Source organism: Platichthys flesus, chromosome 1 (assembly GCF_949316205.1).
Source record: "Platichthys flesus chromosome 1, fPlaFle2.1, whole genome shotgun sequence".
Lineage (NCBI taxonomy): Eukaryota > Metazoa > Chordata > Actinopteri > Pleuronectiformes > Pleuronectidae > Platichthys > Platichthys flesus.
The window spans coordinates 19,850,701-19,990,631 of NC_084945.1; the positions used below are offsets into that span (position 1 = coordinate 19,850,701).

Sequence of the window (139,931 nt, forward strand, 5' to 3'; positions counted from 1 at the left end):
GTCCTAATGAGGCAAATCTTCATATGTTAGGGCCAGGGGTAAGATGTGAATTGTGGCTAGGTTGATGTGGTTACATGGGAAGTGGTCATGATTAATGTTAGGGATAAGATATTCTACAATGAATGGAAGTCAATGCAAAGTGCTGATAAGGACAGCTGTCCAAACATGGACCATTTTAGGCTAAATACTTGCTGGTAATAATTACCTCAATGTTAGGGTTGGAGTAAGGGGCTATAGAATGCAATAAGATAGTTATATATGGTTGTGTGTGCAGTTTGTGTCACAGCTTCCTCAATGGCAGATTTAAGACTAAAGACACAGCTTCATCTAAAATTGTGAATAATCAGATCCGTGGGTCACTGAGTAATGTTAGGGTTGGGTTACTTGTGGCAATGGTCAGAGTAGGTCGGCATTAAGTCAATGCAAGTGTTGGGATGTGTGTGTGTGTGTGTGTGTGCATGCAGAAAATGATGACAGTGTGCTCCTCGTGCCCCTCAGGCATGCCCATGAGCCCGTGCGCAATACTGGTTCTGGGCGCGCGTGCACGGCATTTGCAACCCCCCCCCCCCCCCCCCCTTACAAAAAAAAAAATGAAAGCAAAAGCCACGTAGCTTCACACTGTTCCTCAACGCGTATCTGTGGTTTCCAAGATTCATGTGCTCATTACATCACTCTGTGTCTATCGCAATGTGCGGGTGTCTCTGCAGATCAAACTGTTATAGCCCTATAGAATAAAGACTATATACACATGCTCATTCCGTCAGTTTCTGCACGTCTCTGCTTACCTCTCAGTCAAGGCGTCTTGTGCGGGTGTAGGGTGGGGGTGCAGAGCTCTCTCATTGAGTAAGGAGAGAGAGAGAGAGAGAGAGAGAGAGAGAGAGAGAGAGAGAGAGAGAGAGAGAGAGAGAGAGAGAGAGAGAGAGAGAGAGAGAGAGAGAGAGAGAGAGAGAGAGAGAGAGAGAGAGAGAGAGAGAGAGAGAGAGAGAGATAGTTTTGTACAGGGGAGGGACAGACATTCTCCTGCCGGACAGCACATCTCAGTCTGGGCAGCCTGGAACAGCCGCATCGCTGTCTGCCTCCCCATCAGCACCACCACCTCCAGTCTGTCTGCATCCCATATTTGGACTAGACACCGTAACACTGTCTCCGAGGAGGGTGTGCGCGCGTGTGTGCCAATCGTGGAGCAACTCAAAAGGCAGCATCTGTGCCCCCCCACCCCAATAACGCAGACAGGGAGCGCGGCAGAGGAGCGGGTGAGGCGGCGGAGGTACAGACATGGAGGAGAGTTGTGCGTGTTCGCGGAGGCAGGGCTGTGGGATGTGGTGTCTGACGGACGCGGGGAGATGCTCTGAGCTCGGGTATTAGCAGCCAGCTGCGCACCGAGCCGCTCTCCTCTCCCCTCCCTCCCTGCCTCTCCTCTCCAGCATCATCGCTGGTCTCCCTCGCACCGACCATTCGCTGAAACCGCGGGACTCGGCTCCACACGGCTCGCTGTGATCACTACACCGTTGGGCGTCCTGCTGCTGCAGCTGCACGGAGGGGATTTGACACAACCAGGTATGTGCAGCAGGCAGAGCCTCGTCCGGGCACTGGGTGCGTGTTGTGTGTGCATGCACCGTGTGTGTGGAAGCTGAGTGTTATACCGACTTCACCCTAAATCTTCTTGTTGCTTCCCTCCCCTCCCTCTGTGGCCCTGTCAAAGGATGAATGAAAAGCTATTTGAGAATGACGCGGACAGATGGCATCATCTATCTAACGACCTATAGCTTAGGCGAAAAACACTCAAACCTGATTAATGCTCTCTAGTCGTTTTGATTTTTGCTCCAAAAATCAAGATTTGACACCAACACTGCCGAGCCTACAAATGTCCCATTGCTCTTATTCTCACCTTTCCCCATGCTGTTATGCAGAGCGCTCAACATGTACGCATGTGAGCAATGCTGTTGTATCACACTAAGCAAAGGCGATGAGACGTGGGTCTTGTCATGCCGGCCAAATGAACGGTGATATTTTGATGTACGAGAGCAGACAATCTGTTGTGAGGTTGGCTGGCTTCCTATACGGCTGCAGGCAGATATTTCACTGTTGGGAAATACACAGGTTGGGAGAAGGGAAGGCTGAGGATGGGCGTGAGGGCAATATGATCTGAGGATGCACACACCCTCACACGCTCATCCCCCCACTAGTATGATGCCTCGCTTTCCTCTAAGAGCAGCAAATGCATGCTTTAAAGCACCCATGCAGAGATGGTGCACATGTGTGTGCACGCACGGCTGCACACACACACACAGGCATGCACACACACTCCCACATGTACACTAATCCACACTCGGCCATAATCCACACTAATGTGTTCTGAAGACATGACGTAACGCATGAGCATCTCTCATCTGTATGCATCTGTTTCTAAAGGTTTGCACAAAAAGATATTTCCCCATGTTTGACTCAGAACGACAAGAAGCTGAAAAGCCCATGCAGCGCGAAGTATAATTACCTGCAGCATAATAAACTCAAATTGGCGTGCAGGTGCTTTTCATCAGGAAAATAGAGCAGATTGAACAGTTGTGAGAAATAGGTTATTGTGCCTCCTACTGACACTCATTTCCGTTGAAGCAGAGTGGCAGAGATTGTGCAAGGGAGAGAAGCTCAGTGTTTTAGAATGCTCTGCTTATCAGATGTATTTAGGTGGTTGGGGGAAGTGGGCTGGAAATCGGTCCCAGGACATTAATGCAGGGCCTGGGGTAGTAGTGGCTCAGAGCAGAAGGAGTGGGTGTGGCTGAGGTGTTCCCCTTTTCTCTGGAGGTTTCTCCAGTCTGACTCACATGTGGGAGGGACTCTACCTCAGGACCCCAGGAGTTCCCAGATTTTGTTTTGTCATAGTAGTTGGCAACAATTGTCTGGGAAATCTTTTCTAACCATGTAGATTGATTATGGAGGAAGTCATTTTATAAAAGGCTAGACTCTTAGCTGGTGAGTAAGTTACATGTAAGACATCTCAATTGATGTAGTTGGAAGTTCATTGCGTTGCTAAAAGGTCCTCAGGATTGTATCAGATGGAACAAGCAGCGTACATGCTTTAGGCTATGGAACATACAGTATTATAATTGCTTGAACACATGGACACAAAATGTTTTTATGTACCACATCATATGTAGTAGCACAATAACCACTTTCTAAAGTAGGGACTGAGATTACTATTATTTTATGGTGGGTAGAAGGTGTGTTGTGGAAAGCACAAACTTTGATAAATCCAGTCGTTCTATCATTAAAACAATAACTGCTGTCCACTTATCTCTCTTAAAGGTGCTACATAAGGACTTCTATTACAATGATTCTGCGTTTATTATGCTACAAACATCAGTAAGGGTGAACAATAGCTCAGATACCGTACACATAGATAACTCAACATGTAATCTCATTCTCACACGTGCTTATCATGATGGCTCTGATTAAATGGAACCATTTCATTTGTGGCTCATTTGCCGCCGAGTCTCCATACACCACCATATCTTAGCAGATTCTGTGCTCAAAATGCTCATGCACATGTGGGATGAGGTGGTCTAGCTATCTGTCATCCTTTTCTCCCAATTCTTGCATCATTACGCTCTAATGGGACGATACAGGCGATACCTCGTGGGCATTATCAAGTCATTTGGGAATCAACTCCAGCTCTAGAAGAGGGTGAATGCTTCATTTGTCAAACCTTAACATGCAGATGTCAGGGTGTTGGCTCTGTAAAGAGAAAGGCAGCTCCCTAATTGGTAATCAGCACTCATTAAACATTAGTACTCTCTTAGTGTGATTTGTCTGGACAGAGGGCAGCCACAGAGCAGCACACTGCTGTAAACAAGTGATGTTCCAGTGTCTGCTACAGTAAACAGTGACATATTCCAGATGCCGACGGACATGATTGGGGCTGTAACTCAATTCATTTCTTGCTGTACTTTGCAAAACAGAAGCAAACATGCATTCACATAATTGGTCCGTAATGGGTGAGCCAGTCAACAAGATTAAACAGATTAAAAAGTATGTTAAAGATACTTTCCAAAATGAGCTATCATTTTTACAAATTATACTATGAATGAATATCCCCTAAACTCTTTGCATAGATATTTGAATGTTGAAGTTTTGTTAGAGGCCATATCTGGTCGGTCTCCAGCACTGCCTAACGCAGACAAGCACAGAGCAACATAGCTTCATGTTCCAGTAACAACAGCCCATGCTATGCATGCATCACATGCACCCCTGCAGCCCGTGCAAACAAGTTAGTTTGATCAGATAACAAGAGAAAACAAATCTCACGCTGAACAATGTAACAATGTTTTGCAGGGGCCGACATCAAATGTTCAGCTACAACAGTAGAGTTTATTTGCTGCAGCTGATCTTAATACATTTTTGGGAATCATCCACAATAGTCTACAAATTTATTTTGTACCCAATTGATTCAGTTTCTTTAAACGGCTATTGATGTCACCCATCTAATTTTTATTTTAGTCACATGTTCATTTTAATATCACTTTCATTCTCCTCACAATGTTTTGATATTCGAGTTATTCAAGACAAAAACACATTTTAACTAATTATCCAATTGTTTTACGTATTTATTTTGTGAATGAATTTGTTTTAAATGTATAACATTGTGCTGCTGTATGCATATTAATATTTCATTTCAGATATTTTGATTACCCCCCTTTTAAACAATATTTATTCACATCAACAAACCATTGAGACAATTTGTTGCACTGTAAATCAATCCAGTCATAACAATAACCATGCACATAACAGCATGACTTGTTTCTTTAAACAAGGTATTTTTTGCCTTTTCTTTCCTCTCATAGAAAGTATCCACCAGATAATTAAACCCTAGGACTCCTACCACATCTGATATAACTGCCATCAGTGAAGCTTCATCTTGGTTCTTAAAGTGCCCATATTCGGCTTTTCAGTGTTTTCCCTTTCCTTTAGTGTCATATAGCTTTTTGTGCAAATTAAGCCTACAAAGACAGACTGCAGGACTTGGCCAAAAGCTCATATGGAGCATTTCAGACAGAGGATGTAAAGAGGCATTGCAGAAAAAATACATTATGAGGCACATCATGTATTTTTTTTAATATTATAGCATGTAAATGTGTTATTACAGACCCCCTAATAAAAATTACTAACATGTAAATAACAGAAGGTAGGCATTCTTCAAGACCAAGACAATCATTGTCCGCGCATATACACTGCCTGATAACGCCACCAAATTTCATTCACAGCAGAGCTCAAGGAAAGTTAATTCATCTACCCTTTAAAAAGACAAAAGCTCTGACTCACAGGAATACACTAATTATATAAATTAAGGCTCCACCTAAATGTAACAGAACTGTCATTAATATGTTTAATCATACCTGTGTTAACCTATATTTCATGTCTAAATGGCTGCCATCCAAATGGTATTTTACATCTACCTGTTTTCAGACAGGAGTGGCAACTGTAAGTTCTCCCACCATCATTTTTCTACAAAGCTAAAATGAGTTTGAGAGAGGCCTCAGTGATTTGTACATGCTATTTGATCTAATCAGACAACACAACCTAGGTGGGGGGCTTTGAATTTAGGATTTTTGTTCAGTTTATCCAAATGATGGCTGTAAGAAAATTCGCTCTGGCATTTTCAGGGAAGTGAGGACCCACCTGCTGGTTGAGAACAGCAGTTAGCCTCTGAGTTGACCGGTCGGACAATTTGTTCTGCCATCCTGAGAGATCAATCACAGCGAACCCGTTGGCTATTCAACGCTGGCTTTGTTGTCTGTAGTGTTTTGATAAATTATAAACTTATTTTTAGATGATGAAATTTGGTCTCAGTTGGACATCTGTCTATGATATATAGAGAAAAACAGCCACATTTCAATATATATGAGATTGGCACTCAATTGCAATCAAGCCGCATCAGTCATAGATATAAGTCATATTTAGGTCAATAGGTTATTCGCGGGGGGAATTGCAGACAAACAAACAATGACAACATAACCTCCTTGGTAAAAAACAAACAAATATAAGCTGAATTGCAAATGTAACAACTCCTCAAGGACGTTTTTTTATTGTGACATCATACTATATCAATGACAAAACAACATGAAAATTCTCTTATCCTGGTGGAGCGAATTGATAAAACATAATTTGTCTTACCCTTACAACTAAAGGTGCCCTTCGTCAAGGCCCTCAGTTGCTAACTGATTAACACAAGTTGACTCTTGTGCTGTGACATCTCTCAGTTTTCACATGCAGCTGTAAGTTCAGACGAGAGCTGAACATGTCGGTGAAAGTAGTAGATGCAATGTCAGGACATATTTCATACAATATCTGATGTGATTATTTATGGGGGGGACAGTTTCAGGTCTTGACCTATCAGTTGCAAAAGGCTCTCTTGGCTTCATCCCAGTCTTCAAGAGAGCTGAGTCATGAACCTTCTCATACCATAAAATATACTGTAATCCCTCTTCACCTCAGCCTGTTCTCAATCCATTTCTGTCAAGTAATTTTTATAATGAGATTTGACTTATTTTCAATTGTGACTACACCAGGATAGTTTTGGGACAGATTCTAATGTAATTCGTTTTATAGATTTGAAAACCATTTAGATTAGAGTACAATCAGTGAAGGTAAACCACAGCTCATTCTTTCCGAATTGTACTAATGCACGGGACCTTTTAGTATTAAAAATAGTCAAATGTTAATTATTTGAACAAGCAACCTAGCCTACCACAAACCTCATTCCAATAGTCAACCTCCTGGACTCATTCCTCCACACAATGCCGGCAACCTGGTCTTAAGCTCTATTTGCTAATGCCTGGTCCGTCTGTAGAGCCCTGCAGTAAAAGCTAACTGTGATGCTGTATATCACAACTCATTTGAAGTGAGCATGTCTCTGTGGTCATGAGACTGTAGACACATCATGCTCTAAACACCAGAACTAATGTGGAGCAGCTGTCGGATCCTCTGCACAACAAACAACCCTCTTTCGACTCAGTCGGCCACTTCCACTCTATAGAAAACACACCTCTCAAACAACTACAAGCTGTTAGATGTCTAATACTGTCCGATATGTCCACTTTAGTTAGTTGCACATATGGATTATCATACTTGCATTGCTGAATCAATTGCAATGAATTTAATTCGGACAATACATGTATGACAACATAGGTCACTGACTGAGTTGGCACCCACACCACACCAAAAATACCAAAACGCACCTCTTCACTAACTAATTAACCTAGTTAAAAAATCTTTTCAAGTTTGGCTTAAGACACAAAATTACAAATTAATTATATTCTAGGACAATAATTATTGAAACAAATCATCACGATCCGCATCAATATGATCAATTACAATTTTGTGTTAGCGTTGAATATAATTTTAGAAAGTCTGTGTTGTGTGTTCAGTTTCTATGTTGAAAACAAATATTTGTAATAATAATGGTGATTTAAACAATGACCAAGTATTATGACCAAATATCAGGTCTTTTAACATCACCATTTTTTTATTAAGCTAAATATTTATTTATGATCCACTCACTTTTGAAGTATGACCATAGCTTTGTGCTTCCTGTTTACCATATACACTCTCTTAAGAGTATTTTGAGGCAAGTAGAATAAATGCTATCTCCTGCTGTAGATGTTGGATATAACAGTGTAGCCAGTGGGTATATTGACCTTGACTGACACTATACATACATTAATGTATAGACTGTCATAAATATATGTGCATGCAAATGGGAAATGATTTATCCACCTCCCAATCCCTGCACTGCACACACACACACACACACACACACACACACAAACACACAAAAGCACACACTAACACACAATTATCACTCTATGTCTCTCCCTTCCCCTCTCTCTGTAAGCATTTCTGGCATAGAGTTTTAGTGATGTCTAAGTTTGATGGGTGTCTTCAATGCCCTATGGGGTTTGCTATAAAGCCATGCACAGCTAACTGTGTTAATAACCCATATCATTAAATAATAAAACAGAAAAAAACTGTCCTTTGTTCAAATGAGGAACTGTATTTTCTTCATGTGCATCACCTGTTTCTTTTGCATTAAGATTAGAGATGACCCATTGAGACCACTCATTGAGTGCCTTTTAAGTATTTAACTCAAAGCATATACCAATAAAGTATTTCCTGTTTGCATAAATGTGAAATGAGAATCTGTGAAAAATTGAAATTAAATAGTTTTTTCTTTTTCAGAGAGATGTTTCATTTCTGGAGGAAGGCGACTGGATTCAAGACTACTGCTGATTCTCTAGGGGACCTGCAGTTTGAGTGATTGTGAGGTACTCACGGCAAAGCACAGGTTGATTTTGCTTGGCTCAGTACCACAGTATCCTCAGCCATCTTCTCGTTTCACTAGATGATCAAAAACAGTCCACCGGATAGTCATCCATGGTTTCTGCCCTAATCAAGACCATATCATCCTACATTGAAAAGATTTGCAAAGGAATGTTTACAAAGAAATTGGCAAACCCAATAAAGAAGAAAGAGAGAAGCGAAAATATAGAGCCTAAATCGGCCGCTGATTTGCAAGCGCACAATCTAACTTTTTCTACTACACTGAAGACTACAGTGAAAAATATATCCAAATGCTCTTCGGCACGTAACATATCGCTTGAAGACGACGACGGAAAGAACGACTGCTCATCCTTGTCACCCACTTTCAGTTATCGTGTAGCTATAGCAAATGGACTCCCAAAAAGCTCTCCTTTTTTGAATAATAATGAAAGCATCTTTCCTGAGGTTCTTTCGATTGATAGTAGCTACTCTGACTCTTTGAGTGAGATAAAACCTGTCCGGAGACTGGATGAGCATAAATCACACACAATGCCAGTAAGACGAAACAGGAAGAGCCTCATCAGTTTGGCTCCCTCTGATGGAAGTTCTGAGGGGGAAAGAGTGGAACGCTCCAGTCTACACACACTTAGGCTGGGTGCTCTACGCAAGTTAAGAAAATGGAAAAAGAGTCAGGAATGTGTCTCCTCAGACTCCGAAGTGAGCAATTGGAGGAAAACCCTGGGCATTCGGAGCAAGTCTCTGGACCGTGCTGGACGGCAGCAAAAGAGTTCAACCCTGGAGCCTGGCTCCTCCTCCACAGGTTGCATCAGTCAAACACAGGATGTCATGGAGATGATTTTTAAGGAGCTTCAAGGAATAAGCCAGATAGAGACAGAACTGTCTGAGCTTCGTGGCCATGTCAATGCTCTTAAAAGCTCAATTGATGAGATTTCCAGTAGTGTGGAAGTCGTTCAGAGTGAGATTGAGCAGCTTCGCTCAGGATTTGTCCAGTCTAGAAGAGAGACACGTGATATCCATGACTACATTAAACAAGTTAGCCACCAGGCTAATAATTCAACCTTGCGGTTTATCAATGTTCCCGAAGAAAGGCACGAAAAAACAGAGAGTCTGATATATAAATTACTAAAAGACAAAATGGGTTTCATTGATGCCAACAAAACAATAAAAATTGAACTTGCTCATAGGCTAGGGCAACAGAGAGAATGTTCAAATGCAAAACCCCGTCCTATTATTGTAATTTTTGCAACAACACAAGATAGGGATATAGTCTTGAAAAAATGCTACAAACTTAAAGGTACAGGCATTACAGTCTCTACTGATAGCTTAACTCATGATGGAAAGGAGAGAAAAGACAAAGCATTGCCCTCCTCACAAACCTACGAGAGCATGGATCTAAAGGTCTCTGGAAAGGATAAAGAGAGTGATGATTGGGACTCAATGGACAGTGATAAAGAATTGGAGGAATTAAGCAGAAATAAATATGCAATGGTGATTTCAAAGCCTGTTCACAAGAGTAAATCAGAGAAGAGGCGAACCCATGACCATAGCAAGTCAGGAGAAGAAGCAGGCTTCTCAGGAGCAGTTAATTATGCTGATGACTCTTACTATGACCCAGACAAGCATGCCAAGGCTTATTACTCTGATCTGACTCCTGGTTGGCTTTCTCAGAGTGAGTATTCAACCCCTAAACTCAGCCGCTCTGAGTCTGACTGCTCCAAACTTTGCCAGTCTTACTCAGAAGACTTTTCAGAGAGCCAGTACTTTACACGGGTCAATGGCTGCTCCTTGCTGTCCTCCTCAGATCAGGAACTGTGGCAGAGAAAACAAGAAGACATGTCTTCCTCCTGGTATGCTGAGCCTAGTGTCCCACTCAGCAAGGAAAATCCAAACTATGAACACAATGAGGTTGAGACAACAGAAACTATTGACAGTGGGGTGAGCAATGGACTTGTCTGCATGTCTGGGGACAGAAGCCACTATAGTGGCTCCCAGGTTTCTCTGCAAGGTGATCTATCACCGTGGAAAGACTGGCATCATCTGGAACAAGGTGCAGACTCTGGCTTGGAAGCCTCGATAGAGGTCAGTAGTCCCTTTGACCCATCAACCATCCCTGGTTTTCCAGAGAACATCACTAAATGTCAGGAGGTTGATTTGCAATTTGAGGGAGATGAAGAATTCATGTTTGACAGAGAACCTTCTCTTCCACCAATAACCACACACATCATTCCTCACATGACAGAGCGGGAGTCTGTCAAGACATCTGCCCGCCAGACTAAAGAAGTATGTAAGGCGAAGACAAAAGAAACCACAAAAGTACCATCTAAAGATGCCCCTAAAGCTGCTGCTAAAGTGACACATAAACAAACTAAATTGGCTACTAAAGAAGAAAGCACCAAAATATTGCAAAAGGAGAGTTGTAACAAGGTAACTGCAAAGGCTATGCCCAAAGTGACCTCTAAATCATCACCTAAAGAGTTACCTAAAGAGATTCAGAAAACCGTAGCTAAAGAATCCACTCAAGCTCCCCCGAAAGACAGACCTAAAGATGCCACAAAGCCCACTGTTAAAGAATTATCTAAAGTGACATCTAAGGCAGCTTCTGGTGAGGTTGCTAAAGTAGCTCCAAAAGTAGCCCCAAAAGATAAACCCATAATGACTCCTAAAGAAAGTCCGAAAGAGTCCCCCAGAGAGAGCCCTAAAATAACCCCAATTGAGAGTCCTATTTCAACCCCTAAAGAATCCCCTAAAGATTCCCCAAAAGATTCTCCTAAAGTCATTGCTAAAGAGTTCCCTCAAGTTCCATCTAAAGAAGGTCTGACAGCTGCTGCTAAAGAGGTTTCCAAAGAAGCTGCAAAACTACCCACAAAAGAGGCACCAAAAGAGATGCCAAAAGTCGCATCTAAGGAGATTGGCAAAATTCCCACAAAAGAAGTTTCACAAATTCCATCTAAAGAAGCCCCTAAAGTAGCCCTGAAAGAGAGTTCTAAAGTTCGCCCAATAGACACCCCTAAAGCAGCCCCAACAGAAGCCCCTAAAGTAACATCCAACATAGCCTCTAAAGATGCCCCCAAGGTAAATTCTAAAACACTTCCCAGAGAAAAATTCCCTGAATTGGATGTGAATCATAGCTTTCACCAGAGCCAGAATAAGACTTCAAGTATGTACCGCAGCCAGAGTGAGATTAGAACTGAGAAGGTCGAGGAGGTTCCAAAGTCTTGGAGCAGTAGGCTCAGCATAGATCTTAGTGAGAAATCCTTTGGTTTTGGCTTTGGCTCTTCACTGCAGAGGGCCAAGTCAGCTCTGGAAGTTGTTTGGAAGACAGGTGCTCAGACTACCCCTACTCCTCCAGAGGAACCCACCAACCCCTCTTCATCATTTATGGGACGTTTCCGCACCCTGTCCACCTCCAATGCAAACAGCTCCACAGTAGACTCAGATGCCGGCACTGAACCTGTTTTCTGCAAAGCAGAGGATGAGAAAACAGATGAAGAACCTAAAGCTGGTGAACAACCAGTAGACAATGAGACTCACTATGTTGAGGTGATGGAGCAGGTACTAGCAAACTTGGAGAACAGAACGAATGCAGATGAGACAGAGGAGACAGAAGAACCAACAGAGGAGTATGAGACCTCTCAGGACAATGATGTGTTTGACGACATTGAGGCATCTCAAGATGATGTCTGTCAGGATTTTGAGGCATCAGAAGATTTTGAAGCTACAGAGGACTTCGAGGAAGGTAAAGAGGCATGTGTTCTGGACTATGATTGCAGTTTGGATGAGCAGTACAATGAAGAGTACAATGAGGATTATGAAATACCATTCACTGTGGACACTGCTGAATATGATGCAATGGTGGAGTATGTTGACGTAGAGGAGCCGGATGAGACTGAGGACAATGATGTGACAGAGGAGATGGACGATGCTGATGAAGAGTTAGAGGAGTTAGATGAAATAATTGAGGAGGCCACTGAGGTGTCTGAAAAAGTGGAGCAACAAACGGAGGATGAAAACAAAAATGTTGCCGACGAGAAGCCTGCAGAGGCCCCACCCAAGAAGCGTCTTCGACCCACATTCAAGGAAGCAGCACTCAGGGCCTACAGAAAGCAGATGGCTGAACTTGAGCAGCAGATCCTGGCCGGGGGTATGAATCTTTACTCCTTTTTATTTGTCATGGTGTCACTTTAATATCTTTCTGAAATATTAAGCTTTACATTGTTACTTACATGACCGATCATATCTGTGTTTTTCTGTGGCATACATACAATATTAACTGCTCATCGAGGCAAAGACAAATATATCTTTGGTTGTGAATACTTAACATTACTAGCCAACATCTTAGCATCAGCCCATGTTTGAAAACAACACACAAATACACATTAGCTATGGCCTGTTCCCTTTTTATTCATCCAACAGAAGCATTGTTTTGAGTCTCAATGAGAGTATATACTCACACTTTGATTCACTTTGAGACTTGAATTGAAAACTGAAGATGTGACTTTCTGTGAGGGTGGATAGCAGTGTGGTATCGACATTGTATTTTTATTGCCATGGTACAGCATTCAATTGTCTGTAGTAGACTGGCTCAAAGAATAAGACCATCAAAAAACGTTTTCTGGCATTTTTTGAAAATTTAACACACCTTAAAACAATGGGACTGTACTCTAAAAGTATCATCAGATTTTTGCAATGAATAAAAACATGATTATTTTCTAATCTTGGGTAGCATTGTGGTGGACGACAGCAAAACCCAATGTGATGACCTTTTCATTTAGACAACTACCCGGAATGTTCTAGACATTTAAAAAAAAATAATCCCTAAATACAGCTGCGTATTGGGCCAGAACTCTCACTTAAATGTTTTAATCATAATTTTATTTTGCTACAGTAATTTTCCCAAATCAAAATAATGTATAATTGATGGGACAAGTCTTACTTACATGGTTTTGATTAAAAAATCTGCATGGCTGTTCAAATTGTTGAATTGAATCATTGAGGGGGACATAGTCTTTCAACTGGAATGCAAAAAAGAGGCTAGGGAATTTCCACTCTTACTTAAAATGAAAAAGCTCTTGACCTACATACGTAGCTACGGCTGCGATACTCATGGTGAAGTAGGCCCTGCAGTTCAGGGAATACAGGCTACACCTGGATATTGTAAGGCAGTGTGACAGATGTGTACACAAATGTTTTCAGTGGCCACAAGCGCAAACATCCTGCAGAGAATAAACTCAACACTATTAAATTAAACTCTCAAATTATGGGAACTTTATTTAGATAAACTGTTGTAACTGACCAGGCTTAATAGCCTGAAAGAGACCAAGAATTTAAAGGTAACATGAGATGCTAGTAGCCAAGATATAATTTACCATAAAATACACATTGCTTAATGTGGATTAATGTTAATGTATTAAATTATTAACATAGCCCCGAACATACAATATAATAATTTTCATTAGGAATGCATCAGTTATTCTTGTTGAAAGGGGCAAGGGTAAGAAATGTGAGGTCGAAACAACAGCTTATATGTGTTTAAAACGTCTGTCAAGAAGTCTGAATTTTGTGACCAAAATCAACTAACCCTTATTTACTCATCATACTAATACAATTATATATCTGGCTGTCCTGATTCATTTTCAAAGTATGTGCTTATGTTGATGCTGAGAGGTTATATTTTAGCTAACGCTTGATAATGCTACAATTACACTTAACATCACAGTTTTTTTTGCTGAATCTTAAAGAGTTTATAGAAACATCAGAGTTTATTTTTGTGTCATTGAAGACTGTCATTGAAAATGTATGATGTAGAAACTGCCAGAGATTGTAGCACGCATATTGCAAGAAGACTTAACTGTAGATTTTTCCACAGTTTTGGAATTAAAGACTCTAGAGAACTGTTGATGGAACTAAATGATTTAATCACAAATTAATTTAAAATTTGTATTTGACAAATGTTTTTTTTTATTTCAATGTTACTTCAAATTTTCTTCTTCAATTCATTATATTAAGTTAATTAAAATGGTTAAGTGAGGTTAGACACAAACATGTTTAAGCCTAAACCAATGGTTGAGATTCACAGTGCAAATTAGCTTTTTGTCTTTGTAGCTGATGTGTGCTACCCCTACTCGTGCTCTTGAGCATGCTGACTGGTCTTGGTGGTAGCTGTGAAGTGAGTCTCAGCAGTGCTACCACTTTTGCCAGGCCTTTCTTCAACTGGCTACAGCAGCGTCTGTATTCAGATGCTAATTCACACTCCCAAGGGCATTCTGTAACCAGGTCAGCCTTGCTTGGAATATTTATAGAGGTCTGCTGCTAGTGAAGTTTGCTGTTTTCTCCTGGGGAGGCAAAGGAGGTAGATTCTCTTTATGCCTAATGCAAAATTTCCTAAGAAAGTGTGGATATGAAAATGCTAATGCAGGGAATGAAAGATCTTTATTGTTTCAAGTGAAATCATCCAATACAAAGCACTGACTGATTCAATACAGTTGTTTTCATCTGATTGGTGTAAACAGGGAAATCCTTTTCTCCAAAGTTTATGCTCACAACCCAGAGGAGCTACGGTATAGCTAACTGTAGCGCCAGGCTTCACATTGAACACATACAAACTGTTCAGGCATACTATTGACATCAATCTCAGGTGATCCAATCCACACGTGGTCAGCTCTAAGTAGGCAAATTATTCATGGCCCACATTGAACCACCAAGTATTTTTACACTTGGTGTTTCCAAGAGTATTTAATTGTGGTAAACTCCAGAAACTTTGACTTCCACATATTATTTATAATATTTCATTTTTAATTAATGGTTTTGCACAGCCGCTTGCGCCGCATTGTTCTGATCAGCCACTCTTAAAACACACACACACACACACACACACACACACACACACACACACACACACACACACACACACACACACACGTGCACACACACACGCGCACACACATGCACACACACACACACACACACATACACATATACATACTTACATTAGTCTAGAATAGCTAAAAACAACATAATTTTGGTCTTTAAAAACAGAAGTCATGTCCTTGATTATTTACATATAGAGCAGGGAAGTGAGATCCAATTACATTGGGTCACAAGGTGTCACAAGGGGTCACAGGAGACAAGTGTGGAGATGAATGCTAATGGGGGGTGTGGACTGAGGTACTTAGAGATGTGGTCAGATCACATGAGACTGATGTTGACAAAAGGCCTGAAGAGGGCCCCTTGATTAAAGTGTTGCTAAATCCCTGAACTTGCACTAGGACACATTCTTAATAATTCAGATCAAATCACAGTTTTGACTTTATCTGTAAACTTCTTATCTCATCTGAATGACAATAGAAGCGAGTTTATTTGATAAGATGAGGGCACGGTCGCCGTTTTAACCCAATGCAGTTTCATGCCTACGGGTTTCATGTCTACAAGGCAGAAAACATAAATATAACTGAATAAAACAGAATTGAACTTAATTAAACATGCCTGCCAAATGACAAAATTTGTCATTGTTGAATAAATTAGGACTGAAGGAGAGCAGTGAGTTCTAACATTACTACTGTAGTTGATGCATTTCTATAGAAGGAAATGGCCTTATCCTTTGGTATAATCATTCATCTGTTCATCAGTGAACAGACTGGTAGGCACAGGCATTTGGGACATTCCTATCTCATTCTGAGCGACCACATTTCATAAAGTCCAAGCCTGGCGGGCTTCAACCTCTCACTACAGACTTATTCGGTCATGATTTGTTTTGTCCCTGTGAGACTATTAAAGATGCAAGTGGTAATTTGCTAATATATCCATCCATCCATTATCTATGCCAGTGTTCTTTGAGGGTCATAGGGGGAGCTGGAGCCAATCCCAGCTGACTTGGGCAAGAGGCGGTGTACACACTAGACAGATTGCCAGCCTTGCAGGGCCAACAAACAGTGACAAGCAACAATTCCCACTCACATTCAGACATATGGTCTATCTGATTAACCTAACCCCAATCTGTATGTCTTTGGACTGGGGGAGGAAGCCAGAGTACGTGGATAAAACCCATATGGACACATAGAAGAACATGCAAACTCGACAAAGAAAGATCCCAGGCTGAACAGGGATTTGAACTGGGAAGCTTCTTGCTGTCAGCGACTAAACATCGCAACACTGTCGGGCCTTCGCTAATATATGATAACATGAAATTATTTGGGATACATGTGATTTTAATTGGTTTGTAGATTTTGTATTGTTAAAGAATAACAAAAGTATCCAGATCCATAAGCAGTTCTAGAAAATGTTGTGAATCTTTTCAAAATCTGTAAAATATGAGCAAGCACTGATCAACCCCTGGAATTTTGAATAAATACCAACTATAAATGGGTTAGATATGAAAATTCAGCAGATCAAATAAAAAAATGAATAGACAAAAAAGTACGGGGACACATTATAGACAATAATGTCCAGTTGTTCAGAAGACTTGTCAAACCGCACATTAGTTGTTTATCAGTCTCAAATGATGCTGAATTACACCACTGAACACAACAAATGAAGGCAGAGCTAGTCAGGTTTATAACCAGTATCAGTAATGAATAGGTGACAGATAACATTTAAAGAAATACCCTAAGGCTGTGAAGCTGACTTTTTAAGGTTTTCGATGTGCTTGTTGCCTGGACTTACTCAAAGTGAAGTCAGGGTCCAGTGGTGTTGCTTGGCTAGGGCATGCTAGTTTACCGCAGCCAGTGATTCGCCTCTGCCAAAGAGGGGGAGCACACAGTCCTTTAACACAAAGGTTGTAATTTTAGTGTTCCTAGCAGCCTTCACAAGTATCAAGTAATCTTGGCATCCATTCACTCGTAGTGTGTGACTGAGGCGGGGACTCACCTGTACTCAGCTAGGCTAGCTGCTGTGTTGATGTCAGTGAGGAGCTTACCTTTACTGCAGGACTGGGAGCCTTATGGTTGATAAACATTCATACAAAAAGCCAAGCAGAAATGTGATTCCATGACAAGCAATTCTTTTTTTACTTTGGTAGAAGAATAAAACACGATAGATAACGTGTTCCTCTGGGTGGTCCCCTCCTCCAGGGGGTTTGTCTGTCAGGTGACCCACGCAGGTGTTTGTGTTCTCACTGACGAGCATCATGGCGGCTGTCAGGAGAAACATGTCAGTTTAAAGTTTTTGGATCAAACAGGCGGCTTTCTTTAGACAGCTTTCTGGCAGAGACAACATCCTGCAGGCAGGTTGGGTGGTGAGTGAGCTAGGAGCTAATTGCTAAGAGGCTGATACTGTTGGTTTTGGAGTTACCTGACAAAGTGAAATTGTTCTTACGTGTCAGTTTGAAGTGAAGAACAGTTGCAGAGTGTTCCTCCTCCGGGCTGTTTACACTCTCTGCAGCTTTAATCACTCTTGTTTCATAAAATTGACTTTACACTGAGGACTGTAACTGAGGATATAAAAAAGCAACGCATCTAATGGTGACGCTGATGGATAGAGATGTTGCGGTGGACCTTTTAATCACATCAGTTATAGACCCTGTCCTATCCGAGTGAATCAGGAAACCATACAGAATGAGCCACTGTGAACAATATCACGTGTTTTAGTTTTTTCAACCATAGAATGTAAAAAATATTATTGATAAGTTAAGGATGACAGTGTAATTAGTTACAGAGTCAACTAGTAGATTGCATTGTTAATCAATCTAGATCTGCGATTAAGAATCAAAAGCCCGGACTATGAATAGTTATTAATAATATTAATATGAATGTATAAGAAGTCTTTTTGTCATGTTTAGTCAAATACAAATATGTGACTTGTTTGAGGCCAGGAGTTAAATCAATGTTTTTTGTTGTTCAGTATGTAGAAGAATCTTTGAATTGCAGATTTATAGCAACAATAAACACGAATTCCTACCCTGACGCTAAATGGAAATATGGTCTTTTTTAAACGGTAAAACCACATTAACCCGCAACCAGGTTCATCTTGTGAGGTCAGTCATCCATACCACCCACACAAGACATTTTTTCATCCGTGTTTATTCACCTCACCTAAGGCAAACTTTGATAAATATATTACATGTGATGAATATTAAGCTAAAGTGCTGTTTGTCAGTCGGAAGGGATGGAAACTGGCCTCCAGACCTTTTACCACAACAAATAATTTGAACTGACCTGAGGTAAATATAAACTCTCCTAAAATCTAAATATCTATATATACATTTTTTAGAAAGGAATAGAGGTTGAACAGAAAAGTAATCTGTGAAGATTGGAGATGCTGTTTACAGAATTTGTAATCGTTTCTATTGCAAACTGCATCTTTGCTAAATGATGAATAAACTAATGATTATACATATAAAATATCTTTAGTTCATGATGCTTACCAGAGCAGATGCAGTCTGTCTCGATCCCTGGAAAGAAATAAAATACTGTATGTCACCATGGACCCCATAGTCTGTTTCCCCATTACTGCTCCGTTGTCGTCTGGTGCTCTCTGCTGTGTACTCTTAGAGTAGGGTGTTCCAAACGCCTGCTGTAAAAACATAATAGATATTAGGCTTTTCTAATTTTGATTGACTTACATTCACACCCCGGTCTGCACCTCAGTGCACTGCGAATGTGAACGTGTTAATAGATGGCTGTGTGTGTCAGAGGCGGGGACAGTCCTGGTTGTACTATCAGCCACGTGCAGGCTTTTCCGCTTCAGTGAGCTCTGATCTATGCACAGTGTGACCATGTGTGTCGACACTGAATTTCAGGATTCACTGCTGCTGTTGCTACCTCGATTATTTTGCCTGCACGCACTCGCAGAGGTTTTCTACCTATTGATTCTATTTTTGTGCTACACATATAAGCCAGGAGTGGAATGAGGTTTATATCAGCACCCTGTAGTCTATCTGTGTGAGCTTGCTGGTGGAGGAGATGGCTCTATCTGTAAAGCCGTGCTGAAAGTAGCTTAGCTGATCGCTGTCCATGGTACCCACTCTGAGCTCAGCTCCTCGCTGAGTGCTGTGTCTCAGTGTGTGTGTGGAGCTTTTGGTGCCCCCTCACACACTTTAATATATTTTCACAGATATACACATGTAGTGTCTTTACGTAAATCAAAACATTTTAAAGAATTTATACAAAACGAATTGTCTGTGGACTTTCATAGTGTATTTAAGTATGATATGTGTGGTTGATGTGGTATATGGTTAAAGTGTTTTATAAATGAAGTTACAGGACCTGCTCCAGATAGAAGATAGTTGCTTGGCAATAAAGCAATATCAACAAATCTCGCAACCAAAATTTGGTCGATTGCAATTTAACAAAGATTCAATTTATATCGGTATATTGTTATGAATTATGAAAGCACGATATTTTTCAGATTTGTAAAATATTGTCCCTATATATTAAGTTTATCTTTCTCTGCTCATAAAGAAGCCATCACTCAGGAGCAAAGATTGGCCCTCAAATTTAGAAATAATCATTTATTGTGGTAGTTGTCAGTATTGACTGAAATATATATTTTAATAAAAATGTTTGCCATATCGTCCAGCCCAACATTTCTACTCTCACTCAAACGGCCTCTTCATTGACTGGTGGAGTCCCAGGCATAAGAACTGAAAGTCTTTAACATGAGAAGCGAAACATATTGAATAATCTAGCTGGCTTCGAATAGCACTTACAAAGATATACAATCGAATTGTTTTTATGTTGACTAGAATGCATCTTTAATGTTTTCTATGTTTTAATATCAGTGCCTCCACAAGGACCACTCATCATGAAAAGATGTGTGCTTGTAGTGAGCACTAATGGCTGTATGAAGCACTCTGGGTAATAGCATCCACCAAATACTCTGGGCTTCGTTCTCAATACATGTGCAGCACCAGAATTATTGCTGTTAAATGATTATCAATTCATATTTACCTGATTGTTTTGTCAACTTTCAGGTAAACTGAGAACAAAATGAAGACAATGATTCACAGTGTTGGTGTGAAAACAACTGCATGTTAACAGTGTTTCAATGTCAGTTTAATCAGATGAGCAACTTGATCTTTCTCTTGTGAACAGCTGTTTTCTGTTTTCTAGCACATTAGATCACGGTTATCTCGTCATTTATCACCCATGGGTCAATAGCACAGTAATTGCACCTCTGCAGTCTTGCTTATGAGGAGTGTTGGCCATTTCTCAGTTCATCTCCAAAATGGCAAAATGATTCTAAGCGCTTACACTTACCTAATGTCCCGTGTCTCCATAGCTAACACAGGTAATGTTACCGATCAGAGGCATTTTTTTTTTATTATTTGTGCTGCACTGGTTTAAATAATGATCTTCATGTTTCATAATTTGTTGTAAAACAGAGCTTACTGGTTCTACTGTGTGTACTGTGTCCCTGTGTTTATAGCCTTCCTCCCTGAGGCACATGTTGACTCTGTCTCCATTTCTGCATAATTTGTTGTCAAAAGAAAGTAATGGTAGATTAGTGTCCAGAGAGCCCATAATGTCTTTGTCTTTTGGTGAGCTGCTCTTTTCTAACTCTGCACCCTACTGTCATTTTCTCCTTCCAGACGCCAGTGCTTTGGATTCTCAGGTTTTAAGTCCTTGTTTATCAGTTATCATCTACAGTACAACCATCCAGTCACTTGTGATTTCATTGCATGTGCATATGTATTTTTGTTGTTTTTGTGTTGTGTGATTGTGCGTTCTTGTCATATCCACCTGTACTGTCAGAGTGTCTTTTTCTTTGTAGATAAATAGATGTAAGTTATACAAGAGAATGTAGCATGGGTTATTTGCTGTCACTTTGTGCTGGTTGTCCTTTTATCAGTCTCTTTTCAGAAAATGTTTGTGTTTCAAAGTGGACATTTTGGCCAGTGAGGAGGGAGCATTACACAATAGGCCATTCTGGCCTGAAGCACCAAGAGCGGCAAAACTCTCAGTCTTGAGCCCACAAATTACATTGATGTGGAATAATTTGGTCTTTTGCCTGTGGTGCTTCCCTCCCTTCTCCCTGTGCTGCAATTCTTCCCGTATATCATTTATCTTATCCCGAGTTGACCTCCAAATGTACTGTATTTTCCCTAAGTACATTTTGTTGCACTGTATTTTTGTTGTTTAAAAGTCCTTCTGAGTGCTTTGTGTTTAGTTGTGTGCACTCACATTGTATTTCTTGTCTTACATTAAGTGATCTTTCTCTTCACAGCCTCGCAGTCTTTTGGATCCCAAAGTGCTCGGCTTGCAGACTGGAGGGTGAGTGGTGGCTCACACACTGATCTGATCAGTTTGCAATTACACAAATCCGAGCGTCTGTTGTGTGCCCCCATGCTGCGGCACATGGTGCAGAGAATTTGCAAACACACAGATTGCCTGACGTGCAGCCGCAATGAGGGATATGATGCTCTCCGTTTTTGTGTCATACCACAGAGAGAAGGCTGATATACAAGATGCCTCATGCCTCCATGACATCTGTAAAGGAACTCATCCCCTTGGCTGCACATATGCGATTGTCTACGAATAGTTAATTATGAAAGTGATTGGGGATTTGGGATCAGTGATGAAGCCAGCTGTTGTCATAGGTCACAAGAGTTAAGAATGGCTAATACATATATTTACCAAAGCTCATGACAAGACTATGCAGCTACTTGCAGCGTTTACTGTGTATAAATGCAGCGAGAGCAGGGGGCCTGTGCAGCTCCTCATGTTCTGTATCTTTAGGGTCATACCACTGATGTCACTGAGAGGGCTGACAGGAGAGCTTGAGCAGCTCTATCTGTGTGGAGGCATTGGTACCTGGATGTCATGTTGAGGTCATTAGGGAGGCGTTGATTGAGAGTTTAGGTGATGGCATCGAGAGCTTCACAAGAAAGGAGAAGGACGGGTGGGAAAGCAGTGAGGGATTGTGCACACGACAGTTGGAAGAAGGAGAGCGCAAGAGAAACAAATGTGTCGAAGACTGAGAGAATCATCTTAAAATAACTTTTTCCGATACGTGGATTTGCATAGATTTAGCTGCCGTTGGCCTTGACTAACATGCAGATTACTATCTTCTGCATTCATAGTGTGTATTATAAATCCAACAGGTATGGATCTGTAAAAGCATGTATGCAGCAATACCCGTGCAAATTGAGATAACATGGAGGACGGGGGAGCCTGTGGGCACGACAGAGGTTGAGAGGAGCTCCAGTGTAGATGGTCAACACCATGTGAACTCAAGAGGAAGGGGTGAGACAGGTTAGCTAGGGGCCATGATCCATTGTGTTTCCCAGCTGTGTAAATCAAGACCCCACTCTTTCACCGTAGTAATGTCTCCCCCAGTGTGGCATTATTATGTTATTAATACACCTTAAATCTGTCTGCTTCTCCAGGACTGGCAGTATTCTTTATGGTATTGACAGCATGCCGGATTTACGCCGCAAGAGGACAGTGCCGCTTGTCCGGGACCTGGTGAGTCATCTGCCCCAACAAGGTTATGTGTGATTTATGTCAACTCTATCTCAGTGACCCCAAATTAAACCACACAGAGTGAGTATGAACCTCTGCTGCAGACAATTATTTTAATTGGCCACCTGCTATAATGTGATGAAGAGTGACAGTGTTTGTTTCTTATCTTAATTTCCTTAGGACCCTAATATTATTTGGGCTTTGTTATCTTTGTCTGAGTTTGGCATTTTGAATTATGACATGTTTGGTTCACTTTATGATAGAGATGATGTCATATACTTATGTAGAAGATATGCAAATTAGATATATTTAAAAATATATCTAAACAACGGAAATTGATTGTAATCGAAAAAGAAGTTTATATGGTGATTAAAGCAACCACTTAAGTCCCTTGCTGTGTAGTGTAGAGCACTGCCTAGTGGGGATATTAAATATAACCTAAGCCATAACGCTATGGCTTGATTAATTACCCTAGAGAGTTTTTAAGGCATTGCATCACAGTGATGCTTCTCCATTTGTTTTTACTGTGACATAATGTGTTGTAACATATCCCACAGAGAAGCCTGTTACAGTGCACCCAACTTGAGCACTGTACAACGCGTTTAGTCTTTCTGATTGAGAGCAGAATGTTGTGAGACCAGTTAGTATTTCTGTCTGTATATAACTGTTTGTCTATTATGTTCTGCATAGAGTCTGTCTGTCTCGTGTCTGTTTGTTTCTCATCTTTATGTGTTTCAGCCAAAACAACGGAAATATAATCCCACTCACTAATTTAAGTCTCTTTAAAAACAAACCTCTACCTGTTGATTTAGAGTTTACTGTGAAATAATGAAAATAGCTGTTTATGCAAATTTATAATACAGCTTGATGTCATACACATATATGCTGATGAATGTTTATACCACAGTGAACAACATGAGTTGATGCTGTATTTGTCCATATCTCTCATGAAATTAATAACCAACAATGTCTTGGTAAGTATAGGATGTCGTTTTTAATTTTCAATTTATTTGGATTTTGCGTGTATATTTACCATCCCTACATAGACCCATAACAGCTATGGGTGATATTTTTCAGTGAGTTGTCAGATTTCACCCTCGCCGAAGCTTGGCCATTTTTCTCCCTTTTTTTCCTCGTTGCTCGGCGGGTGTCGAAAAATTTGCAACTTGAAATGTTGACAACTCAACCCAAAAATATATCCGAGAGACTTCATTGACTTCTGATTTAACTGTGTGAGGCTTTTAAATCATGTAAAAGTGACACTGAGCAAGCCTTTTACACTTGGGATGAAGTCACTAGTCAGCAAACAAATTGGTCCCCTTTCATGCCTCTCCTTTGTCAATGTCCCACATTTGCTTTGCGATTGCTTCCGGGCAGCAACAGCGTTTGATTGGAACGGACAGTAGGGTTCCCCCGTATACTGGTGGGATGTGAAAACAAAGAAATAAAAACCAAAAGGAATGTCGAAAATTAATTCACAAGGCACTGAACGCTTTATTGTAGCCGAATAGATCATATCTGGACAGAGGGTCATATTGTATCGCCCGCAGCAACCTCAGCAGTGCTGGTGCATGTTGATAAACTTACATCAACACTCACAGTTCATGTAGAGGTCACGTTTCCTCCTACATTCTCCATGGCTTCCATGGATCTTTACCATAGCTGGGCTGTACGGACAAGAGGGTCGTGGTAAAGACTGATCCAATATTGTCAGCTGTCCATGTCTGCATTCCTCTGTCACGTAACGTCCTCCAGTATGGGATACATGTTGATCAATTTCTGGTCACCCAGACTCAATTGAGTTTTATATAATGGCTAATTTACTTGTGTGTATCTGTTCGTCTGTACTTGTGCGTTACCTGTTTGTGTTTGTGCGGGTGTGTACTTCACATGTTTGAGTAAGATATTGGATGTTTGGGCAGATGTGTGTGTGTGTGTGTGTGTGTGTGTGTTTGTTTTCTTTCTTCAAAGTGTGTGAGTGTGAGTCTGTGTTGTGCAGTACAGCTGGCTTCACCCATACATGAGTGTGTGTGTGTGTGTGTGTGTCTTGTATTTATGTTTGTGTCAAACTAATGTACAGAGCAGACAGCAGAAAATATGGTCAAAGCTTCATCCAATAGAGAAGTAAATATAAATGCCAAGCATGACTGCAGTTTAGCAACCTCCAATGCATGAGTGGATAAAGAATCATGCAACGGCTGTATAACCTCTCTTGATGAATAGCTAAATCTTTCTAGAGCTCTATGCCCTATCAAGCAGTCCTGCATGGCAGTTGAGGCACCTATGCTCTCAGTATGGAAAATAAATACCACAAATTCCTCTGCTGTTTGTGCCTTTAACATTTGCCTCCTCCCACTCCTATTCTAATTAAATGTCTTTATTCTTTCACCCCCTGTTCACGACCTCCTGGAAATCACAGGCTTTGGTAAGCTCACTTTCTCTGTGCACTTTGATCACCCGTTCACAAGCCATTTAACTCTATATAGATGTTTTCTACATGTGTACATTCATTGCGATGAATACTGCATACAAGCGCAGAAAGGTAAAACGGCTCGATGAATTTATTCCTTTTCATCTTCTTCCCTGTCCCTCAGACCCTCACTGCTCGAAAGGCAGGCATCTCGTTTGCTCTGGTGAACCGGTCCACCCTGAATAATGAGGACCTGGTGAGTACTAACATCCCCGCATTGCCTGCACGAAAATCAGCTACTGGCTATTATCAAGTCTTACAGGATAATGGAGGGTTCTTCAGGGACATGGGCTGCAGGACCAATGTCCTCATTATATGTCAGGGAGGTGTTTGGAGAAGAGGTTGCTGGAGCTGAGACGGACTCCAGGGCTCAGGAGCACGTTGCCAGGAAAGCAGGGTTCAAAATGAAAATGAGATGGACTGCATTAGTCACAGGCTTTATTTCTTTAGATGTATACAGAGTTACCGCATCTGTCTGTCTGCCTGTCTTTCTGTCTATAAAAACCCTTTGTTAAAATCATCTCTTTAGCCGGCAATTCATTTTTCTACTGTAAGCCATGATAATGGTCACTGGTTTGAGACACAAGGGATTTTAGCTTAATAAAACAATGAATAGATGAAATGATTCTTAAACAAATAATATTTTGATGATCTTGACCCAGATAAATTCATTTTTGGATTATAGATAAAACTTCTGAAAGAGGTTTCAGCTTCTTAGCTGTTGGCAGAGCTCTGTGTTCAGAAAGGAGCTGCTCTCAGCTCAGTCAGCTCACGGTTTAAATAGACACACAGTCTACGTTCACTGACTGAGGGTCTGGTTATATTTTGAGTAAGAACTAGCAGAGAATATATTACCAATTTGTTTTGTTTTTTAAATTAAAGCAGTAACATTTACTCATTACACCAGTAGAAACGTATAATACACGATGAGCTTAGTCGTACACATTTCTGTGTAAACAATGCACACATATAACATCCAGGAGACATGGCCCTGAATTTGTGCATACCTATTTGTGTACATTTTCAAGTCACTTAGCTTTTTCTTTCTCTTGACTTGGTGCTTATGGTGCACATGGCCAGTTGCCCTAAAGTGAGAGGGTCTTGATTGCTTACTAATAGCTGGATTTGATTAAAGGAGCTTTAGGGATGAACAGCTCATGTCCGCGATGAGGGTGAAATGATGTGATAGATGCATTGTGTTGATTGGTGTATGAAGGGAGCAGATTCTTGGGCTACAGTGGTAAGTAAGGCTTGGACTTTAGGGATAGACGTCCAGCGTTCTGATTAGGAACAAAGAGGAAAGAGTGGATAGTTGTTGGCTGAGGGGAGCTGAGTTCAGAACAAATGCAGATTGTGTAGTCTTGTTAAGTAGGACAAGCAGATGTCAGAGTTTTATCTGCTGCATTAAGTCCAGGAGAGTGCTTCCCTGTGAGGACAGCGAGTGAATGTGAACGACCATATGTGGTTGGAGAGTGCAGAGGATCCAGCGCAGAGAGCAGAAAGGAATAAGAAAAGGACTGCGAGAAAAAGGAAGGAGATGAGGATTGAAACAGAGAAGATCAGAGCAGAGAGTGACTTGTCACCATGACCCCCTGGCCCTGATGTCCCTGATCAGGCAGCCATGTTGAACAATCCGCCCTCTGGTCCTTGGAGAGATGTTTGAATCTATTTAGAGTGCGTCTCTCATTTTTTCCTCTTTTTGTCCAATTTCTGTCTTCACATTGGCTTCCATCAGCACACTCCTGTAGGTTTTTACCTCTTTCAGCTTAAAACACATGATTAAAATGACTTGCTCTGTCACTGGCGACCTATAGAACGCCTGATGTGTTTCCTTCTGCGTCATGTTTCCCATGTATTTGCTTTTTAGAGCAGAATGGAACATTATGTGTGGGCAGACTAACGGCCTGTGTGTCCGCTCAGTGTTCAGAGCTGCATGTGATCTGAGCAACACAGACTTTTAACTGTGACTGGCAACCGCAACTGGGGCCATTACCTGGTGAGACAGAAGCTGGGTCTCACTTGTACCGAGGAAGAACAAAGCCAGGATCCGACGTAGTTCAAGGACTGTCTGGAAATAAAATGTGATGTGTTGCTGCTATTTGGCAATAAAACAATATCAATAATTATTGCCTTTTAATTTCCATCAATAGCATTATATCAAAAGTTCAATTTATATGGATATAAAGCTCATGCAATGTGTAAGTACAGAGGGGATATATGATCTACTCCAGATTTATAAAATATTTAGATCTTCATCAAGGGTTTGTCATTCTCTGCTATAGATATCGACTGATGTGAAAATATTACCCTCAATTATATATTTTTTCAATATCCTTAGGCCCCATGTGATACTTAAAGCAACTTGACATATCAGACAGGTTCTCAGCAGTACAATATATCACTGGTTTTACAATGCTTGCCTGTGCTTTCATTCCAAATACCTCCACCATGGATTTTATGTTTTCACCTTTGACAGTCTGGTTGTTGGTTGGTTTGTTTTTAAGCAAGATTACACAAAATCTAGATGAACTCCCACAAATTCGAAGAAAGGATGTTGTATCAGATCCGGACCAGTGGGCGGATCATGAAAATATTCATGTCTACAGAAACTTTTCTAGTTTAAGGTAATTTTTTTTTTATTTTGTCTAAATGTGATACTTCCAACATGTGTTGTGACAAAAAAAAAAAACAGGACCAAAAACATGGATTTGTTGTTAAGCTGAAAATGTACAGTGTTTATTGGTTAATATAGACACTTTGAGGATGAGGAGGATGTCAGATGACCGGAGGTTGTGAAACTGGAAAGCAGGAGAGAGTGGATTCCTCTCTGTCATGTTGGTCTCAGGCGGAAACTGCAGCTGTCAATCACTTCAAGCAGTGTCTTGCACAAAATCACCAGGGTTACCTCGCAGTGTAACACATGAGACTCACACATGCTGCACTCTTCCTGAATCTGCTGAGCTGTGTGACATATGGTGTCAGGACTGAGAATGTGGAGAAAGAGAGGTAGAGAGAAGAAAGGTGGGACATTTTCATAGAACAGAAATAGATGTGTCAATGAAATCACCATTTAATTACTTATACATCATTCCAAGATCTAATCGGAAATAGTTACAATCTTAATGTGACTCACTCATCTCCTGCAGGCTGTATCAGAATTAGACAGTTCAGTATTAAGTTTGGTGAGTAGAAGGCTTCCAGTCGTGACCTAATGTAGTTGTGGCTAAATCTTCGACATCTGCTTCATCTCATCGTCCCCAGATTAAAAGAGAAATCTCTCTGCTTCCTTCTGTGTTTTATTAAAAGTCCTCCAGCGTTGTGCTGCCTCTCAGTTGCGTCAGCAAACTCTTACAACGTTATATAGCCCCGTTGTCCTGTCATCTGCTGCCTTTTAATCATCTCTGCAAGAGTGTGTGTGTTTGTGTGTCTCTACCTTTCTGAGTGGGCAGCGCTGAAGTCTTAGCAGTAGAGTGCAGAGCTACTGTTCAGGTGTTAAAGCACATTGTCAACACACTGGGAGCTGACAGCCGGGAGAAGGGCGGCGGGGAAGGGGTGAGGAGAGGAGAGCAAGTGCCTCTTGAAGATTTATTTAGCCGCCATACATCCCCTTCTCTTTCTCTGTCACTTTCTTTCTCGCTTGCTCTCTCGCTCTCTCAATCTAGATAATGCTCACTTTTAAAACCTTCTTAACAGCATCCATTGATTCTGCCTCTAAGAATTGGCAAGTCCCGCTTCTTAGTCTTGTCGTTGCGGATGGAAGGGCTGTGGCAGTAAAGCGGTCAAGTTGAAAAGGCCGTCTCTTACACAGCAATCAGTCGAGACAGGCCCCCAGAAGAGTTTAGTATTTTTGTCTGGAGGAGTTTTTGTCAGTAGACCACTCAATGGGAATAAAGCCTGTGGGCTAAGGATAATTAATAATTAATAATTAAGGCCGTTAATCTAAGCTTAATTAGATGTAAGTCTGATTTACTCTCTCTGTTGATGATAAGGTATTCAGGAAGGGACCAACGTAGGCCCCTATATGTTATCTCCAGGAATAACGAAATCCAGGAAAAGAGAGAAGCTTGAAAAATGCTACTGCACTGATGAATGATAGCTGCAAAAGCTGCATAATTATCAAATTATGGCTAGGCTGTTTTTGTGTAAATGTTACTCAAGCTTTGTGTTATTATGTTGGCCATAGTGTTACTTCAGCAGTTTGAATTCAGTACTGCCATGAGTCTTACAACATGAGCTGCACCTATATGGTTTACCTCTAACCTTGATCCTTTTAGCATTGTCATTATACCAGAGTTAATATTACATGTCCACAATGCCTTCTCTTTGTTTTTCAGAAACTACATGTCTTCAAGAAGACTCTCCAGGCTCTGATCTACCCAATTTCATCCACAACACCCCATAACTTTGAGGTGTGGACGGCGACTGCACCCACCTACTGCCATGAGTGTGAGGGACTGTTGTGGGGCATCGCCCGTCAGGGCATGCGCTGCTCGGAGTGCGGCGTTAAATGTCACGAGAAGTGCCAAGACCTGCTCAATGCAGATTGTTTACAAAGTAAGGAATGAGATTGATGTGCTCATTAACCCTAATAGCACTGGCTGAGAAAATTCAAAAACTCAAAACACTGTGTGTTTGCGCACACGCGTGTGTCTGTGTGTGTCTGTGTGTGTGAGTGAGTGAGAGAGACACAGAGAGAAAAAGAGTGTCAGAGAGCAAGTATGATTTGTGGTCTTAACAGCATCTTATAGAGAACTATGTTAATTTTCATGATTTCACAGTCAGTTAGGATTGATTATTTCTTTAGCAATGAATTGATACATCAAGATCGATTGGGTCTAAAACCATGTGGTTGGTCTGGGAAGGTGCTTGTGTTAAACTTCATCTATGATATTAACTCTGTAGTTTTTCCCTCCCTTGACGTTTCGAAATCATTAAATACCAACAGTACAGCTGCACAACATGGGCGTTGTTATGGGGATGTGTGTAATACATATAACGTCTTTCTCTTACACCCATTGCTTCAAGTGACATGGTGCATTTATTTCCCTCAGTCCAGTCACTTGCATTCATTACAGGCTCTAATCAGCTTTTCCAATCAAGCACACCCTGTTGTTTCAGCATACGATAAAGGGAACAATGGACATGCAGGCTTCAGGACGGTTCCCCCCACAGCAATTCTCACACACCTTAAGTGGATTAGCTACACTCTGGTTCTTATAAAAGTCTGTGTTATTATATCAGTTACACACTAGTAGAACAGTTCAAACTGGGATTCATCTATGTCATTTTCTGAACTCTTGGCACTGCAGATACATGACACAGATAAAGAGAATTAAGCTTCACGCCTGTCTTGTAGAGCCATTCACATGAATAAAGACGCACCCACACCAACGTTAATACATGATTTCTCAACTTACACACACGCTCACACAGTCAGTGTGTAAAGTCACACTGATGCACATTAGATCGGATTTTATGCTTGATGCTTTAACATTGCACTGCATCATCTTTATTTAAAAAATGGAACTGTAAGTCATATGATGGATACACAGAAAAAATGCCCTGCCACTGAGATGCATCGCCACTTTCAATTCCTCTGTATTAAATATTCAGACCAGTGTGCTTAGACAATCTATCACCGTTTGCTTTCTTCAGGGGCTGTGGAGAAGAGCTCCAAGCACGGGGCGGAAGACAAGACCCACAATATCATAATGGCTATGAAGGAGCGCATGAAGATAAGGGAGAAGAACCGTCCTGAAGTGTTCGAGGTGATCCAGGAGATGTTCCAAGTCTCCAAAGAGGAGGTCACCAGCCACCTGAAGACGGCCAAGCAGGCTGTGCTTGACGGGACCTCCAAGTGGTCTGCCAAAATCAGCATCACAGGTTAACCTGATAAGACTAGATCACAATACTAAGATAAGATAATTCTTTATTAGTTTGCCATGTTACATAAGAAAAGTGGAAAGTAAAAATAGAAACATCTGTAAGACATAATAATATAGTAATAAATAATACAGGATTTCCCGTACAGCATATTTAAATAACACAAACAGAAACTATGTATTGAATTGATCAAGTGTCTATATATATATATGAAGGATATAACATTGTTTTTCACTCACACATTTATCCCTCAGCCAAACAGTGACAATTATGTTTTACCTAGTAATGGCTTAACACTGCTTCAGGTGACCCTTGACCTATGGACTACGACCGTTAACCCTTTGCTCAGTCCTCTAACCCCAAATAAGCCAAACTGTCATTACAAGTCGAGCTCATCTCAAATGATAAACACTGCTATTGTAATTAGTATTTACTTGCTATTAACCTCAAGATTGTGGTATTTAACCTCTGACATGGAACCACAAACAGCAGTGCACATTTAATTAGAAATAGAAATTGATGCGGTGGCTTCAAGAGTAGTTTGTTAATATTGCTTTGATGGCTACTGCTGGATCACTGTTGTGATGGCAGAATTTAATGACAGTGTTATAACAATCTTCTGTCTACTTATTCACCTAGCCTAGTTCTGTTTAAACAAAAACTTTAATTTAATAGGAACAAGACACAGGTTGAGCAATTGGAGTGCATATTGGGTTACAATAATGCTTTACCAATGTTAGACTGCTGCACAGTAAATACAAAGCACATCAGGGTCTGTTATAAAGAGACTGTGCTGAGTCTTATTATAGGTCAAAAGTACTTGCTGCAGCCGCCAGAGATGTTAATGTCTTTTTCACAGCTCACTAGCATGCTAATCTGTGGTACAGACACTGTGTTGAAGTTAATATTACACATTGGCTGATGTAAACAATTTGGGCATTTACCTGTGGGCTGATGGGAAGCAGGACGGGGGACACAATCTCAGTCAATCAGGTGTTCCCTGGGTTTTGTCTGTGTGTGACTGTTCTGTTGAAGACAAGCTTATCTGCTGCCCGGTCAGGATCCAGAGAATTGAATTGCATTCTCTTGAACTGGAATTTGTCCATTCAATTTACATACTCAGTAAATGCTATCACGTAATTAGTAGGTCCTTTAATATGAAGTAACATCAACACACACACAGTTTGAGGTGTAGAGAGGGGGCAGGTGTAAAGCCGAGCTTTTCGGTGCTACCAATAGTCCAGAAATGACAGATGGGTCAATGTGTTAGAGAGCGAGCGAGCGAGCGAGAGAGAGAGAGAGAGAGAGAGAGGCCACAGCGCAAAAACACTAAGTCAGATCGTTTTATGTTATTGTGGGAGGTGTAAATGAAATCTGGGTTATTATGAAAGGACAAATCAAACTTTGGCAGGCTGCCACAGTCTAAGTAATTAATGGCAATGACTGTAGTTAACTGACTAATCAAAAACGGTCATAAACTTGCATCTCTAACCTCAAACCTGGACTCCAGTCCATCTCGGTGGTAACAGTGCCAGGCCCAGCTTGTTTATTGCCTGCCACTTCTTGTCAATGTCCCTGAGAGAAAAAGAAACGGAGAGAAAGGCAGACAAATAGAGAGCGAGAATCCAATCATTAGATTGGATTGAGAAGAAGAGAGGAAAAAGTAGAAAGAGGGAAACCCGGGAGAAAGACACTTGATGCTGAGAAAGATCCAACGTTGCCTCGGACAATTTCACAGGGGTTTATTGAGTGGCCCATTTTAGACTGAAGGTTTTGATTTGTTTTTTATTTATCACTTGTTCAATAAAGACCCACTGGCATTAGCTCTGACAGTGACCATGAGACATTGTGTATCGGGTAAATTCAAGGGCCTGGCTGGAAATACAAACCCGCAGACCAGGCATTCAGTCATCGGCTATTTTAAAATCTGCTAATCATTATTTCCACTATTGTACCTGTAAATACACCAATCACCTCACTATCAAACATGCAGTGAGGTAATAGTGTGCATCAGTACACTAGTGTTTTATGATATGTCCTGTTTTTTTTTGTCTTACAATATCTCCTGACAATGTTTTGACTTACAATACATTACACTTCATGAATGCCTTGCTTGGTTAATGAATTAAATTGGAACGATCAGAAATTGTTCTCTGCACGCAAGAAGGAAGATTTTATCCGTTCTGATATGGTCTCTTTGTGACTCTTTATTGAAACAAGACAATCATAACTAATTTGGTTCGGGCAAGTTATTCATCTTTTCATTCACTTACCAGCAAAGAGCTTGATAAACGGTTCAGGTGATGACCTACAACTTAGGTATAAAGCTTGAAACAGAAAACATAAATCCAGTTACATTTAATAAAGGAACAACACTGAATTGTGAAAGTGTAGCCGTTATTTAGTGGGATAAGTTATTGCTCAAATGGGGAATATTTCTTACTGAAAACTTATCTCATCTGGTTTTCAACTTCTTTGTGCACATTAATTGTGATACATGTCCTGTAGTCATGTGAAGAATAAACATTGTCAAATGCTACCAGAAGTAGGCGAGATTGGTATATGGACAGTTGTGGAGAGTTAGCATATAATGTCAGTTGTAGCCCCTCCCCCAATTCCTCAATAAAAATATGTGGGGGAGGGGGCTTCAGCCACGGCTTGGTGATCCTACAAGCACTTAGTTTGACGCACACTGACCCCTTTTATTCATTCGTCAGTGTCTTAGGCCCCTCGTTTACCACAGGAGCCATTTGATTTTCAGTGCTCCTGGAGCAGGCAGGCCGTGGCTCTTGAAACCTCTACATCCTGCCCACCTTCTACTGTCAGCATCGGGCTCAGGGATATATATGTACCCTGAATTATTTAGACTGTCACTTATGCATATTTGATGCTCCAGTGTCCTTTTTCCCTTTTGTGGCGCTGTGAAATACTACTGTCTCTCCATCTCTGCATCTTTCCCTCTCTCTGCATAGAAGTAAGATCCTGAATCACCGATCTTTCTTTGAAGCCAAGTCTTAGCTCAGCAGGATCATTTTAAAGTAGTGGGCACACACAGGGGTGGATGGCTACCTATAGCCAGGATGTAGAAATAGATAAATCCTAGAAAAACTGAGCATATCTCCAAAAAGATGAATAACTGCAGTTGTCATTGAACCAAGAGCTTCTTTGTTGCCTCAGCTTTTGGCTCAAGTAGTTGTAGGCAGTGACGGTTCTTGATATTAAAATTGGACCCTGTAAGGAGCCCACACACAATCAAAGTAAATAAACCAAATTCAGGCAAGTAACTAGTAAATACTAAAATGAAAATGAAAATATACTGGAAGGTCTTTCACTAGGAGTTAGAAATGTATGTACAACCTCACCCACCAACCCCAGTGACTCATATTTTAGACTTCCAAAAAGAAAAGAAAAATGTCATGCCATTTGTTATAATTAAGATAAGTCCAACATATATAAATGTAAGGATTCAATATTTTTATGCACAAAAAATGTCAGATGTTTTGCCTATACAGTGCTTATATGGATATTCTCTCTCCATCTCTGTCTCCTCTCCAGTCATGAGTGCCCAGGGCTTACAGGCCAAGGATAAAACTGGCTCCAGCGACCCGTACGTCACGGTCCAGGTGGGCAAGACCAAGCGCAGGACAAAGACCATCTTTGGCAACCTCAATCCAGTGTGGGATGAGAAGTTCTACTTGTGAGTGCTCTTTATTCATTTGACCTCTATCCAACCAGATTGCCCCCCCCACCCCAAGATTAAGACGGATCGTGTCCACGGAATCTCAAAGCATGAGTTACTACATTCAGACAATTCTTTTTTAATGGCTCGGGGAAATAACCACTGCTATGACATGCTACTGACCAGCTGCACTCCACCGATTTTGGCGATCCAGCTGAACACTTCAGCTTTATGATGGCTTCAATCCATTCAGAGAACACAAAAAAAAAAACGGTTGAAAACTGAACATTTGACCCAGGTCTTGCTTTCCAACCCATGGGCACCAGAAGATCCCTGCACATTATTTATTCATTTTTTTCTTTTCTTTAAACTGTAATCCCCCTGCTGTGAATGGGGAAAGGATCAGTGAGGGCTCGTCATGTTGACTTAACCCAAAGAGAGAGCAGCTTAATGGCATTTTATTATTCATGCAAGAGCTGAGATTTTTAGCTGATATCCATAAAAGAAGTCATAAATATTTCCCAAATATATATTTTCTTGGAAATGTTAATGACAAACAATAAAATACTGTTTATTTTTCGTTTATCTATCTTTATCGTTTATCTCACAAAATGTAGATCCTGAATTTATGCTTCAGTATTTATTGATATTAGTTATTGTTAGTAATTTTTGAAAGCTTATACTGACATGTGTGAATCATTTTCTGTGTGTTTGTGTTCTATTCCAGACACAGACTAGGCTCCACACCTGTAATGAGACTCCAGGAGGGGCTATAATAAAACTTTTTCCCATTACTACAGGGATGTAGATTAATAGAGCGATACATTACTCTGTGTTTGGCAGAGAGCAAAGCCTCGGACTTGTGGTGCAGCAGCAGCAATTGCTAGCGCTGGAAAGGGATTAGTAAAAAAATAAATACTGCAGATACTCTTTCTCTGGCTGTTGCACCCAAGATGTCATTAGCACAAAATGTAATCTGTTGGTTTTTATTCCAGAGCCCAACAGTCTGACCTCATCTAAAGCTAAGTGCTGTGGCCACCTCTGTTCTGTTTAGCAGTGTCAAGTGAAATGTCCGTCAGCATCTGCACTAAAGTAAGAAGGGCCAAAGAGATATAGCGCTTTCAGGAATAACAAAATCCCTTCCCTGATGAGCTTAGCATACATTCGGACAGAATAGAAATACAAAGAGGCATGGTAAAGGTCATGCAATGTGTTGGGGTGATTCTTCCTGCCAGCCAGAGAGCCCCTCTCCACAATCCCCTTCTAAACACGCACACCCACTCATACCCATCCATGTGCACACACTAATACACACATTCCCTTCATTTGAATCCCGGCAAGACATTTTTCTGCATATGTTACTTCGAAAAGATATATGTGTCTCTGGCTTTACATTCATGCTTGAATTGTGCATTAGCTGCTCCACTGAATACCCCACTCCTATGAGCTGGCACTGAATATGCGGTTGCTGTTTGTGTTGCTCATGTTGTTGTGATTGTTATGACCTGGCATAATCATCTCTCGTCCTGCAGCGAATGTCACAACGCCACTGACCGCATCAAGGTGCGCGTGTGGGACGAAGACGATGACATCAAATCACGGGTGAAGCAGCATTTTAAGCGCGAGTCAGATGATTTTCTGGGCCAGACCATCATCGAGGTTCGCACTCTCAGTGGAGAGATGGATGTTTGGTACAATCTCGGTATGTTACCCATTTTAGCTCGGTGTCTTTTGTTACAGCTTAGATACAATGATGAAATGATAGCGGCACATAATACAGCACTTATACAGATAAAATGATGACTCATTTGGAAAAAAATGCTTTTGAAATAAGACCCCTCTCTCATTGTCATGGCTAGCGATGATTCAATTTTTTGTCATATACTCATGGCTATAAAATGAACGTTAGATTGATTTGCTACTGATGAGGCTCAATTTTGCTCAACATTAGATACATATACAGGAACAGACTGAGGTTTGCTTCCATACCCAAATATGAAACAGACAAAATGGAGAAGTACCACCCAAAATCATGGGCGGGAGGGGGGGGGGGGCAGTGTATTCAGTAATTCAAGGGAGACAACTGGATGTTAAAAACCTAAAATTTCAACTATGGGATGACTTTTGGAGAAGAGACTTTGCGAGTTTGTAAGAAACTACAGGCCTCTAAATGATGTAACTTCAACTGGGACAAGCTGCCTTCTATCTTAAACGATACTCTAACAGGACCTCATCCACAGGCTGTATGTTTGTTGTTGTCAAGATTCTGCGATACCCTTTGATGATTGTATTGGTTAACAACCATACATAAAGGATCCATGGGAGTATGTGCAAAAGTGACGATTACGTAGTTGAATCAGACGTATCTCTTTTTGGACATAAGGTCACGTTTCGTACCTTATATCTGGTATTAATGAAACATTTCTGTCTAACAAAAGTAAACGGTGTATATTGTCTTAACACATGCAGCCACTCAAGAATCTGTTCTGAGTAATAAAAAAAGCCTAGGGTTATTTTAATATTTTGTTAATATGAGGAGCAGTATAAAAATGTTACACATGGAGTTTGATTTATTAAACATTATTTCAAGCACCATTTTTTGACCCTGTGATAACAGTGGTAAATCTGCAGGTTTGTCTGAGAAGTGAACTCTGAACTCAGTGTTGTTAGTGGAATCATCTCAGCTTGGGATCGTTTTAAAATTATAAACTGGGTTGTTGAATTTGAAAGTTGTGGATATTTACCAGTTGATGTTGATGCTTTAGTCTTTCCCTCTCGTATGTCACTGGTTTCACTACACAGCACGAGTTTGGCAGCATGATGGGAGCTCCCACTTCTGTTGAAGTGACTGGCGGCTGCTGTCATTGTTTGCCTCTCGAGCTAAAAGGAAGCAATCTGTGCTAATACTGACCCCTGCCCACTGCGGCTGCCCTGTGCCTTTTTAAATGTCCAAAATGAATATCTAAACAGGCCATTGCGGGTGTGGGTGTCACCCCCTCCAGCTGCTCTCCTCTCTAAGCCTCTTCATCTCCTCCTCAATCTCGGCTTTTGCACTTGCAGCACTGTCGCTTTGTCACGTTATTATGTTTCACTTGTCTGACTCTTGACCAGCTGACTGTAGAGGAACATTTCACACATTTGAAACACAGAAGATGATTTTTATATGAGCGCACACATGGGAGGGAGGGGGGGGGGGGCCAGCTGTGAAGGCACCCCAACAGCTGTGAAGTCATTAGCTCCAGGGCCTCTTGGCATTGTGTCTCCCTGAATTTGTGTGGTTTTGTCACTCTGCGTGCATCTACTGTACATGCTTTTTAATATAATTACAGTAAATAAATTAAATTCCCCAAAATTACAACTCATTACAGCTACTGATAATCTAGTGAAAGTGTTTTGTTGTACACATATGCGGTGAGTCAGTCATTGCTGTTGTCTTGGACATATGATGTCATACCCCATGTCTGATTAATGTCTTTTCTCTTTTATGTGTTTTTTATATGTCATGAATATTGTCAAGGACACATTTCTAACGAGGTGGGAAGTAATATTGTAGCTTACTTTTACATAGTTCTCACAGAGTGGAGTCACTATTTATATCCTTGAACTTTTCTTCTTTTCACTGACTGTTGTAAAACCATGAGAAAATATTAAACTTGTTGAGAACATATTGAAATGAAACTCAGAGACAAACTAGAAATCTCTCCTTCTGAATTGCATTTGTTTAGTTGTTGTTTTTATCCTTTCGTAAACACATAAGAAAATTGCGATACAAATAAAGCTTACAGTTTAATAGTTTTGTATAATGTTTACACTAATCAACTTTTTGTGGTTCTAAGGACATTAGTCAACTTTTTGCCCTCTAAAGAAGTGGCTTGTTTTATTTGAACTGATTTCCAGTTATGTTCAAAATCAGCTTGTTTGTGTTACAGATAAGAGGACAGACAAGTCTGCTGTATCTGGTGCGATCCGACTCAAGATCAGTGTGGAGATGAAGGGGGAGGAGAACGTGGTTCCTCCTCACGGCCAGTACACCTGTTTACATGAGGTAACAGTTGCAAAAGGAAACCAAAACAAACTTTCAGGGTTGTAGTTACTGAGGTGCAAAAAACGATGTTTCCAGCTGCAATATGGGTCCTTTGATATGAAACCATTCTTCACCAGAGTAACCCGTTGCTCCTTATCTTTTGTGCCACTCACAGAACCTGTTCCACTACCTGACTGAGATGAAGAACAACGGGGTGGTGAAGATCCCGCAGGTGAAAGGGGAAGAGGCGTGGAAGGTCTACTTTGACGACGTGTCTCAGGAGATAGTGGATGAGTTCGCCATGAGATACGGAGTGGAGTCCATCTATCAGGCTATGACGTTAGTACCACCCTGATCTATGGCCTTTTACCTCACCAATCTGTCACTGTCTAATTTGGATGAGTGGAGGAGAGACAGAGAGGAGAGGTGGACAGGAAGAGACCAGAAGATCAGACAAGTAGTAAAGATGTCCCCTCAGCAGAATCAGAGCTGGGAGAACTGTTGAGCTCCAAAGTTCGATTGATTAATTGCTGGTCACTGGGAAAAAACTCCTAACCTGCCTTGGTCACATTGATCATGGTCATACATATAACAGTCTCACTTCCTCATCTCTCTCTTTGTCTCTGTGAACCTCTGTGACCCCGTCCAACAAGGAACGTCTCTGTCCCCCTTTGTCCTATACACACTCTCACACACACACACACACGTAAAGTAGGCACATGCAAAGACAAGCCAACTGTCACTCAAAAATCAATTGCATATTGATCAAGGTCAGGCAGTGTTACACTGTGCAGTGTTGATGTGTTGGTTACCCCTGCAGAAGTCTGCATCATCACTATTAACTCCTAAGCTGTTGTAGACATGAACTGAACTTTGCAGCTACTCTTGTATTTTCCCCAGAGGAGGTGTGAACGCACTTGGCTGAGTGAGAGGCTCTGCAGTCTCTGCTGACTTTCTCTGCCTTGCATCCTGGTATAAGTCTGTAGAAAGTCAGGGGAATGCGATCCGACACAGCGGGGGTTCCCTGTGAATGAGAGAGTGAGGGGGGTTGACAGCGCTTATAAAGCGCGACCGATGCAAAAATGAAAAAAACGAAAGAAAACATATCTCCCAGTGAGAAAGTGGTGACACGCATATTGAAGAAACCGACAAAAATGTTGTGAATGCAATCTGTGCACAGATCCCCCCCGCTGTGATGTGTAGAAGGCAAACTGCAGGTAGAATCCAGTCAATCGGCTACGGAGTTGAACCACAGGTCAGGTCTGAAAACGGCTTTAGATACATCTGTCTTCCAATACACTGTCCACTGTAGCTTTGCCTTATCATCATACAGCTGATATTGTCCTTACATTTACTGAGTCGGATGCACCCCTTTGAGTCATTTTATGACAACTTACCCAGAAGTCACAATAGTGGCCTACATAATATATTTAATGGTTTACCACCTTCAGGATATGAATGTCAGCTACCCTACATATGGGCATAGTTTTAAACAGCACAATTTGCCTTATATTATACACTTATTAACCTATCTGAGTTCTAGCTGTAATAACCATTGCCCTCTTCTACAGGAAGCTGACTGAAGTTGGTCACAAACTTAAATTGCATACACAATGGCCAAGAGAGTTTTTTGTGATTTAGAGTTTTCTTGGTTTGGTTTTCTTTGTAGCAAGAGCCCAAGATGAATAAACCAGTTAATATGAAATAAACAAAAGGTTTGTGTCAAAGAAACTAATAAACTTCACTGATAGACTTACTAGTGACTAATATAATGAAATGAAGTGAAGCAGCTGCATCAAAAAAGGCGAAATGCCTTCTTTCATGAGCCTCCATTCTTTCTGTTATATTATACTTTTCTTGCACAAATCTGTTGAAAGATGTCCTGTTACTTTCCCCAAATGATTCTCTTCAGCGGCCCTTTGCCGTAGAGGTTTTGTTCCTCCGCCTTCTTGTCGGAATATTGCTCTTCCTGTTAAGGTTCTTGAGCCTTGGAGTCATCTCATCATCCAGTATTTGGCACATTCATTCATCTATAAATGTTGTCTGCCTCACATCAGCACACTCCCACCTGACTGTGTCCACTCCCACTCCTCATCTGTCCACAGAAGCTCTTGCCAGTATTCATCAGACCTTCTTTCATGCCTGTTGCCAAAGTCGAATCCATCAGATTTAATGTAATGTTTTCTCTTTGGGTACCTTCGAACCACTGCTGCAACTGTGTCGACACATGCTCAGCTTGTTTCGTATTTCATCTACATGAAGTCTCACGATCTGGTTTGGGCTTGCTAAGGGCTGCTGCACACTACAGGATAATCATGCAGACTTTAGACCTGATTTTCCTCTTCCGACAATTGCATATTCACGATTATCTGCACCGACAGAAACCCACAAAAGCGTATAAACCTTCTCAGCCATGACATCATCCATAGTTTTTCCTCTTTTTTTCAAAACAGAACACACGTATTGTGTGTTCATGTGTTTCTTTTGAAGCCAGGTTCAATAATATGAGTTCTCCACACTCCAGTTCAGAAGGTGGCGGTAATGTACCTAAAAGTAATTTGTGAACCACCATAAAAACTGCAAACATATGTCTCTGGAATCACTACTGTGAAATTGTTTCCAACATGCGGTAGGTGTGTGGCATGACGTTCTTGCCAAATTGTCAGGTGTGTGCGCTATGACGATTATAATATTAATTAAATCTGTCATTTTGTCTTCGATCTCCCACATTTTTATGTGTGCAGCCGCCCTAAGGCACTTTCCTACCATATGGAGCCTTTCTGCATCAAACACAATGGAGAAAGGCCAAAACGGAGAAAGCTGGTTCACAGGAACTTTCATGATGTCGTTAATGAAATTAGTCTTAATTTGAAATCACAGGTGTTGCTCTATTGCAGCTATCACAGGTTTACTGACTTGAGTTACGTTGAGGCTGCATTTTGCAGCCTGTATTTACAACATAACCAGTGAGTTGATCATTATTCACAAGATCGAACACTTAAATAACGTAAAAGTTAAGTTAAGCACAACAGGTTAAGTGATATTACACATCAGCCAATCAATCAGTCAAACCTTTTTTATAGCACTTTAGTTAAAGGTTAGTGCACTTAAACGTGCTCCACAATTAACTAATGATCCAAGAATAGACTAAACCTAACATCTAAACAATTAAATTCAATAAAAATACTTTTAAAAGTTATAAAAACAATGAATAAATACAGTTAATACAAGAAATATAATTAAAATAAAGTGGGATAAAAACACTTACTTAAATATGAAGAGAGATAAAATTATTATTTAAAGCATAGATGCAATGAAATGTATAAAAAACACAGAGGGGTCCTCAGTTTTGTTGTATAGTCTTATTTGTTTTTTAATCGTGCAGTATGTTCAAATGCAAAACCTACTGCTCCATTTCCTCTCTTCATTAGCTGTCACAGATACACACAAATACACAGCTTTGTGTTACATACCCTTATCTCTTGTTCCATGTTTGCTTTTGACTTCTGTTGCATTTCGAATGATGAGCTAATCAGTATATCTCTCAGCATCACTTCATCAGTCTGAGCTGAAACTCTCATATCACATCCCATCATGCACCTTTCCAGCTCTCTCTCCTCTGCAGGATGCACTTGTTGGACAGTCCCAGTAGCTCCCTGTGTAATTACCTGCTGCTTCACTAAATCAGACACTAATAGCTCACAGACTGTGTTGACCAATTTAATGAAAATTGCCAACATATTTGTGCTTTAATGTTTGGAAATCTGACCACTTGTAATCCTGAGATGATACAACCCTGATGAGACCTAGGAAGTAATGATACAATTATGTCTTTAACGTATAAAACGATTTGTTTTATGTTGTATAGCAAAACCAAACCTATGGTTTCTAAATCAGGCTGTTACATCAGGTTACTAAGCGTAATCTTTTTTAGATTTTTATACTCCTCTCCCATCTTTCTGGTTCCACTGATCTCAGTTTGGTCTCATAGATCCTACAGCAGCTCTTTCATCTGCTCCCTAACTGGCCCTGGAGGTAGGACGTGTCACTGGGATTCTGTTGAGCTGCTGTAAAGCTGCAGAGCTGTTTCAAGCATGCTTAAACATCCAACACCATTAGCCATTGCGTCCACATAAATAAAAAGTGCAGCAGTTACCACAGCATCACTATAAGATAGGTGTTGTTGACATATTAAAGACGCAAAGTGGTACGGAGCTGAAAGTGGCAGGCTGTCTTTTTAGCGTGACAGGGTATGGCAACATGTGAAGTGTTGCATGGTCATGTGCAGACAAGTGAAACAGTAAGCAGCCTTATTACCAGCTTTCTCAGGTGGAGTCAATGCTTCAGGCTCTGGCCTTTATTTAAACCCTGCGTTTCTCACATCTTGGCTTATTATGCCTCGCCAGGAATTTATGAACGGCCTTACCTCTCAGTTTGCTTCATCATAGAACCTTAACTCCCAGTAAGTCCTGACATGAAGGCTGCATAAATCACTGCAGCTGCGACACTCACCCTCCTGTGTTTCCCCATCACCACGACCCATACCCCTCCCTCATCTTCCTTTATCTTCATCTCACTCACTCTATCACCACCCTCACCTCCCACTACCCCTTTTCCCCACGTCTCATCATCTTTTTCTCATTTCTCACAGCAATCTGAAGCCATTAAATAATATGGGAGTGTCTGTGTCTTTTGTTATATGCATCCGCTGGTGAAAACCAAGGCAGGGTGACGAGAGGAGGAGAAACATCTCCCTCTTGAAAATTGGCTCAGGAGATCCAGCTCTAAAAGCGCTGTGGGGATTTAGCGGATGCCAACACCACTCTCTTCACATCACTGCCCTTGCTCGCCTAACCCCAAGTGCTCCTGGGTAATTTGGAGGCTGAAAGCAAAGTAATTAAATAGGCCTCCCGATGAGAGCATATTTGTGTGCTTGTGCGTGCTCCTCTTTGTGTGTGTGTGTGTGTGTGTGTGTGTGTGTGTGTGTGTGTGTGTGTGTGTGTGTGTGTGTGTGTGTGTGTGTGTGTGTGTGTATTTGAAGGAGAGCAAATCTGTAATCATTACTCCGCAAAACTTGATGCATTTCAACCACTTCATAAACCAATAAGACACTGAGCCAGATGTTCTTCTTTTCAAATCTTTGCTACACATGGTCACCTGCACTTGTGATACACACAAATATTAATGGAACAACATTTTGTTTTCATAAATCAACCTTTAATTTCTGTTAACAACATATGAAATTGCAGTTGTGAACAATATAAATGTTCTTTTTTGAAGTGAAGGCTAAATGCAAAAGAAGAGCTTTTAAGAAATTCTATATTTGTAAAGCCCAGTCTATACTTTGTCTCGTTTTAACCTCCCAGGCATCTTAAGGGTAACAAGATTTTTATCAAACTCTAGTATAAATAAATGTAGTGCATGAGTGTGTATCAATATGTGGACTTGATTACGTAGTTGAAAAGAGCAATTAACATTTTCATGATGTTATAGCATTGGGTTCGTCTTCTGACCGTCATCAGACAGTTTAAATCCTTGACCTGTCAGTCAAACATTACCCAGACTTTGTTCTCTGGAGCTGGCAGGATATAGAGTGATTAACGTCCGAGTTGACAGATTCAGGCATTTGCATTCACACCCACAGGTCCTCCAGGTAATGTTTAGAAGAGTTGAGGTGTGCGCTGGATGTGTTGGAGCAGCAGTTTCACACAGTGCACAGCCTCTGTCTGGGTAAGAGACTTGCTGCTCTGCCGCTCACGCTGTCGACACAGAGAGAAGTGAGCCTCTCACTCTCATGGAAGCACTGGCAGCTTCTTTCTACAAGTAGCAAAGGTTTATCCAGGAGGTTACATGTCATTTTTTTTTTTTTTCTAGCAGATCTAGCAGAAGGCTGCTAGATTTGCTGCAAGGTGCTTCTTGAAAAAAAAGATGCTTTGAAGGGGTCTAAATACCCACAATATAATGCTTATATAGTTTTATATGACATACTGTCCACATGCTGTATGAATGAGAAGGCAGCTGGCAGCCAGTCTGTATGTTTGCTATATATATATAGAATACATGCTGTGTATATATGAATTATAATGTTGGCTGTATTCCATATGGCTTGTGAAGCAGCAGTATGAAGTCTTAAGATAAGCATATGCTCTTCACTCAGCTAGGGATTGCTGTTTGAAACAGGTCTCTTAGGCTGCAGCACTTAATTACTGAGTGCTCTATCAGCTGTGTGTGTGTTATGGGGGAGAGAGAGAGAGAGGGAGATAGAGAGAGAGAGAGAGAGAGAGAGAGAGAGAGAGAGAGAGAGATCTCTTCCCTGACATTTTCTTCTTCATTTTACTTTTTTTCTCATTTCCTAATTTCTAGTTTTCCTTTTCTCTGATATTTTCCTTTCCTCTTAGCTCACGCCAATAAAGCACATTGAACTGAAAATTGAAAGAGAGCGAATGGCAAATTGGAAAAATTGGAAGTGGCGATGCATGGGTTTCTTTCTCTCCCATTGTGTGTATTGCTTCAAGTCCAAGAAGTTAGAAAAGGGCTGAAGACGGGAGAAAAGGACAAAAGATGACATGTTTGCATTAGTGAAAGAACGATGTTTCAGTTCCTCCTCTGGGGAAGATGACTTGAGTAATTTAAGCACAGTGCAGAATACTGAACCACCGTTTGTGGATTCACCTCAGTGGTAAAGACTTGAACTTGGAAGTGCACATACTTTTTTGTCTTAGTGATATTTCTTAAATAATGAAGCAACCAACTAAGTTTAATGGCAAACTGTAAAAGAAATATATATCCACTCTGGATGGAGACGAAACCCGGAATCTACTCACTTACTTCATCTATTTCTTTGCAGCTTTCTTTCTGTAGTAGCATAGGTTATATAGCTGTAATTTATGGCATCATTTGCTATAGATAGTCATTGAAGACACGTTTTACTAGATGAACAGTTCAGTAAACTTCTTATGGACCAGGATTAATTGTTTGGAACATAAAAAATGTGCTGTCTCCTCAGAAGACGAAAGGTGAAAATAAAAAAGAGAGAAATACTGCAGAGTTTCTTCTCAGTTTTTCTTTTATATTAGATAGATACAATACATATGGTAAGAGTTTTATATATATTATATATTGGAAGGGAACATTTCCACAGCTATAAAACACATTTCTTTCAACACTGTAACATATCGATTTTGTGACTTTCCTAAGGGTGTATCGATTCCTTGATCGTTTTCCTTGTCTATTTCAATTTTGCGCTTGATGCTGACTCTCACATTATCTCTGTTTTCTTAGTGTTTTGGTTTATTGAACCTTGGTGAAAAGATGAGGTTGCTCCGAAATGGCTGCAGCACTGCCCCTTGTGCCAGATGGAATAATAGCTGATCTTTTTTTCCTCCGCAGGCATTTCTCATGCCTGTCCGGCAAGTACATGTGTCCGGGTGTGCCAGCAGTCATGAGCAACCTGCTCGCTAATATCAATGCCTACTTCGCCCACACCACCACCACCACCACAACCACAGCCTCTGCTTCTGACAGATTCGCCGCCTCTAACTTTGGTGTAAGTGTGCTTATTCTTGTCCTGTAATCTGACTTGTGAAAAATGTTGATTCACAGTAAAACAATGCTTAAAGAAAATATCGGTTATCTATGGTCTTGAGTTAAAACATCTGTTGCTCTCTTATATCCTATTTAAGTTTCAGAGGTTGCCAACCCTTTATAATTGAACTTTTAATATGCTAATGTTATTAGGCATCAAATATTATTTCCAGGCAGAAAGCCGAGCAGGCAGTATGGCTGCATCACAAAATGTTGTTCCAGGAAGTAAAAATGAATCACTGCAGTAAAAGAAATGCTTGAGTCCACGCAGTGTTATACATTTTTCACTTTTCACAAGCTTAAGTTGTTGTGACATTGAACTGAATTATGTCTCTTTTTTCCTGACAGAGGGAGAAATTTGTCAAACTACTGGATCAGCTGCATAACTCACTGAGGATCGATCTCTCCAAGTATCGGGTACGTTTGAGCTTTGTTACATGTGGTGCGTCTGCTGACACTGTGTTTGTCTTTGCGGGCACCGGGCGGCACGGTAACGCAGTGGTTAGCAAAAAACCTGCAGGTTCAGTTAAATCGCCCATAGGTGTGACTGTGAGGTTGGATGGTTGTCTCCATGTGTCAGCCTTGTGATGGACTGGCGACCTGTCGGGGTGTGCCCCGCAGCCGCTCATTGTCAGATATGATTGGCTCCAGTTCCCCGAGACATGATCAATGGTATAGATGGCGGCTGGTTTGTCACTGTGACCTGTCACCTCCAAGTGAGGCTCTTTTCAAAGTTGTTCAGTTAAATCTCATCTCATGTCCATAGTAATATCTTCTCGGGGGACTGTATTCTCACAATGTGTCTCTGGTTCACATTGTTCACAATGTTCCTTCTCTGGGAAACATGCAGGTGGTTGTTTAGTTTTCTCCTTTGATAGAAGTGATGCCATTTAAGCCACTTGCCATCTGATTTGATAGAGGCTTCCAGCTTGATTCAACTCTGTTTACAGTACACTGTGTGCTCTCTACATGCCGAAAGTGTGTGTCACCCTCCAAATGTACTTATTGACTGGATCCTCCTCTTTGCTGGATTCAGTTCACTCTGTGTTGGATGTATGTTTCCATTTTCACCCCACAGTCAAATCACACAGACAGCACATTGATGCCAGATGTAAAGGTGTTCTATCTCTCATGAGGATAATGATGAGGCAAAGGTCACTTTAAAATTGATGACGCCGCGGAGAATGTCATTTGGTAAGGTCATTCACTCATCAAATAAATGTGTAGGAAGACCTGGTGGTTTAAGGTGAGATCACGAGGACGGACATGAAAAGTATGAGATTTGTGATGAATGAGAGAAAGAGACAGACAAATATCACTGCTGCTCAACAAAAACAAAAAATACTGATTTGATTCAAATGCTGCCAGAGAAGCAACAGCATGGCAACCCCCCCCCTCCTTTTTCTTAAACAAAAAGAAAGAAAAAGCTGGACTGTGTGAACAGGTTTCCTCTGTAACTTGTTTTAGTTGAAGATCAACATGACTCTGACAAGTCAGAAGTTGTGTGTTCTTTTTCTTCAAACCCAGGGCGCTTTCACAGCTTTTAACCAGCAGCCTATTCAGACACACAAATATCAATAATCCGCCTGTGGTGTTAAGCACGACCATTGGCATCTGAAGAAATAGTGCTCCTCATGGTCCAATAAATAGACCCTGTCGGGTGTCCAGCACTCACCCTGCAGCAGACGTTCATGGATTTAGTGCATTCAACAGCTTGGAGCGCGCTCTGTAATTCCATCTCTCTTTGTATACACTGTAGCAGATTGATTTAATATTGGCTATAACTATTACAATCGAACATGTTTTAAGAGACAACTATACATGCATCATGTTTTATTTAAATAGGGATAAATAGTTCATAGTTTTTTATGCTATCCATATATATATACTTCTTTAACAATTTTTATGTAAACTTACAAAACTGTACTGATTAGAGAGAGGGAGAATGTGAACTGACATAATAAATGAAAGTTCAATTTTTCATTTGTTTTGTGATTTCCAGTAAACGATGACCTTAAGGCAACATTTTCCTGCAGTACAGACTTTTCTTGTTCAACTGTTATACCCATGCCATGCATTACATGTAAACTACAGACTGTGAGGCTACATGTGGTCTGTAGCATGAAGTGGGTTTGATTGAGGATAAACTTTGCCTTCTTATAAGGGTGGTAAGCTACAATTAAAAGATCTAGAATTATATTTGATTTAAAATCACAGAGTGGGGTTCAATAGTGGATCATTCACTTAAATGTATATGTGACAAAGTCAGATAAATATTGCTAATATAATTGTAAATTTAGAACATGTGTTAACAAATGTGTTAGCAAATATGTGTTAACAAAAGCATTTAATGTATACATGGGGGTTTTGTATCACCCTCGCAATTGTTCACCCTTTAAAATCCCCTAAATGAAGAGGGAATAAAAAACATTGTCACCCTCCCCGCACCCTAAACATACAATAGAAGTTACCACTTCAACAAATGGCTTAGATTAAACAGCCCCAAAATAATGGGGAAGTGATGAAACTGGCGTCTTGCAGCCAGACCCTCTTCTCTGATTGTCAGAAATGTGCCGCTGTATTTTACTCTGGCAGATTGAAATCCTGACATACAGAACATAATCTTCTCGAAGAATCCCAGAAGAGTGTAATCCTGTTAGACACCGCACGCACACACACACACACACACACACAGACACACACAGACACACTCACACACACACACACACACACACACACTCACTCACTCACTCACACTCATTTGCCTCACCCTATACGGAGATGCAGGAACATACCACAAACATGCACAGAGCTGTGGACATGCACAAAGGCTTTTATCCTCCCCCTCTCTCCCTTACTTTCGCTCTCTCTCTCTCGCTCACTCCCTCACACACACACACACACACATACAGATGAATACAGCATCCCTTGCACACACTCTTGCACATGTGCAGACATCCACTGTGCAGTTTGGCCGCAAACTATCACTGACTCACACTGGGCTATGCACCAGAACAGCCAAACACCCTCACATCTCCACCTTTCTTTCTGGTGGCATTATACAGTGAGCTGTAAGTGAAAGTTGACCCTGTCATCTCTAATGTGACACAGTGCAGCGTGTCTTTGACTGCGCGATAGCTGTAGCTCCTCTGTTCTTTGTCACGGCTTGTGTGTGACACACCCTGATTGCAGCACATTCAGCTGGCTGCCAGCAAGTAAATAGTGAGGAAGAGAGGGGACTTGAGGGACACACAGAATAGAGTTGTATATAGAACGGGGGAGGGATAGAGAGGATTTGGAGAGCGAAGTGGAAGAAACAAGCAGAGAGAGAGAGGGAGTTAGAGGAGAGGGGATTTGGACAAAGAGGGGGAGAGTTGAATGGACGTAGAGATGGATTTGGAAAAAGAGGAGAGGACAAACAGATAAAGAAAAACAGTGGGTACGATGGGTGGGTGCCTGAAGGAGGGAGAGGGTTAAGTGAAGGAGAGATGGCCTCTTTTATTTTCAGATGGCCTGGCTGTCTGGCGATAACACATTCACCGAGGCCAGTCACAGAACATCACATTGGCTTCACCTGCCAGCGCTGCCCTGCTGCTCTCTTGTCAAGCCTGCCACAGACCAGTGGTTCATGCGCACACACACACACACACACACACACACACACACACACTGACACACACACAGTTCATACTCTCCCTTTCTAAAGCTGTCCTGCAGACTGAGCCTGCCACTCTCGGACAGTAATACGATTCAGATCCGGCTCCTCCGCCCGTTCACCGTAAGGGTTTTCCTATAATGACATTCTGAGGGAGATTGAGTTTGCTTTTGTAAAACAGAGGGTCCGAATCAGCAGCGAGAGAGCCCGGGTGCCGGTGTCACTCTACATTTGCTGCATATGCATTTCTTCCCCTTAAACTTTACTCTAAGGCTGTGATACACAGCGACACCTTGTATAGCCAGGCTCTCCCAGCCCAGATTAGCCAGTTTCTCTGGGTCGGACATAAAATGTCAGTATTCAGAGCATGCTGCAAGGGATTTGAGCTGTTAGCTCAGTTTGATATGAAGTGAGGTTTGTTCTGTAAGCCCCCTAGGAGTTGTGTACCATTATCTTAAGATGGAACTCTGCAGAACTACATTGGTCCTTTAGCGAAAAGGTTACTTCATGCTAACAGCTGGTTTGTTTGTGTGGTGCAGGAGATTCTGCAGCCTCCTTTGCTGAGAGGAGCAGAGGGTTATAGATGTTCCATACTGTAGAGCAGGATGGCATCACCCACACTGAAGTGTATTAAAGCTGATAAGGCCTCAAGTGACCCATTCTAGTCAAATTCCAGAGGTGTTCTGTATAGAACTGTCTACTAGAGAAAGTGACCTGGATTAATTGAGCCATGGCAAATAAAGACCGGCTGCAGGGCTTCGTCCAACGAACGCTGAATCTGCGATCTGCTGAACAAAGAGCTGTTCATTGTTTATTCAATGTTGAATCTCGACTCAGTAGGCAGAAATTCGGCCTGGGAAATAAGTTGTTGCCTTGTTTTGAACGATCTGTTCCAGGTCCAGGCACCACTGCAACAGATTTGATGTGATCTGATCTTAAGGTTTATTAATATTGAACGTATCAAGTGTACACATCACACCAAACTCAACACTGCATTTTCTCGAGCCCGTGACACACTGATGAAGTTTGACGTGTGCAGCCGATAAAATGAGCGGTTGTGGAGATATGCGAGCCAGAGTCAGACAGACAGAGGTTCCTAGGATTAGTAGATGATACATTTAAAACATTGAGCACAGAAGATGGTAACTTATACTTTCTTTCACTCCACCTGTTGCTTTTGACTTGCACCTAATTAAGTTCTGTTGCATCATATAAAGAAACATGTTGTGTTATTATCTTTAATATTACAATACATGACACCAGTACATCCCAAACTGTAACAACCATTTTTTTTTTCAGACCACCCCAGATGCTAATGCTGAACTCAGACACAAAAACAAAGAAAGTTGAAGTAGGTTAGATCACTGTGAATTTGAATTAATCCTAAAATGGCAGAGCGGGGCAGGCAGGGGCGACCAGAGCAGATCCAGGATAGGTAATGGCGTGTGACAGCTGAGACAGGCATCTTCTGATTCAGGAGGCGGACCATAGAAAGGGGGAGCATCAGTCCGAGACAGAAGGAGAACAAAGGTTTGCCAGGCAAAACCCAAACTCGAGGAAAATATTTAGAACCTGATTTCTCAAGCGGTTCGAGCCATAACGTATGTGCTGCATGGACACACGGAGTCCCATGAGTGGAGAGACAGAATGGGTTTTTATATTTTTGGGTTCTTGGGGAGTAGGTGAGCTAGATGTTTGGTGAGGCACATAGGTCGAGGTAGAGAGACACACCTATGTGTACACGTAGACAAACCGGGGACATAAGCACTAGGAATAAGTGTGTAAAGTGATACATACATGAAGTTGAGTTGAACAGGCTTTCCACTCTTTGGATTGTTTCAATCGAATCCTTAAATTGAAAAAAAAAATCTTTCCAAAAAAAAATAACCTGAAGTAACTGATTATCATAAATATTCAGGTCATTCTCTAAGTTGGCAGCACCTTTGGCAGCAATGACAATGACATGCCTTTTCAAAATTATCCTACAGTCTTGGCACACTTCTGATCCAAGCTTGGCCAGGTTAGATTCGGAGCATCACACAGTCATTTTCACGTCTTTCCAGAGATGCTCTGTTGGGTTCAGTCCAGGGTTCTCTGGAAGCCGTTCCTCTGACTTTGGGTCATTACATATTGTATGACCTCCCTCTAACCTAACCCCTGAGCTCTATTTTGCTCTGCATTAATCTTTTCTTCTGTCCTGATGAATCTCCCATTTCCTGTCTCAGAAAAATATCCCCACAATATTATGCTGCCCACAACACTGTGTTTGACTGGAAGGGTGTTTTTAATGAGGGAATGCAACACATCAACTTTAACTATTGTTTATTTTCAAAACAAGAACCTATTGAATCTTGGATACAAATAGTTTCGTACATCACATGTCTCATTTAATGTTACCAGCAAAAGTGACCCGTGATCAAATGACAATAACAACAACATTAGGAAGATTTCACACAAGTTCAGCATCTGGAATGACTTCCACAAAAGTGAAAATGGTATACAGGTCTGCCCCAGATGAGTTTATGCCTTTATCAACTTTGTCCAAGCAATTCTTAAAGTACAGTGAATTCAAATCAAGTTATAAAAGCTTCGTGAGGACCAATGATGATGTGATACAATGCACCAAAGCTCCTCCGCAGATGCAATATTCAATGCCCACGACCTGACCTGACATTATCATCCCATACTGTAGTTCAACTGACTAACAGACCATTTCAAATTTTCCATTTGTAAACAAGTTGCAGTAAATGGTGTCTCAAGTTAAGCAGTTATAGCCCCTCATTGCTGGCCCTGGCCCAACAACAGAAAGACAAAGAACTAAAAGCTCATCAGCATCACTCAGTCTTTGTCCCATTTCATGATGCACTCTCTGACATCTCCCAACGTCAGTGGTGATGTTGTCTCTACTTCTCGTTCAGAGATGGAAGTTCGGCTTTATTAGTATGCTTCCCTGATTCTGGGCAATAAATCTTTTTCTTTTCCCTTTTGTTTTTCCGCTGATGAAGCTGGAGTTTCTCATTTCTGGTCTTTCTGTATTCAGACATAAGAAAGATGTAATCAATGTATTTCCACTATTGTTAATGCTTCTACAAACACCGAACATTGAGATTAGTGTTTCTCCAGAGAAATATATATTTGTGGATTTACTATTATCATCAGAATGTTTTAAGTTGGGCCCCAGATGATTCATCATTGTTTAACCGCATTATAGAGAGAGAGAGAGAGAGAGAGAGAGAGAGAGAGAGAGAGAGAGGGAGAGAGAATTACAATTTACACTCTCTCCACCATTTTTCATGTTCATGCTGTTTAATCTGTTTAGTTATTTCGGATGTAATGATCTGAGCACTTTTCTCCAATCCAAGTTGTCACGAACCAAATTGACTAATAGACGAGAACATTTTGTTTGTAGACATTCATTTTTTTGAGAGGAACACACCTACCTCATTTGTTGAAACATAATGAGTTTCAATTAGCACCTGTCTGCAAATATTACATAATAACCCATTAATTGACATACTACATTTTGAAGTATGTTTCAATTTAAATGGGTTCAATATGATAACGAATTTTGTTTGCATTTTGAATTAATCATTTCATAAGCAAGCAGTAGATCAGAACTCCAGTGTCACTGGAATACAAAGTGGAAGTAGTGTAAACTGCTGATTGTTCTAGCTGTGATTTTATTTTCCAGGATAAAGATGTTGATTTTGGAAAAGCAACAAAGCTCAGATTTGTTTGACACAACTTCAGGAATATATGTTCTTCAGCTATTGAGCCAGAGCAAGTAAAGACCTGCTGTGGGACTCAGTCTGTTGAACCATCGAGCTGCACACCGAGCTGTTCCCAACTTTTTATTCAATGTTCAGTAAAGCTCGGCTCAGTACACAGAATCAGGTGTGATTGCTGTTGTCATGATTGGGAACTTGATGGTTGATGAGTCCCATACACCGCTGGTACAAAGTGCATGTCGCCTCTCTTCTCAATGTTTGTGTTGGATGTCAACATTTCAACAAATTCCACACTGCACGTCCTGGTCCCCTTAATAATACACACACGGACTGTGAAACAGATAAGATAAACGGTTCTTGAGATATGTGAGTCAAAGACAGAGAGACAGATGTGTCTGTAACTACATGAGAGATAATCAATATGGGTCAAAGTCACAATTCTTACTCCAAAAATGAACACATAAAACACATTTTTAAACTGTTGTAATAACAGTTCCAACAAAGTGATTCCAGGAGGTTAACAGACAGCAGCTCTCAAGGTTGCAGTGGAAGCTGTAATAACCACAGGGACTGATGGTTTCTCTCGTGACTGAAGGCTACACCTGTGTGACGTTATTGTAAGAGAATGTCAGTGTCAGCAGAGAGAGAGAGAGAGAGAGAGAGAGAGAGAGAGAGAGAGAGAGAGAGAGAGAGAGAGAGAGAGAGAGAGAGAGAGAGAGAGAGAGAGAGAGAGAGAGAGAGAGAGAGAGAGAGAGAGAGAGAGAGAGAGAGAGAGAGAGAGAGAGAGACTAATGACTGATGGCCCTTCTGGGCTCCATGCTGTGATCGAGACAGGTGTCGGTACAGTCGCTGCAAGAAAAAGATTTTCTTTCGCTGTAAGTGAAGGATTTATATTAAAAGGAAACTGCTGAGCGACGGGGATCTCCAGCCCCTTAAATCAAAATATATGACCGCAATCTCTTTGTCCTGAAAAAAAAAAACTTTATTGAAGTGATATTGTTTTTATTTTATCCATCAGCAGCCAGATCTATTATAAGTGGTGCAACCTGTGCAAGCTGTGTGTCAAGCTTGTTTGTTGCCCGCAGGCTGTTTGGTTTACTTTATTGAGGTCTACACTTCCACCTTTAAACCACACCTTCCATACTTATTATTCCTCTAGTGAAATATAGTGTCAGCTCTCAGTAGACCGATAACTGTCTGTCAGGCATTGGCCACTCTGTAGGTTGGCTGTGACCATGTCTATCATCTGCTCAATGTTTCTGCTCCTTTGAAAACTGCTCGTTTTGAATCATTTATCATCCCAGTAAAACCCTCTTGGCTGCTCAAGTCCTAAATGGTTCAGCTCTCTCAGTCGAGTTTTGCCTTGTTGATCTCGGACAGACCTCCTCTGCAAATGAGCTGTCAACCCCACAGGTCGCTGCGAGGATTTGGCTTGATTTCCTGAATCTCTGGTGTGCATTTATTGACAAGGCAGAGGAGGGATAGGAACCAAGAATGTTTTTTGTTTTTTTATTAGAGCACCGAGAGAGAGAAGGAGAAGTAGGATAATGTATGGGGCAGCGATGCCTTTCCTCAGGGCTGTCAGGGCTTTATATGCTCCCCGTCACGCCGTTCTGCTCCGTCTGATGACTTCATGGCCCTGAAATAGAGGTTTTCATCAGCAGAGACCTCCCTTGTCCACTAAACGATTAGACAGACAGTCATTTCGTTATGATTGCTGGGCGTTGCACTGTAATCAATTTCAATGTTTTGGCCTAAGTGATGTAATGTGGTGGTGGTGACATTAAAAGGCTGTTTTCAACAAGATGTCCTCTCTCCTCACGTTATCTTCCTCTCTCTCCCTCCCCCTCTTACTCCAGGATAATTTCCCTGCAGGAAACGCAGAGCGACTCCAAGATCTGAAGTCTACTGTCGATCTGCTAACCAGCATCACCTTCTTCAGGATGAAGGTAGAGTCTTTGTGTGTGTATGTGTACGTGAGTCAAGAAAAGTCCAAGTTGCAGGAGCAGGTAGTTGATTGAAGAGCAATAGAGCGTTACATTGACTTCCTACTTTTAAACCGCTCTCTGCTCCGGATGTAAATTTTTCCAATTCATTTTCAGAAAATCGGTCTTGAAGGAGTTTAATGCCTTGAACCAGACCAAGCAGCTTCAAGTTGATTCATGACCGTTTGATGCGGGGCCCAAAAAATATTTAAGAACAAAAAAAAGTTAAAGAAAAAACTGGGTGCATTGTTATATTAAGAGTGAGGTAACCATCGGCCTATCAACCAATGCAAACCATCCTTTTCCCAAAACATCCAAAGCAGTTTCCTTTAATATATGTTTGTAGTAAATTTAGTTTTGCAATATAGTGTAGTTTGTATCATGTATGTGTGTATAAAGTGTTTCATATTGTGTAGAATCCTATTGAAGTAACAGTGATCTACCTGAAAGTAGCAGACATGGTTTTCGTGATTTTTCTAAACATTTCCATGGAAACAGTGACCTCCACCATTCAAAGATGTTACTGCTTCGCTTTAGGATTGTGGAGTAGTGTAGCACAACCTCTTGTCTTCACAAACAAACCACCTCTTTCTAAAGACACAGTTATATCATCTGAACTTGTGACATATGACATTGTTTCCCAATCTAGTAACCTGAGCTAAGTCTACATTTGATGGTTACAACAACGGTATGGCTGATAATCCAAATCCCTATTCATAAATAAAAACAGATTTTTACTCGCGGTATTACACTGTTGAGCTCTATAGGGGAGCACTCAGTTTGAGAAAAAATACAGAACACAAACATTGCAATAGATAATGTTACACAACACTGAGTATCGTGGCTTCCTGAGGTAAATGCCAATCATTAGGTTTCATCACAGAAGTGCCGTGCCATCGACTGACTGATACACCTTCAATACACAATGACCGTAAAATCTGCCACTGTTCAATTACAAACAAAAAACCTGATTGATTTTTGCCATGTTTTTATACAGGTGAAATCAATTCACACTCATAATTCATGGAAACCCCTCGGTCCCGCCTCCCCAACGCCATTAACCAACCAAATGATTTATTGCTTTACAATGTCTCGACAACAGGCTAATGCATCTGGGTTGTGTTTGTGTGATGTATGTTGACCTGCATACAACAGTAGGCTTCTATGCTCCTCATGCTTCCAGCTCTGTCTTGTCCCCTCTCCCCTCACCGTCTCCCACTCCATGTAAAGCTTGACTCCATTCAGTTCTTTCAGAGGAGGGGGCAGTGTGTGTGGAGAGGGTGTAGCACTGGAGCACTGAGGCATAACTAAGATGGCAGCTGTGAGCCAAGGAATGAAAACTGTCACTATAGGTTACCAAGGCTTTCACTCTGTGTCATGCCCATGCAGGGTTTTACTGTGTATACGCATCGTTGCTCATACACAGGAGCTACAGTGACTGCTCGGTATATACAATACACTGAACATACACCTAAAGTCCCACTCTGGCCCCATGTCTGCCTGGGTATACATAATATATGTAGGTAGCTATTATTATCCACAAAGAATTTATATATTTGTAATAACATTTAATATCATATAATTACATTATCACTCGATTGAGGGATGCTACTATACATATACATGCAGTTAAGATAAAGTAGCCTGCTCTGATTTAGGTTGCTCACATTAAGTTCGGATTTTGAAAGGCTGTAGCAGTGTTTCCCAGTAAGCGTCTGTGGTGGTCCGCCATATTGATATTTTTCCTGCCACAGTTTCCTAATGTACAAAAACATGTTCATACTTTTCATTATAACATTAGAGACCTCTAACTTTTTGATTTGCTGCTATTGTGAAACTTAGTGCAGTGGGATTTGCCGCATTCGTGTGCTATCGTCCATAATGACTTTACTGCCCACATAGACAGTCACATGTTATAGTTTCAGCTGCGGTTGTGCACGTAACTGGCAAGTGGCATGCATTGAGTTCGCTCTCTTGCGAGTTGTCTTTCACTCACTGTCACACATTTGGAAATATAGCATTGTGAACCTTCGCTTCCTGGCTGTCAGAGAGTAGCTGTGTGCCTGTCTCTCAGAATATTTTAGCGCAGTATGACCTTCATGCGCATGCACCCCCACTACGGCCATGGATTGAATTAACACTGTGGAAAACACTCCTGTTGTTCAGTATAATCTGCTGTAAGGCCAAGGTGAACACCTAACCCTGAATCTAACACTGTATTTGTGTCTTTGCAGGTACAAGAGCTCCAGAGTCCACCGAGAGCCAGTATGGTGGTGAAGGACTGCGTGAAAGCATGCCTGGACTCGACATACAAATACATTTTTGATAACTGCCATGAACTTTACAATCAACTCCTCGACCAGGTAAAGAGCTAGCACATTCGATTCCTAGATCACTGCTTCCAGGCTTTACCCAGTTCATGAATGTTTGACTTGTTTTACACTGGTTAACATAAAGACTGTACAACAGAAACTTTGTTATGCACAAAGTGAACAGCTGCCAAATGCTTGAGATCTTTATATTTCTCACAATACATCATGCACATGTAGCGATGTACACAGAAAGCAATGTGCTACCTCAGTAAAGTTTTCTCAGGAGCCTGCTGTCAGCTACACTGTAATTACATGGGTTTTTCCTCCCGCCCCGAGCAGGGGTTAGCTGTACTGTGATACAAATGGTCTTGTTCAGAACACCTTGGTCTCCACCCGCAGTGTACAGCCTCTGTGACCGTGCCAGTGACTAGAGAGACAGTTTTGTTTTGTAAGTCTCACACGTGCCAGCGTGACAAACTCAGCTAACTAACATCTCACAAAAGTGAAATCCTATGAATAATTACTTACTTGGTTTCAATTTGTTCTGTATATCGAAACCATAATGTCTAGTTTAAGTATTCACAGACACATTCAGAGAAACATATTGTATGCAAGTTAGGCTGGAGGAGGTATGATGTTGTTGTGTTATGGTTTAATCAAGTATATAAAGGCATATGCTTCCTAACCTGACGAACACTGGGTGCTGGACAAGAGCATATATTATTAATTTTTTCCTCACTTTTTTTTCATAATTTATTTATTTGTTATATATATGTATTACTTGGGCAGTTACATCATCTGTCAGTTGACGTCTAAGTGCATTTTTTCTATGACGAGAGAACAAGAGCCTTTTTCAAAACATTTTACTTACCTGATAAAATAATTTGTGGGAGCATTTTTAATCTAAATGAGGCCTCCTGCATGGTTCTGGTGTCACACCTCGCAAACTTGATCCTTCTATCACACAGTCCAGACGCATGGCTGTAAAAATCGGAATCTTCAGACTAGGTAACAGATGTTAAATGTAGTTTCAATTTACTTGATGATGAGCATGAATTCATTCTGTTTTTTTTTTCAAGTTGTTCTGAAAAGTATTTCATACTGAACGCAGTTATTAGTTCAGGGCCACTCTACTTTTATCCAGCAACTCAAAGTGAAAAAAACTTTTTTACAATTTGTGATAGGTGCCAAAAGCTGTTATTCCCTTTCTCACCTCATGTGTTAATATAGTATGACCTTTATCCTTTCAGAAAGCTCACATCACACATTCCCTTTTAGCTTTAGTGTGCTTTGTATTGATGTGCGACTGTTCCGAGAAAAGATATATTCAATACAGCATGACTGGAAATCAATAGGCTATATATCATGGCTGACGTTTCCCCCGACAATGAAAATGTTGCAGACTTTGCATGAAGGACTTCAGCCTTCAGAGAAAGTGAGAGACTCCATGGTGAAAAGATAAATCAGTCAAACGTTAGGCAGAACTTACCTAGTGCACTTTCTCCAATTGAGAAGTTACAGCAAATGATATTATATTCGAGGAAGTATTACTCAGCCCTCAGTAATAGTTTGCTCATTTCAACACATGAGGATTTCCATGTGATAGTTTACATGCTTCAGCCGAACATAATCAGGCAACAGGCAGCTCCACCTAATTATCTTGTGGTTTACTCCCTTATGAGAATATGCTCCACACCACAGAAGATAATAGACCCTTTCTTAAATCGTAGCCGCCGTTTCGACATTAATTAAGTTGTCATGTTCCTGTCCACCCCCCCATGTGGTTAAAAAGTTAAAGCACTTGCACCCATCCATAGGCTTAAGCTCTGCATGCCGTCCAAATAACCAACTTCTCATTAAGTCAAGCTGGCCACTTTATAAGGTTATATTTTGTTGCTATTGAATCAGTTTTACTAATTGTTTACATCTTTGGTTATCCAGTCATTGAAAAGCTTTCTCACACTTTTATTCTCATGTGCTTACCACGCCCATTGGTGTGGAGTATATCTGTAGAGAAGAAAAGGGAGAGGAAAGAGGCCATCCACAATGAAGCCAATTATCTTTATGAATTTCTCGATCATCATTTGTTAATAAATAATAATAAAAGATGTCTTGCAAATTGCAAAAGTTACGATCATTCAGGAGGAGATATTTTATGATCAAATCCAGAACAACACATAGTGCTGAGTAGATAATGAGTGAATTTTTAGATGTCGGACAACTCTCCCTCTAAAATGAGCTGTGGTTTGGTCCATTGTTGCTAAATTGCTATCTTCAGGCAGCGATTGACCCACACAAACCTGAAACGATTATACCTGAATTCGATCTGAAATTATTTTAGGGACACACACTTATCCAAATAGGAATAGTTTTTCTAAGTAACAGGCAAACACGGACTTGCACTAAATGCACTAAATTTAGGTGAACCATGTGCTTGGATCTGTGAAATAGAGCCCAACATCTTAAGGTTGTAATTGGGTGTAATCCACTCAAAAGCTGAATAATAGGCTTCCTGTCTTTAAACAGCCTGAGGCGTTGTAAGAAATTACCAAACCGCAAAGATAGACACGTTCACTAATTACATCTTTTTTTCCACCACAGTTTCACAGTAGACAGCCTCTCCATCAGTTTTCCCTCCGAGGCAGAAGAAAAAGACGTCAGCATCAACCCAAAGCAAACCTCACTGTGGCTTTAAATTATTACGTTCACGTACACTAGGTAGCCTTTGACTCAGAGGATAGAACCCATTCCAGACCCCAATTCTCCGGTTGCAAATAATGAGTGCAGTGACAGCGCAGCTGACACGGTGGCCAGGCGGGCGGTGAAATCTCCCAGCCACAGCGAGGCATCTTGCATAACATGACAACACAGCTCTCTACTGCTTCTGGCATAAAATGACTGAAAAGAGAGGGGGTTGGGCAGGGGGGAAATGTGGCTTAACGGTTTCTTAAATCCCAGCAGGAGAGAGGGGATTTTGAACTGTAAGAAGAAGCAGAAATGGAAAGAGGTCAAACGCATCATGGGGAAAGGGCAGAAGAGAAAAACGACGATCATTTTCTCCTGGCTCATCCAGTGTGAAGGAATGTGGAGCGAAGATGGTGCGCTGGATAGAAATAATCCACTTGCACCGATGAGAAAATGCACATATATTTATATATATATATATGCACACTTGCTGATACATTATGTAAATATGAATGCATAAGTTGAAGCAATCTGGTTTGAAGAGGGAGGTTTGTGATCGCTGGCAGGGGCACAGATGCAGGAATCCACTACGCCTGTTTGTGAGAGAGCCACAGAGGAGTGAGGAGTCAACTGCACTTGTTGTGAGCAAGCGATTCCAATTGATTTGTTAAGTGTCTCTCTCACCGACATTATCTCATATTCGCCAGCAATACCCATGTGGTGGATTTAGCTGCGTTTGAAGAAGCTGTTTGTTTTCAGAGCTATGTGTCTTTAAGTCTATTTTCCATACATGTGTACAACGTACAACCGATCTTCACCACACCCGATATTCCATCGCAGCAGCCTCTTTTCTACCCACAGCTCTCTCTCTTTGGGGAATTGGTCACATTCTCAGAGAACAACCTTCCATCAGTGACTATGTTTCTGTCACATTGTGAAAATTGATGAAGAGCCAGTCGTATGCTAATGCCGATTTCTCCCACACAGGGCCTGAAAGTGCCAAACAATAAACATAAACCACCAGCTACCCTCCAGAGGAGAGATGTGCTGCATGCATATTTCTGTTGGTCCCCCCCATCCCTTTGTTCCAAGGAGCAGAAGTACACTGCACTCTCAGCTCAGCACAGTTTTCAGCTCCCGATGCAACTAGCCCATGGGTGGGTTGTTGAATGTAACAAGACAGCAGGCTTCGTAATCACCTTAAAAATGTGTTTACACCTACCTGCGGTGAATACAGATAAGCAAAGGGACTCTACTGCATCCAGTTGAGTGTGGCTGGACACAACCTTCAGTGTCCTTCATACATGCGTACAGTTATGCACACACACACACGCACAGAGCTACACGCACAGACAGGTTTTGCTTAGCTGACCGACCTCCTGCTGAGACATTTGTTTTATTATTCATGTGTCCAATTTAACACAGCTTTACCTTGCTGCATACCCCACCCCACATGGCCCAGGATTCTAATCCCAGGCTTTTCCCTTTGAAGTAGGCATCACCATTCTAATTTCATAAACTCTGAGTTAGTTGCCACAATGTATTGAAGGCCTGTTTCTTCTCTATCTTTGATCTAAACTCATAAATTGCTAATTTCTTTTCAGTGGTAATCACTTGTTAATCTCTCAGTATAATGAACTTCGTGATTAATGTACCAAGCAAATATGTCTTTCTTTCTTCTCTTGATTGATGATCACTCTGAGAAAAGCAAGGCAAGTTTATTTGTACACGCAGCGTAGTCAAAAGGAAAATCAAAGTTCAGTTACAAATATGGAGAAAATTGGAAATTCAATTAAAATAACATTCAAAAAGCAATAAAAACAAGGCGAGTCAAGTGTTTCACAGAAGCACTGAATAAATAAAACCATAAACCAAAAAACAAGAAGACACTTAAACTGCATTTAGGCAAATCAACTTTAAAATTTTAAGATTAAAAACATGTTTCCAATTTCCAAATAGACAGGACACAAAACATACTTGCATTTTTGATCAACAATATTATATAACTTTGGAGGGCTTTATTGCATGACTGGATATAATATATATATATATATATATATATATATATATATATATACATATATTTTGATCATATTACATAAAACAAAAGACGTAGTCAGAAAGTCAAGGCAACAGGTTGTCATCCTAAGATGTTGCGCAGTTTCTGTCACATCTGCCAGATGAGGAGTTTCAGATTGTAAATTGACTTGTCAGCCCTTCTTCAGCTGGATGCACATTATGTTCAGATAATTTACCCTTCTTTTGAACACATGTGTCCATCTTAAACACCTTCTTCGATTTATGCTTAAAATGAAGCTCAGACCACCTCCCTGTCGCCTTCCTATTGGAAAGCAGCTCATCTTTCATGTATTACAACACAGAAAACATCCCCTAAAACACAAATTAGAAATTCACAAATATATTTCATGTGATTATATGAGATTTCGACCCAATTAGAAGAAACCATTTCTTAGAAGCGTATTAATCTATTTATTTGACCAAGGCACACAACTTCGTACACTTCTGCATCTTTTATCCGTGGGTCGACATGATCAGCTGTCACTGAATCAGATGTAATCCGTCTCTGGGTTCCTTGTTCCTATGAGATTAAAGTCAGCCGCCTCATCTGCTGCAACGTCAGTAAGACATGCAGCAGCATTACATGCTCTGCATTACTAAATATATACACCGACCCAGCAGCGACATCACCAGACACAAGTTGATTATTGTAGGGATTGATTAGACTCTAAAGATTGTCCTGAGAATAAATTGATTCATGTTGCAGTTTCATTTCCCCAGATCCCCCAACAATGTGTCCTCTGTCTGCCGCACCACAGTCAATACGCTGAAGGTTGTTAAATAATTCAACCTAACTCATTGGAGCATGTTTCATTTTTAACACAGTTTTCTATTAATCTGAACTACATTTCGCTCCAGTCGGGATTACATACCGAAATGAGAAAACTGTGTGTTATAGCCTCCTTTTGGGAGGGAGGCCCTGCAGTCATAGTTTGTATTTGCTGCTGTCAGTGTGCATAAGCGTGGGTGTGTTTGTGAAAAATCGTGTCTGCTTATGATACAGAGCTGTCAGAATGACCGAGTTCTTAACAGTATCTACACTCACTCACTTTCTGTGTGTGTGGCAGAGTGAAAGGCCCTGACAGTTACTTGCTGACTACAGATCAGTGTGGTCGCACCCAGTGTGGGGTGAACAGATGGTTGAGTCAGTAAGTGGTTTTAGAGTCGACACCTCTCACCCCGGGGCTGGAACAAGGATTTTCTGCAACACTCTTCATAGACAGATTACTGAAGAGTAATAATTTTTTTTAAAATACTTAGGGTTTCAGTGCTAACTGATTTTACAACACTCGTCATTACTAGTGACAACTTGTTTAGGTTTGAAAACAACAGGAGAACATTGAGTCCATCTGTTTCCAGTGCAACCAAATCAACTCATGATATTTGAATTAAGAGGACAGTTAATAATCTGCCTTTTCCACCATGCTATGAGAAACCATGATCTTATTCTCACTTGATGCAGGTCTTTCATGTCACATTATACTTTCAACCGTATATTATGATGAACCCAGTGTCACAAAACTGCAGAAAATGGCCTCATCTTGTCAGATCAGGCTGGTCTCATCAAAATTTCGTTTGAAATGTTACTAAAGAACATCCGCAAAAATACGTATGAAATCGACTTAATTGTGAGTAACGCCGGGTCAGGCTGGTCTCATCAAAATTTCGTTCCAGGCAGGTCAGATACACTGCATTTCTTGTGACAGCTTCACAATAAAAGCCACTCTTCACCTCTAACAGCGACATATGCTATATTTGGCAACCACAGAAAATAAAAACATTGAAAGGCTGTCAGTGAGAAAATGCTCACCCTAACTGGCATTTAACTTGAGATTCTTTGATATAATAAAGTTTAAAATCTAGTTGTGGTCTCAAATGAAGTCTGCCTTCTTCACTTGAATATCACATTGCCTTATCTTCACACTGTGAACATCCGCCCCAAGTGGAACCTCCCCCGCTACTACCTTTTCAGTTCAATTTGAGGTTGTACTATGTAGCATTCAACGCCAGGGTAACACAGTGGGGCAGTGATTAGTACTGTTGTGTCACAGAAAGAGGATACACATCCCATGTGCAGGTACTCTGACTTCCTCCCACAGTTCAAAGACATGTAACTCTGGAAATGATAATCTGTGTGCGTGTCTGTGGCTGAGCCCCGCCCTGTACCAGACAGGCAGACAGACCTGCACCATTTTATACATCCATGACCCAAACAGCCAGCCGAGCAGAGAGATGGACACAGCAATGTAAACTGATCACCACTTTTTTACAGCTTTCCGCGCTTATGCTCTTTGTGCTGTTATTGGCTGACTGCACACACAAAGGTCACAGCCCAGAGACGTCCTGATTACAGCAAAGAAAGACAAATCCCTGTCAGAGGGCAGGGTCTGTCGAGCCCGGTTCCGTCCGGACCGGACAGCGTCGTGTTCGTTGATTCGAGGTTCAAGTGGGAAAGGCAATGATTAGACAAATTCAGTGTTCAAAAGTTTCAAAGTAACAAGTTTATTGCATAAGAACAATACTTACTGAGAGTCTCTGGGGTTCTGCCGGACACGTCACTAGGTTTACTCGATCATGTCGAGAAGAAGCTCACACACATCCTAAGTCCACAGTATCTATAAAGACACAGGGGGCAACACAGAGGAGGTTCTTTTTCTTTGAGGGAATTCAGTTATTGGCCAGATGTAAACTGTTTTCTCAAAGTGCAGTTTTTTGCAAGCACATCACTTTCAACTGAACAGGTGTCCCACTACTGTGGCCTTGGCCAATAGGGAGCCTGCTACATCGGAGAGACACAGATTAGACACCGAGGAGGATTTCATATCTTTTTCTCACCACGTTTCATGAAACACCTCTTTGTATTAATTCTGGCATGACCTCTCTCTTTCCTGAGAACCTGTGCTTCTTGTGCAAACCCTGCGTCTGAGTCAAAAGGATAGACATCATTCCAAGAAAAGAAACAGTTGTAGCATAAGCATTATTGATTATATAGATTATACAGCTAATATTTATTCACAGGATATAGGTAAAATATAGTCACAAGATACAGAGAAACATAGCTATCTCAACAGGTCCCTGCAGGAAATGCACTGTCACACACATCTTAGGTCATGAGAGAGGATTTAGTTAAATTACTTTTGTCCTTTTTTTTTTAAGGAAAGTCATCCATAATAAAATTTTATATGAGGTGCAAGTGCAGTAGAAAACTGCACTTATGCGTGATAAGAATCTTCAATGCAATAAATAACGGCCAAATGCACTTATGAGTCTGTTTGTGCAACAGCCACCTTTGACTTTCTCTCTCTGATCCCAGACAACTTTTCAGTTTCCCTTTCTGAAACTGAAAACTAAAGCAGATCTCTCACCTTCTTACTTCACTCCTCCCCCACAGAGCCGGAAGCAAGACATTCCCCGAGAGGAGCAGGGTCCATCGATAAAGAACCTGGACTTCTGGCCAAAACTCATCACTCTCATGGTGTCTGTTATCGACGAGGACCGGACGGCCTACACCCCAGTCATAAACCAGTATGTTCCTCTTTACTGAACTATACATGCTGTTTACAAAGAGTTTGATTAAATACATAAAACGGCACACAGCGGGTTGTTAGGCCAATTTCTATGGTAAAGTGATATCTCTACTCATACATAGTTGAACATTGTTTGAACTTAAAAATATTTTCTAACTTTAATTTGTAATTTTATACTCTTACATTGTTTAATGCTCAAAATGTGTGTTTTGAAATTAAACATAGTAGATAACAAGCAGATTGTAAGTATCGTCTCTACAAAATCCTCATGTTGATTAAACATTTATTTAAGTCTTTATTTATTTACTTAATGTTTTTGTTGTTGTCAATGCATTTATTCATTTAATTAGCCTATTCTTTAAGGTCAATTTGGGCTTTATTATTCAACAAAAATTATGGTGGAAACAATTGAGCTCCTATTAATTAGAAACTATTGTATTTGTTGTAGACACATGAGGAGTTCAGTGTTGTGCATAGGAATTGTGAGGCAGCCAGAGCATCACATCACTTTGTGTGCTGAGCCTGAGTATGAATGGATGAAAGGGGAACTCGGTGTAGCTGAATTACATAACAGATGACAGATTTGTCTGAGAAAAAAGAAACAGGGACAGGGGGCTGGTAGCGATGTGGAGCTGAGAAAGGTGCAAAGCATTTGAGTTTGTGTCCTTCAGATGATTTAGTTGATAGAATCAAATAAATGATACAACGTAGAGAAAATGCAGCTCGCCTTAGAAGAAATAAAATGAAGCTTATTTTCCTTTCCGCTTCACTCGTGCACACACACACCCTCTCACACTTTCACATTCCCTTCTTGTTTTTCTTTTCTTCCTTCTCTTGCTGATTTATGATGCTTATTAAGACTTGTTTATGCCCTGAGCTCCCTCTCCTACACTGTCTAATGCTAGATTTGCAATATTCATGTCCATTTCCTCCACATTCCCTTGTCCAGAGTGTCAGAAACGTTGATGCTTTTCCAGGATAAACCTACGATTTGAATTGGTGCCTTTTTTAAATAACGGGAGCTGCTGCCAGAGAGGAAAAACATGTTAGTCTATTGCTCTGTAATGCGAATGGTTACATAGGAATCTAGCCTGGAGATATTCAAGGCAAAAGACTGATCAACAGAATTCATTATTTAAATGGAAATGTAAAATTGGATGCCGCTGTTGTTTTTAAAAGTGTAGAGGATAAGAAGCTTTAGAGATTATTTCCAGAAATACCAGTAAATTGTAAACCACAAAACATAATTTATCTTATCCAAATGAAATATATTTAAAACCATCTACATGGCATGCACAGCAGCTGCAGATGCTACATAGATTTTTTGCTAAGAAGGGTTTTGATTGTCTGCCTCAGCCTACTGCATGTGGGCGTGCGAGACTGAGACCGAACGGAGGTGGAGAGATTCTGATTCTTAACTATTGGTCCGGGAGACTTTTCTCTTTCCTGCAGGATTCACTGGGAGCATAAATCCACCCTCTTGTCTCAGTGTTTGTTCCCTTGCTCCTCTTAATAATGCATCACAGTTGGGGGTTGGTAGAGGAAAGTGTTTGTGTGTGCAGTACGTGTGTGTGTGGTCAGTGGTGTCTGCGGGAGGGCCGTCGCTGAGCAGGTGATTGCTGCCCTCAATATATAACGGCAGACAAATGGGTTCGTTGTTGGAAAATAAGGCGGTCGCCGGGAGAAGTCAAACATTTCGTGATAGATTGAACTTCCTCAGCACACGGTCAAGTCATCCATAAGCGTCCTCCCATCACTGTCTGAAGACACTGATAATTAAACCACTGACATCTCCCATTCAAGCTTTGACTGAAAATCCATAGGCATTCAAAATAGCAGATTACTTACCAAATAGGTTGCCGCCCTCCGACCCCTTCCTTCACTGTGTCAATTCCTCCTGCACCGTTTCTCATCTTTATGCCAGGTCCCCCAGTCCACCCCAATTCAGCCAGGTTCGGAAATGCCGGGTGGGATTATTAGATTATGAGATTCACGGAGCGTGTCTTTTCGCACATCTGTTAAATCGTTTGTTAGGATATTTCTGGCCTGGGCCGAGCCATCAGACCACCCAGTCGAGCGTATCATTGTACAGAAATGAGTCTGATTGGAATCCCTTCCACTTCCACCAGGTTTCCACAGGAGATGAGCGTGGGCAAGATCAGCGCCGAGATGACGTGGAACCTCTTCGCCCAGGATATGAAGTATGCAATGGAAGGTCAGTGATGCCGCCGGTCAAACGCCTCTATCTCCTGCATGAGGCTGTGTTGTGAATGAGAGCTGAATATAAATGATATATTGGTTGATTTATTGATTAATTGATTGAATGATTGATGACAAAGAAATAACGGTCATCCCTTTACAAGAAGGTGAACTACATTCTAATCTGGTGCTCTCGCCCTCCAATGCAGCATCAGTGGGGCACGTTGGACGTGTTAGTGCGTTGTGCCTCTGTGTATCTGAGCCCTGTTTATCGGCCGGTGTCACAGTGTCGTTTATCGGCTGCGTCTGGCTGTGGTCAGCTCCACTGCCTATCGAGATTACACTTCCCTGATTTCACTCTATTGATCACGATAGAGAAACTCTTACGTTTCCCTGTTCCTCTCCGTCAAGATAAACAATTCACAAGTCAATGACACAATAAGAAGTAGATGTTGCTTAGCTTTGTGTGTTTAGGTGTACGTGTGTGCGTTTTTGTATTTTGGTACCCATGTATTGCAAGTATGTTTTACCAAGTATTATGAGAGTCACTGTTGTGTCTCTCATATAAACACAGTATGTAATGGTCCTCGTTGACATAAATATATTCCTGTGTAAATGTAAAATGCAATTGACAGAAACATATCTGGTTGAAAAAAGACATTGAAAAGAAAACATGGCACCTTTGGAAGGGAGGGACCTATGATCTGTTTTTCTAACATGGACCAAAATAGTCAATACCTCCACTACCAATAAATACTGTGTAAATCAGCATAGCAGTCATGTGATGCCTGATCCAGTAGAATACATGTCCAAAGTGTAAGTTACATTCAGTGGTAGTGTAATCTTCAATAGATTCAAATAGAAAGTGTCAACACAAGGCACTCTAGTATTTTTTCAAAGACAGCAGAGACATGCAGTGATCAAGCAGTAAATCCCAGATCTGCTCTTCTAGCACATTGAATGTGGTTTTTTACTTCAGTCCCCACCCCCTCTTTCTCCATCTCACCTCCCAGAAGGCAGAACAAGCCTTCAGACGGTTATTGAACTATCCTTCTTTAGGTTGGAGGCTCCTGGATCAAATCCCACAGGATAACAGGATACATGTCCGGGAGGTGCAATGCATAAGGGGATTAATGGTAATGGGGTTGTGGATGAATGAAAAAGGGCTGTGTGTGTGCGTGCTTGTGCGTGCGTGTGTGTGTACGCGCATGCTTGTGTGGATGTGTACAGCAAGGGAGAACCCGGGGTCATGATTTTGTTTGAATGTTTGCTATGAACTTTTACTCATCATCATGTGTCTAAACAGCTGTGAGGCTTATTGAGCTTTAATATGCAGAAATCATGCAACATGACATTCATACACTATTCTCAAGTTTACCAAAAAAGTGGAAAAGGTAGGATGTCAGAAAACAGAAGAAATACGATTTATATTGACATTTTTTGAGTAAATGTCCCATATTGTGCGAAATATTGTTACTTCTGTCAAAAATGAACCACTAGCACTGGTCGACCCACAGTGTAGCTCAGTAATCCAGGACATTCGAAGCTTAATCAAAAAATCGTTAGGGTAAGCTTGAGTTGATCTCAAACCTTGGATCATGGGAGGAAATGACGTGAGAGCAGAGAGGAGGTCGAATCAGGTCATTTGTGATGAACACAAACATTTCTGGGCTAAAACACACACTCTCACAGGAACATTGCTGCTACCATTACATATCGTTGTTACTTCTTGATAACCTTGAGGAAAACATGTTGCTCATCAATAAGTCATTGCCCCATCTACTAGACCAGACAAAAGAAGCAAACACAGAAAGAAAGAAATAAGCTCATCGCCAACTCTTGCGAGGCAGAGACATTGACTGAATCCAAAGCCGCTGCGGCAGTTCTTGGATACAGGCTTTCCTTGTGTTCCAGGACTACATTGGGTTGTCACAGACAATTCCTCGCTGAATCTCATCAATGTGCTCGGTCATTATTTCCTGACCTGCTGCCTCCCAGGGGGGGATACATGATAGGTTTATCTCTCAGGGGCATATAGGGCACCGGTGGGGGAGTAGCAGTGGCCCTAGGGTGAAGAAGATTACCATTCCCAACACAATTTTTGGAAATCTGATCAAATATTTTCAACCACATATTCCACAGTATGTTACGCTCCTATCTGTTATCATCTCCCCACTATAGCGTTCAAACTATTGCAATCTTTTCATATGAATCTTTCCTCGTCCCATGTTCATCCTGTGAACCACATCCATGTTGAATGATGGCTGTGAGATTCACTACTTTAATGATGACAGAAGAGGTGGAGATGGTGCTGCAGGAGAAGCTGTGCAATTAGCCTGAGGTCAGAGATGAAAATGTTTTATTCCACTGTGAGTGAGAGAAAAGGCAGAGCTTATTGGTGTGGTCCATTTTATTTATAAAGCAACAGGTCAGAGCAGCAGTTATCTCAGGGCACATTTCATATAGAGCAGCTCTAGACCGCACACTGTAATATTATTGGTGATTTATCCTCATTTACCGGGAACATTTCCACTGCTCTCCCCATACCAAATCATCTTGAGTTGCTATGGTAACCAGGTGCCAAGTGGAGACACTGCAAGCTCCCGCATCTTGATAAACTCACCGGGTGCATATACAGAGCGTATAGATTCTGTGCATGCAATAGGATTTAATGTGCGATAGTGTATAATGTGATCTGCTTCTGGCCAGAGATATCTACAAAATGCATAGTGAGTATTAAAGATAAAAAACGGGCCCATGCATCAGATTTTAAAGAGACAGGTGTAGGTTCCTAGGTGTGGATTTGCATTTCTGCAGTGAGGTAATGAGCAACCTTAAAGTAGAATTTCTGGATTATGTGAGCTGAGATTTAAATGAAATCAGATCTTCTTTTTTTTTCCCTTTTCAATTCAATTTGTGTGATTTTTACATTCAACACATTCTAGTTATGTCATTGTGGTGTATTAACTGAAAACTAATGAAGCAGCAGTCAAAGCTATCAGCAGCCTCTGCATGACACTGGTGGTGTAATCAAGTTATTCGCAGACTCTCCCTTCTTTCGGTCATAAATAGGATAATGCTAGTTGTAACCTCATTGCCTTGCTGTGCCCTAAAGGGAGAAACATTTAAATTAACTTGAATGAGCAAACTGTAAAGAACTTCTCTGATACTAAAGTGAATACCCCGAAACGTGTTTAAAGCCAGAGTTGGAAAGTTGTGCCATATTTACTTTGAGCGTTGAGCTTCAGCTGCAACATATATGTATCTTCATGTCTCGTGCACCATGTGTGAAAGAGCAGATCTCAGGACCTTCAGGGAATTACAATGGTAATTTCCAACTGGCAATAAAATAGCATAAATGAAATAATTTTCTTTTAAATTTAAATTTAAATTCCTTTTTTTCTACCACAGGCAACTCAGCTTAACCTAAACAGAACTACACTCCGCCACATCCAATTTATTATTCTCTAGGTTTCTTTGCTGTTTAGCTAAACAGAGTAGTTTCATTCTACTACAGTGAGATAATTTGTCTTTGCACTGTATACACGCAGTAAATCAAGAGAAAGAGAGAGGAACTGTGCCTCTGTGTTTGTAGGTGTGTATATATGAATCATGATGGTAGCTGCATTGTTGAGTTTGACAGCTCATAAACCACATAATGCTGTGGTGCGAACATAAATCAAAAAATAATATGCTTTACTAGATAGATTGTAAAACAACATGAAAAACAGAGGGGGTGAGTTGAAACTTAGAGACTTTCCTCTTCTTGTAAAAGACAAAAAGAAGAGCCCATAGGTGATGTGTGCATCACCTTCAACAGTTCACTCTGAGCTGTAGTCGCGTTCTGCTCTTAGGCGACCTCTGGCAGCCGCACTCGTCAGGAGGTAGTCAGGTGATGGGAAGTCCACATAGGCAGAAGGTTGGTTTGGATAAAGTGGTCAGCCAAAACCAGGACTGTCACATATGTGACCAGTGTCTCAACCTATATATTATCAGATATTAACACAGACCACGTCTTTCTTTTCTTCGTCGCAGTCCTTTAAGAAAAAGCAATCGCTCTTCATCGTCCATCAGCCCCAACACGATCCGCTGAGTGACACTCGCCATTCTTCTGAAGTAAACAGAGACAACAGGGAATTTGTAAATAAGCGGACCAGAAACCAGAAGACAGCCAACACCAGCATAGAAGCTCTAGAAACCATGAATGCTCAGCCCTGGCTACATGCGGAGGCTACGTATATACCTCTGTATAGCTCTGACGCAGAAACATGAATTGGCCTTTAGCATGTCACATGTCCTGGGGGGGGGGGGGGTACCCTTGCACTCGAGTATATAGGTGTGTGTGTGTGTTTGTGTGTGTGTGAGTACATTGCTCTCATTAAGCTTTACCTGATAACTGAAATATCATAATTTTCCTACATGCCACTGTTTTATATTCATAGTCTTTTCTTTTCTTTATTACTTGAAGGCTACTACATAGCCACCGTTGTTTTTCGTTTATTCAAATATTGTTTAAAGGAGTGTGACATGTATTGGTTAGGTTTTTATTTTGCCATCTAATCAAATTGGGTATTGAGAAACCTGGAAGTTTCATTGTATGGGTATCGACTCCTGAAGTTTTGATATTGACATCCCTAATTAGTATGTGTGTGTGTGTGTGTGTGTGTGTGTGTGTGTGTGTGTGTGTGTGTGTGTGTGTTTGTGTGATGATTAGCAAAGACAGCTGAAACAAATGCACAAATGGCAACTATACAAATGTTCGGTATACATACATTACAATAGACCTTGCCACATTTGTAATGTATGTATTCTGTACACACATGAGTCCAGCAGTGTGCATATTGACTTTCCGTCATATGTGCATAATGAGGCTGTAGATGGAAGGAGTTTCTCAGTTTTCCAGGTCCAGGTTGTGCTTGTGTTCAGACTGACCTGTTTACATAAGGAGCCACAGAGAAGTGGCAGGGCGGCTGACAGAGACACCCTGAAGGAGGCGGGCTAGAATGGCCTGCTTTGTTGGTCTGTGTCTCTCCATTAGTGTGTGTGTGTGTGTGTGTGTGAGTGTGTGTGTGTGTATGTATTTGTGTATGTCAGCCCATGTATGCAACTACACATTTGCACAAGCATTCAGTTGTGCAAGTATGTAAGAGAGAATGAATGAGAATAGAAGAGGAATTGGTGTGTGTTTGTGTGTGTGTGTGTGTGTGTGTGCGTGTGCGTGTATGCGCATTACTTAATGAATTCTTTGATGCTTCCTCTGCTTCCTGCTCTGAGGCTTTCGGGGCCTGTGCTGGTGCAGAAATGGATGCTGCTAATTTTAGCATCTCTGTGTGGATCTCTAAATGTGTGAGAGAGAGAGAGACACAGAAGGAGGGAGGGAGGGAGAAAGGGAGGGAGGGAGGACACAAAAAGAGAAGACAGAGAAAAGGAGGAGGATGTAAGAGGGATTGAATGAAGATGGCTGAAGCTGAACTCATTTTCTCATTCACTTAGTCACTGTGACCAACAATGGAACTCTGGTTGTGAGATCAGGTTTAACATAACAATGATCAAATACAATAATTATCACCATTTTCTTTGTTCCAATTATTGACAGGGTGTCATGTTTTCTTTATTTTTTGTTTTTCAGAAGCAAATGTAAAAAACATTTCCCTTTTAAATTCTAAACAGTACATAGATAAAGGGTTAATATTCATAATATTGCTTAGTTTTGGAAACAAAGAATACCAGATTAAGTGGTGAAAAACAAATGTAACTTAGATACAGTACACGCTGTATATGCAATGTATAGCTGTTTAATGGCCGTGGTCTCTGGGGCATGTCATTAAAGATCCAGTGCTCCAGCAGCGCATTAACTCATCTTCAGTCTGTTGGAACAGCTTCACTCCGCAGAATATTTTAATTGTATTTCAATTAATTTACCTCAGCAGGGGGAGTTTTGTTTTTCCACTGAAAGATGTTGTTTATGGGACTGAGGCATCGCTATAGGTTCTGTGTTGCACTGCGATTTTTAACAAGCTCCAACTGTTTGTCTCTAATGCCCTCCCTTCAGATGTTCAGTGTGGCCCTTTACACTTATCTCTGATCTCTCTGCTCCTCAGCTAACAACTCCTGGCTTTTACACTGATGGAATCTATAGAGCATTGAAGTCCTGTTCAAGCTTTGTAGGAGGTGCATTCAATTCCTACACAGATCTCATAAATCCTGAATCAATTCTCTCCATCTTTCAATGCAGAGATCCAACTTCAGGGTCCAATAAGTCCCTGTTCTTCAGGAATTCCATGCATTATGTGTTACTCTAGTGTATTAAATATAGAAAAATAGGAAAGTAAATGAATTTATAAACTGATGAACATATATTTTGTTGTGATATACAGTGATCAAGAATGGACAATTATTAGTGAGTCACTAATGTGGGTATATCCTAATGCTTAATGTGTAGTTAGTGTCTCAGTGGGACTGTGGTGTTAAAGTAGAGCTGTGTCAGTAGGTCTTGTGTTACAGCTTAGGAAGCCCTCTGACAGAACTGGGTCGTGTGCCAAGATGAAGGACGCAGCGGAAACCATACAGACATTGGCTGATACCACTCTGGTCCTCCGAGTGTTCTGCTTCAAACGAATCAGTCCAACCACACGCTCCTATAGATATGTTTACCGAATGGTAACTGGAGGATGGGAAAGCTGTGGTGAACCGCCGCACTTCATCATCATATCCACGGCATTTAAATCAATGAGGCAGCGAGTGAGTTTTGACTGTCCCTGTGGGCTGAGTCAGACAGGATGACATCCCCACCAGGGACCTGGAGCCTACTCCTCCCTCTGGACAGCCCACACTGTTTACCACCAGCGGGGAACAAAGGCACACACAAGCACACACATGCATGCATACACACACAAGGGCCCTATCTTAACAGCCTGATTGCAACGCTTCATTATGTACGCTTTTAATATGTTTGGGTAACATATGTGCACGGACTCATTGGAATTTGAATAGGATAAGCATGGTGATTAATCATTGTCTTTTCAGCTAGTTTCATTATCTATGAAACAGCTCTGCCAATCACAGTAGCCTATAATCAAAGTGTCTCTCAGGATGTAGAGGAGAGACCATGACTGGCCTCTCCACACATCCTGTTGTTAACCAGGAGGTAGAGAGTGGGGATGTGCAAATGAGCACTGCATCAATCCATTTGCATGATTGTATAAACACAAAATACCCATTAAAGCTAATTTATGCTGACTTTTTAAACGAAATCAAACAATGTCACCATCTTTGCCCACATGCTTTCATGTGGTAAGTATGATGTTACTTTGCCTGTGCCCAGCCTGTAGGTTCTTTCCAACTCGCAAATCCTCCACTCAAAAGATTCTGCCAAGTCCTCTGACCTTGACCTGTTAGCTACGCCACACCCCACGATTTGTCTGCTTTGTCCATATCCATAAGCTTTCAGATGACGTGCACAAATACGGACGAAATGAATGCAAAAACAGGAGTATCTGTCCGTTTCAATATAAGCATCCAAAGCTGAATATAAATCAGCTTTTATCTGCGTTGAAAGACCGGCCAAGTAATTTTTTTTTTTTTTTTAAAGATGTTAAAACCAGCGATTTACAGTGATTTTTTTAAATGGTTGCGTTAACTGTGTTCAGTGTATCCATAGTCTGGCATCTACAGTACATGTGTAGTTTGCAACACTTGCATCAGGAAGGTGGGTTACTGCGAGTCAACCTTGCGTTGGTCCCACATCCCTCTTTCCAGCCAGTGACAGATTTAACGCTTAGCATACCTGCCACCCCAGATGAATTAATAGGACGGTCTTCATATAGTCTACACACATGTCATGATGACTGATGCTGTGAATCATGAATTCGAAATGCGCATTTTGCAGGTTTTGCCTGTCTGTCAGTTTTTCTACAGTCACAACAACTTGCATTGTATGGTCAAATAGCTTCTTTGGGAGGATTTTTTTTATTAATTCCACATTTTAATATTAAATTACACTTGGCCATTAGGTCCAGATTTACAAAAACTCAAACCCCTTGTGATATTTGCAGTCAGGTGTTGTTGCGTTATTGTTGTCCTTCTCTTCAAACCTTTGCATCAGTCACAGGGCGGCACACGTGTCACATAAATAGACAACGCAGATTTCAAGGTCAGTAAAATAACAGATTGTAGTGCTGCTTGCTCCTGGTCTTTGTGACACCTTAAAAATAGCACAGATTCAAGCAAACACAGTTCACACCCATGCACAGAATGTGAAAGGCTTTTTTTATCTTCACGTGGGACCTCTGACACCACAACGAGGACACAGGAGGATATATTTGCATAAAAAGCATGAATAAATATGAACTGACTGACTTCACAAAAATAAAGATTGTCCATTTGAGAAATCTGACACCTAGGCTTTGAAAATAATTACTGTCATTGGAGTAAAATTCATCAATGAATGATAAATTAATCGTATCGAGGTTCCACAGCCTATAATTAACTTTGGGGAGGCTGTGAATGTTTAATAAGTGTCCGTCACCTAGAACATTTGCCTCAGGAATTATTACATATTAGAAAATTAAGAGACGTCCCAGTCTGTATTTGGATTGTCACGACATGTGTACTATCGCAAGGTTTTTAGAAATGCTGCTTCCTGCAGCCTCGTTTCTCACTGAGTCTCTCCTCTATTCGAACAATCACATTGGAACCAGTGAGTGGAAAATTATTTCCTTTTGCTTCCATTCAGAGCGTGCAAAGAAGCGCACTCTGTCCCTGTGTGCTTCTGATTTCTAGAGAGAGGATATGAGCTTTGTGATTTCTAAACTGAAGAGTTTTTCAAAGATGAAAGCTTTCAGGAGGGCTGTGCGCTCTGTTAACCTCTGGCACATATCCCTGTCTTCTCACTACGGATTCTGAATGAAGCATTTCATTTCTCAATATTTGGGAGAAACATTTTGTTCAGTAAACGTGATTTTAAGACGACAGCGACTACACCTCATCAATGCAACGGGGTTGAAAAAGCAGGCAATTGTCTGGGGCCCCAAGCTGAGATAGGCCCCCGAGAACAGCTGACTAGGTTAGTCCACAGAAATGATAAGTTTGCGAGAGCCCCCTTGAATTGTACAATCGCCTGTGTACAGGAGACTGCAACGACACCATAGTCAGGAAGATGAAGAAGCCTGGTGGTATGAACCATCCTTGACAGTGTTTGAATGATGTGTATAGAAGAGCTGTATTTGTGTGTGAATGGGTTAATGCAACATGTACTGTGAAGCTCTTTGAGTTGTAGATAAGACTGCAAAAGTCCTATATGAGTACCGTCCAAATAACATTTACAATTTGCCAATGCCTGGGGTTTCCCAAAGTCCCTTGAAACTCTTGTGCTCCTCACGCTTTCTTGGGGAAAATACAAGTCTTGTACAATCTCTGTATGAATAAAATACTAACTGCAGTGTACTTTCTCCTTTCTAAGGATTAAAATATAGAATTTCACATTTGAACGAATAAAGGTAAATAATGTATGTTAATAACACATGAAATATGGAATTGAGACGAGCGTTGTGTAGCAGGCGTTGCACTATTCATTGGGGTAAGCTCTCAGGGTCTTATCAGGATTAAAGCACGACAGCTAAGGTGCAACGTGTCGGAATTAAACATTTCTTTGATGTTCTTTGGATGCGTTTCCATCTGCAAGAGAATATGTTTGTCTATTTCTAATTTACTATTGAGAAACACACCTGATGCAAATGTAAAGGAAATCTCTCACGCTTCTTCTATTTCCCTGCTTCTTCTGCTCTTTGTGGTTACCTCTTAAGAGCTCCATTTAGTCTGTCACAGTGCACACAGGCAAATAAAATAAAATGTGTTTCCGATTATCATTTTATTACTAGACTAGTCTCTTTCGTTTGCAATGTTCTCTCTCTCTCTCACTTGTCTTTGATATATATTCTGCCATATCTGTGTTGCAATGACGGTCTCCCCAATTTTTTTTTCAATGACAGAACAAAAGCCTCCATGATCGTCCATACTTTCAAAATCCTTCCTTATCTCTTCTCTCTCTCCTTCTTCTTGTTGTCGTTGAATCATCTGCACAATTCAGTTTACTCAGCCTTGCTGTAGCAGAATTGTTTTCTTCTTATTGCGCTTTCTCCCCTTGTTTTTCCCTCTGTAACCTCATATTCCTCCCACTGTTTTTGCTTCGTTGTTTTTGTTTCTTTTCCCTCATCTCTCCTTTCTTCTCTCCCTCTCTTGCACCATCACCATCCATTTCTCCTCCGGGAGATCCCAGAGAAATGTTTAATTGTTTTGAAATGTCTACAGCGAGCTTGACTGAATGACTCAGCAGCCATGTCAGCCGACATGAAAGTCTTAATCCATTCAGTTTTTTCCCAGTCATTCAATGGCTTCCTTCCTTTTGAGGAGAGCTGGAGGCTTTTGAAAGCTGGGTTTTTTCTCATTCTTTGATAGCTCCATACTATATATAAGTCAGTTGAGATGTCAGATTTAAAGCGACCACAACTACCTTGATCCATTTTATGCACATCAACACTTTGCACTTTGCTCTCTGTGGGTTTCTACACTTGTGCCATGTCCAATTTTTTGCAGGAAGATTCTCAAAAAAGAAACGCATGCAACAAATTGATAACTTTATACATCAAATGTTTGATGCTGCAGTTTTGAATTACAAGTTACTCTAACCTGCTTTCCTCAGTGTGTAAGGTGCTCCAGCTCTTCTGGACAGTGGGTAACAAACAGGCTTGAACTTCTCTTTATGCACAGCTCTATATTCTTCTTCTTTCGTCCAAACCAACACGGCCACAGTTTCCCAACTCTCTCTGGTTTATCAGTCACCTCTCTTTTTGTCTCCTGTTGCATGAGGCTCTGTCACTTTCATACCTGTCCCCCTCTTGGAACTAATTAATCTTTGGCAAAGGTACATGCAACTGCAACTTAAATGATACCATAATAATTAAAGTGCTATAAATGATAATAAAAGAATGATGTACTGAAGGTAAACTTAACTCTGCCACTGCACAATAATGCTGTGGAATTATTCCTAATGAAATATATAATTCCTGAGTACTCAGGTACTAAGAATATAATTCATTGCATCCATAATTATCAATCATATTGTTTTCATTATGTTTCATTACAACTAGTCAGCCAAAGCTGAAACCTATTGGTACACAACTGTTCCTAGTCTCTCTCTCCCCTTCATCTCTCTGTCTTGACTCCTCTCTTTTCCACCCATCTCCCCTCTCCTCCCCATTTTTCTCTGCTCACCCCAACTGTTCGAGGCAGATGGCCGCCCACATTGAGTCTGGTTCTGCTTGAGGTTTCTTCCAGTTAATAAGGGAGTTTTTTCTCTCAACAGTCGCCCAGGTGCTGTGTCATTGTCTGAAATGTTGGGATGTCTTTTTTAAGGTCTAGACCTTGTATGTAAAGTCCCTGGAGATAATGTTTATTCTGATTTGGCATTTCACAAATAATATTAGTTTTTAATAAAATTGTCAAACTTACCTAACTGATTAAAATAACCCAAACTATAATGTTTACCATAACTGCTATTACATTACTATGCTGTTTGGTATGTCCAGTGACACTGTGGTTTGAGACTTGTAATGATTTATAAGAATCGTGTTGTTAATGAATACTGTACATGCTAACATGTGTGTTTCTTTTTTTTTTTTCATTACAGAGCATGATAAGCATCGCCTATGCAAAAGTACGGAATATATGAATCTTCACTTCAAAGTCAAATGGTTCCATAATGAGTACGTCCGTGAACTGCCGGCTTTCAAGGATGTTCCTCCGGAGTATTCTCTGTACGTGTCTTCTCTTTTTCACACAAAATGTATTCACATGTATTTTTAGTATTTACAAAAGATACACGGTTAAGGGGAATCAATGGGAATATAAATGATACATGAACGGGTTGCTTGTAACACCAGATGTGGTTGATAGATATATGTTTATTGGTCATGTTTATTGCCCATCCTCTCCAAACAGAATTTAAAAAATGAAGTCTAGCAAGTTATATTTATCATAATGTTCATTTACTTAAATAATATTTGCTGTCAATGAGTTAAAAATGTACAAACGTAGTGGCTCAAAGAAAGATCTCTGTGCGACTCCACATGAGACTGTTCTGTAGCTCGAGTAAATATGTCATTGCTACTTGCAAGCCCTCAGGAGAAAGATCTTTTAATGGTCAGGGATTTAAATGTGAAGAGGCCTCACCTCAGTTCCTGTTTGAGCCTGAATCGGCACAATTGTTATGTGCATGGAAAACACACTGATCATAAACTGCTTTTCATTAGCGAAACAAATTGATATAGTGAATTCATAATCACGTATTGCAAAACAAATTACCGGATTATAAATGTGTAATGCAAGCAGCGCACGCAACTCTCTCTCTCTCCCGTCCTGTCAGTCTACGAATCAGATTAATGGCTCGCCCTCACCATCTCCAACACTGTCACTCAAACACCATCTCTAGCAAGATTGATTTTTCCAGAGGCATAGACATCATACAAAGACACACCACACACACACACACAGACACACACACACGCACACACACAGTCTGCCTCTCGTTCTCTGCAGCCACACCCACCCGATTTATTGGCCTGCCCTCCCGTAGCAGATGCCCTTAGCGTAAGTACAAAGCAGTTTTAGGGGACATCCGTTGCTCTGAGGACAAGCTCAGGCACTATATTAAACAAAGAAATGGCAAAGTGAAACAGACAGAACAGCATTACAATTCCACGAACAAATGTACTTCCTTACCCACATAATCCGGCCCAGCCTGTCCTTTGCTGTCCTCTGTCTGGGCCTTGCAGTCCACAAACTGAAACCTGATATCAATGCTCAAAAATCACATTTCCCTTAAACACAATAGTTCCTCAATCATTTTTGAAAAACTAAAAGCCCTTGTCCTCTGATGTGTTCTCATGAAGTAGACTCTCACTGATGTGGTTCTACAGATGGATGAAATGTGATTTGACCACACGATGATAGAAAGTTTATCTTTTTTAGGTGGTTCGAGCCATTTGTCATTCAGTGGCTAGCTGAGAACGAGGATGTCGCCATGGATTTCTTAAATGGAGCACTGGAGAGGGACAAGAAAGATGGAGTGAGTACAGCATTCAATTATTCCTCAATGTATCTTTATATTTAACCAACCCAGCCACTTAAGGCTGCTCTCTTAGTCTCTCTCTCCAAAGACTGGATTTACCAGAGTAATTGGAGTGGGGGGGGGTGACATCGCAAGACAAGAAAAAGTGTATAAAGGAAAGAAAACACGAGAGATATTATGCAATGTGGCACAGAAATAATCGGTGCACCTTAGCACATTTCTTTGCATTTGCATTCATCAGCATTAGTGACAAACTTTAAAAGTATTCAATTTACTTTTAAATTGAATAGTAAAAGCAATATTTATTTACAAAACCATGATGAAGGGCTTAAAGGTCTTGAGATCTGAGACAGCAGAAACATCTGTCTTTCTCTCTTTTCTTTCCCCTCTTTCTCCCCAACCCTTCATCCTTGTCCTTCTCACGTCCGCCGTCTCTAACACTGGTCCTTCTTTCCACAGTTCCAGCAAACCTCAGACCACGCCCTCTTTTCTTGTTCGGTGGTGGACGTGTTTACTCAACTAAACCAGAGTTTTGAGATTATCAAGAAGTTGGAGTGTCCGAACCCACAGGCTCTGGCTCACTTCATGTGCCGCTTTGCAAAGGTCAGCATCTTCGGAAAAGGCCCCTCACTGGGCCCTGAATACTCCTGCTGGGAGTAGTAACTCCCACTTTAAGAGTTTGACATTGATCTAACGAGACTCTTTGGTATATTAATTCCATTTGAAATCAACTTGATATTATCTTGTGACTGCTTTAAGTTTTTCAAGTTCAGGTCCAGATATTCAATAAAGAAGAGCTGACAAGCAGTTATTATAAAACCGTCTCTCTCACTCCCGACAGACTATCAACAAAGTTCTCCTGCAGTATGCTGCAATCATATCCAAGGACTTTCCATTACATCTGAGTAAGGAGAATGTGGTAAGTGCCCACTCAAAGTCTGCAATGTTTAAAACAAAGTATATATTTCTTTCTTAATACAGATGTGCTAAGTCTGATGATGGTGTTTCCATGATAACCGTTGGTACCAGTTGGCATGGAGACCATGTAGAAAAATGTTTAAATAGACAGTCCTGCTTCTCTAAACTGAGCCCTGTCCTGATTTAAGCAGTTCTCTTAACTTAGAGCTGCAATCATTCATTTTACAGACCGTAGCTGATGAGGCAAAGCCATTGGTATTTACTGGGCTTGCTGACAATTCTTTAATGTGACGGCTAACCAAACAAAGATTCTTGTGAGCCGCATAATTATCCATGTTGGTCTTTAAAGTTAGTGTAAGCGGTAACACGTTTATTTTACATTGTTGACAGTCTTATAACAGTTGTCTCAGAGAAAACGTGAAGTGATCCGTTTAGAGACAGGACTGAAGATGATGACTGAAAGAAAAGGAATGAGAGGCAAAAGCAGATGAGCAGTGGCAGGATTACATTCAATTAAACCTTATCTGTCATTTGATTGCCTGTCACATATACAATACTTGACACATGCCATCGCAATCTTTTACCAAGACTGTATGTTGTCAACAAACTCAATCAAACATAGAGGAGAGCTGTGGTGGTATAAGTACAGATGAGGAGCTAGTGCAGTGGTTCCCAATGTTGCAAGTCATGAGGCAAGCCAGACCACTTCTAGCGCCACAGAGCAGTACTTTCTGAAGACACAAAATGTGTGTGCACAGGATTAATAATTCCTAACAACGGTGGCTAACAAAGACATATGGAATACTGGATCCAAATGTTTACAAAATTGCAATTGCAAAATTCTTGACATGTTTTTTTGGACTAGACAATTAAAATGTTTGTTATGTTTGCTTTAAGAGTTAAAGGTATATTTTACATAAAAAATAATAAATAAATTGACAAATGTCTCACTACTTGATCTATCTGTTAAGAAAACTTCAAGTTGCCTTGTGTCACCACCTGGAGTGACCCCAAGTGGAGAACCTGTGATCTTTATGCTTTGGTTAGAGAGTTAGACACATGAGGCTGTGGTACATCTCAATTTGTTTTAGTTCTGAATTTGAATATCTAATCACCCTCATACCGATGTGCCTGTAAATCATTGCGTGTTACTACAGAGGCACTATGGGTCATTATCTGCTTTCAGCTCACTCTCCTGTGGGGTCTATAATTATGATTAGTGCTATCCATTACCACTGTCATAATTTTGGGGTGTTGTATGTTTGTCAGTTGTTGTTTTGCTGGGGCTGATGATGTAGATAACGTGCGACTGACTGAAAACTGTGAAGGATTACCCTCAGCCTCCATAAAAAGCCATGTGATTAATGTCTGTCATCCGGTAAACTTTGTGTGGAGCTGAGAATCGATAATACTTGATATATTCAGTGCAGACGTTTCTCCGCCCGTTGTAGTTTGTCTCTCATTTCCCTGCTGACTGCTGCGTATGAAGCCTTGTATCTCTGTATAGATGAAGTGTCAGGGAATCAGAACTGATGGAGTTTATTGGTCTTACAATGTGTTTTTGCTCAAGCCCGCAGCTGTCCCAGCACAGCGCCTCTAGGAAATGTAGCGTACCAGTTTTTTAACACAATAATGCAGTAATGATATTCACTGTACTCCTACAGCCATGCATCCTCCTCAACAACATCCAGCAGCTCCGTGTCCAACTGGAGAAGATGTTTGAGTCCATGGGAGGAAAACAGGTCTGTGCCTACCTATGTGCATGTGCATGTGTCTGCTATGTCTGCTTCGACGTTTGAGGAAATGCACTTTCAGCTCAACTGAGTTTTCTAAAGTAAAATAAAAATCTAACTTTCTGCCTTATAAACTTATGATAATGTGAGCTGCTAAGATGTGCGTCCTTCCACGGGAAGGTCAAACCACAACGTTGGTAAAAAAAACAGCATCCCCAGGGCTTTGAAGGATTCTCTGTGTTTCTAAAAGAACCTTCAGCAGACGTGATGCAAATTAAGGCTCAGATCTGCTCTCCACTGAGAAATAAATGCGGTGTCATTGCTATGTGAGTGATCATTTCAGATGATGATTTCATAGGAAACTTCAGTGAAAGTGAATTGACCCCTCCGTTATGTTCTTACTAATAAAACGACTACTCAGACATGAGTTTGTTGGTATCACCTTTCTGACCCCATCCTTTGTACCCCTTCACTGTTTCCCTCATCTCTAATCCTCCTGTGTATAACGTGTTGCCTTAACATTTTTCGTAAATATTGAGTTCCACCTTTGTAATTCCTTGTGTTGGGTGTGAAGCACCGTTGAATATTCCCCCTGTTGACCTGTCATCTCTGTCAGTCTTACCTGAGAAGCAGTCACCACGGCTTCTTAGGACTTACGCGCATGTTTCTCTTCCAGTATCTAATGCCTGTCTTGCCTTGCGTTTTGTCTCCTGTCGTTGTGTCTTCTGCTTCCCCCCATTTCCTTTCTGTGCTCTCTCTCTCTGTCTCCAGGAGGAGGGGGTTGTGTCCTTCTGTAAGGTGTGTGCAATAGGACTCGTCAACACCCCTTCCCGCCATTTACCAAATGATACGAATAAAACCAGCACGCCCCCTCCCCCCTGTGCCTCCCCACCACCCCTCACGCTCCCGCGCTTCTCATCCCCTACCCCCCTCCCCCCTCCCTCTAGCAGCATGTGCCACAGAGCATACGGAATCTGAATTACCCATCACCCCCCTGGACAGGCTGCTCAAGCTCACCATCCCAGGCGCTCTCGGGAATAGTGGCTCAACCAACCCGATCCTATCTTTAAATCTAGCCTGCTTTATTTCTGTCTGACACTTCTCAATCCATGGTTAATTTAGAGGTGTGGTATTTACATTAATTCGTTATTACCCCCTTTTTTTGGTCCCTGACACAAAGAGTGGAGGCAGAGACTCACCAGGTTGCTGGCTGTGGGTTTGATCATCTCCATCCATCCCTCAGGCTGCAGCCATGAAATGCTCTGGATACGATTTTTCAGGCTGTGTGTAATGAGCATCTCAAACACTTACAAATCTCTCCAGCTGTTTGCCTCTGCTGAGGTTCTGCTATTTCCTCACAGTGAGCAGATCTAGACCTGGCTCACTCCCAGTCCATTATTGTCTGAAGAATAACGGCACCACAAGTCTTTGCATTGCCTCCAAAAGTCGAAGTGTGAATATTCACGGTTAATGGGCAATCAGGCTTTATCTTTAGGAGCATTTTAAGTAGTTTGTCCTGCATGATGGTGATGCAGCTAAAGTGAGTGTGAGGTGAAAGTTGTCCGATAGTTTCCTCCCTTTGCACAGTAGCCTATTCATTACAGAATAGTTTCCTATCAGTGATGAACTCACAGAGAGACAGTCTAATTACCAGGAGTTGTTATCATAGCTTTACCAATAACAGAGATTAGCAGTAATCTCTCACTGCGCCCACATTTATGGAATCACCACAGACTGATCTCCCCGGTGTGATATCAGACTTTATTTTGGGTGTCATCCTGCTTGACAGTATGCGTTTCTCATTTTGTGAGGATGGTTTGTCAAGCCTTTATTTACTTGGCACTGTGGAGAGCAAACTGTTTTTTGGAATAACCGCTCTGCCAGTGAGTAGATGCATTGTTGAATCAGGCAAAGGAAAGCAAAGCTGAGCTGCAGTTGATAGGCAGTCAGCCAGGGGAGAGTTTGTACACTGTACACTGAGGACTCTGGAGGCCGGTGAGCTTCCAGTGAGACAAGCTGCCATGGTGAAGCCCGAAGCTAGATCCTAGAAATAATGTTTCCTATGCATAAAGTTCGATCGCCGTAATGAAACCTTCCATCGATCAATGAGTCCTATGAATGTATTAAATTGACCTCACATTATTGAGTGCACCTTTTGACAACTAAAACTACTATCTCACAGTGCATATGAAAAGTGAAAGACATTAGACATCTATTTAAAGTAACTTCATATACATTTAACCTGACATTTCAGGGGATGCATCATCGATTGAGACTACACTAGAGGAGAGACAGACATGGAAATGTCTGCAACGACATTTAACTAAAAGCCTCTCTGACAGGACTGCAGGCGTAGACATTTGAGTGAAGCATCAGGTACCAAACGGAGTCAGTACGGTGTTTTCTCCTCTCAGGAAATGACAGGTGCCGTGGTTTATTAGAAAGCAGATGGGAATTTCTTATGCCAGCATTTCCATTAACTTACAGTGTTCCTGAAAAAAACTGAGAATCTCAATTTCAGAGACTGCCAGGCTATAGATTAGAGATCAGTCTAAAACTCTCCCCCGGACAGGGGGGCTGATAAAAGACCATGGCCTGCAGTATTTTCTGCTATCACTTGAAGAGATGTTATCCGTTACTCAAACAGCAAAATTAGATCTTTAACCTTTATGAGCAATTTTATCTGTATCAGAAAAATCTAGCATGCTGCAATCTCTTCCATTGAAGTGACAGCAGTATGAGCAAGTGCGCGTGTGAACAAAAATACACACACTTGTATAAATGGATCTCAGTCATGCAGCAGTTGGAGGCTTGTCTGCAGAATAACAACATCCATTAAAGGTTTAGTCTACACATTGGCTGCCCAGCTGAGCCAGCCGCCATTAAAATGTGTGAGATGAGCGGCTCCATGGCTTCTCGGTTCTAATCTGACGAACTGTCATGCATGTGATGCGGTGCCTGGTTCCACACATCCATCTCGGGCACTAAGCCTCAGCGGCGTGTGACCTCCACCTCCATCCAAAACATCAATATTTGGACATTTGTACATGTAAATCATGCACACTGAGACAAACAAAATACCATCACACATGCAGGAGCAGGCACAAATACACTCACACATCACACAGCATAAATATCCAATATGCGCCCATGCATTTTCCCAAATCACAGACAAACACAGACATAAAACATATCCAGACATCCATCACATGCATATTTATGGCACTGCAGAAACCCAACACATACCATGCATGGGCACATAAATGCTTTTTATTACACGTGTGAATTTTTTTCACGTCAAGGATTGAACATCGGATCATAGATACAAGACTTGATACATATATATGCGTATATATGTCACCGCAAGTTGATGCCCTGAGATGTAACTAGCTGACAAACACCTTCTGCTGTAACATGTGTAATAGTGCACAAAAGAGTTCCCTTTCGAGAGCGCTGGATGCCTCCTTTGCTGACACCGTGTCTCATGACTCGGCGAGCAGTCATCATTGTGTTCGGAGGTTAGCCAGCCATTTGTATTCAGCACGTCGCTCGGCACAGATGGCAGGCAGAATGAGAGGGAGGCCACCAGCGAGACAGGTTGCTCTCCTCTGTGCCTGTCATCCTCCTGCCCAACAGCCCCCACCCCAGTTGAGGCATCCTCCAGAGAAACATAGCTCTAGTCAGCGCGGGCTAATGTATGGAGTGTAACGATGTACTAACTGACTGTCTTTCACTGACAGCTGGACGCAGAGGCCAGTGGTCTGCTAAAGGAGCTGCAGAATAGACTCAACACGGTGCTGGATGAGCTCAGCGGAGTGTTCGGCTCCAGGTGAGTCTGTGTGTTTCTATGTGAGATCATCTTAATCGAGGTGAATGTCTCTCTTCATTTTCATACTCTGTCAAAGAATATGCACCGCAAGACTTCTTAGTTACTGAAAGACAGGCTGTAATTAACTTGAGCACTTACTGCGCACAGTGCTTAGAGAGCTCAGCAGGTTGCTAAACATTCCCGCTCAAACAAAAGACACCCCTGCTCTGTACAGGTTTCCAATGATCTAATAGGACCAGCAGGAGCGAGCTTGCGCCTCCTCAAAAGTGATCATGTTTGATGATGTTTTCCTTCAACCAGTTTCAAACCTGTGATCGAGGACTGTGTGAAGCAGATGAACCAGGAGCTGGTGCAGATGAAAGGGCCGGCCAAAGGGAGCAATGCTGCCATGGATGCAGAGTCAGTCCTCCGGCCTCTCATGGACCTTCTGGATAAAAAGTGGGTATCTCTTGTTCAACATGTGACACTGAAGCAAGAAGTGTGACCCTCTCTAGCAAGCACAGGTTATGCCTCATTGCCTTTAAGTTTGATAGTTTCATCCTGATGATATGAATCATCTGTCAGTGTTGATCGTCTATCATCTCTGGGTTTATCTTTATAAATTAAAACTTTTATTAATAACTCAATGAATAACTGAGGCCTCTATCCACTCCACTGTAGGTCCTGTCCTCTTGAAACACAAGTACCACACATGCGTAAAACTGAAGTACCAGCTTATACATTTTTTATGTATAAGCTGTTTTTTTTATTTTTTATAGATCTGCAAGTTAATGAAAACAGCAGAAGCCTCTGTGCCTTGTTAAGGAGAAAAAAAACAATTATTTCCAAGTTATAGCACAGCAGAAAGTCTTTATGGGATTTTAGACCGAAAACGTGCCTGTGTTCAAACAATCCATGGAGCTGCATTGTGTTTCTATTGACTCAGGTATCTGTGAGACAGTAATATAACAGGTGAGCAGTAGAAATACAGCTTTCACATTACAAATACACCAAGACTCTACTTCTTTAAACTGGTTGCAGGAGCCAGGTTCAACTTTATTGCCAGATTACACTGTATAATTGTTTTGCTTTTGTTTCTGCCCTCTGCAGTCCTGCTGCTGTGTCAACACAGTGATTCTATTTAAATGAAGAGGAGACTCTTTCTCATGCGATGCTGTTATCTGTTTGAACGCAGACTTATTGACACATGCGTAGGATGAAAAACCATTGACTCCTCGCTCTGTGTTGATCACTTCATCAATGATGTTTAATCCTCAGACACTGTGAAGGCTGAGGTCATCATCTATAATTATATTTCTAGTAGGACAGTACGCGAACAAATAGTTTTTTTTGCAATAGAAACAATCTCCATCTCTGTTAACGTCTTCTTTATTTTAGCCCTGGTTCCATGTCACCGTACTGATGACACGGCTGTCAACTATTTGTCAGAACAACATTAAGGCCAATGGAGTATTGCAGCGAATCCTCTTTATAATGGGTATACGAAATCCACCCCCCCCCCTCCCCGTCTCCCAGTCTTTGCGCTCACAATAGCTCAAGATTAAAGCTGCTTCTCTTTATTCTAGGAATCACAGGTGTTTCTTTCTTTACTCAAAGATGTTATATATGATTTCTCATCGCTTTCAGCCGCGTTGGCTCAGTTTGAGGCTCGTGCTTGTTGAGAGTCGACCTGACAAATGGCCTCTCTTTTGCCGCTTTGCAGTCTGATGTTATTTGCCAAGATTTGTGAGAAGACGGTGCTGAAACGAGTCCTCAAAGAGCTGTGGAAAATCGTGCTGAACACCATCGAGAGGACCATCGTTCTCCCTCCGCTGAATGACCAGAGTGTGAGTTTGATCAATTTTTCTGTCCCTTGTCCTTTTTCTGTAGCTCTTTTTATCTGTCGGACTTTTCCCTCCACCCCCCTCTTCTCTTCTACCTGTCTCTCTCTTTTTCTCTGTCTCCCAGTTCCTCCATCTGTCCACCTCTCTTCCTCATAACACACAAATTAGTGTACAGGAGATGAAACAACACAAAATCTCTAAGTCTCCACATGTGGAGCTTTAATTCCATCATGTCAAGCTGTTGTTTTCCTAAACTTTGCTGCAAATCATAGAAATTAGTTCATGTTCTTCACATGCATCATGTTTTTTAGTTTGCTCTTATCGTCCTATTCAGTTTATTAGTTATAACCCCCCTCATAAAAATCTGTGTTTCTCCAACAGCAAGGAGCTCAGATGATCTTCAGTGCTGCCAAGGACTTGGGCCAGCTGTCAAAACTGAAGGTAACTTTTCCGACGTTTGCAAGTACATTGTTGCAGACAGTGTTTCCCCACACAAAGCCTACGCCACCTGACCCTATGATGTCTGAATCCAAAGTGATTATCCACTGCTCAGAATCACTTTCCAGATAATACCGACATGCACAGGTTAAATGTGAAACATGACACTCGTAACCTATTAATCCACATTATCATCTTTTCAAAAGAAATACATGAGGATTGTATTTTAAAACATCCTCATGTAAGCCACTGTAGGCTTTGGCATTACAGTGCAGCTTAGTGCAACACAACCAGGCTGGTGTCTAATTACTGTTGTGACCAGAGGATGTTTAATCCCCCGTGTGCTCTGAGTAGTTGGACTGGATCAGTGGTTTCACTGGTTTTACTCACAGCCGCTGCGTGTCTGCACCTCACAGAGGTATTCTAACTCTGAGCCACTGGGGGTTGCAAACTGAACGTTGGTGTGTTTGTAGTCGTATTTGTGTTTTGTGCAGGATGTCCTTTGAGGCAACATCTGGATGGTATACATCAGTGCACAGATGGGTGTGTCTCTGTCTCCATCCTTAAGCGTTGAGGTGGTTTATCATTCTGTCGCTTCTCTCGATCATGACAGATAATCCTCAAAACACCTGAATCCCTGTTTTTATCTAGATGCGCATGTGTATACTGTGATATTGTTTTAAACGGAAATTAATTGTGTTACTTGTTGTGTTGTTGGGCTACAATTAGTCACACTGTTTTTTTTATTAATTATTATATAACATTGAAAAAAAATGGTTGTGACCTCATTAGCTACGGTGGTTATCATCGCAAGAGGAATCACGTGTCACATCATTTTTAAAGTGCTGTGACTCTTGACCCATGTAATGGCGTGAAGTCATGGAACAGCAGAGACGTTATCGGGCTGTTTGTCTGTAACAAATGATTCTGTATTGAGCCACTTATCCGTCTGAGCACATATGTAAAGGAGGATGTGTATAGTGTTTGGCGGCACTGCAGTGCCTCTCATTCATCATGACCTGGACAAGCTTCCAACTTTGTCTCTGAGTGATCATTTGTCGTGGAACTAAGGCTGAAATCACAGCGCCGCCCTTGTCTGTAGCTTACGTACAGTACACAGTGATTTTGTCAGACGATGTTCCAGGATTATATCTGAGCAGAGCAGCAGCTTGGAAAAGTCTTGTAAGTGACTGCTGGTTAACTCTTCATCTTAATGTGCCTCATTGCAGTCAGTATCTCAGACTTGTTCAGTTGCCTGACAACAGAAACAGCAGAACATGTAAATGAGAACAACTTTAATGGGAATCCAGCTGTGGTATAATACTGCATATGTGTGCACAGACAGTCGGAGAGAGGCAAAAATATAGAAAGGGCTGAAACTGGCTGACACCAGGCAGAGCCCAAATGTGATGCAATGATGTCATGAAAATGGCAATTAGCATATTTTACCTAGTTTTCTTTAACTGCTTATAATCCGATATAAATTGTAAGATTTCGCTGAAATAATTCACATTTTTTACGAGTAAATACTCCAGAAATCAATAAAAAAAATCTATTAAGGATATTCCCACTTGCCTGCATCTTAAAGTGAGTTTGGAGCTCACCATGACCAGAGTTTTTTGCATCCAAAAAAGACCATGAAATGTTTTTTATTTTATTTTCTCAAGATCAATATAGAACTGATTGTTAATTTAATCTCTGCCAAATTAATTCTGAATACAAAAGAGAGGATTGACTATTGTTGCAGAAGTGCACATTGTACCAGCCTCTGCCTTTGTGGGTGTGTTGATTGAAGGTTAGCAGCCAACACCACGCTCATGTGAAGGTTTTTGACTAATGTGCAGTTACATGATTCCTGAGGTCTACTTTTGTATCTGAGTTTGCTTCAGTGATTTGGCTTATTGTTGTTTACACCCTGGGAAAGGTATTTAATATAACACATTAACAACCCAGAGAATTTAATTTGGACGATAAAAAAAGTTAATTAGGCTGCTGTGAGACGAAAAGCCTTGAATCTATAAAACACTGCATTTAAAATGACTGCAATTTTCTTTGTTTTGTAAAGAGTTAATGCTATATCTCAAGTATCATGGTTCACCTGAGGTCGAGGCATTACACTTAATTCAGTGTGTGAATGTGACTTGTGTTGCTGTGTTGCCTTCTGCAGTGTGTTTGACTTGATCTGTTGTTCCTCCAGGACCACGTAATTCGAGAGGAAGCCAGGAGTCTGACTCCACGCCAGTGTGCAGCCTTGGACCTTGTGCTTCCTACCATCAAGGTGAGTATTTTATTGATTATACTGTTGGCTTTGCAGCCAGAGAAACCTGGCTGGCTAAACTTGACCTTTTATAAAGGACAGCTGGGCTACATAAGGCACTGCAGAGCGCAGATATGCAAATTGACTAAAATGAGTATTTTATAAGAAGCTGTTAAATGTATCTGGAGGCTGGATGTCTGTGAGTCATATCATGTGCTTTAGGCATGGAGGGCTGAAGTGTCATTGGCCCCTTTTCTTTGTTTTTTCCTCTGCACTGTAAATTAGTGTGTGTACAAGCAAGGTAAGTGTAAAAGCCTCAAGGCATGAGGACTGGGAGAACTTTTTCTATATATAGTAATGTTAGTATTTCAATTTCACGTGCTGGGACAGGGCTACACATTGTCTGAAACAGAAAAAATACTATTTGTGTATTTTTGTTTCATCTGACTCTTTGATTCTTAAAACTGAAGAAATATTCTCACACAGTCACCTCACACATGCATATTACTTGTAACAGGTGCTGTCTGACTCCCCCATTTTCCGTGATAAGACATAATGTAGTTGAGACAAGAAATTGCCTCCGAATTTAACTTTCAATAAGCCAGAGAGAAGAAAATACTAAAATAGTTTCAGGCGAACATGACAAAATGCCAGTTTAGCCCCATCTGAGAAATGTGTAATTAATACCCCAAGAATATGGAACGAGGCCGATCGACCTCGCGGCAAGAGAAAAGTGTGAAATGCAGCACTGTTAATTTACAGCCATATTACTCTTTATTGTGAGGGGATACGAGACAATTTCAAGAAGCATGCCTCAGTTCTACGGGGACAAGGGAAGAGTTACGGTGACGCGGCCACAGGGGGAACACTGCGTCATAAAGAGCCGGGAAAAACGAATTGATTCTGCTGTCTCCAAGGAAACTACCTGCAGGTTTAGATCAATCACGTCGCTGGAATTTCATCAGTATTCCAATGAGGACAGTCAATTAACAGTTGAGTAATGTCGCAGGAGAGTTGGCTGATCAAGTTGCACACACAATATTTAAATCTGTGCTTTCAAAGAGACTAAATGGGAGCCATGCTTTGAATATAAACCAAATAACTGTGTGTGTATGTGTGTGTGTGTGTGTCTGTGTGTGTGTACATAATACATTTTATTATAGCACATTATACCGATTGTAAAAAAAGGTATTGCGATATCCTGTCGTTCAAAATGGTACCATACCCCATTTTTTGTACTTTTATTTTTAGTGCAACTGGCTTCTTTCACACAGACGCCAATATTCAGGCTATTGACCTCATTCAGAATAATACATTATTTTGTCCATGGAGTTTATATGAGTTACTGATAGAATAATACAGAAGATTACCTTGAACATATCACAGAGCATTATGACACACGTCAGTACGTCCACTACATCAACACGCTCAACGTTATTCCACCAGTTTTCAATCCTCAGCCTCTAAAATGTACGATGCTGCTCTATACTAAGTTGGGGTTCTCTTTTAAATTTTGCAGAAGCCACAACTTTTTTTTTTTTTTCCACCTTGTTTCCACCCATGGCATGAGTCGTCAAGCAGTTTGTAACTGTCATATGTCAATGTCACAAAACTTATACATGTCTACATAATGCGGCTTAAGTCAGAATAGTGTCTTAGTTTAATTATAACTGAGGCTTAATATGATCGTATGCAAATACAAGTGTTCAAATCAACCATCCACTGCTTGTTGACAAGGCAGACGTTTAATTTGAAATAAGGTGTTATTTACTTAATAACCCAAAAGTCAGACCGACCCCATTAAAAACTTCATTAACCCAGTTACATCGATCTAATTATTTATAATATTCAAATCATCAATGTCATGAATGTGCTAATTAAAAAAAAAAACACACCTACATATACGAAAAACAAACAACAAAATGTTTATTAACACATAAACTACAATTGTATTGAGTGTGACGTTGATCAAAATAACTGATACTAAGTGTTCCTGATGATGAAGCTCAAACACAGGATTATTAACCACCACACTTCAGTATATTATTAAAATAAACTGAACACAATGACTTGATACTTCTCCTTCAGAGGTCTGCGCTCAACTGAACACATGATATTTAGTCAAATTAGATTTTAAAAGATCAATTAATGGCAACAGGCCCATTGTATAGCTTCAGTATCTGTATTGAGATATTAAGGCAGGTATGTTATTGTTTTTAGACATTTTTATAATATATAGGCTATTATTGACTGCTAGTATTGGTGTATTTACTACATTAACCATTTTTACTTGGACTGATAAGTAACGTAAAATGCTGTGTATGTACTCTGATATTGAGTTTGAGTGCACTAAGTGATTATCCCACTGAAAATAGACATGAACCTTCAACCCTTGAAAACTAATGGCTGGGATAATGGCTAAATGCACTGGCCCACAGAGAAGTCCATTTAACACAAACACAATAATGCACCATTTGTTCCTTTCTCTGAACTCTGACCTGCCAGGGATTGTTGGATAAAGGCAGCTATTTAATCTTCCTCCCCAAATTTCTGGAACATAAATAGATAATACATGGGTTTGCTTCCCTTTTCACACACGTGTCAGTCAAGAGAGGAGCGCTACCTCCCAATGGTTCACGACTAAATGAACACCCCTGGTAAACTGTGAGGACAGAGGAGAAGATAAGACTCAAAGAAAGACAGGGAAACGAAAGTACATGGAAAGAAGGAAATTAGGAATATAAGAAAGAAAGAGGTGATGGTAAACAAGGAAAGAGGAAAAAGGACAAGAAGGAGGAAACGGAGGAAGGATGTTATTTAGGCAGGTCATTTTGCCAGAGGCAGGCTGATCATTTGAGCATGCTAGTTGCCGCTGTTGGGTTGTTTTGCTAGAGGATAGTGCAGAATTGCAGCCCAGCAGTAAGATAATGGGCATATTTCAAAATAAGAAAGCACTTTCTTGACTAGAACACATTCTTATAGTGATGATGATAGGGCAGTACCCCATCTGTTATTAATGGGCTGTTTGCTTCCCTGTGGTGATGCTGGATGCAGTTTTCTTTCTGAGACTGTAAAAGTGCCACTGCTACAGAGTACCTGTTCACCTGTTTATTGAAAGTTTATTAATATTTAACATATCGTGTGTCCAAAGTGTGCTAAATTTAACTCTGCACTTCCTCTGGCCCTTAACCACAGATGCTGAGTGTGAAGCCGAAAATATGAACATCTCTCGAGTTATGTGAGCCCCATACAGACAAACAGAGATACATGGAATTTTTAGATAGATGCCATGAAAAGCAGATATTCTTAAATTTCCTGAAAAAAGTTGTCATTTAGTTACACAAACTGTAAATACATGAGAAGAAACATGTGTCACTTCTCTAGGTCGCTTTAACAAATGCAGTGTACAGTTGGTTATTCTTTCACAATAAGATACAGCTTCATCATCACTCAGCTCAGCTTTGGTTTCCATGCTTACGTTTGACAGAGAGTACAAACATGCATAAGTATACCTCCAGTCCGTGAGTCACCAGCCTGCATGTCAGATTATGTTGAGTTCATGAGAGGCACGTGTCAGTCAAACTCTGTGACTCATGAGTCAGTGGTGAGGCTGAGAACTGTGCCTCCGACTGTGTCGAGTCACTGGGAAGTATTGACCTGACACCAGTCAAACAATATTTACTATCATGCATCGTCCTACGTCTGATGAAGATAATCTGTTGGCCCTTTTTCTATCCACTGTGCTTTGTATTAACTTTATTTATTTTATAGAGGCAGAAAACATATCAAACAAAGAAGAATAAAATATATGAAGGTTGAAGTCCTTGCGTCCTTCCTAGTTTCTCCTCTAAAGGTGTTTGTTTCCTCTGCTGGTCTCTGTGTGTGTGTTGGCTCCTCCTTGTATACATTCTGTCCATATAATCTTTTTCTCTGCAAACATGAACCCGCTGTCGTGTTGGAACTCAAAAGACATTACCATCACGTCCCCAAGTCATTTCAAAGTTTACGTTTACCTTGGTAGAACATAAATATGAGATTGTCTCTCTCACTTTCTTTATTTTATTTTTTTGCAGCAATATTTCCATGCTGGAGGAAACGGGTTGAAGAAGACTTTCCTCGAAAAGAGCCCTGACATGAAGTCCCTCAAATATGCTCTCAGCCTTTACACTCAACCTACAGATGCCTTGATCAAGAAATATATATGCACCCAAACCTCTCAAGGTAAGGATATCTCACTTTTTCGCCAAGGCCAGGTCCCATTAATGTGGATTCACTCCACTATTCAAAAAGTGAAGAATGTTTTGTTTTGTCTCACATGGGAATCACATGGATCCTATGGGAGGATTATCATGAAATATTCAGAGACTGCGAAAAAACGATTGGAAAAGTTGAAACTTGGTTTTGACCTGGTACACCACGTGTGATTATACTGTACCTCAACAGCAACACTCAATTGGATCAGAGAAAACACCCCTGTTACCAGGATCCTGACTACTGACCATCAGTTTCAGATCAGAGCTTTCGGGACGGTGCTGCCAAAAGTCATGTGATTTGCAACCTCACACGTGTGTGGGTAGATCTGTGAAAAAACTAGTGTGGGAAACTCACCTCTGAAATAACAGACTGTGATAGTGAAGGTGTTATTCTCCTATGTACGTGGACCAAGTTTTTTAGACAGGGATTAACAAGCTGTTGAACTGGTTGAGCATCGACAAATCTGAAACATGAAATTTGAGTCCGAAAATGTGTTGGAGAAACTTTTTAAGAAGACTGCTAAAAATTGGATAAGGAAAAACTCAAATGGAAAATAATGTTTGCAGAGATTTGAATTAATTTTCAGCTTATCAAACATTATGCAAGGCTTCAACTTAGTTTCAATCACGCAAAACTGTTTTTTAATTACCTTTTCTAAGCCTTTTTCCAGTTTCAAAATATGCCATATTTATCCAGTTGGAGTCAGCCCAAAAGAAAGCTGCTAAAAAAACAAGAAATATTGAGAAAATGCCAGAAGGTGTGAAAAAGACACAGACTGTGGATTCTATTGTCCAGCAACACATATTACTTTTCTAAGGCACCAGTAAGTAAACATATTCTGATTAATACTAATAAACTCTGATAAACGTAGTAGTAAGTTAAGGATACTTCAAACTTGTTGTTGGTCATAGTTTCTACAACTACAATAGTCAAATATTTTGTAAATAATATGTCGGAAAAATGTCTCATTACCTCCAAATCACTCCCAGCTTCTGGCAGTGAGACGTGATTCTCTGCTCCGTTTTCTTTACACTGGGTTTATCCTGAGGAGCTCTCTGCGTCACTTTGTTGTCTTCAGGCTTATATGTGCAGTGGACATTGAAATAATTGCATTTATCGTCTCACTTTATCAGTCATTTGTCTGCCACTGTAAACATATAATAATAAAAAGGAAATACAAATAAGCAAAGTTATCTGGGGCTTCTCCATCCCATGCCCTGAAGGGTTTCACTGCTCCCATGCTCCTTTTGTTCTCTCATTCATTAGAAACACATAAAAAAAACTGTCATGGCAAATTTACAAGATATATGTGTTGTGTAAATCTGTATAAATTCTCCGCTCTGCTCCCCCTCCTCTTCCTCTCTGTCATCACTGACCCACTTTTGTATTGTTCTCTCATTCATCTCTTTGTGTGGAACTTTTGTCCTTCGTCTCTCTCTCTCTCTCTCTCTCTCTCTCTCTCTCTCTCTCTCTGACGCCACAATGATGTAGAACCTTCAGGTGGAGAGGCCCAGTGGAGCTTCGAGCTCCTGGTTGCCTCAGTGAGTTCAGCCTTGCAGAACGATGCATAGGCAGGCGGCAGGAAAACAGAACGGCAGTGGGAAAAAGCCAGTAAGCCGGGCGGCCAGCGAGCCAATCAGCGCTGCCGTTCTCACTGACTGGCAGATGGGCATATACGCACACAATTTCTCTGCGTGCTATTTTGAGCTTTACTCGATGCGTTCCTCCTTTTCTTTCTTCCTCGCCAAATCTCTCCTCCCATCCCGTCCCACCTCCGAGTTCACACCATGTTGTCGCTCTTTATCTGAAGTGGTCTAATGTGATGTCTATAAGTGGAGGTAGTGAGGTGGTTGATGTGCCTTCGGTCAGTAAACACAGTGGGGATGTGCTGATGCTTGATGTAGCACAGTGGACACTGTTCCATGAATCACCCGCCCCTGTGCTCTGACAGCGACACATTTAGACCAACGCATGCACTGGTTTACTCCTGCCAAGAGTGCGCTCGGACTCATATCTGTCTCTCTGTATGTTAGGGAGCAGACTGAGATTGTGTTGCTGCTTCATGCTTCAATGGAAATAACGTTACACCACAAATGAACACATCTTTGACCATGCAGTCATATCATATGAATATCTCACAGATTCTTTCTGGTGAATAGATCTAGCATGAACAAAAAGCATTCTATTTCATTGAGCAATGTCAACAACAAACCGACACCTACAACTCGCCTTTCTTATCTTTTCCTTTGTTTGTATTTTAATCAGCTGACCCTCCTCAATGCCACCTCAGTTTTATTTTCCTCTGCTTTCCTTTATCTTATTTCCTTTTGTTCTCATTCTTCAATCTGTCCCTTCCTGTCGTCTTCCGACCACGGTTAATCCCTGACTTCCTCCAAAAAACATACAGAGCTTATATGTTTTTACATTTGTTATGTAACTGACGTAAGCCGACTGTAGCATCGGCCCGTTCATTTCCCACAAGTCCGTGCCTAAATTGTGCAGCAGCAATGTTTCTTTCTGCCTCTCCTCTCCCTCGCGGGGCATCATTACTATAAATCACAAGGCTTGTTTCTTCATTACCTGCCGTAATGGGCCCTGCATGTTTGGCACATATTGATTAGCAATTGGATCAACATGCTCCTCCGTCAACAACACTCGCCTGCCGTTGTCCAACATCTGTTTGTCCTGGCTGGATAACACACAGGGCTCTTTTTAGAGGCAGCTCAAACGGGCAGGACCTGCTGCGTCTGGTTAAACGAGACACATGGTCAGCAATCAATTGTAATTGTTTCCTGGCAGTACCATGTCCCCGTTATGATTGAAACTGTAACGCCAAAAGAACTGTGAAGCGATTGATGCCCAAAAGGGTGTTCACTTTGACCAGAGGATGAACAGATAAGAATTTAGCTGTCAAAGGTCAACTCCATCAATTTGACCTCACAGCACATGTTTTTTGCTCCGTAACTCATCATGAATCTGGTCAAACATGGACATAAACTACGAGCTGACGACCGCAAGACAGTAATTGTAGTTTTCATTTTCAAGCGACATGTCAGAATGCAGTTAAATCCCAGGTTTAGTTTCTATATCTGTTGGGTTGAAAGATTTTCTCCTGTAGAAAATGATTTATTTAATGCAAAGTCCTCACACCATCTGCCTCTTTTGCGTGGTCTTCAATCCAGGCAGATCATTTCATGTTTCATGTTTCTTTTTTCCTCTTGTTGTTCTTGCTGAGCCTGAAGCTAAAAGGAAACCCCGGCTGTGTTCACTACCGGGCTGCCATGGGTTTAAAATCGACACTCTGCTGTTCTTTTGTTTGTTTGTCTTTTTTATACACACAAAAAGAGCTGTTTATACACCAATTTCTGGATACCTCATCTACATAGGGAAAAAAAGACACCCACGGTTTTGGATGCGGTCCTTATACCCGCTCTTTTGTTCCCATTTCCTGATCTCTCTATTTCTCTGCCTGCTTCCTCTCTGCCTCTCTGATTCATTCAAGACTCTTTCCAATTCTCCTGTTGCTGTTTTGGTGTGTGTCCAGGTCAGTCAGCCAACGGATCGGTGGGGGAGGTGTCGATGCAAGTGAATCTCGTCTCTCACCCTGGGACTGGGGAGCACAAAGTCAGCGTGAAGGGTGAGCGTCTCCCCTATACCCAAACCTGCTTATCGTCTCCTCCATTCAAATGTGTTGACACCTGTGAACGTTCAAAGACCCGTCGTGCTCAGCTCATGTTGGTAATCTCATTTGTGCTGCCGGGACCCCGGTCGGAAGAATTGTTATAATACCTGGAGCTTGTTTCACAGAGAAAAATACAAACAACTTAATTAGCATCTAGACTTAACTCACTGATTACATAATTCAGGTCCCTGTATGGAAAACCAAAACCACAGCTGGAGTTACACTGTAGGTTTGTTTCCTCTGTTCTGCCAGAGGCTATAAAAGAGCTGCAGCTCAGCTACATCATTTCTGATTTATAGATCTGAATCATCTGTCTTTTTATTGTGTGTATTTGTCGTAAAGCTCGTAAAACAGCATGGCTTTATGGTTGACTGGTGGGTCCAGAGGTTGGTCCACCACTTTGGTCCAGATTGAAATATCCCATCAACTATTGGATGGATGGCAATAAAATTTGTTATAGACATTTTTGCTCCGTGAGGAGGATGCAGCCTGGTGGTTTTAATGATCCCCTGACTGCATGTTTCTCTAACACCACAGGAGGTTGATATTCGTTGTTTTGCAAATTATTGAATGTATAGCCTTACAACTTTATTTGCATATTCATGTCTACCTCAGGCTGAATTGTAATAACTTTGGTGACTCTTTAACATCTCATCTAGCGACATCAGCAGGTGTAAAGTGTCATAAAAAAACTAATATCTGCAACATTTCTGACATTGCTGTCAGACTCAGCTGTGTTTTATTCTATTTAGCATGGGTTAGCATGCTAGAACACTGAGCTTTGGTGGTGAACATTGTTAATATTACAGCATCAGCATATTAGCCTTGTTGTTTGGAATATCTTAGCATCAGCTCCGAGCTCCGCTGTCCCTAAACACAGCCTCACAGAGCCAAGAGACGAGACTTGATTCAGACTAGAGCAACTCCATTTACCAAATAATCTAGTATTTACTTCAGAATCTAACTACATTTTATAAATAATAAGCAGAAATAATAATGTAATTTAATTATGCACACCTTCTTATGGACATCTAACAGATACAACAACAGTCAAAAAAACAGCAAAATATAAGGGCACCAATAAAACAACATATGTTAAATTAATAATAAAATAAATATAAAATGAACATGGGTAAAATAAGAGACAGGGCAGAGTCACACAAAATTAGCTAATATAAAAGATGGGAATGTGGGGGGTCAATATCAGGGATTGGCTTGTAGGAGAAAGTTCCAGTGATGAGGGGTGGCACAGCTGAAGGCTCTGGACTCCATAGGGGATAAGCAGGCAGGAGGAGGTTGGAGGAGGAAGAGTGTTGAGTGGAGTTGTGATGGAGGTCAGAGAGGTAGGGAAGGTAAAAAGGAGAATCTTGAGCTTAATGTGATGTATGCCAGGAAGTCAGTGTAGTTGTTTGAAGACAGAGGCGATGTGTTCGATGGAAGAGGTTTTGGTGAGGATCCAGGCAGTTGCTTTCTGGACCAAATTAATTCATGGAAAAGCTTGAGAGGAGGACGAGAAGGGAGAGAGGGGCAGTAATGAGCTTCAAATGCTCTTATCAATCGTTTTTAAATCTTTCTTCTGTGATTTCCTTTTGGGACTATACACCACTGTTTTCTGTCCACTGCTGTAATCACACACACTTTGATTCTCATTTCCTTTCACAAAAACCAGACTAAGATGAGAACATCTCGCTCATATGAGCAGCAATATCTGTTGATCCTCCCAATGCAGTAACAACCAGCAATCAGCTGTGATCAGGCAGCAGCAGCAATGTGAAAGGGTGATTGCTAGTTCAGCTACTATGGCAACCATATATGTACAGTAAGTTTCAATGAAGGGGAAAACCATTATCACAGGATGAGGAGCTGAACCTCAGCTGCGTTGTATCTATTGTTGACATCTTTTACTTTCTTCCACCTATGATGGTGCTGCTGATTATTGTTTCCTCTGCATTTCTCAGTTGTTGGCGTGGACAACCTCATCTGGCAGACCAACGCCATGTTCCGTCCATTTGTGGAGGTCAACGCCGTGGGACCACACCTGGCTGACAAGAAGCGCAAATTCAGCACCAAGACCAAGAATAACAATTGGTCACCAAAGTACAATGAAACATTCCAGTAGTGAGTAATCCTGCTTCCTTCCTTTTTGTTACAGAGGTCGAGAGAAGGTATATTATAGAATTATAGTACATTATGATCAGATTTATTACACCACACTTATCTGCATATGTGGATAGTTTGCAAAACAAACTTTTTGCTCTGTATTTGGGATTCTTTTCCACATGCAGACAGCGTTGTAAGTCACAACAACAGAGATTTTCAGAATCAGCAATGGCAGCTTTATACTGGTTACTAAGTTTGGTTAACACTTCTTGGTCTAAATTAAGCATTCACAGGCTTATGCCTCGCCCAACATCACTTGGACCACAGCAGATGTTAACGCCACCTACTGGCACTGCATGCTCATTTGACCATTTGAAATTATTTTTGTTTAGAACTATTGATGGTTTAGAACTGAGTGTAAAATATCTGATTAAGTAATATCTGCAGAAGTTTAGAAAAGGCATCGGCCTACAAAATGTTGGTACATTCTGTACTGTATGCTGCCACACCTTTGATCTGGTGTTCAATAGCTATCTGCACTCTACAAAAGAGCCTGCAGAAACCTATATGCTGCATAATACCTCTAATACTTTACTGTCAAATCCCCCAATCGTTCCAAGCACTGAATCATCTGCAGTTGCTGCACTTCTTCTCTTTTTTTATTGAAACGTTTGTAAAAGGTCAAGAGACTGCTACAGCGGTGTATAAGCCTGTCCCCTGGTCCAGACTGTACTCCTAATGGTCGGGCCGAGGGAAGTGACGGAGCTAAACGGATCCTAGAGAGTTGTAGCAACAGCAACATAATCAAAATAGGCCCATTTCCATATAGATTTACTCCTGGCTTTATAATTTTAATTTTTAAGAAGCTATTAAGTTGCAGGGGGATAATGAGAAACCAGCCATAAAAATATAAAAAGAAGCTGTCACTGAATAAAGACTAACTTAAATAGACACATTCATGCTGTGGGCAAACATGATTGAGTTGTCCAATCACAGCCGCGCCAACAGGCTTCCCATTTTCCAACAGTCTCAGCCACTCACTTAAGTGAGTTGTTGTATTCAGCTATGAGCAAAGCAGTGTCCACAGAGCCGCTGGTCTGCACTCATGTCCAGTTCTGCAGGATGAATCGAAACAGTTTCAATAACTTTTTACTTTTAACATTATATTAACATGAACTTCACCTCTCTCATCTCCCTGTGTCATTTCCCGCAGTGTTCTGAGTAATGAACACGGTCCGGAGTACTACGAGCTGCACGTCTCAGTGAAGGACTACTGCTTCGCCCGCGAGGACCGCATCATCGGCATGACGGTCATCCAGCTCCGGGAGCTGGCGGACAAGGGCAGCTGCTCAGCTGGCTACCCCCTGATGAAAAGCATCTCCATGGACGAAACGGGTCTCACCATCATGAGGATACTCTCTCAAAGGACGACCGACGAGGTGGCCAAAGAGTTTGTGCGTCTCAAGACGGACACACGCTCGGCGGAGGAAGTGTCGTAATGAGCGAGAATGCAGTATTAAAAAGAGTTGTGTTGTCTTATGTAAGCGATAGAGGGAGAAGGAGAAGCAGCGGGAGGAGAAAGAGCAGTAGCAACAGTTGTTCTTTCAGGGTAGAGGCTGGAAACAGCAGGAGAGACAGGTTGTCCAAAGAGAAGCGGAGGAGGCCCAAGTGGGGCGAGGCAGCGGGAGAGAGAGAGAGAGAGAGAGAGTTGTGTTTGTTTGTTTGTTTTTGTGCATGTGCGTAAAACATCTGTTGGAATGTTCATTTAAAACTACAGTATGTACAAGTGTTTACTTACCGTATGCTTACTATTAAGTACTATATTCTACAAGTTATGTTAACGAGACATGAAATACCTTTTGTACAACATTTAGTCTTTTTGAACAGAGATTTGTTCCAATAAAGTGCCAAACCAGTGGAAAAAAAGAACACAACCAACGTATATGACTAATGGTGAACTTAGTATGTTTGAAATTTGCTCGATTAAGTTGTCCGGTGTAAGTCCTTTTCTGACCGTGTGGCGTTCTGATTGTTGCAAAGTCTTTCATTTTGCACCCTCGTTTCTCGGCTTCACGTTCTTCCACACAGCACTGTTGTGCATGTCCTCTTCTCGGTCATGTCTCTCCCATGATTCCACGGTGACCACCGAGCAGGGTCCTGTCCCCTTGCCTTCAAACTGTTTGTATTTTAAGTCGACCTGAAAATAGACCGTGTTTTTTTAAATGGCGATGACTGCTATGTAAACCTTCATAGGTGTTTGTAATTTTATAACCATGACAACAATGACGACAGCCTCCAGTGCTAACAGTCTTAGCAGAAAGGATGGAAACGTTTTTTTTCCTTTTCTTTGGCTTTTTCGTTCTTTGTTTTCAGCCATCGGCTTCCAGCCTTTCTGAATGACCACTGTGAACATGAGCTTTGGAAAGCAAGCTTACATGACATTGCTGACAGTTTGATATTATTGTTTCATATTTTTCCGATAACTTTGTTCCTGATAAACTGCCAAAGTTATTTTAAAATATTTGTACAAAAGCAATCCATTACATGTATGAAGATAAATATGTACATGTGATCTATTACTTTTTCAATGCTTACTATTTGATTGTTGATAGGGTGGTACTAAGATTTTATTTTTTTTATTTCCTGTGAAGCTGTTAACAAATATGAGAGTTGCACATGTTACTTTACACATCAGTTATATCAGCTTCTGCCATCGGAATTATTTTTCTTCATAAAGGAAAGAGTCTAACATTTGGTAAATATGCAACATTCCTATGTATTGCACTGATGGCGAATTGTATGTCATGTAAATATATTTAGTGAGATATTGTACAAAAGTCTACTTTTCTTCAATGTGCATAAAGTATGTGCAAATGTGTTAAGACATCTGGGTCATTTTGAACACTTGTTCCATAAGTTTCCCTTGCACACTACAAGGCAAATATTTGCTGTTTCGGAGGATTGAAGCATCGCGTTAAGATGGCTGAAAAACTAGCATTCATACAAACGTATTGGCTTTGAATCAAAGGAAATCATTAACGTATGTGAAGCAGTTTAACAGGTTTGCGTGCAGCTCTCTCATGTTTAATCTGAAACAACCTTAAGGAGGTGAATATCAGTGGCAGCTGGTTAAAATGGGGGTGCGGGGGTTCATCCCAAGACAAAAAACCCTCAATAAAAATGTTAAACTTAAAAATAGTTTAATTATATATATATAATATTTTACCTCAGCAACGCTCCTGGTTGACCCTAAGCACCTGTGAGCATTCAACAGAAGTTGTTTTAAAATAATATTTGGTTAATATCTGTCTAAGTATATAATACATCTGGGTGTTTGGTGACATCCAAATGGATGTGATTATGGGTCCTGAAACTTTTGGCAACCACGGGACCGGAGGCCCACTTTTATTTACAGGTATTGATGATGTTTCTTTTTCATCTAACGTGATTGGTCGACCCTTGACGCTGTCTCAGGTATGTCCGACGTCACTGAGTCACTTTCGCTGCGGCAATGGTATGAGAAACAGAGTTGGATGTGGTGTAAGTAATGTCTTTTATTGCTTCACCTGTTTGCTGTTTTGGGAGAACAAAAACATCGCTCGTTTTTGTCGAGTCTGGCTTCAGTCTGTTTGTTTAGGATTGACTGAGAGGGAGGTAAACGGGGTTGTCCACTTAACAGAGTGTCAGTGGTTCAATCCCAGTGTCAGCATGCACTGCTGCTCCGTCGGTGTGTGTGATATAGAAAGTGAAGCATATAGCCGCACTGAATGAATATGGGTGAATGTGACTTGAAGACTGGAAAAGCTCTTTATAATAAATATCATAATTGACCAGGAAGATATATTAAATGGTATTGCGTCACAGAATGTTCAGAATCCTATAGAGGTGCCTGCACATGACAGGTTCTGCCCTTTTGATGCATATTTGTTAAGAGAATCGTGTACAGATCCTCCCACAAGATACTGTAAGCCTGTGCACGGAAAATGAAGGCTTGGCCAAACTTTCTCTTTTTCTGTAATTTCATGGTGTCTGAAATGAGTGTTTTCACATCAGTTCTGCTCTACTTACTGTCAGTCATTCTACACCCACTGGACGAGAAGTACTTAAATAATCCAATAAAATCAGGCAAAATTTGAATGCCATTTTTTTCTTTTTTTTGTCCATCAGCTAAAGCTAAGAGAGATGATCATTTCAGCAACCATAGGAGGATGGAGCCAAAAGCATTAAAGCATTAAAGTGGGAAGCCCACTTTAATGAGTTGAACAAGTCTAGCTGAATGAAATATTGTAATATCAGAGGTGACTGAAAGGAAAATGACCATTCAGTGAAAACTGATTATTCTAGCCACAGGCCGCCCCCTGGTCACACAGTGAACGTAATCACCCGGAACCAGGATATAAGAGCCCCAGACAAAGTAAGTCAATTTGTCAGTGTCACCTTTTTGTCTTTTCTTTGTACACGTAGTGAACTTTGTTCAGGAGAGAGCACCTGGAAGAAAGTGAGAAATTTCAAGACAGAGCAATAAGCCGGTTGAGAAACTAAAGCAGAGACAGTGCCTGGACGACAAACATGGGAGATAATGTTTGTCCTGAGTTGAAATGCTTGTAGAGAATAATCAATTTATTTCACGCAGATGTTATGATGATGAGGAGGTAGCAAATTTCCTGATTTAATTTCTTACTGTTAATGATACATTTGTGGAGTCCATGTTTGTGTTAATTTGCTGTGTAATACATCTTCATTATCTGTGGGAGTGTAAATTCTAGTTTTATCATAGACATCACAGATAACGATGATATCCTGGTGTCTATGTTAATCTTTGTATTTTTTCTGGTTGAATGACCAACGGGACAAATGATCCAATAAATCACATTACGAGGTAATCGACATGATAACATTTACTAAGCTAATATAACTGACACTGTATAAAAGATGTGGATCACTGCCCTCTCTAAAATGAAGAGAATAACCTTGTGGTTGACAGAAGGGTCACAAATCAAGCTGTGTCTCAGGTGGAAAAGCGGGGCGCCCTCTAGTTAGAGGGTTGGCGGTTTGATCCCTGTCTCCTCCACCTGTGAGGGTCCTTGGGCAAGATACTCAACCTCAAATGGCCTCCGAAGGTTGTGCCAGCAGTGTATGAGTGATGTGTGATAGAGAATGTGCTGCAGGTAGATGCATGAACGCATATCTTGCGCACAATTCATCATAATGACCTCAGACTTGGCATGTGTACACGATTGAGTTTTAAAAGTTGTGAACTTCGGTAAGAAGATTGTGTGGGCTGCTTAACAGACCTCTGAAATAACCAACAAGCAATGTATAAAACCTAATCACAGTTTGAGGAAAGCATCCAAACCTATTAAAACCACAGACATGAACAGCATTACATTACATTTCATTTAGCTGATGCTTTTATCCAAAGGAACTGACATTAAGTACATCTTGACTGCAGAAGAACCAGGTAGGACGAACACAAAGTTTTCGAACTTCACTCCGCACCATCGGCTATTGTTTAAAAAGCTCTGCAAAAAAAGCACACAAAAAATAAAAAGTGGCAGTATTTTGTAAAAGTGAAAAAAGTGCTTTGATAGTAACTGGTGTAACAGTGTGAGTTCAGTGAGACAGCAGCATTATCAACTTTGTTCTGCATGAAAAAAAAAAACTACACCCTACAGATGCAATCCCCAATTCCATCTGAAACAGTGTGTAGAGTTGCTTCATTTCCCATTATTTTCTTTTCCTGAGCCAGTTCTGTCAGTCACGCTTGTGTCAGCTTGTTTCCTCCCCGTGTAGTCAGAGAGTGTGAAAGCAGGAAGTAATAACAGGGCCACGTGCATAATGTAGCAGGGGGAAGGAGACACTGTCACGTTCTCATGGACTCCCAGAAGAAACTGAAAACAGAGGAGGAAAAAAAACTGGACTCGTCCGTCTGTGGAGCCGCCAAGATGCAAAATTACATCAAGTCTGACTGCCACAACCTTGACCTCTCATTTGCATTCTGTCAACTCCTCCGGGAATGTTTAGTCATCATACGCAGCCAATTTCAAAAGGATAGTGGGCAAATTATAAAGGTCTGACGATTAAAAAGTAAAATGACGGCCGTGCTGTTAACCTCATGGGTGTGCACAGACGTCAAGCAGCCGACCTATAACGGCTGATTTCTCTCTCAAATTACATTTACGGGACTAAATGACAGCGATAAAGCCCAGAGGAATTCCCATCGGCAGCTAGTTGAGCATATGACAGGCAGATGAAAACAGCGATTAAGCTCAACAACATTACCTAGAAATTATGGGGCACATCAACATCATCTGTGTGATAATATATGTATGAGTTCTCGTGTATGAGTAAGCAGCTAAAAGGACACGATGCACTCGGCCTGGACTTTCCTTTGTCCTTCAAAATCATGGAGATGTTTACTCTTCAGGGGAAGATTGATGGAGTCCACCTCAGGAGAAGGATTACTCATTCATTCCTGGACCTCTTTTAGACCAGGCTGAAGATCCCAACATCCAGACAGAGTGATATTTTTATATTTATATTATAAGCAGGGTGTTTGACTTGAGGGGCGGCATGGTGATACTGTGGTTAGCACCAGAGCAGGTTTGAATCCTGGATGTGTTTGTCTCTGTATGTTGTGATATGCTGGTGACCCGTCCATGGTGCAGCCCGCCTCCTGCCCATTGTCATGTTTGGTTCAATTTTTGCCCACTCATCCAGAAGAGCATGTGTGAGGTCAGACAGTGATGTTCGACGAGAGGGCCTGGACATCACTGTCTCGCCATCTCCTTTCTAGTTCATCCCAAAGTTGTTTGATGAAGTTGAGGTCAGGGCTCTGTGCGGTCCAGCCCAGCTCGTCCACACCAAACTCACCAAACCATGCCTTTATCAACCTTGCTTTGTGCACTGGGGCAGAGTCATGCTGGGGCAGAAAAGGGCCTTCCCCAAACTGGAAGCCTAGAATTGTCCAAAATGTCTTGATAAACTGAAACATTAAGATTTCCCTTTATCTCAACTAAGGGAGCTGGTCCAACCAATGGCAATGGGACTGAATAAAACCCCTCAATTCGATGATTAAGAAGTGTGTCCCTTTACTTTTGGACATATAGTGTATATGTAGGAGAGAGAAGCCTCTTACAAGTTCATTGTACCTGAGTGTGATGACAATAAAGATCAGGAATCTTTTAAAGTTAATAATTTCATAACTTTATGTATTCGGCCACAACATACATTGCCGGCTGTTTATCTTGTCAAACACAGGTATAGCCAGGAACATGTATAAATGTATCTCAGTGGCACACTTCAATGAAAGGGGGATGCTGTTACTGTCACCGATTAATAACTGGTGCAGCAAATGAGCAGAGTTGGGTGGTTGTAAGCCGAAGCTCCTCTGGACTCCTCCTCCTTGGAAGTGGATTCCACTCACGCAGTTCCCAGAGTAAGTGTGACAAGTTTTCAATCTCTCCACCAAACTTCATCTCCCCATGGCCTTCCTCTTCCCTCTGCTTCACTGCTGCCTGTTCTCTTCTCACTGCTATTGTAAATCACCTGTGCCGTGTGTGTGTCTGTGTGTGTGTGTGTGTGTGTGTGTGTGTGTGAACTAGGTACAGACAGTGCTGTAAGAAAGATAACACCTACATGTGGATGTACAGTTCCTATGTTGTATTGCTCATGACCTATAACTGATAATGATCTATAAAGTGTGTGATTATGTGTGTGTGGGTGTGTGTACAGTTGCCCTGCCCTCTCTCACTTATAAGTGTAATTACAGCTCTGTGTGTCTCTGGGCAGGGGGAGCCTGCTCCTCCTCCTGCTGTTAAACACAGGGAAAGCAGGTCCACAGCCACATTGCAAATGAGCCGACCATTACAGTTTTTCACAATTGTTAACGCACGTTTTTCAAAACAATAACGGCTTTCTCAAAACTGAACACAGACAACTGAAAACCTCACACACAAAATGCTAAACCTGACACTCCCTTTGCAAGAGGACTCTTTGCTATCAAATAGCTTACCTGTTCACAAAATGGACACAGCCATATTTTCAAATGACACACACATACCATTCATTGAGTACACACAACTAAGCATTTGCTTGCACACTACCAAGCACTTACAGCACACTGAAGTGCAAAACTGAAAACACAATCATCAAAATGGAACACACCATATGAATGACAATGACTGGAGAATGAGCCATTTCTCCTTTTGTAAAATGTCTCAGTGTAGGCCCACTTTTTTCATAGTCAAACATAAAACAGCACACAAATATGCAGCATTAGAAGGTTTATTTTCGGTTCACACAGCGAACAGTACAGTATTTTAAATCGGCCTGTTCAACCCCCCCTTTCACAAAAATTACAGCTTTTCACAATTGTTACAGTTTTTCACAATTGTTAACACACAAAAAGCGAAAATTCTGCACAATTTGCACAACCTTCACTTCATGTATCAATCGCTCGCCCCAATTTGGCACTACTTCACACTCCCTTATCTGCATTAGACTCTGACTTTCCTTCTTTACACTCTGATGTCAATTACACATCACACTGTTGTCAAAACACTACACACAATATTCAGTTGTTGCACACACTTCTCAAGTAAAATCTCAAAGCTTCAACCTACAACACACAAATACTCAAATCTCTAAACATTCAGGTCTGTTGAGCAATTTCACCTCATTTTCACAGCCGAACAGGAGACTGAAATTGTAGATATGGTTCGTGAGAACAACTCTATCACACTCAGACAAATAAAAACTAGGATCCTGGCTGACCATGCTACATTTAGAAACGTCCAGACCGTCCGCCTCTCTACATTGGAGCGTATTCTTTATAGGACCGCCATGTGGATGTAACAAGTGTTCAGGGTCCCATTTGAACGGAACACAGGCATCAAGGAGTTACAGTGAGAGTTTGTGCTTGTAAGTACCAACATTCAGCACTGACACATGCATGTATTGTACCTGCAATCCAATATTGTTCCTTTTCTACAGTGTCTCACTTTAGCCCACTGTGTTGACCGCTCTGTGTCCATACTGTAACTTGCATTCTCATGCTGTCTGTGTCAGCGGATCCAGAAGCATGACACAGCTCATGTGTTGTACCAGTACATCTTTATTGATGAGGTGGGATCAACCTGGTGAAGAGGAGGCGACGGGGCAGAAACCTCATTGGCCAGCGGGCCATTGTTGAGGTCCCCGGCCAGCGTGGTGGGAACATCACAATGTGTGCTGCAATGAATCACCATGGGATCTTGCACCGTCCTTCCTGGATGGCCTGCATGACCTGCTGGTACCACCTGGTCAGGTAGATGACCCACAGCGGATCCATCACGTTGTCATCTGGGACAATGTGAGGTTCCACCGGGCTGCTCAAGTGCGTGAGTGGTTCCAGGACCACCCACATTTCTCTGTTCTATACCTTCCACCTTATTCTCCTTTCCTGAATCCCATTGAGGAATTATTTTCAGCTTGGAGGTGGATGGTATATGAACGGAACCCACAGGACCGGGTCCCAGTGCTCCAGGCCATGGAGGAGGCTTGTGGCGACGTGAGTGTCGAGGCCTGTCAGCATTTTATGTGTGAGATTTTTAGTTTTCTGTGTGCAGGTTTGTAGAAAGCCGTTATTGTTTTGAAAAATGTGTGTTAACAATTGTGAAAAACTGTAAATTTTGTGAAGGGGGGGGGGGGGGGGGTTAACAGGCCGGTTTACAGTACTGTACTGTTCTCTGTGTGTACCGAAATAAACCTTTTTATGCTGCATATTTGTGTGCTGTTTTATGTTTGACTATGAAAAAAGTGGGCCTACACTGAGACATTTTACAAAAGGAGAAATGGCTCATTCTCCAGAGTCACTGTCATTCATATGGTGTGTTCCATTTTGATGATTGTGTTTTCAGGTTTGCACTTCAGTGTGCTGTAAATGCTTGGTAGTGTGCAAGCAAATGCTTAGTTGTGTGTACTCAATGAATGGTATGTGTGTGTCAATTGAAAATATGGCTGTGTATACCAAATGAAAACACGAGTTCCATTTTGTGAACAGTTAGGAGATTTGATGGTAAAGAGTCATCTTGCAAAGGGAGTGTCAGGTTTAGTATTTTGTTTGTGAGGTTTTCAGTTTTCGGTGTGCAGTTTTGAGAAAAACGTGTGTTAACAATTGTGAAAAACTGTACCTGTTCACAAAATGGAACTCGTGATTTCATTTGGTACACAAAGTCATATTTTCAAATGACACACACATGCCATTCATTGTAAACACACAACTAAACATTTGCTGCACACTACCAAGCATTTACAGCACACTGAAGTGCAAACTTGAAAACACAATCATCAAAATGGAACACACCATTGAATGACATTGACTCAGTTTCAGTGTAGGCCTACTTTTCTCATGGTCAAACATAAAACAGTACACAAATATGCAGCAAGAAAAGGTTAATTTCGGTACACACAGAGAAAAGTACAGTACTGTAAACCGGCCTGTTCAACCCCCCCCCCCCCCCCCTTCACAAAAATGAAATAGGCATCACCTCTTCCTCATCTACCTCCTCCTCCTCCTCCTCCTCCTCCTCTCACTCTTACCCCACTCCTTCTCTGGTTGTTGAAATCTTCCAAGTACTCCATTGTTTATCAAACAAAACAGAGGCTCAAGGCACTTCTTTGCTGCAGTCCTCCTGATTGCAAATTGCTCAACAGATCTGAATGTTTAGAGATTTTAGATATTTGTGTGTTGTAGGTTGATGCTTTGAGATTTTACTTGAGAAGTGCAGTGCAACAACTGAACATTGTGTTGAGCGCTCAGTAACGCACCACCAGAGAGGCACGAGGTGCGATCTCACAGTCATTAGACACAGCGGGAGATTTCTGCAGCGACCTCTGTAGCGGTTTGCAGGACGGCAGCCCTGGCGTTTCCAACCCTGACGGATGAGATGTTGGAGTGAACCCTGACAAGGAGCAGCCAACCGTCAGCATGCAGTGGGCACAAACAATGCTGTAATTGCTTCTGCTGGTTGACAGTTTTATAACAAACACACATGACAGGGGAGGGAGGGGAAACATAATTTATTTCCCCCTGCGATACAGTCATCTGGGTGCAGTTTTCATTTTGCTGCCTTTGATTAAAAGGAAGTTCCTGCATCTAGAATCTGGTGAACGGATCGCTCAGTGGTAAATATATCACTTTGATTTGACAAATCATTACATTTTAAAGCCCGAAGCTGCCCTATCTCTATCAAACACCCTCAAAACAGGAAATGGGGCAATGGAAAACAGCTCAACTGGGGCCAGAAAAAAAAAAGAGGAAATATCTGCAATCTCCTGTTCGTGAAACTTCAGGGCCCCTGAATCATTTATGCAGTGGCCCCGAGTTATTGGCACGGGGCCTTATTTAACTAACTAAGTGTAGTCACCAGGAGTTTCTGCCGTTTTTTTGTCTTCTGTTTTCTCTCTGTGCATCGTCCCCATCTGACAAATTGCACAGAGTTGGCCTGAAACATACCTTTGTGCCGTTTTCTTCACCAGGTCACAGAATCACAGGGAAACACAACAGAGCCTTTATTCATATCCCTCTCTCATAAATCACCTGCTTTTCAGAGAGAGAACAAAGGACATGGTTAGAGCAGCAAGCATCTATCCCACTCTGTCTCTATCTCATGGGAGTCCACAGAACTCTCAGAAAACGCCTTTCCACTCTGCACTGCATTTTTATTTTCTTGCAGCTGCAGTCTGTGAATACAGATCTTATTTCTAATCTCAGGAAAAGTAAATATTTTCCATTTTATACCCAGTGAGAACAGGATAGCTACTACATCTTTGGATTAAGGGATGCCGTTCCTTTGGGAATTTTCAGATCTCTCCGTGGTTTGTGTGTAGAAGCAGTAACACAACATGCAGCCAAAGGACTCACATTATTTGATATGGTGCTCACAGATTGTTGGCCAGGTAGGACGTGATGTCTTCTGCTGTTTCGGATGGAGCTCATTGCTCCCTGGTAACGCAGCCGCTTGCCCCGACTGTGAAGCCGAGCTGCCAGCCCCGCATTTGCCACGGACAATAATCCATGAGGAACAACACTGTGAGGGCGGCGAGAGCTCACAGCGCTGCAGGTGTACAGGGTCTGGTAGAGGGAGGAATGGAGGGAGGGGAGTCCTCCAGCAAGGCCATCTGTTCACATGTAATTACAGCTTTGGGCCTCTGCTCAGTCTGAATCCAGGGAACCTCTGACCAACCTATAGCCTGGCTGAGAGGTAAACGCTGGCTGCGTCTCCTGCACCGCGGCTTACAGGGTTTTAAGTCAGGAGTGAACTGTTAAATACCTCTATGGCTGAGCAGAGAGGAATGTCGACGGGAAAATAAAACCCTCTCCGAGTTGGTCCATGGGCTATTTCTCCTGACATTGTATATGATTGACACGTCATTTGCAGTTGTTTGAATCCAGAAACAATTAAGAGCCCCTCAGGTTTCCTTCCATTACAGCTAAGGTAGGCTCATGGACAACCTGCCAATAATGTTTGTAATGCCACATAAAACTGTGCAGCATGAGGCCCACTGACAGTGATGTGGCTCGGGTGAATGTGCTGCCACCTCCAGCGTAACACAGCTTCATTCAGTGGAACATAATCTTATATATGCAGGCGCTCAGCCGTAGCTGTTGCGGTGACAATTTAGTTATTAATCCTAATCACTGGAACAGGCCACCTTGCACACGCTGTATGTGAGTTGGCTTTTCACTCATTGGCTTTTTTCTTTTTCTTGCCTGTGCTGTTTGCAGGGTTAAATCAAATCAAATCAAATCAAATCATATCAAAGTTTATTGTCACATGCACCAATGACAGCGTCATCGGAGCAGTGGAATTCTTATGACATGGCATGCAAACATCTACGCAGTAGGCGACTTTAAAAAATGAAAAAAAAATAACATACTATGTAACATAACATATAACATAACATTGTAACATATAACATATAAAACAGTCAAGTGACTATTAAATTAAGTAATATGAATATATGTATAACATATACCATAGTCAAATTAAAGTCAAAGTTAACTGAAGCAGCAGGGTTAAGTTTCTACTTATACATGCATGAGAGCGTGCATGTGTTTGGGCAGCCTGACATTTTGGGATTCGGGCAGGTTGTCAGACTTGCAAATATCAGTGGTGACACTCTAGAAAATGTGGGCACACGCCTCGGCCTTTGACCGTAGTTAACCAGGCAGGGACAGGAGAGCCACGTCTCAGGCTGGACGTTAAGTCACCCCAGTCTGGCCCTGTTTTCTGTGGAGCCGGCAGAGTAAAGAGGGAAACCCGGTGGCAGATGGTTACAGAGTGCACTCTCATTACTTTCCACCAAATAGCTTGAGTGTTGTTCTCTAAATGGACATGTGGCGTTACAGCGTCCCGAGCCTCACTCTAAAATAGACATTTCCACTCATCCAAAAAAGAGCAGAAAAAAACGATTGTTGCTCGGACAGTAAGTCGGCCATCTTTCATTAAGTGAAATATCTGGACAACTACAGGATGAGTTGACACTAAATGTAATTAAGAAGAAATAAAAAATGAAAAGTCATAATATGTTATTATTCAGAACTGAGCTGAGGTGTTGCTTTTTTTCTCCCCATTTTTCATCTCTGGTTTAATTAACATGACTGACTCATGAAGCCAGATTATTAGGAAAAATGTAATCTGAATGAACCTTGGGCACATTTTCACGTCAGGTGTGTCACCATGGAAACTTATCCTGCTCAAATAATCTTCCCCACTGCGGATTATCTCTGGGCTATGGGATCCAGATGTACAGAGGTATAAATCTAAATTAATCAACTCTGGATTCGACTTGGACTCATATGGAAAAAAAGTTTTTTTCTTTTTCTGGAAAGAATTCAGACACTCTGCAATAAAATGTCTGTCACAGTGGATATTACGACACCAAGTGTAAACAACTCACAGTACATTAGTTGACAATGGTTCTCATGCTGATGTGTACTTTACTCTATGTTGTGCACTGAAATTCATTCTCCTGGCTGATGCAATAGATTGCATCCGTTTCCCATACACCACAGGTCTGGCGAGCCTGAGGCCAAGTCCGGAAACTGAGAGTAATGTCAGTCATAATATGAAATGATAGGACAGTATTTTATCAACAGGAAGTATCTCTAACTGTGCCTGGGGAGCAACACACCTATTTACTTATGCGTTTACACTATCTGAACTTTACCACCAGTAATTCTCTGCAGGCCTCTACTCTAACAGTATTACCACTGACTGTCAGTAATGTCTGTGTTGCACTTGTATTGGATTCCTCTTGAGAGGAAGACATGGGCATTTAATAAATTCATGCTTTTCCTCAAGAGGAATCCAATTCAAGTGGAAAACAAACATTACTTCATTTCGTATTCTCCTCTGAATAATTTAAATTGTAATGCAGTAATGACCGCATTATTACCTCCGCCAGGGAGGTTATGTTTTCATCAGCATTTACATTTTTAGCAGGATTTCACAAAAAATGGATTCCAAGGGTGGTGGAAGAACCCATTACATTTTGGTAAGGACCCAAGTCACGGGATAGAACCGGGATTGTTGTTCACCTCTTTAACATTCTGAGAAAGGGTGCTTTTGAACATTTTTGTTGATTTCTCAATTACTGATTCATGGATCTTGATTAAAACAATCCGACATACTTAGGCAACTGATATTAATGAGTGTATTAAATTTGTGGCAGATCCAAACTAAAAACTGGACCTAGTGAATCAGTGAATTGGTTAATGTAGTGGGACTTAGCAGAGGTTTGCACTCTGACTGTCATTCTGCTATATTTACTACATTTTTTTCAGCGAAACTACTTCTCACATGTTTCTGTACAATAGCTCAACTCTTTGCCAGAATAGAGGTAATGTACATATTCAAAAGTTGAATGTGAACTAATTATAATGCACATTTCTAGTGTGAACATCCTCTCCAATCACTCTGTAGTAGTGCATCCACCCAGTCACGCACCCATTCACACACCACATATCTTATCTAGCACTTTGTCTATCAGTCCTTCACATGCTGCCGGCAGCGTGACTGAAAGACGGAATCAAGAGAAATGTGGGATTCAGTGTCTTGCCCAAGGACACTTCAGCATTTAGATGCTGCCCCAAAGCCACCAATTGCCGTAATCTCTATAAACAGATTGTGCATGTAAACATACAGAATCTGAAGGAGAGGGACAAGATGTTGGTGCCAGGACCCTTCTGGTTTCTGTTTCTGTTTGACCAAGAGATACGAACGAGAGAGAGCAACAGAGGTGGAACATATTGACTGAAAAGCATCAGCTATCGGCTTTTTGATTTATTGCATTAATTTACAGATAGCTGTTAATAGAGATAATGTCTGGACCTGAAACACCAACCAAATGTGTCCAAGGCCGGCCCTAGCACATTTGGCGCTCTAGGCAAGCCTCACTCCTGCCACCCCCCCCCCCCCCCCCAATAAAAAATATTTTCCAATGATTTTAAAATTATTTCTTTCTTCGTCGAAGTTGCTTGGACACACACACTCTAACCATACGCCTTAATGTGCTAGCATGTTCTGACAACACCAAGAAAGTACGTACCTTGATTTTTGCCTCATTTTACCCTAATGTTAGATTCATTTTTATAATGTCAAAATATTGGTTGGAGGTATATGTTATGGGTCCCAAAATTGATACCACAGAAACAAAGTATATCTGTAGAATACAGCATGAATGCAGCAGCAGTAACGACACGGAGCCTTCAGTTCCTTATCCAGACTGCATCTTATTCAAATTAAACACAATTTCAAGTACAAGCATTTCTCTGAGTGTAGTTCATTTAAAAGTGCATAAAACATACATTCAATTATTATGGTGTCTATTGCCTCCAAACATCTTAATATACATTATCACTCATAAAGAAATATAAACATTTACAATATAGACCTATTGAACATTAGCTTATAACTGGTCTTTATAAGGCACAATAACAATAAATGACTCAACACGTCTCAATGACACCCGTGGTGATCAAGCGAAGCTTTAGGAGCTAACGTAGGTGACTCTCACCCACTACTAACCTGTAGAATATAGCATGAATGCAGCAGCAATAAAGATACAGAGCATTCAGTTCCTCATCCAGCCTGCTCCTGGCATGTGGGCAACTGGGCGGACGTTACCCCCAAAGAGACAGTACGGGGTGCAGCTGCTCCCGTGCCAAACGTTCCACCTGAGTGCTGCTGTCATTTACTGATCTCTCTAATGAAACTGCTTAAATTACTGTCAAAGTAATTAAATACAATGTTTTGGACCATACCACATATAGAAGGGGGCGCAAAAAAGTCTGCCTAGCAAACAAAATATATATATATATTTTTATTTTTTGCTCGGCGCAGTTTTTGGTGCCCCCCTCTGAGTGGCGCCCTAGGCAACCGCCTTTGTCGCCTGTAGGAAAGACCGGCCCTGAATGTGTCTCTGTTTGTGTCTTCGACTTGAAGAAACAAGTGGGACTGTAAACAGTGTAGGGTGAATTGAAGACAGGTTTGGCCTGGGTATCCACTGTCTAGAGAGTGTGGCCTAGGGGATAGAGCGGGTATTCTGCAACAAGAAGGTTGCCGGTTCGAATCCCACTCTTTCCCATCTGCATGCCGAAGTGTCCTTCGCAAGATACTGAACCCTTAAATGTACCCACATGAATGTTAAGTGTTCTAAAAATGTAAGTCGCTTTGGACAAAAGCGTCAGCTAAATGACATGTAATAATGTCTACACTGTAAGCCCCAAAATAGTGTCGGTTGTTGTCAGACGATGGCTGATGGGCTCTTGGACTGAATATACCCTAACTTAACTAAACTAAATTACTCAGGTTTCCTTAAATAGTTGACTGCAACATTATACAGTATATTATGACATACTAATATATAATGATGCTAAGCCGGTGAAAAGTTTGGCAAGGCAGAAATACTCTGCGATCTGTTAGAAAGCTAGTCTGTGTACACCCCAGTATAAGTGTGTCCTGGTCACACAGCGTTATGATGTAGGGGTCACAAGTCATTAAGTTGATCCACATTACACTGTCTAAAGAATGAGGATGTGTTGCCTTTACCTGCAGGGAAAGGCTGATGATTTGTGGCACGCTGTAGTCCAGGCTCGTCCATTGGCTTAAATGGATCTCTGGGTCATTAATCTCGATGAGGAGAGGAGATGGCGCTGGTACACTGGCTACGTTAAGGAGCTTCCCTCCTCAAACGATGCACCATCACCATTACCCCAGCTATCTGCACACTCATCTTGGTCTTCACATGTGACAGGATCCCTGACATGGGAACACATTCACAGCCTCAGGAAACCAGAGAAGGTATAAAGTACGAAAATGCACAAGTCCCTCTCTGGAGAAGGTAAGTAAATTGTCTTGAAGTGATTATAGGATTGTCTTCTTCCACTTTACTTTATGGAATTTGACAGCAAAATGATCATACTATAGAATGCAGCCATTGTCAGCAATTTTCAAGGCTCTCAACTTATAGGAATACCGAATGCCCATTTTGAAATGGAAATATGCTTTTCATTAGTGTTATTGCTGAGAGTTAGATGACTCTGACTCCTGATTTATATTTCTATTGAGTGTTTGTGCTGTTCTCCCTCCCTGCCTGTTTCACCTGGTATGTTGGGTGGTGGGAGTGGGCTGGTGGTTCGACTTGGAGACTAATGCAATTTCTTTAAAATGAAAAGCTAGTGTTTGTCCCCCTTTCTCTACTTCAGAGTTGGACTGTTACCATCAACGGGCCAAGCGTTCTAGCCTAATAACAGAAGCCTCCTTGCTATGGTTCAGGAAAGAGTTTGCCGTCTTCACTCTGCTCTCCCATGGTAAAATCCGACAGAACTACTTGCTCAATTTGTGGGAAGCAAAATGAAAACTAACAGAAGTCCACCATAGCTGGACGGACATATATACTTCATGACAGCTTCAGAGGTACAGAGTCAGCACCATCGACTTGGTGAATTACGATGCCAGTAAATCTAAACTAATCCTACATTAATGCTCATGGTCTCTTTAAATTTAAATCCGTTGTTGAATCTACCAGTTAAATTGAACTGATTTAATGATTTGTAGCATGTCAACATTGATGAAGTTAATGCCGCTTTGCCACACTGCTTCTGGATACCAGGTAGGTTTTACAAGGTGTTTTATTGTTCCGTCAACTTGGAGCCTTTTTACTCTTATAACTTATACAGCTTCCCATCTTGGAGAGGTCAAACCAATTTTGATTCTCGCCTCATCTCTTTCATTGTCGGAGGCTATTTTGTCAATCAATATGGATGATTGGTGGAGAAGATCCTGTAAGGTTGGTTTCACCTGAATGTTTCCTAGTAGACCATGGTTTACTCACATACAGGGAGTGTAATTGCATTCTCCACTTTTGTCAGGATGTTATTATAACACTAGAAAATTGAAAATAGCTGTTTGCCGTTATATTAATGTTTAAAATCTTGTATAACCTGTAAAGTCTTTCTGTTAAAATACGTTTATTACGTTTATACGTAATACCAATGTTACTTAAGTGGTACCAATCTTTCCAAGAATAAATAAATATTATATCTCTATAACTCAAGTCATTAAACGAGTGCACACATCCAACAGAAATATAAAGTTTAACTTATTTTTTATTTGTTGATTCGAATGCCAACATATCTTTACCTCAGAGGGACCTGTTCATATTGTCCTGCCTCCCTTGTTCGTTCACCTTGAACTGAACAGATGTCAATTTTAGCTATTGGCTGAGTTATCCAGAGAGGAAACCCATTGAGATAATGGAGTCTTTGAGGTTGTGACACTTTGAGCATTTAGAGAGAAATTGTCTCTGCTAATTCAGGAGGACTAGTACTTACAATGCTCTTCCATGTCTTTAGTGAATATGGAGCAAGCTGTGATGGACAGAGTGACCTCAGGTTTAGGGAGGGACCAGGCTGTTCTGACTATAGACTGTGTTTAAATATGGTCCACATGAAAGCCCAAAAAGTAAAGCCAAAACTTCTTGATTGCCCCCTGGTGGCTAACTGCATTATAGGTCATAACCCCTACCACTTATTCATGTTAGTGAATGGGACATTGTTACACAATCAGACAAGTCATCATTCTCAATGATGGTTACTGTCATTTGAGATTTTTATCACACTAATGTATGATTAAGTTCTTATTTTAATGTTAGGTTTGGTTTTAATGAGTTATTTGATGCCATAACAATGGGTTGAAACATCATAATTAACAGGCAAGACTCACCCGTAATTGGTCAATTGTGTGTGTCAGACATCGATACTGCAGGTCTGTCGACCCAATCGCTCCTGGGCAGACTCTGGCTTTAAATTATGTTGTCGGCAGAGGATGGCAGTGTTCATATTTTGGGATATTTTAGCTTAATTTCTGGATAGTGGGAGGATGTGGAGACTCGTCATCCATCTTCACATAAAGTCTACGTTTCTACGTTTAGGTTATAAAGTTCCCTTGAAAAGTTATTTTCATCTGTGTAATATACATTTTCTGGAGAAAGAGATTCTCAGAAATGTCTCCATATTACAGATAAAACCACAATCTGCTGTAACAGGACAATTAAGGTTTACGTGAGGCTGTAATATACTGAAAAATAATAGATGATTAGGTGGACTCTCATATTATTCTGTCATTTAAATTTTTCACTCTAAGTGCTAAGTCATTGCTACTGATTGAGGATCTATCAGGGGGGTTTAAAATGTTTTATGGTTCATAAAAATGATATTTTAATAGCATAATGGGGAGTGACTATCCTTGATGTAGTCTGTGCTCTGGTGTTACAAAAATGGACTCCTCTGGGCTGCTTGTTAGTGGTGAGTCAGCATCTCATTTGTGTTTTGTGTTGCCACTTAAAAAAAAGTTGAAATTTGCATTAAATGAATGTAAAGTTAAACGAAAGCATATGGCCTTAAAAAGGATGTGTTTGATGTTGGAATTTAGGACGGGTATAAAACAGTGGTTAATGGCATAATAAAGTACAGACTGCTCTTAATGTGACTGCAACAATTACTCCATTTACACCTGCTATTACCATATGTTTTAGGTGATCAGATCACAGTTGGATGGTGCATGACCACATGCATGTACAAGTGTAAAATTAATGGATGGGACACTGGAGAAACAAAATAATATTAGACTGGCACTGAGAAGCGGGGTCCTTCAATTCGATCAAGCTGCAACAAATTTAACACAGTCATGGATATCAGTTCCCAAAATATATCTGATTGTTTCCATCAAGATCCATGAATTATTCCCTGGGAGGACTGTGAAAACCTCCTGCATAAGTGAAAAGATAAGTGAAATGCATATCCTGGATCTGTGCCCTGATCTGGAGCCACACCAAAATTCAATGTTTTTTATCCTGACCCCTTATGAATCCTTCCACGGAGTTTCGTTGAAGTCCATTCTATTGTAATTGTGACATTTTACTTATACACCAACAAACATACAAAACCAGTAACAGGGGTGAAAACTAGGGGTGCACCGATTTATCGGTCGTACATCGGTAGCGGCCGATATTCGCCTCGTTTACTGATATCGGCTTATCGGTAATAAACTTGACTTTCACCGATATCATTGGCCGATGTTCATATTTGTGGTAAAAACACGTGCCGCGGCTGGGGGAGCAGTCGCTCCGTCGCCCTCCTCTCCGCGCCGCCGGAGGCTCAGTGCGCGGCACTGGGAGGTCCTCATCCGGTGGCGCCTCCCGGCATTGCCGGCGCGGAAGGCGGGCCGTTGGAGGGGACTAGGTACGCGGTCAGCGGCGGCCACTCTGGACGCGTGTCGGGCCCTTCTCGCGGATCACCTCAGCTACGGCGACCGCTGGGGGAACCCTGAGAACTGGTGCGGACCAGGAGAATCCGACTGTTTAATTAAAACAAGCATTGCGAAGGGCCACGGTGGGTTTTGACGCGATGTGATTTCTGCCCGACACTAAAAACAGGTCAAACTGAGGAGGGCTTGTTAAGTTATGTTGACTCACGCAGTGTAACTTGATGTAAAAAGTATGAGCGTAGCGTCTGTTTAAGTACTTTATTCTCATGTGCATCGGCTCTATTCATCCGTCTCATGCACAGGTAACAAGGGAATTGACAACATACGTCATACACACAGAAGCCGTAACACATCTAATAAACGGGCAATACTGTGTTACAGTCATTTCATTAAGATCCCAAGGAACCATTTCAACTTGCGGTAAAATGGGCATAATATGTCTCTGTTAAATAAAGTTTAGTTAAATCAAAGATTGTTTCATAAATCTGATTAAATTTGTGCTCATTAAAAGATAAGAGTGATGAAGGGCTGAACATTTTTTAAATAGTGCTTTTTAAATAATGATTTAATCATTTTTCTGGCACAAAAGGGTGAATGAATAACAACAAAAAGAAAATAAACAAATATCGGTATCGGCCAGATTGTTATTTTAAATATCGGTATCGGTATCGGCCAAGAATTACCATATCGGTGCATCCCTAGTGAAAACATAACCTCCTTGGTAAGCGTGTCATGGCGAAAATGATATCAGTTACAAATCATTTGTAGTATCTGGATCAGAGAAACGGTTCAATCCCTGGTGCAAATGGGATCCATGAAGCTATTCATATAAATATTAAATCGGTGGCAGCAAACCAGACTTTTAGACTTTTTAAAAAGCCTCTAATGCACTCTGTTGCTTGTATGCATAACCAAGGTCCTTGCTACGGATATAATCCTAACTGTCTGTTTCCATTAAAAGGCAGCCAGGGAGCTTTAAGCAGGTTCGAGTCCATAGCCAAACAGATGGGACCCTAAAGAGAGTAGGCCAGGTAGGCAACCTCACCAACTGTCAGGGTTATGCTGCCTTCTCCCTTTCTCCATGTCTTCTGAACTCGCTCTCCCGCCCCTTGTGGTTTATGTGGTTTGTCTTTGTTCCAGTTTAGGTGTGTGAATACATTTGTGTGAGGGCCAGATGGGTTTGGCTACGTGGTGCATTCCCCCGCAAACCCCCCCATTCGAGCTGCAGGTCTTCACCTATCAACTCCACCACCACATCCATTTTTTCAATAGCAGAGTGTCCCAAACACTTCGACCTGTTGATTTGTTCCCTTAGCCTCTATCCTCTGATGGGGCAGCATTTACAGCATTAAAACGTGTGTTTAACTTCCAGGCGTTGGCATATGATACCCATGAACGTTCGGGTACTCATTGCTTTTCACAACACGCGTGATACATATAATTGTTTTACAGGTTTAAAAAACTGTATATTATACATAAACCTACCTATTTTGGTGTATAGAGGTATTTTTGATCATCTGCTCCATCCTATTTGCTTTCCTTCGTATTAGAACTGACTGCTAAATTTGACACCCACCACTTCCCCCCCCCCTTTTTCTTGATTTGAAACCTAAACTATTGGCTCTAGTTCATCCAATCCTAAGACTCCATCTTCTGCCCCACTTGACCACACCGGCTACTCCGAAGCTTCAACAAGCCACCTCCCTTTCTCCAAGTCTCTCAAGAGCATAACTTCCTGACACTTGTCTAGGTTCTACGTTCTGGGTCCAAAATTGATTTTAATATAACAACCATCAGAAATGGTATTCAACAGAATTACAAATGAGAGAAACTGCTTTGAAAAACCTTCAGAAATCTCTACTGTAGTTAATGCTCAGAAATGCTGATGCATTCTTAGTGGGAATTGAACCCTGGCACAGTAAATCCAGGCTCATTGCAGAGAAGAGCTATGTTCTGCTTGGCCAACAGGAAATGTCAGCGTGAATTGTTAATGAGGCCTGATTGTTTGTTTCAGCTGGTGAAGAGATGGCACATTAGAATGTCGTTAAAGATATCGGCCGTATTCAGCTGTGGCTGCAACTGCTGTGCAATAATAAAATGTTTTGAAATGAGGCCATGATGAGTTGAAACAGGTTAGCCCGAGGGAGGACAGCTGGAATAGCTCAGTCTGATGTTGCTCTGCTTTCAGAGGAGCTGTTGTAAATCTCACGGATAGACGCTGGGTTATCGATTACCCCCCAGGTCTATGGGTAATAAATTGATCCAACATTACAAAGTATACAGAGCCAAAAAGAACGCGTCGACAGTAACGTGTTCTTTAATTTTCCGTTATGTTCACATATTGCTGTTCAGGGTCATGAGGTCAGATCATTCGAAGCACCAGGTGGAAGAAGTAAATTCAAGTCCACAATGATATGAGGGGTGAGTATCTGGTTCAACTGATCCACAGTCTTGAGAATCTGGGAACAAAAGGCCAACATTCATTATTCACACTCAGATTTCATCCTTTCAACCAAATTTTGTGGTAATCAATGGAGTAGTCTGGGACAAACAGGGACACTAATGACGAAAACATAATCTTCTTGGGGTAGGTAATAACGCCAGTGATTACTGATATAACATAACGTCACAGCAAGACCAAATTCAGCCTTTTTAAAAACCCTATTCCTGATCTTAACTGTCCACATATGTGATTGCATGTTAGGTTCACCAAATAGTGGGGGACAGGGCATGGAGACGTTGTTCAGATGGAGATTCATTGCCCCTTAGCCTTGGGGTAATTTGTCTTCCAAATGAACATTACTTTAACAAGCAATTGAAAATTCCTCTTGACTTATTGGTCCAGGCTGACCAGCAGCAGGCTACACTCCCTATAAACACCGACATGGCAAAGAAAATGACTTAACATGTCTGAACCTGGGAGGATCAGTGAGAAGGAGAGAGAGTCTATCCCGTATCGATTCCCCTCCGTCTCCAGAGGCCCTGCACACAGTTCTTGAGCAAGAGCTACTCAGAATCTTGGTGGGAACCACATAGATGGGCTGATAGTGGCTGCGCTGTGAAAAGGCAAAGCTCAGGCCGAGATTAGAATCTTGTATAAGAGAATGTGAAAGTGTTGGTGCTGTATTGAATTCTGGTATAGAAGTGATCCCGACCCCTTCTGAGGGATTGGCTCCACAATGCAGCACTTAAAAACTCATCTGTCCACGGACTCTTCCATATGGCTGCGTGTGGAGTGTTGGAGCACCTCTAATAACCTTTATGGTGCTGCTAGAGTCCCAGGGAGCCGCCTGCATAATCATCTCAGCTCAGGGAGGGCGCTGAAATCGTACAGGGCTGTAGTGTCCTCCTGGCATTATTCATCTGCTTGGTTCTCTGGGTCTTCTCTCTAGGACAACGACAATATCAATTTCCCCAGCCGGAAAACTCAGTCTGAGAAGGGTTGCTCCTAAAAGAAATTAAATAAAAATAGATCCTTTCAACATGTCGTCGTGTCCTCCCGAGCAAAGTCAAATCGTTTTCTTAAATACATCATACGACTTTGCTCATTCTGTACAGAAAAATGGTTTATCATCTGAAAACGTTTCTTCAATTCAGAACACACAAATGAAGTGAAAGGACACTCTGAGAGTTTGTACCTCTGCCAAGGCTATTGCCCTATCTTGACATGTCAGAGCAGTGTTTTCCATTAATTATTGCTGTGGCGGCGGATAACTATAATCTAATTTGTCCTGATTCAGTTTCTACGCTTCTCATAATAAGAAACAAGATCTCGAAGGTGGTGGTTTGCTCCACTCCTGCATTGTTTATCTGTGTGCAGTTCTATACAGTGTCCGTAAAGTTGTTACTCTCCATACAGACAGTCAGATCTCATAGTTTCAGCTGCAGTAGTACCTGCAGGTGGCAGTTCTCTCTGTGATACAAGAACTGGTCTTTCACTCTTTAGTCTGTGTACCGGTCACTTGGAATCTGTTGCGCGTGAGAGTGATGTTAGTCTGCACACACTCCCCTGCTACTGACATTTGAGAAACGCTGCAGGGAAAGTTTAAGACAAATTCCTCCCATTTTTTCAGATCAGCAACAATATGTAATGTCTTATTTTCTGACCCATACTGCACTCTTCCAATAAGTTTCATGTTATTCTGTCTAGGTGGAGATGATAGTAGGTGAAGTTTATTCGACTTGAAATGAACAACTAGGTTAACAAAGCTGGAAAATGTTTGTTTGAAAAATACAATAAATGTCTGTTACCAACTTAAGAAATGCTTTTTATAGTAGGTAACAGGTTTCTTTATTTCATCCTAGATGAGCAGGGACCTCTGCACATAGCAGGGTAAAGGTTCAGTCAATATTATTTAAAAGTAAATTCCATGATTTTCAATTGGCAGCACCGACCTGACACACATTACTAACGCCGCTTTTAGCGGTTTGACACAAACTTTGCTCTGGTTGAATGATGTTTCCTCTCAGGTCTGTGTGTTTGCAGTGTGTTGCAGCAGCCTTTAGAAATATGCTTGCTCTAGTTTAGTGCTCATATCAGCAGTGACAGCGATAAATCTGCAGTGAGAACAGGCTGAGGCAGTGATTTATGCTCCAAATTGGCCAGCGATGCACCACGGAGCACATTTTGCACCTTAAGATTGTGTATTTATATCTTCAACTGGATCATAAACTTTAATTCTTCTCTGACTTGAAGCATAAATTCAGATTGCTTTTTACCCACAATAGTGACCGGTGTTGATGCTTTCAAATGAGACTTTTCATACACAATTATTATTCTAAAATAGAGGAAAAAAAAGAGAAGAGGAACGTGTATGTTCCGTCAGAGATAGAAACAACTCTGATCTGCGTATTCCGGCCTCAGATCCCTGTTTCTTTCAACGCTGGAACCTGGAATGGACATCTAGAGGATTTTTGAAGCTGCCTCCCTAGTAGATCCGTTGATAAAAAGGTGCAGGGGATTTCTCCAAGGGGCTGGGCAGGATCCAAACCTTGGCTTTACAATGCAAACAGAAAATTAGGGTCAAGCTCGGGCTGCTCCTGCAGCAAGCCTCAGTGAGATTGCAGTCAGATGAAAGCTGATGAAGAAAGAAAAACAGCGTAGCGGTTTTCTGTTTTCTTTTAATTGTTCTGCATTTCAGATGATTCCAGCTTGTCCCAATAACCAACATCCTATTATTGGCTGAATTAGAAGTGAAATAATGGAATTGAAAATGACGTCTGAAGGCTCACAGGTGCACTTTTTCTAGGTTTCCTCAAAGATTGCAAAGATATCAAATTGATCAGAGGGTTGCAGAATGATTCAGAGCTGGCAATGAATCTCAAACAGGTTATTAACCTCTGCTCTTTGTTTTCTGTATCTCTCCTCACAATGTACCAGCTGTTCCCGTCAGGCGAGTGGAGGGGAAGAGGTGCGAGACCCATTCTTATAATTTCCCCGGGCTCTGTTTTCCACACGCTACCACTAGCCTGTGCATTTTGATATCCCAGTGAGAAGACTTTTTCTTGCTTGTATTTTTATTGATTTGTTTTGAACTTCATCTACTTGCACACTACGTCACGACTGCTTCCTGTTGAAATACTTAGAGAAGACCTCATCGCGATCCTCCCAGTTTAAGAGTCTCCGGTGTAAACCCAACAAGGTGGGGGCTTCGATGAGTGATAAGCCTTTAGTCAGCATGGCTACATACGTCATACTCCGTCCTGACAGTCCTTTGCATTAGCAATGTAAACCATATTAGTGAGGCACTCTGTAGATCACACTAATGAGCTGTTTTCACTGCAGCAGTTTCCATCTCATACATCAAAACCTGCAAGCTGTGATTTTTTATTTTTACGTGAGCAGTTATGGCTGCCATTATCGCCAGTGACGGATGCAATGACACACAGAGGTTGCCGAGTAACAAGACTCTCCTATGTTGTTCCTACAACTATGTTCACCAGTAAGCCTCGTGTCTGAAGCGTATGGCTATAACAATAAAGGGTCGCAGAGCGCTGCAATCCCACAACACATTTTACAGGAATATGGTCCCAAAAGCACCTCAAGTATAAATAACCCTGGCAATAAACAAACCATGCATAACTCTAAACAATGTTCTTTACTGCTTTGCGGGAAACCCGGGGGTCACTGCTGGTTCAGTGCTGAGAAATGTAAATGTGAAGTTTACTATATGGTTACACAATGTGCTGCAGCTTGACAATGAGAATGATAATGATAATGCAGGGGTGATGCAGGGAGAAATAAAACAGGTGGCTGAGTTTGCAGGTGGGAAGCCAGCGAGGGTCCACATCATACTTGTCACTGCTCTGCTCCTGAGCCTCCTGCCTCATGGAGGAAGCATCTGGCTAAAGGTGGAGTCAGTGTTGCAAAGAACTGCACTGCAGAGTGAGGCAGTTATTACTGAGTGGGAGGAACAGGAACAAAAATGACTCTATATTGTGTTTAAAAAAACACTGTAAACAGTCAGTGTTCCCTGTTAGAGAAGATAAGATCATATCAAATGAGACATCAGTAGAAAGTAATATTTAAGTAAGCACACGTTATAAAGATAGAAATAATAATAATACAAATGCAAACTGAATATGAAAGGATTGCTCATAGAAGATTGAAACTGCACAGAGAGGAAATAAGTATTGCACAGTTGAACCTGAGTGAGATATATTTGGAGCCTGTGGTCGTCAGGGAGCAGAGATGGTTGTACAGACTTACAGCAGCATGAAGGAGCGACCTGTGATGCTTCACAATTAGGGTAACACTTAAATTGACAATGACAATTTTACTTTTAGTACTTGACTGTTCTTAAGCCCAAATTAGCCATTTCCCCTCTTGAGGCTAGTCCTCTGGAGCACACTAACTATGGCTGATTAAAATTTAAACGAACTAATGGTGCTTTTACGGGTGCAAAATATTTCACCACTCTCTCGTTTGTGAGTCTGTAGACGGATGTGTGTGGGATTTTGTGTATTTGCACTGTCCCAGTCTATGTGATTTGTGTATGTGAAGATCAGGCTTTTTGTACAATAGTGATCAGAACTTTAGAGTTACAAGCATGGAGCCCAAAAGTGTAGTATTATATTTTTTGATGATGTATATATTTAGCTGGCCACTCACTTTTCAAGATTCACTATGACTATTTTTGTAAAGCTACAGACTGATGGTCGATTCACATTCTTGTTTGCCAGTAGCGCCAACAGTGTTATTTTGCTGTATGTCAAGAGTTTCTATTGAGATCCAATAGAAGTCTGACTTTATATTTCAAGATAATAACTGTAGATTGTATGAATGTATAAAAAATAAAGAATATGAAAACATGGGCAAAGCCAGGGTTTGAGTTTTAGGACTGTGACTAGATGGTCATTGACGTCCAGGGGCTGATTACCCTAACATGTAGTTGTCTAAAGTTCTCAACTACATGTTATACACAGTGATTAGCCAATGAATTTAGGGGAGGGAGCTGTCAATCAAATCTAGCCTATGCCCACCCAGCCCTCATAAGAATGTTAATAAAGCAACGTAAGGGAAAACATGCGCATGGAACTCGGCTGGATTCAGGCTTTAACAGCCCTGAACTACTTGTTTTAATGTGGAGTCGTCATTATATTTCATCATGATGAATTGAACTTAATGAAGAACAACTGTAAAGACGAAGATGTAATATATCTATTTATATCTGCTACTTAATAAATAAACGTCCTGAGCTAAATGAGGACAGATATAGGTGAACTAACATGTTCCAGGTTCAATAATTTCTGCCCTCTGCTGTCCCCTAAGGGTAACACAATTGAATTCATCTTGTTGAATGAACTCAATTAAATCAAAATAATACAACTTAATCAATTAAAATGTATGCAATTGAATACATTTATATCGATTTTTTTAGTTTTATCACATTTTAATGAATTTATAACAAAGCATTTTAACCCTTTTTAATGCTTTTAAATTTGCCTTTACATACCACTTGAACATGTTAACCAGTACATTGTTTGTTATATTTTGTCAGCACAACATTGCGTAAATTACCATACAGATATTTTTCACATGTAAAACACAAAACATAAACAGTAAACACAAAATAAATTATATAATATTATGTTATACTTTAAAAACTACAAACATGTTCTACGAAGATTTTTCACAGTTGAATTTGAAATAAAAAAGCACCTGTGGCCATAGAATTTCCTTAATTGTTTTTAACTCTTCAAAACAGTTTATATACATAGTTCGGTACATCATGGCCTGTGCATTACCAGAGAGAGTGGAGTTCCCAAGTAATGCAAATATCACATTTGTAAATTCAAATTTACCCAACTTACTTAATTAGTTGAATCTATTCAATAAATTAAGTTCATTCAATATCTTGTTGTTGAATTGAATGAATGCCCCCAGCTGCCCTTTGTACCCCTGAGCCTTTCTCTGTCCACAGCACTGTTGTCCGGTCCACGGTTCTTAGTGGAATGTCACACCTCAGTCCACAACCTTGGAAACTCATTTTGAAATATCTTACATTAGACTCATGTTGTTCACTTCAGGGTCCGTGAGCAGGAGGATTATAACTGTGGCCAAAACAATTTCACTACATGTGAGCAGTAAAGTCTTGAAAAATAATAAAAGTTCTTAATTACTTGGCAATATGTGAACACACAAAATGTTGCATGGCTTTTAGTTAAGCTCCTTATGGACACTATTGCCTCAGTTGTTCCCACGTATCTGACATAACTACCATTTGGCCAACACTAACAAATCTTCTTCAGCAGGATTGTAATGGCTGAACTATAGCGACAGTATATGTAAAATGTACAACACATTATTTTTAATCACATTCTTGATGCTCCTTGGGATATGACGTTAATGGCTGGCATGCCTCGCTGTCCTCTCCGCCTTTTGCCATGCTGGCAGTGACTCGTCAGGGAATCTAGATAACGGCCGAACGCTGTCTGATGTACGGAACACTTGCACATTCTTGACGAAAAGTGGGTCACCCAGCCCACTGAGAATCAGCTTGTACCATTCACTGATGTGGAAATAAGTCTCCTGAATTAAGCCCAGCTAGTGAGGCTGCACTTCCAAACACTGCCACAGCCAGCACTCAGCTTTGGTCCACACAAACCTCAATAGAGAATGAGTCATGTTTTATCACATCATTGTTTATAATGCAGGACTACCGTTATTATTTGTTAATTTTCACACAGGCTAAACTACATGTTGTGTTGAGAAAGAAATGCATGCTGCATACATGGCTGAGTAAAAAAGGGCCTTTTACAAATTCATATATATGACATAGCCGACGTGCTCTGCAGACATTTCACTGGTAAGTGCTGACAGGTTGGTGAAAGAATCTTGTTTTCTCAATCATATACTCAATTATATTTAAACTCTTTTTCATGAGCAGAAAAACAGAAAATATCATATGTATAATAAAATGCGTCTGTCTGTCTTTACTTATTATTATTTTTTTATTTATTTTGTCCGTCTGTCTATTTCTTGTGTCTTCTTCAGGTTTGTCTCACCTGTGTTTTATCAGTTTAACATCTTTGGAGCCTTTTTTTTAGTTTCCAGTGTTTTTCAGTTTTTTGGACCCTGTGTTTTTTAAATACCTTAGCTTTAATTATTGGATTTTTGTTGTTTTGCTTTGCTTCTGCATTTTGGGTCCACCCGCTCTCCACAACTCCGACATTGTCTTACAATATCTGCGTGTTAATGCAAGATGATAAATAGAGTTCTGAGTTCCTAATGTCCCTCCACCTGATGCTGTCAGTTACTGTTTATTTGTTGTTTTCTGTTCTTTTGAGAAACTTAGCAATAAGGAATTTCTCAAAGTCTCTGTGTAGATTTTGTAGAAATTTGCTGAGTATTAAGTATTTGCTTGAGTGTAGACTCTCCACTTTATGTTAATACCTCTACACTGTAGAGGTATTTTAAAAAGTGGTGAGTAAGTCAGAGATGTGCTACTGTATTTCAATTTCTTTTTAAGATATCGGAAGGTTTCCCTTTTTCTAACTTGATAGAGTGGCATCATCTGTGGCCTGTTTCGAAAGTGTTCATTCTGAACCATTAGTCATTCGATTAAAAAAACGTATATTGTAGTTCCTCTTTTTATGGCTTAAGCCTTTGAAACCAGTGACTTGTTTAATATTCTGCCAGGTGAAATGAAAGCAGTGGTCTGTGCTCCTGCAGCAGTTGTATAAATGTAATGAAAGGTAAAACCCTTGTAGGACGAGTGATGGCCAGGAGCCACCACTTTACTCTGAGTGCCCTTGCAGGCACCATGTAGGTTTTGATCTACGTGCACAGCCCAAAGCTGAAGGCTTCCATGGCCATGGTTGGCTCACAGCTATAGTTGGGTCAACTCCCTGTTGGCCCATTGTTAAGCCATGTTGTCAGTCCATTAAACATTAAAGGCATCCCGACATAACTAAGAACATAACGTTAATTAAGTGTAGCACGGCGTATATGGCAAATTTGAAAAAAAAGTTTTTAGAGATTCAGAGATATTGACCAATAAAGTTGTAAATTTAGGGTTTTATGTGTCATTTCACCGGGTTAAAATCAGATGATCAGTCTGTCGACTGTATTGAAATCAGGAATATGGATTATGTGACATTTTACTTTAGGATTGGCCTCACAAATAACTCAATATATTGTCTCATCAACTCCACTGGATGATAGATAGAACAGCTTTCTTTAGAATTATAACTTGACTCCTGGTAATAACATTTCAAATCTGTTTTCAATGTCAGACAACTCACATTTAAAAATTATTGCAGCAGTAGAACAGGTTTAGTGTTTGGCATCTAGGCTCCAACTTAATCACTCCTCCTTATGATTACACAGGAATGATGGGAGTGATGAGCCAATACTTGTAACCCCCAGTTGGAGCCTACAGGTTGATGCTGGGGTGAAGGGCTGAAGCAACTGGTGGCAATACTGCTGCAGCAGTGCAAGCAAAGTCACATGAGGAACTACAATATATACGTTTTTTTAAAGAGAAGAGAGCACATTTCTCCAATATTAGCATCGCTACACTGGCTTCCAGTTAAATCTAGAATAGAATTTAAAATTCTCCTCCTCACCTTCATGGCCCTTAATAATATAACGCCTTTATACCTTAAACAGCTGTTAATACCTTATAAACCCACTAGAGCACTCCGCTCCCAGAATTCAAGCCTACTTGTCGTCCCTAAATTCTCTAAAAGTAGAGTAGGAGCCAGAGCTTTTAGCCATCAAGCCCCTCGGCTGTGGAATAATCTACCACTTGCAGTTCGGGAGGCAGTCACCATCTGTTCGTTTAAAAGTAGGCTCAAAACCTTCCTTTTTGATAAAGCTTATAGTTAGAGCTAATTAGTGCGCCAGAACGTTACTTGTTCTATTTTGTGACACATGACACACGGAGCTTCTATTTCCAGCTTCTCATTCCTCTTCTCCATTCCTATCCCCCTTCCCCGGAATCCCTTTGCTTTATCACCCGCAGATCCAGGGCCTCTGTGGCCGCACCATGGATTACGGTTTGGGGATCGCGCACCGGGGGTCGCGGTGTTGGATCCAGTGTGGCGGATTCTGAGTCATGTGGGCTGATCGTGGTGCTGGTGGCGGACCCTGTGTCGCGTTGGCATTGGGCACGGGCGGTGGACCAGGACCGTGGTGGTGGCTTGTGATGGGTCCTCCTGGTGGGCGGCGGTGGACGGTGACTGAGGACTGGAGTGGCGTCTGGTCTGGATGGTGGATCGTGGTCTAGATGATTGCTGAGCATGGACTGTGCTTGCAGCGGGACTGCTTGGCATGTCATGTTGGGGTTGTCCTTCGGGATGTCTATCCTCATCAATGCTGCTAGAGACTTTGATTATTGATGATGTTGTCCTGCACGTGGCATCTATTGCACTTCTGTCCGTCCTGGGAGAGGGATCCCTCACATGTGGCTCTCTCTGAGGTTTCTACATATTTTTACCCTGTTAAAAGGGTTTTTTGTAGTTTTTCCTTACTCTTGCTGAGGGTTAAGGACAGAGGATGTCACACCCTGTTAAAGCCCTATGAGATGAATTGTAATTTGTGAATATGGGCTATACAAATAAAATTGGATTTGATTTGATTTGACATGATTGGAGCAGCGCAGCTCGAGTTGGCTGCCTGAATTAGCTCGCAGGTGTCGCTCCATTAGATACAATAATAACAACAAATAATTATCACTTGAAACCTCATCTTAAAACTCTTGGTAAAGGAGAATGGAGGAATGAATTTTTCTTTACTTAAAATTAGTAAAGTAAAACAAAGTGCCTCTGGTCGTACAGTGAGTTTTAAAGCTGCTCTGCCTCTGGGTTCCAATTGAGGCTAGAAAAAGGTGAAAGTAGAGCGGCACACACAACGCTTTTCCATGAATTTTTCGTGTATTTTTCTGCTATTTAATGGATATTTTTTCAATATTTTGGGGTAATTTGCATCTATATCACCAGTAACCTTTTAGTAATTTCCTGGTACTTTTCAGGCAGTTCCTCAGTGATTTCCCAGGATTTTTTCCAGAAATATACTGATAAGGTTATTATCGGTATAAAATTATTTTTTCTGATAATTTAAGAGGTAGATTGACTTTTCTGGGATTTTTCAGTTTTTTCTGTAATATTCTGATAATATTATTTATTATAATAAATTAAAATATATTATTTCTGAAGACATTTGGGTCAATTTTTGATAATTCTCCCATAGGTTTCGGTGGAAAGTAGAATTGTAATTTTTGGGCTATTTTTTTAATCATATTTCTCTTGTAGATTTCTAAGAATGTCCATGGACACAAACATTACCATTAACACTTGAATAGTTTAAACAACAAAATGAAATTTTTTTTCTCCTTCATTGAACTCTCCCTCTTGCCTATGGAGAAGGGAGTGAGAGATGCATTATTTCTTCCCTTGTAACAAGAGTAAAACACCGTGCCTCTGCTCCGGTTGTAGTGGTATACAGTGAGTTTTAAAGCTGCTCTGCCTCTCGGGTCCTATTGTGGCCAGCGAACGGTGAATGGAGAGCGGCACACGGGACCCAGGGGAGAGAAGAAGCTGGGGCAAACACTCCACAGCCATTACAGCTCCCTGGTTTCTCTGGCAGCCGCTCCCCGTGTGAGCTCACCATTTACCGCCTCTTCGTCTGGTATATTAAAGCTTATTGTTAAGCACACAGGATTTAATATAATTCCGGAGATACACAGTCCAAATAAAGCTGATGACTTCCTCCACATTCATCCTTATTCTCAAATCCCCCTCTCCCTGACATCATTAATTTATCTCCCACCTTATCCTGCTCCACCCTCCCTCTCCTCAGGCTCCTTCTGTTTAGTTTGGGGAATATTAGATCGGCAGGTTATAAACCAGAGTATTGCTGACATTGAGAAAATGTCTTATCTGCAAGTAGGTTTATTCCTTACAGTCATTTCAGAATTTTGAAGGTAGGCAAAGACAGTGGATTACATGCAGATAAAGGTTACAATTGCTTGAATATCAAGTTTTTATAGGTCAGAATATTGTACATTGTACATATCCATTGTTTCATCAGATTTTTTAGATGAAATGACATTCAGTTATGGTCAAGCACCAGACCTGTACGCATGATGTCATCACCACACACTGTATAAGACACCAGCAGCTTTGTATGTCGCCTCAGTGCTGCTGTCTTATCTCTTTGCCCTCATCGCACCCTGTTATCTCCGTCACCTCTTTTTTCAGATAAGAATTTTATTTGAAAAATTCTCAGAAAAGGTATTGTTGGAAAAAACTGGTAATGTGGTCAATATAAAGCTTTTGTTGCAAAGGACACATATCCAAATATAAACTCGGACCTTTAATGCACATAACATTTGTCTCCAAAGAAACCAGGATAGATGTTACGCTTCCACGCTGGGCTGACATTTGCAGAAATGTAAGGATAGTGTTTTTTTAACGTGTGTAAACTGGATGATGAAAGAAAGAGAAGACAGCGCCGGCATAAAGCTGTGATGACCTCTGACATTAATAGCAACTTCATTCTCCTCTTCCTACAAACACAAAGATCGATTTGCAAATACTTGCCAGTCCAGGGGCTCCACTACTGTACACTGTGACCTTTTAAAGGGCACATGCAGGGAATCGAGCAGGGCTGAAGGCGGAGACTGTATTGTGGTAGTAGTAGTAGTAGTCATAGTAGTAGTGGTAGTAGCAGGTGCAGGCAGAGGCTGAATGAATGGGCTGATTCAAGAGCTCTGCACCGTTATTTCCCCACAGGCAGGGAGATTTACCTCATTAGCACAACCCTAACCTGGCTCCGTGCTCCACCTGCCTTTCCAATGAGATATGAGGCACGCCAAACGAGACCTCCTCCTGCTGGAGGAAGTAACCGCCATATACACACAACAACAAGACATGTTATGCATTCAGAAAAGCACAATGTGTGCAAATTTGTTTCTATGCTTGGGCATGGTATCCTTTCCTTTTTTTTTCTTCTCAGACCTCTGCAGAGGAGCCTCGCCCTCTGATTAACAGTGATGAGTGGCTGTAGATAGGGAGGCCGACCCCTCCGTCGCTCAACTGCGGTCAAGCCAGCCGACACTCGCGTCTCTGTGGTCAAATCAGCCGGCACAGAAATTCTACTGTGCGCATATACTGGCATCCAACGCATTTTTTCAAAATAAACTGTTGACATGGAGCATATACAAAATGCATAATTGAAAAGGAAATGGATTGGATTGTATTCAGAAGAAGTTTATATCATCTCACGTGTCATTTTTATGAATACCATTTTGACTGTATCAATTTAGAAATTTTACAAAATAAAAGTCACACATTTTTTGCTTCAATTAGCTAATTTCTGGATATTTCAAAGTACTGTAAAAACACTTTGATCCATAATTCCAGAGAGAGACTGATATACCTGTGTTCAGTACCTCTCAAACTTTCAATGTATTGAATATCAAACTTATTTACTGCATCGATTAAAAGATTTTTCAAAGTAAAGTCCAAAGCCCAAAGGCATATCAATCTCACTCTTATTGAGCAAAGTGTTTATATAGAACTTTGAAATATCCAGAAATGAACTGATTTGATTGTACAAATGTTGGACTTTACTTTGAAAAATCTCCTAATCTATACAGTAAATATGTTTGATTCAGTACATTGATAGTTTGAGAGGTCATGAACACAGGCATATCAGTCTCACTCTGAACTTATTGAGCAATATGTTTTAACAGTACTTTGAAGTATCCTGACATGATCTACTCCCTACATAAAATGTTGGACTTTACTTTGAAAAATCTCCAAATCTATATGCGGTTAAAATGTTTGATATTCAGTATGTAGGTAGTCAGAGAGGTCTTGAACAAAGGTATATCAGTCTCTCTCTGAACTAATTGAGCAAAGTATTTTTTTTCAGTACTTTGAAGTATCCTGATATGATCTACTCCCTATAGATAAAATGTTGGACTTTACTTTGAAAAATCTCCAACTCTATATACGGTTAAAGTGTTTGATATTAATGTATGTAGGGAGTCAGGGAGGTCCTGAACACAGGCATATCAACCCTCTCTGAACTTATTGAGCAAAGTGTTTTTACAGTACTCTGAAGTATCCTGAAATGATCTATTCCTCAGAAACATTGTAAATTAATGAAACTGTTGGACTTTGCTTTGAAAAATTTCAAATATATACAGTAAAAAACGTTGATATTCATGTATGTAGGTATTCTGGGAGGTCCTGAAGACAGGCATATCGGTCTCTCTCTGAACTTATTGAGCAAAGTGTTTTTACAGTACTTTGAAGTATCCTGGAATAATCTATTCCACAGTGAAAATGTTGGACTTAACTTTGAAAAATCTCCAACTATGTCCATTAAAATCGCTGATATTAATGTATGTAGGTAGTCAGGGAGGTCCTGAACACAGGCATATCAGTCTCTCTCTGAATTTATGGAGCAAAGTTGTTTAACAGTACTTTGAAGTATCCAGATATGACTTAAATGAAGCCAAAAATGTGTGATTTTTATTAGGAAAATCTCATAATTGATACTCTCTAAATGCTATTCATAAAAATGACACAGGTAAGACAATATATACTTCTTGTGAATTTAATCCAAGAAATTATTTTTCAATTATGCATTTTGTGTAGGCTCCATGTTTAGTTTATTTTGAAAACGGGACGTGGGCACACATGTGTTCTTCCTCTAACTTGGAGGACTCCGTTGCCGTCCCCTTCCTGGGCGGTTTGGATGAGTTTAGCTCAAGTGTCAGTATATGAGTAGAATTTCTGTGTCGGCTGTTTTCACCACAGAGATGCGAGTGTCGGCTGGCTTGACCGCAGTGTCGCTCGGCAGGAGCTTTTATCTGACTCTTCAGGGGAGTCTGTCATTTGATGTCGCCTCAGTGCTCCTCTCTGTGCCCTCATCTCCCCGTCTTATCTCCATCACCTCCTTT

At 41.1% G+C, this 139,931-nt stretch overlaps 1 protein-coding gene across 1 annotated transcript; it reads left to right on the forward strand.

The window, feature by feature from the left end:
- The first annotated feature begins 1,065 nt into the window (after positions 1 to 1,065).
- Positions 1,066 to 105,578, forward strand: LOC133954152 (protein unc-13 homolog C). Its single transcript, XM_062388465.1, has 33 exons — positions 1,066 to 1,557; positions 8,233 to 12,475; positions 20,858 to 20,880; positions 21,493 to 21,539; positions 22,655 to 22,733; positions 25,150 to 25,155; positions 25,325 to 25,396; positions 29,535 to 29,754; positions 30,856 to 31,083; positions 34,639 to 34,780; positions 36,295 to 36,464; positions 38,692 to 38,807; positions 38,962 to 39,125; positions 46,176 to 46,332; positions 46,719 to 46,787; positions 55,613 to 55,702; positions 57,973 to 58,101; positions 66,206 to 66,339; positions 68,471 to 68,556; positions 80,227 to 80,353; positions 81,567 to 81,663; positions 82,126 to 82,269; positions 82,508 to 82,585; positions 84,249 to 84,326; positions 88,058 to 88,146; positions 88,447 to 88,584; positions 89,849 to 89,972; positions 90,351 to 90,410; positions 92,605 to 92,685; positions 96,738 to 96,885; positions 100,463 to 100,555; positions 102,559 to 102,718; positions 103,914 to 105,578. The coding sequence occupies exons 2-33, from the start codon at positions 8,428 to 8,430 to the stop codon at positions 104,197 to 104,199; spliced, it is 7,683 nt and encodes a 2,560-aa protein (XP_062244449.1). The 5' UTR covers positions 1,066 to 1,557; positions 8,233 to 8,427; the 3' UTR covers positions 104,200 to 105,578.
- Positions 105,579 to 139,931: the final 34,353 nt, after the last annotated feature.

What these genes read in the sequence shown, in the direction of transcription:
- LOC133954152 (XM_062388465.1), top strand. Translation starts at nt 8,428, where the DNA reads ATGGTTTCTGCCCTAATCAAGACCATATCATCCTACATTGAAAAGATT. An exon ending in AGTCCATGGGAGGAAAACAG is followed by an intron (nt 84,327 to 88,057) that starts GTCTGTGCCTAC and finishes TTTCACTGACAG; the next exon opens with CTGGACGCAGAGGCCAGTGG. An exon ending in ATGGACCTTCTGGATAAAAA is followed by an intron (nt 88,585 to 89,848) that starts GTGGGTATCTCT and finishes GCCGCTTTGCAG; the next exon opens with TCTGATGTTATTTGCCAAGA.